At 38.3% G+C, this 121,168-nt stretch overlaps 3 protein-coding genes and 1 non-coding gene across 11 annotated transcripts; 2 read left to right on the forward strand and 2 right to left on the reverse strand.

Moving 5' to 3' along the window:
- Window positions 1–252: 252 nt before the first annotated feature.
- On the reverse strand, window positions 253–16,085 carry LOC129657956 (cleavage and polyadenylation specificity factor subunit 6-like). Of its 7 annotated transcripts, none has more exons than XM_055588756.1 (3): window positions 14,925–15,352; window positions 1,734–1,829; window positions 253–1,594 (listed from the first exon to the last, which is right to left on the reverse strand). In XM_055588756.1, exons 1-3 carry the CDS (start codon window positions 15,318–15,320, stop codon window positions 1,430–1,432), a joined length of 657 nt encoding a protein of 218 aa, XP_055444731.1. In that variant the 5' UTR covers window positions 15,321–15,352; the 3' UTR covers window positions 253–1,429. The 7 variants fall into 7 exon arrangements, 5 of the variants coding, with proteins under 5 accessions (XP_055444731.1, XP_055444734.1, XP_055444733.1 ...); XM_055588759.1 differs by having other exon boundaries at window positions 14,885–15,352; XR_008717184.1 differs by lacking the exon at window positions 14,925–15,352 and adding an exon at window positions 15,953–16,085 and having other exon boundaries at window positions 253–1,829.
- Window positions 15,352–67,576, forward strand: MOB1B (MOB kinase activator 1B). The gene is made up of 6 exons (XM_055588761.1): window positions 15,352–15,533; window positions 51,360–51,526; window positions 57,257–57,350; window positions 61,540–61,673; window positions 64,106–64,269; window positions 67,327–67,576. Exons 1-6 carry the CDS (start codon window positions 15,520–15,522, stop codon window positions 67,402–67,404), a joined length of 651 nt encoding a protein of 216 aa, XP_055444736.1. The 5' UTR covers window positions 15,352–15,519; the 3' UTR covers window positions 67,405–67,576.
- A 7,018-nt stretch (window positions 67,577–74,594) lies between these two features.
- DCK (deoxycytidine kinase) lies at window positions 74,595–110,676 on the forward strand. 2 transcript variants are annotated; one of them, XM_055588763.1, is made up of 7 exons: window positions 74,595–74,791; window positions 87,407–87,522; window positions 100,604–100,797; window positions 102,271–102,418; window positions 104,145–104,260; window positions 106,466–106,556; window positions 108,786–110,676. In XM_055588763.1, the coding sequence occupies exons 1-7, from the start codon at window positions 74,710–74,712 to the stop codon at window positions 108,810–108,812; spliced, it is 774 nt and encodes a 257-aa protein (XP_055444738.1). In that variant the 5' UTR covers window positions 74,595–74,709; the 3' UTR covers window positions 108,813–110,676. The 2 variants fall into 2 exon arrangements, with proteins under 2 accessions (XP_055444738.1, XP_055444737.1); XM_055588762.1 differs by lacking the exon at window positions 74,595–74,791 and adding an exon at window positions 82,940–83,313.
- LOC129658230 (U6 spliceosomal RNA) lies at window positions 93,789–93,895 on the reverse strand. Its single transcript, XR_008717325.1, has one exon. It is a non-coding gene; the product is annotated as a U6 spliceosomal RNA (small nuclear RNA).
- Window positions 110,677–121,168: the final 10,492 nt, after the last annotated feature.

Genomic DNA, 121,168 nt, shown 5'->3' on the forward strand with positions numbered 1-121,168 from the left:
CAACTCCCATTTTCACCTCCTAAATCCCCAGACCTGTAAATCCTGGCTATAGGAGAAAGCCCACCACCTACATTATTATCTAATTTAGGGCATATACCCTGCACCTGGGGAGAAGGCAATGGCACCCCACTCCTGCACTCCTGCCATAGATGGAGGAGCCTGGAAGGCTGCAGTCCATGGGGTCGCTGAGGATCAGACATGACTGAGCGACTTCACTTTCACTTTTCACTTTCACGCATTGGAGAAGGAAATGGCAACCCACTCCAGTGTTCTTGCCTGGAGAATCCCAGGGACGGGGCATCCTGGTGGGCTGCCGTCTATGGGGTTGCACAGAGTCGGACACGACTGACGCAACTCAGCAGCAGCAACAGCATACTGCACCTTGGAGGACACTGCCTCAGCTGCACAAACTATGCCATGTGCCACTTGACTAGTGCCATATGTGATTTTTCAAAAAGACAGTCCACCATTCTGTCAAACCAGTGGTTTTAGGAAGGGAGCGGGGCAGGGTAAGATGGGTGAATTTGATGAGTATAGTCCCAGTGCCACACTTCATTTCTACACACTTCATTTCTTCATTTCATCAGAAGTGACGGTGTATGGAATACCGTGAAAGTGGATAAGCCCCTCCATGAATCCATAGATGGTTGTTTGGGCACAAACTTGATGTGCAGAGAAGGATGATCTACATACTATATAGAGGGCCTATCCCATTGAGAACAAAGTGCTACTCTTCCCATGATGGAAGTGATCCAACAAAAGAAACCTGCACATGGTAGCTGACAAGTCTTGCTCAGGGAATGGCTCCCTAAAAATGGCTCGGTTTCAATTTGGCTCCAGCAACAGAACCACACGCATACAGCAGCTGTAATAGGAATCATGATCTGATTCAGTTCATCGTAATTCACGGTTATCCTCCCAAATTCATCTGTCTTCCACAGGCTCTCCCTAACCCTTATTTTACTGCCCAACAGATAACGCTTTTACAGATGGACTTTTTCTTCCTAATGTTGATACAGGCAACTTTTTAGATGTGAACACAAGACCAGAAGGAAAATGGAAAAAAAAAATGGAGATCATTTTTCTTTAAAGCACTACACTGGGAACCTCAGCCATAAAGGAGAAAAAAAAAAAACAAGCACTTCTATGTTTTTATAATGACAGTTACATTTCTACTGTGCATTTATCCTCACAATCTACAAGATACATAGTAATCTCATTTATTAAACTGGGAAACTAAGATATAGTGAAATTAAGTGACATGACCCAGTCCCATAGCTAGTAGCGTAGAGCAAGATCTTAAGTCCAAGGGTCTGGGGTGGATTTCTCACCCCAAAGCTAATTCTCTTTACACTATACCACATTCTAACAAACAAGATTATTATGTTCTTCATTTTCTTCCCAGAAGATAAGTTACTCTAGTTTTGCACTATATAATTTTATTCTTAAAAGAGATATAAGTAGGAGGGTAATGAAAACAGTTAAAATATGTTTGCTGGGACTTTGGTGGCAGTCGGGTGGTTAAGACTGTGTTTCCACTGCTGGGGGCACAAGTTCGATCCCTGGTTGCGGAGCTATGATCGCACATGCTTCTCTGCCAAAAAACCAAAACATAAAACAGAAGCAATGTTGTAAAAAAAAAAAAAAGTCAATAAAAACTTAAAAAAATTCCACATTGAAAAAATATTTTTTAAAAAAGCAGGGAATAGGGCTGTGGGGGAAGGCAAGGGTACCCCTGATTGGGAGGGAGGGGTACAAGAATTCTGGATGAAGGATGTTGTCCAGGTAGTTCCTGGGTATGTCTGTAGAGGGAGGTTTTCGGTGATACTCTGTAAAAGAAAGTAGAAGAAAAGGAGATCAAAGAAAAATAAAGATGAATTTCATGTACTTACTAGTTCAGCCCCTTCTAAGTTGTTTGAATACTTTTAGCTTTGATAGAAAACTTAGATCATAGTCATAAACTTGCAAATAGAAATAGTAATTTCTGATTTTTAGAATTAAATTCAAATAGCACTGTCTTAGATCAGTGTTTTTCAATTCATTTTTTCCCACTCCATACTTAGATATTTGTTATATCTAAGTCTGGTTTTCACCTAATATTTTATCTTTAAATCAGTGATTCTCAACCAGGGGTGATTTTGCCCCCCGGGGAACACTTGGCAATGTCTGGAGACATCTTTGTCCTAACTGGGTGCTACTGGCACCTAGTGGCTAGAGGGCAGGGGTACTACTAAACACTTCACAAAACACAGCACAGCCTCTCACCAGGTCAGCAGTACCAAAGATGAGAAATCCTGATTTAAATCAGCTCATGTTTGTTTAAACTCCATCATAACTAACATTTATTGAGCAACAGGATAGATTTTTTATTGAAGTATAGTTGATTTACAATGTTGTGCGAGTTGCTGCTGCTGCTAAGCTGCTAAGTCACTTCAGTCGTGTCCGACTCTGTGTGACCCCAGAGACGGCAGCCCACCAGGCTCCCCTGTCCCTGGGATTCTCCAGGCAAGAACACTGGAGTGGGTTGCCATTTCCTTCTCAAATGCAGGAAAGTGAAAAGTGAAAGTGAAGTCGCTCAGTCATGCCCGACTCTTAGCGACCCCATGGACTGCAGCGCACCAGGCTCCTCCGTCTATGGGATTTTCCAGGCAAGAGCACTGGAGTGGGGTGCCATTGCCTTCTCTGTGCTAGTTGCAGGTGTACAGCAAAGTGATTCAGTTATACATAAATATATCTATTTTTTAAGGCTCTTTTCCGTTATAGGTTTTCATGAAATACTGAGTATTATTCCCTGTGCTATACAGTAGGATATTTTAAATATTGTTCAAGTGAATGACATGCAATACTTCTTTGAACTCACAATCTTATGTGGTAGATGACACCATTAAACTTATTTTACAAGTAAGGAAACTGAGGGCTAATTAATTTGTCCAAAGTCAAACAGCCAGAAAGTAGCTGAATCTGGATGGCATGATGCTAGGGATCCTCAGCTTAACCAATATGCCCTATTTTATATCACTACTATAAATGAAAACTAGTATCACATGTCATGTACTAGAAGAACATATAAATAAATTTAATTAGAGCAAAATATTATTAAGCTCTAGCTAGATATTGTTGCCTGCTGAAGCCTCTGGGTCTAAAGAGTGGGACCTTCTCATGGAAAGGGAGACTTCAGTGTTAGAGAAGTGTTAAAGACATGCTAGTATCAAACCATCGGAGAAGTTGGAGGCACCCACTCCAGTGCTCTTGCCTGGAAAATCCCATGGATGGAGGGGCCTGGTAGGCTGCAGTCCATGGGGTCGTGAAGAGTCGGACACGACTGAGCAACTTCACTTTCGCTTTTCACTTTACTGCATTGGAGAAGGAAATGGCTACCCACTCCAGTGTTCTTGCCTGGAGAATCCCAGGGGCGGGGAAGCCTGGTGGGCTGCCATCTCTGGGGTCACACAGAGTCGGACACGACTGAAGTGACTTAGCAGCAGCAGCATCAAACCATGCTAGCATCAAATTCAGCTGACTGCTCCAATACTTTGGCCACCTGATGCAAAGAGCCAACTCATTGGAAAAGACCATGATGCTGGGAAAGACTGAAGGCAAAAGGAAAAGGGGATGGCAGAGGATGAGATGGTTAGATAGCATCATGGATTCAATGGACATGAATTCAAGCAAACTCCAGGAGATAGTGGAGGACAGAGGGGCCTAGTGTGCTGCAGTCCATGGGGTTGCAGAGTCAGACGTGACTCAGTGACTGAACAACAAACCACAAGCATCAAACCAAGATTTCCTTCTTGACATAATCAGAAGAAATGAAAATGAATTTAAAGGGGACAATTTTCCTATTACATAATTCAATATTACACAACACTGTTTGTCTGACTCTGTGCGATCCTATGGACTGTAGCTTTCCAGGCTCCTTTGTCCACGGGATTCTCCAGGCAAGAATACTGGAGTGGGTTGCCATTTAATTAAATGAGTTATAAAAAACCTTGCAAGAAACTGGCAGAAAATTACACAACAGAATTTGTGTAAATTTCATTTCCTGAAGATCCTGTGGTCTCTTTCCAGCACCAACTTAGATTCTTATATACTTCTGTGATTTGTTATTCAGTTGCTCAGTTGTGTCCAACTCTTTTGCAGCCCCACGGACTGTGGGCTCCTCTGTCCATAGGATTTTCCTGGCAAGAATAATGGAGTGGGTTGCCATTTCCTCCTCCAGGGGATCTTCCATATACAAGCTCTCTAAGAGCCAAGGAAGGACAGGCAGCCACAGTTGGCTCCAGAGTGCCACAGGGAACAAAGAGCTGCTCTATCCAGGGTAACCATTGCGCCCTCCTGGGAGGAAGTGGCCTTTTGAGCCATGCTGTGTACCACCTCCCTTCTCCCCAATACATCCTGTAAGGGTTGTTGATCGTCCAGGGACAATTTATGGGATTTGCAAGCATGACCCTGAGACAGTAACTCTGCTAGATGACACAGGTCCCTGGAGGTTACCAGAGGGAGGAAAGAGGAAGGAGACAAAGGGGAGGTTTTCATCTTAGGAACAGAGTAGTGGGTCCATCTTAATTTCTAAACACACACACATTGAATCCAATTTTAGGTCTGCCATATGACCACACAATCATTGAGTTTATGGCAAAAGTTTGTACTTTAAATATTCACAGCACCTCCTAGACGATTGTATTAGTGGTTCTGTGGTATCAGCTGAAGCCAAGTTCAAATAAGCATTGGAAATACTGTTGGCTTTTTAAAAACTTTTTATTTTGTATTGGGGTGTAGCCAATTAACAATGTTGTGATAGTTTCAGATGAACAGAAAAGGGACTCAGCCATACATATACATGTATCCATTCTCCCCCAACCTCCCTTCCTAGCCAGGCTGCCACATAACATTGAGCAGAGTTCCATGAGCTATACACTAGGTAATATTGTTTGCTTTTGTCTTTAGAATTTTGATTCTAGAATCTCTTCCTCACTTGATTATGGATATCTTTCTTCTCTTAAAATATTCCTTTAATAAGGCTTGAGATTTCATGCCATAATCATGGATAATTAAAATTCAAATACACCTAGAGAGTAAAAACACTGACAAATTCAGAGTATCTCTTGCCCACTAGAATGTAAACTTCTTGGGGGTAGGGACTTAAGTTTTGTACCCTACTAAATCCCCAAACCCTACATAAGTAACTAGCATATAGTTAGTGCTTAATAAATACTTGTCAAATGAATAAGAGCTCATGCTAAGGTGTAAGTGGTTATAGCAGTCAACATTTCTTTTGCTGCACATGTATTTTTTCATGCCTCTTGGCTTTACATGTGCTGCATCACCTTTCTGCAGTGCTTTTGTCTGCCTTTTACTCCTCTATCACCTGCCCCTCTTCCTTACTTGGAGAAAGTCTACCAACCCTTTAAGACTTGCTTTTTGGGTAAAGCTCTCTTTGACCCCATCTTCTTCCTCACATTAACACTCTTTCACTAGCTGGGCTCCTGTAGTCCTTGTTATATAATCCTGTTATGAGGGATGGCTTTGTGCTGTAATTACTTGTTTACAAGTTAGTCTCTGCCACTAGAAATGAGCCCCTTGACAGTTGTAATGTGGTACATTTCTTTTGTATCCTCACCCTTAACAGTGGTAACTGGTTTACCCTTAACATGGGTAACCAATCTTCAAAAAATTTTATTGACTGACTGAATCTGGATAAAGTGGTCCTTTATCCTTCAGGACTCCAGGAAGATCTCAGATCCCTTTTAAGGAGTGTATTATCAGATTACTTCCTTTAAAAGCTCTATTTTGGAGAGGAAATCTTCCTGCCCACTATGACTTTATTTTACTAAATCTCTTTGTCCTGTACTCAAATAGAATGATTGGTGTGGAAACACAAAGATAGCCTATAAATAAGGGATTTGGATATACTTGTTCAAATTTAAAGGTAGGACTGATTATCTTGGTTGTCTTCTCTGTAGATGCTTCCTGGTTGCCCTGATGCCATACAGACCTTAAGGACAGTAATATTCTGGGAGGGTTGGGATACTTCTGCCAAGGAAAAAACAACACTTTGATTATCTGGGACACGATTATTGTTGGTGCAGGACAGGAGAATTATATCTTGTTGTAAAGTAGTAGCTCATGTCTCCAGCTATAAGAGGATTGTGGCCTGCTCAGGTTGCTGTGGTTGTAACTATGGCAACTATGGAAAATACGAGAGAGATGCCAAGAAGATAGTGTGGTAGCAACCAAGGGCAGGAGAGAACAAACAGCCAAGGCTAGGGACTGCCCAGGGTCCCTGGAGTCCAGTGGTTGTCTATGTAGATCTGACTTCCACATTTCATTATTTATTTGTATTGATGCAAACTCCGAACTGCTCATGGTCGATCCCTTTCATTCATCCATTCTGCTTTAAGTTACCCTGAGGAAGGGAATGGAGAGGCAACATGAGTCCTTAGGACAAAACCCAAAGGGCTGCAGAACTTGAGAACAGGCACAATTTAATTACGCCAACTGTGAATTTGTGTGGGTGAAATAACAGCTGCTGATCCTTAGGATATTTTAAGTTGCAGCTAGTTGGGATACTCTTTATGTCTATATATGGTCCTTCATGCTACAGGACCTCATGGAGATGAGTGGGCTAAAAACACAGACTCCTTGAAACTACAGCATCATCTCAGTCTTTGACAGCATGTCAGCAGCCTGCTCTCTGGGAAACTTCAGTGAGGTTAAAAGTTAAGCTTCTCATCTGACATACTCTGCAGGGACTCCTCCATCCCCCACCCCACCCCCCATCGTTGTCCCTAGGTGTTTTTTTTTTTAATTAAAGGAGAGACTTATTTGTCAGTCTCCATATATTTTCAAGCTGTTCAGTTACCACCTCTTGTGCACAACATGCACGCCAGGCAAACAAACTTTAAGAGCACAGCAGATTGAAGCAGCAAGCAAGCCCAGCAGATTGAGCCCCCTGAGCCCATGTGCTATATGAAGCAAACCAAAACACAGCTGGTGGAGTTAATTTTAGGCTTACCAACCTTGGCAATGTTCTATCAACTGGGGAAAAACAGCTCTGAATAGGTTCAAAAGGAACCTTCCTCTGCCTTCTCCCCAGGCAGCTAACTAGAAAAGAGGCTGTGTGGTTTAAGTTTAATAGGAAAAACAATTAATTATAAACCATGGTAAATTGGACAGATTAAGAAATTCAGTATTTATTAAGCAAGTCCAAGGCCCATGCAAGAAATCTTTTAAGATGTCTGTCCTATGACTAAGATCCTCAATATAACACTCAAAGTAGCACTTTCAGACAAGTTTTTAAAGATTGGGCTTCCTTGGTAGCTTAGTTGATAAAGAATTCACCTGCAATGCAGGAGACCCCAGTTCGATTCCTGGGTTGGGAGGATCCACTGAAAAAGGAATAGGCTACCCACTTCAGTATTCTTAGGCGTCCCTAGTGGCTCAGATGGTAAAGAATCCACCTGCAATGTGGAAGACCTGGGTTCGATCCCTGCGTAGGGAAGATCCCCTGGAGAAGGGGAAGGATACCCACTCCAGTATTCTGGCCTGGAGAATTCCATGGACTGTATAGTCCATGGGTTGTAAAGAGTCGGACACAACTGAGCAACTTCCTTAAAGACTGGCTACTCAAAAACAAAGATAAATTTCTATATCATGGTGCTTTAAGACATCAAAATGGTTTGGCAATGATGAGTGTGGAGGTAAAAGTTTTATTAAATTATGCTGTTTATATAAAATATATCAAGAATTTAAATGCAAGGAGTCAGTTCAGTTCAGTTGCTCAGTCGTGTCTGACTCTTTGTAACCCCAAGGACTGCAGCACACCAGGCCTCCCTGTCCATCACCAGCTCCTGGAGCCTACCCAAACTCATGTCCATCGAGTTGGTGATGCCATCCAATCATCTCATCCTCTGTCGTCCCTTTCTTCTTCTGCCTTCAATCTTTCCCAGCAAAAGGGTCTTTTCCAGTGAGTCAGTTCTTCGCATCAGATGGCCAAAGTATTGGAGTTTCAGCTTCAGCATCAGTCCTTCCAATGAATATTCAGGACTGATTTCCTTTAGGATTGACTGGTTAGATCTCCTTGTAGTCCAAGAGACTCTCAATGCAAGGAGTAAACATATATTATTTACTTCTGAATGCGCAGGATCCACTTCTCTGACCACCAAAAGAGGTGAGGTCCCTGTAACAGACTCACATACAAAATGGACCTTTCCTTCCTGACACATACACTGACTTCTAATTTTTATTTGACTGCCTGTATTTACCAATGGTCTATAAAATTCATGATGAAGGCAGTGACTATATCCTTGTTTTTTGCTCATAGAGGCCCATTATAGACAAGAAATACTTGTCATGTTGATAGATGAATGATTTGTACCTCATCATTCCCCTAAACCTGACATTTTATTGCACAAAATTCACCTTCAAAGGAATGAACAGCTTGAAGAGGAAGGTACTGTATGAGGTTTGGGATCAATGGAAGATCTTTCTTCTATTGTAATACCTTATAATGTGTTTTGATGCTTTACAGTTTTGAGTGATAAGTGAATGCATTGAGAGACACCAAGCTTCACCAATCAATCTTTAATACTTCCATTCAAATAATATGTCCTTGAGAAGCATTTATAACCATTCTCAAGTCTGTCTTTAATGAAGATATAGAATTAAAATCTAAAGGCCATTGATAAGGATCAGGTTGAATTGTTAGTTATGTTAAATGAGATCATGTAGCATGCCAAAATTCACTTAGAATTTATTCATTCATTTTAAACTGAGGTCATTGCGGGAAGGGGGAAAAGAAATGAACTTTACTGAATTCAGATTGTACTTACAAGCTATGTGATTTTGAGAAAATTACATACATAACCTCTCAAAATTAGTTTCCTTATTTATAAAAGAGGGAATATAACACCTAATATCAACCTGATGGGGAAACAAGAAACATAGAGATAAAATGTATGAAAAGCTTAGCAGAATTGGCCTATCAGAAATACTTAGGCTTCCCCTGTGGCTCAGCTGGTAAAGAATCCACCTGCAATGCGGGAGACCTGGGTTCTATCCCTGGGTTGGGAAGATCCCCTGGAGAAGGGAAAGGTTACCCACTCCAGTATTCTGGCCTGGAAAGAGTAGGACACAACTGAGCAACTTTCACTTTCAGAAATACTCAATAAATGGCATGGCAACCTACTCTAGTGTTCTTGCCTGGGGAATCCCCAAGGACAGAGGGGGCCTGGAGGGCTACAGTTCATAGGGTCGCAAAGAGTCGGACATGACTGAGCGACTTAGCACATGTTAATATAAAAGCAAAAATAATATTATGTAATAAACTAATTAGATGGAATAATTACTATTTCAACCTAGATATTATGTAACCAAAACACTCCTGCACAAATGAATGCATTTTATCAGGTTACTAAGAATTTGTTGCCCTGGTATACTTTAGCTCAGGTTTGTTTGTCAGGTATCTATTCTTTCAGAAGCAGATCACATTTCTGAATCAGAAGAGAAAAGGTACTCAAGAAATACTGAGGCTCAGAGTTAGCCATAGGGTTTGGATTTTGTGTTTCTCCCCTCTGGCATTAGGAACATTTGCTTTTAGTTTTACAGGTAAAAATACCTTTATAAATATATATGAGTCGAAGAAGCTGGCTAATGTGAGGGCAAGGAAAGAACTCTCTAATCCAAAAATTCATCTTCTATATCAACAATTACAATTTTAAATCCCCATTAATAGTAATGCTTTTTCTAAATGAGACCTGCTACTTGTTCATTTTCTTTTAATTATGGGAAATTCCAAAACTAAATAAAAAGACACCACAGCATAATCCTTCTCATGTACTTGTCACCTGGCTTTAACAATTCATCTGTATTCCTACTTTCATTCCTCCTCCCATACTATTCTGAAGCACATTCCAGGCACATTATTTCATCTGCAATTATTTCAGTACACATTTGTAAAAAAATAAAGGCTCTTAAAAATGTAGACACAACATCATCACTGCAATTAATAGTCAGTTATTAGTAACATCAAATATCCAATGTTTAAATTTTTTGATTCTCTATAAATGACGCAGACATTTGCTATTGTTCTTTTTGAGATTGCATGTTTGAATTGAGATGCAAATGAACATACACATTACCTCTAGTCGATATGCCTTTTATGTTTCTTTCAACCTCCTCTAAGTTTCTTCAGCTCTATTTTTTCCTTGCGATTCATTTGTTGAAGAAATTCGGTCCTGCATATTTTCCCCACAGTCTGGACTTGCTGCTTCCCTCTATGTTGTGTAATTTAACATGTTCTTTACCATATTCTCCTGTTCCCTGTATTTCCTACAGTTCAGTATATCTCATCGTAGAGGCTTGACTAGGTTCAGCTTCTAGTCTGTTGGCAAGCCTTCTTCACAGGTGATGATATATTCTTCTGTTAGGACACGCATAAAGTGTGGTTTTCTCTCTTGTAATACCAGCAAGCCATTGGTGATCAATTTCTAGATCCATTTGGGGTTGCAAAATGGTGACATTCTAATAATAAGTCAACCATTCTTATTTCATTTTTTAAAACTGAAATACTTCTATAAGGAGAAATTTCCCCAGATCTACTGTTTGGAAACTTGGCTTTAAAATAACTTGGTGTCATTTTCTTTGGGAAAGGTAACATGCTAACATGCTGGTGGTGACCAACTTACCCTATAAAAAGGTATAATGAATCATTTTCTCTAAGACTGCAGAAACCCTCACCTTGAGAAAAAAGGAGAATATAACTACAACTGAGAGAGAGGAAGTAAATGTTGATAAAAAACCTGAGGATAAAAAAAAAAAAAAACTGAGGTATTTGGGAAGAGATGAAAGGAGAAATTTTAGTGCTTACAGGTAGTGCTTTGCTAAGTCTATTCTTATCCAGCATATAAATTCCTATTTGGAAGCTTACCTTAAGGTTTTGAATACTATTTGCTTACTGAGGAGTCCTATATTCTTACCTCCTGTTCAGATCTCTCCCCAGGTTTTGCACAGCACACAAAGCTCTACCTGACATAGCTACTTTGATGTCTAAAAGACATTTCAGAGCTAACATATCTAACGTGGAACTTTTAGTTTCATCTCAGAATTGTGATTCAGATCTTCCCTATTTCAATAAATGGCAGCACCACCTGCCAGTTACTAAAGACAAAAAATAGGAGTAGTCTCTGACTCCTTCTTTCCTCTAATCCCTAGAGTCAATCAATCAATCACCAAGTGCTGTTCATTTTCAGATTATTAACTTCTTCTTTCTCTTATCAATGTCACTACCCTAAACCATGTCACAACTGCTGAGAAATAACTGGACTATTACAATAGTCTTCTGGCATCCATGCTGACATGCTGGCCTCCTCTAGAACATTCTCCACAAGAAGAGAGAGTGACCCTAAAAATGTCAATCAAGGATCATGAGCTGATAACTGTTGAAGCTGTGTGATGGATTCATTACACCAATTTCTTGCCCTGTTTATATGTTTGAACTTTTCCAAATTAAAAAAAATAAAATGATGGGAATTCTCTGGCAGTCCAGTGATTAGGACTCTGTGCTCTCACTGCTGAGGGCCAGCTCAGGGAACTAAAATCCCGTAAGATGTGCTTTACAGCCAAAAATAATAAATTTAAAAAATAAAATAAAACAAAATGTTATTCAGTTTATTTACCTTCTTATTATTGTACTTCTTGGATGACTCTTTTATGTTCTTGGAATAAAACTGAAATGTCTTACCTAAGCCTGTGAGCCCCATGTTTACATGTCCTGTGAGCCATGCCTGTGAGCCGTGTTTACATGTCCAGCTTTATCTGATGCCACTCTTCCTGCTCAGGGTGCCCCGGCCATAACCAGTCAGTTCTGAGAAACCTTTAAGCTCTTTCTTAGAGCATGTGTACTTGTTATTCCCTCTACTAGAAAATGATCATTCCCTAGCTCTTTGCAAGGTTGGCTCCTTCTCTTCCTTCAGGTTTCAACAAAACTGCTCAATCTAAATTAGATTGTCCTCCTTTACCATTAATCTCTATTACATTATTCTATTTATTTTATACCTTGCCACAGTTTATAAGTACCTTGTTTATTTATATATAAATATAAAGTGAATGGCTACCCACTCCAGTATTCTTGCCTGGAGAATTCCATGGACAGAGGAGCCTGGCAGGCTTCAGTTATGGGGTTGCTAAGAGTTAGACATGACTGAGCCTTATGCAGATGACACCACCCTTATGGCAGAAAGTGAAGAGGAACTAAAAAGCCTCTTGATGAAAGTGAAAGAGGAGAGTGAAAAATTGGCTTAAAGCTCAACATTCAGAAAACGAAGATCATGGCATCTGGTCCCATGACTTCATGGGAAATAGATGGGGAAACAGTGTCAGACTTTATTTTTTGGGGCTCCAAAATCACTGCAGATGGTGACTGCAGCCATGAAATTAAAAGACGCTTACTCCTTGGAAGAAAAGTTATGACCAACCTAGATAGCATATTAAAAAGTGGAGACATTACTTTGCCAACAAAGGTCCGTCTAGTCAAGTTTTTCCAGTGGTCATGTATGGATGTGAGAGTTGGACTGTGAAGAAAGCTGAGGGCCGAAGAATTGATGCTTTTGAACTGTGGTGTTGGAGAAGACTCTTGAGAGTCCCTTGGACTGCAAGGAGATCCAACCAGTCCATTATAAAGGAAATCAGCCCTGTGTGTTCTTTGGAAGGACTGATGCTAAAACTGAAACTCCAATACTTTGGCCACCTCATGCGAAGAGTTGACTCATTGGAAAAGACTGTGATGCTGGGAGGGATTGGGGGCAGGAGGAGAAGGGGACGACAGAGGATGAGATGGCTGGATGGCATCACCGACTCGAAGGACAAGAGTTTGGATGAACTCCAGGAGTTGGTAATGGACAAGGAGGCCTGTAATTCATGGGGTCGCAAAGAGTTGGACACCACTGAACGACTGAACTGAACTAAGCCACTAACATACACATTGGACACGCACTTGTTTATTACAATAATAAATTAACTTAAATGAATAGTTAAAGATATTTGAAGGTACAGGACTTCCTTGGTGGTCCAGTGGCTAAGACTCTGTACACCCAACACAGGGGGCTGGGGTTCAATTCCTAGTCAGGGAACTAGATCCCACATGCCACAACTAAGAGTTCACATGCTGCAACTAAGGATCCCGCATGCCACAACAAAGATCGAGGATCCCAAGTGCTGCAACTAAGACTTGGTGCAGCTAAGCAAATAAATACCTTTTAAAACAGATATTTTAAGGCATATACCCACATTCTATTCTACTCATATTAAAACTCCAATTCTGTGAGAAACTGGTGTATAGAATACAAATTTTAATCATCTTGCTTCATAAACACGGATTTACAAGCAAAGTAAGATTCTGATCAGGAGAGTAACTTCTTGAAATTGAAATTTTAGGAAGATAGTAGTATGCAATATCACCAATATGGATTGGTGAAGGAGAAAGCAGAATTAGAAATCTCTGAATATACCCTCTCTTTGGTTCTAAATTGCCAAATATTTTCCAGTGCTGAATAATTTTAAGTCGCAGTCACTGTTTAATTTAAATGCCCAACCTCTGAAATTATATTTTTTATCACTAACATGACACCTCTCTCATTTCTACCACCAAAACATCATGTAAGTTTTATCAACTCTTCAGTTCAGGCAATTCTCCTAGTGGGATGATAAAGAAAAACTCAGCAGGTATTTTTGCAGATTCTGTCCTTTGCCAATCATTGTACTTATTCAGAGTCATAGGATTCATTTATATTTAGTTACACCAAAAACAGGCTACATAAGCCAGTCTACCAAACCAAGGAGCAGACAGAAACTGTCTGCCAGTCATCTAAAGGATGTCCCTGGCATGACAGAATTTCAGAACTGGAAGATACCTTAGAGATTATGTAATAATCCAAAACCTCATTTTAAAGGGGGTGAAATTGTTCTAATAGATTTACAAACTTACTCTTCCCAAAGTAAAAGATAATATCCTAATCTGGTAATGCAAGTCTTATTTTCAGAAGACACTTAAAGAATTGAATAGTAAATCTGTATCATATTAAAATCTATAACACAGGGCTTTTATGTCATAAATCCATTATTTTTGTTATAGTAAGATAATACCTCCTTTTCCCTCTTTTCCAGCATTTTTCCTTTAAGTCTTTTCAAATTATTCCAGTGACCTCTGCTGTTCCTCAGATAGTACTGAGACTAATATTTTCTTGTTTTTTAAAAATGGTTTGCTTTATCAAGATGCCAAACTTATAGTACATAAAGTCAACAGAACACATTTCATACTGGCATCTCCTTCAAGTCTTCCTAAGAGCCCAAGGTGGGTTACAAGCTATATAAAATTAAGTTTTGTTCAAATTCTTTGAAAAGTTACTTGTAGATTTGATGGATCTCATAAGGAAAGAAGATGGACATCTTTCAGTAAAATAAATGGATACCCAAATTCATAATGCTGTGGAAGGCTGGTTATCAGTCCACAACATCCATTAAGCATTTATTCGGCTCAAGCGTATTATTGCCATTAGGCACTCTGATGCACAAAACATTCTAGAAGCTAGAAGGAATTCAGTGCCCCTTACAGAGGAACTTGCATTTCACACAGTTAAGGGACCCAGGTCAAAGCTTTATAATCTACAATATCTGCTCAACATACCTTGAGTATGTCACCACAGCAGTTTTCCCAGCTGCTGATGACAGCCCCACTCTCCTGCAGAGGCAGTGTTGGGCCCTGGCTATCTCCTAGTTCTGGCTTTTAAATATGCCCATAAAACAACCCACTTAGATCCTTTCCTCTCTTCGGGCGGAACCACACCCAAACCATTCCTACCAGATGAAATTCACTCCTCTTTTTACATACTTAGCAGATAGACTCCACAGCCTTTCATCTGGGCACTCACAGTGGGCAGAACTCTGCTGGCAATTCCATCCCTCAGTGCAGGACCCTGACATCCCAGAGTTGAAGCCAACTTCCTTCCAGATCGCTGACACCCAGCTAAGCAGCTTGGAGCGCTCTGCCACTGCCCACAACCTCCAACGGGGTGGACTGGCCTCGACCGGCCGGGCGGCCACCCCGCACTGGCGGGGCGTGGTCCGCCGCTGCCTAGGTGTCCAGAACGTTGGGGACCAGGGGATCGCAGCGGGAGGGGAGGGGTGGGCGCCCTCCGCTCTCGCGAGAGCTCACGAGGTGGGGGCTGCGAGGGGCTGGGGACCGGGGGGTGCGGGAGCGCGCGGCGGCCCTTTCCGGGGAGCAGGCGAACGGCCCTTTCCCCGCCTTCTTTTCCTTCCCCTCCCATTGAGTGATTCAAGCTGTGCGCTTCCCACTTCCGCCCCCTCTGCGAGCCATTGGAACTAGCGAAGCCAAACAAGTTGCGGCCGCCGAGCAGCTGGCGCTCCCTGCCTTCTCCTCATCTCCTCCTCCTTGCTCTCCAGGCCTGGCCGCTGCTGTCCCGAGGCCCCGAGACCGCCAAGCCCGCAGCCCAAGCCGCGGCCGACATGAGCTTCTTGTTGTGAGTAGCCAGGCCCCGCGCGCGCCGGCTTTGTTCAGGCGACCTGGGCCGCGGCCCCCGCCCGCCCGCTTGGCCCCGTGCCGGGCAGGTCTCCGGGAACCTGTCCCGAGAGCTCGCGCTGCCTGACCGCTGCCGCCTCCTGGGCCGGCTTCGAGCATGCGGGAAATCTCCAGCCCCCAAGGAAGCTCTTTATCCCCGGACCCCGAGTCCCGACAACCTCGATGGATGCCTGCGGCCGCGTTTCTCCACCACCCCATACCCTCCTCTCTCTCTTCTGCGTTTGTTTGTTTCCACGCTCTACAGGGATACCTCCCACTCTTCCGCGTGACCAGTACCCGAGCCGTGCAGGGTCGCCTGTTTCCCTCTCCCCTGGCCATTGCTTTTTCCTGGATCCCAAGCACAGAAAATAGAGCTTTAACCTGTCCCCCTAGGATCCTTTACACTCCCCTCGTAGGTTTTAGGTGTGGGTAGTTGGGGCGACAAGTCTCGTGGCTGTAACACACTTAACGCGGCTGCTGGCTGGTCGGGATCTCTTGGTGACAGCCAGGGGTCTTGGGGATGGAGCTCCTGGCTTTCCCGAGGTGCCCCTCTTCCCTGCGTCCTCCCCTGAAGAGCACGGGCTTTTATCTTTGTAGACAACCACCATATAGGGTCTGGTCGTGTGCCCTGGGTTGATTAGGTTCGCTGGGGAGTTGTTTTGCAAATCATTTGTAAATGCCAACTCCGCGTCACTTTTAGTGCTGGTCATTATTTCCCTTACTTATCTCTAATTGCAGACGAATTGAGGGGGATGGGCAGAAAGATGGGGTGGCTGGATGGGAGTATGGTGGCAGCAAACAAGCCTCAGGTCCTCTGCTTTGGGGGACTGCTCTTTTGAAGGCTTGGTTGTGATTCACCTCTGTTTAATCTGTGGTTAGAAAGCTAGTAAAAATTCGGAGTTTGAAACCCACCCCATATGCTCCTTTACTGTTGTGGAGAAAATTAGCATTTAAAGATTTATTTTTTTGTCCCAATTTTCTTTTCCTGCCTCCCGTGATTTTTCATCATCACACTGGCACCTGAATCCTGAGAATTTAATTCACCCTCATTTCCACAAGATTATATCTAGAATGTTAATCCTTTTTAGGATGTTTAAGCAAAACTGAGATATAGAGGCTAACAGGCAGGTTAGACTTGCTAGTATTTCTGATATGCACAGGGTAGCGAGAGGCCTGGCTTGTCAACCTGCCTTAACACGTTTGAGCTTGTGAAACGTCTTTCTTAGGCTCATCCTGGAAGTTGATTCTGAGTTTGTCAGCTAGGTAGTACTAGATGAGAGGACTGAGTGACTTCATAAAAATCTTCATTTCCTATTTTAGTTTCAGTCAACAAATACAAACATCTCAGCTTGAAACTTTTCATCTTGAGTATTTTTTTTACGTTGCTGATGTTTGATTTCTTCAAGAATTTAAAAGCCATCTTTGAGAGAGCAGTGTAGATGGTGTCCTTGACTGTTTCTGATGGGCCTTTGTCTCTGAGAACTCATAGCTAACATTGGCTGAAGCAGGGAAGAACCATATTTGGCTGAAACCAGGAGATAGAGTTTTGGTGGTATTTTCTGAGTATAAATACAATAGTATCCTACTCTTCTGTGGCTCAGTATTTGATAATTACAGAAATGCTGTAGATAAATTCATTTTCCTGAAGCATATTCGCTACATAAATCATAAAAAAGAATCTTGCCATAGTTAATGTATATAGTACATGGGCTTTTCAGGGGGCACAGTGGTGAAGAATCCACCTGCCAAGCAGGAAACATGGGTTTGATCCCTGGGTCTAGAAGGTCCCCTGGAGAAGGAAATGACCACCCACTCCAGTATTCTTGCCTGGGAAATCCCATGGACATAAGAGACTGACGGGCTACAGTCCATGTGGTCACAAAGAGTCTGACACAACTTAGCTTCTAAACAACAATAATTTGGAACACAGTTTTTCAATCAAGTCACATGTAGCTGTTAATTAATTCTCAAAGTATTTTGTCCACGTGCTTGACTGTCCAAAAAAGTTAATCTAATATTTTTGGTTTTTATTTTCGTCCACTAGTAGTTTTAAAATATGAAGTAGAGAAATATTGATAATTATCACAAGTATAAGAACAAAGTTTTGGTTATTATCTATTCATTATTTGGTATAGTTTCCTGGATATTATTTCTGTTCCAACAGATAAGCAGAGAAAGTAAAGTAAAAGCTGCACTTCAGGAGTTAAATACAAATATTTTCCCCAGTTCTTGGAAGCTTGCTTGTAAGGCTGCCATAAGTGGATAAAGGTGAGGAAATAGGGCCATGTGAGAAACGCATATGAAGGTAATGACTCGTAACTTTTGCAGGCTGTAAGATAGAAGGAAAGAATTATTGATGTTAAAAAATAATTCATATGCAGGCACTGGTGTAGGCACTGGGAATCATTTCTGAACAAAACAGATGAAAATTCCTGCTTTAGTGGAGCTTATTTCTGGTACATGACCATAAACACTGAACATCAGTACCTTTTATAGTATGGTAGGAGGTTGTCAGTGGACCAGAATCCCTGATAAAGATGTTTTAGATAGGAGGTGAAGTAATTTTAGGTAATCCTCGGGGGAGGTGTTTAGATAATCTGCAGCAGTGATACCTTCGTGTAGCTTTTATACAAATGGCTCAGAGTAAATTTGCACTTCATGTATAAATCTGACTGGGACAAAGCTTTGGTTGTGCTCCATATTGGCCTGTGTGTGTCTTCAAATTTAGCTAAACTCCCAGATGGTGCATACAAAAACTTTACAGGAACCTAATTTAACTTTGTAGACTCAAATCTTTAAACACATCCTTAGCACCTGCTGTGTGCTAGGCATTGTGCAAGATGTGAGACTCCAGAAATGGTAGACAGTGTATAAATAGTCATCTGTAAGAGATGCTATGCAAGCCCAGGGATCCAGAGAATACAGGGTATTTTGTCCTGTCCTTTCATGAAAGAAATGATGAATGGAAGGTATAACAGGAGTTCTCTAAAAGGGGAAATGGGAGATTTCAGTCAGAGGAAGCATCGGGAGGCATGAAATTGCCTGTGAATTCTCCATTTTGTTCAGGTTTGTTCAAGAGGCTGTAGAACTGGGGACTTGGATAGGATCTTTCAGTAACACAACCTACTCCCCACATCTTGCTCAAGGGGCAAAATCCCAACTTCAGGTTACTCACCTAATTATTAGCCTGGGTAGAATCGGAACACAGTTTTCTTGATTTAGGGCTTTTCCTATCCTGATGTTTTATGAGTATAAAATTCAGGGAAATGTAGGATCAGAGTGAGTTCTTAACAGTATCATTTAACAAATATTAATATATAGTGTGTTCTCTTTGTTTCTAGCATTTTTAGATTGCAGGTCTCTTTTGACATGTAATTCCACAGAAACATTTGCCTAGGAAAAATGAAGTGAAAGTCACTCAGTTGTATCTGACTGTTTGTGACCCCTTGGACTGTAACCCACCAGACTCCTCTGTCCATGGAGTTCTTCAGGCAAGAATACTGGAGTGGGTTGCCATTTCCTTCTCCAGGGTATCTTTCAGACCCAGGGATTGAACTCGGGTCTCCTGCATAGCAGGCAGTTTCTTTACAGATTGAGCCACCAGGAAAGTCCCCCAAGGTGTAATTTCCTAATGTAAGACTACTCAGTTGGAACAGAGTTAAAATAAATATAGTTAACGTTAAAATGGAAATTCATAGGAAAGGTGGTTTAGGAATGTGAATGAATATAAGCCAAACCTATTTCTGTATAGGAAGAAACAAAGAGGTTGGGCAAGGAAGGAAGAAAGAAAAGAAATATTTATTAAGCATTATGGTGGACAACTGCCATTTGTGTTTTCAAAAAAATAGCAGTTTAGGAAAGGGGACCCAGGTTTTCAGCTGTGTTAATATCTGTCTCTCCGTCTGTCTCTTCTGCTTCTCTCTTCTCCTTTCTTTCAAAGACCCCTCCACCCCACCCATCCCAGCATCTTTGTTTTCATTCAGATGATTTAACTGATTTTAGTACCTGAACATCCTCACCTATAAAAGAAATTCATAGTAAAATAACCTAAGTGCTATGTACCAGGCACTAAATGCTTTAAATAAGTAGTTTAATAACAAATAGGAACCCCATTTTTACAGATGAAGAAACTGACAAAGAGAGGTTAAATAATTTGCTCAAAATTATGTGGCCAGTCCGTGGGGTAGCTGGATTTTGAATCCTGGCAGTCTCAATCCAGAGAACTTGCCTCATATTACCTTTATCTATAATTGATAAAATTATATAAAAAGGTAGTATTCAAACGGGCCTTGTTTTTCAGAGAAGTCTTCCATTACCAGGTATTAATATCTCGTACTGTTAGGACTGTTTTCTAAGGTTCATCAAGAATGTAATGGTGGAAGAGAAAATCAGATCAGATCAGTCGCTCAGTCGTGTCCGACTCTTTGCGACCCCATGAATCGCAGCATGCCAGGCCTCCCTGTCCATCACCAACTCCCGGAGTTCACTCAGACTCATGTCCATCGAGTCAGTGATGCCATCCAGCCATCTCATCCTCTGTCGTCCCCTTCTCATCTGCCCCCAATCCCTCCCAGCATCAGAGTCTTTTCCAATGAGTCAACTCTTCGCATGAGGTGGCCAAAGTACTGGAGTTTCAGTTTTAGCATCATTCCTTCCAAAGAAATGCCAGGGCTGAGCTCCTTCAGAATGGACTGGTTGGATCTCCTTGCAGTCCAAGGGACTCTCAAGAGTCTTCCCCAACACCACAGTTCAAATTCTTCACAGTCCAACTCTCACATCCATGCATGACCACAGGAAAAACCATAGCCTTGACTAGACGGACCTTTGTTGGCAAAGTAATGTCTCTGCTTTTGAATATGCTATCTAGGTTGGTCATAACTTTCCTTCCAAGGAGTAAGCGTCTTTTAATTTCATGGCTGCAGTCACCATCTGTAGAAACCTTTAAATTTAAATAATACTTTAACATTATTTTTAACTTTTAGTGGATGAATAATACACATTTTGGTGAAATCACAAAATACTGATAAGAAAAGGAAGAAAATAAAAATCTCTCATAATCGCACCTTCAGAGATAGCTATTGTATTTTGTGATGTTACTTCCTAATCTTTTCCATCATGTTTTGTTTGTATATGTTTAAAAATATAGAAATGGATCTCTACTGTGCACAGATCAAGTTTTTCACCTGTGAATTTTTTATGTCAGTATACTACTGCAGCATCACTTTGAGTGTCTGTTGACCAAGTATTATCGTAACAGTTTTGTTGTTTGTTAACCCAATTAATATGGTATGTTTGTTTTGCAGAGGGAATTGAAGTCAGTTTGGTCATGTTTTCAGAACAGTAGTTTTGGGAATTGTGACTACTTGGCTGGCCTTGGTTTACTTTTACCATCTGATACAGAGTTGCATTTGTTTTACATTATTGAGTGCAAAATAATCACTGTTTGATTACTTTTACCATTAATGATTTTTTTTCTTGATAGAGTTAAAGAGTTCTTGTACCTTTAGAGTTTTGGATATATGAAAACACATGTAATACTTCTCTTTAGTTGTATATTTGATTAGGAGATATTGAAGTCGGGCTTTCCTGATGGCTCTATGTGTAAAGAATCTGCCTGCAATTCAGGAGACACAAGAGTCTCTGGTTTGATCCCCGGGTTGAGAAGATCCCCTGGAGAAGGAAATGGCAAACCCCTGCAGAATTCTTGCCTGAAAAATCCCATGGACAGAGGAGCCTGACAGGCTATAATCCAAAGGGTTATAATTAATATTTATTTTTTAGAAGCTGTTTTGGGACTATATACCTATCCCCTTCCTCATTCCATTTTCACCTACGAGTTCTGATGTCTGTTGAAATTTCTTTTCTGTATTATTATTATGATGCTTGACAATGTTCTCATCCTATCACTGCTTTTATATTTAGTATGTGACATTTTTACTGTAAGGGAGCCTTTATCCATTCCATTAATTAATTTTTTAATATCAGCATGGGCTCATGGGTTTCTGTTTTATTTAATGAGTTAATTTTGACCATCATAGCTTATTTTGGTGCTCAGATTGACTCCGTTTTGGCTAGTGGGAGTCCTCTTGAGGCTGTCTTCTGGGTCCCTTTGATTCATTCCTGTCTTTCTCTGAGCACTCCATTCCTTTCAACACCATCAGACATTCCCGGTTTATCTTATACTTTCCATGCCTCAACCCTGGGGCTGACCACTTCCCTGAGGGCCTTGGTTCTAGCCAGCAGTGGATCGTATTTGGGAACCAGAATTTAGGTGATAGGTGTCTTCATTACTGCAGATGTTTTGCTGCTCCCGGCCATCTCATTGGCCAATGCTAGAAAAATCCATACCCACATGAATTTAAATCCAAATACTTTTTCTATGTCTGTTCATCTGTATTGAATGAATTCACACTAATACTTGTAGTTCTGAGCACAAGGTTCCTCAGAGTCTCATCCCTTTACATATTTTTCACTTCCTTCTTCGTCAGTGAGGAACCTGGCTCTTCTACTCAGTATACTTAGTTGTTCAGACCTCTCTGTCTGAAGCAATTTTCCTAACTCTGCCGGACCACCTCTCTTGTGGCTTGGCCTCCAGCTGTCATCCAGCCACCATTACTCCTCTCCTGAGCACGTGTGGACCCCCACTTCGGCTGTAATAAGGATGAAAGCAGTCTGATACTCCGTTGTGTGTGGTATGAGTGTGATAGTAATCTAATTTATTTCCCTATGGATCCTGTGTTTAAGACTGATACCTCAGACATGTTGGGAGGATAGTTTATCCTGAATGTAAAAGTTCTAGCTCAATAAATTGTAGTTCCATGTAGCAGTGATATCTAGTTTGTTGTCAACATCTCAACAGTGTGATGGTTGCTTGTAGCTGTTCTTGTTTTTTATAAACATAGTCATCATTTCTGATGACTAAATCAGAGCCAATTTCTATAGGTTTATTATCATATGTATTAGTGCTACTTTGATTTTCTGAAATTAGAACTTAAAAGCAGGAGTTTGAAGGTAAATAAACATATTTGGGTAATAGTCTAAGAACCTCATAGCCAGGTGGCCTTATTCTTATTATTTGCAGTGGAAAGACTGGGTCTTATTTTATTGCTACTATTGTTTTTATCTTTTTGCCTAAGTTCTCCTGTTCTCAAACTGAAATTTGAGGAGAACAGTTTAGTAGTTGTAGTATTGGGTATTGATTTTTGTGAGTTTCTTTGTAGGGATAGTTAATGGTTTAACTTAAGTACTTTCTTATTATTCAGTATAAACATAGAATAAAGTGGAAGCAGTAGGAGTCAAAGTCTTTTATGACAACTTTTCTGGAGTCTCGATGCCCAGATCATGTTCCAGACAGGTGGGCAGCAGCATGATCCCCTCTTTAGAGAATCTGTTTGCTGGTGGCCTGTATCATTAGATTTAACTACTAAAGTAGCTCTTTGTTTAAAAACTCCCCATTGGTTATAGGTTTTACTCACATATGCCTGGCTCCATTCTCCCTAGCCTTTCCTCAAACCCTACCAAATGTTCAGCTGGTTCTCTTAGTTTCAACTCTTAGAAATTGCACTTTTGAGCCAGTGAACAACAAACCGATTTGTCAAAACTGAAGTCTCTCAACTGGAGCACGGCATTGTTTGGAGTACTGATGCTTGTGTTTCCACCCTATTTGTTAAGGACTCCCAAAGGAGTCTTTATCTGTCAGACTGTTCAATCTTTAAATCAATCCTTTATTAAACTTTTCAAGCTTTTAATTTGAGAAATGGCAATTTATCAAGAACTGCAATTTAAAAAAAAATGTTTTTTTTTTCAGATTATAGTGAGAGCCAAACTATACCAAAAAATACAATTCTAAGTGGCTAGACATTGGGAAAGTGTTCCTCAGTTGAACTGTACTAATTTTAGCTTTTGCTGAAGTGGGAGCATCTTTGTAAAGTGTTGGGACTGTATTGTCAAATGATAACTAGGTTCTAGAGATACCTTTACCCTTTTTTGTCATTGAATATTTAAAAGAAAGTATCATTGTCATTTCATTTAGCACCATTGGGACGAAAGGTTACTCTTGACCCTCTGGTGACAGGAGGTCATCTCCTGGGCTGAGGAGATCAATATCTATATATAACTCTTGAGAAGTCTACTTTAGACAAAGTTGGAGCTTTGGCATCACTTAGGAGATGGGAATACCAGACCACCTGACCTGCCTCTTGAGAAACCTATATGCAGGTCAGGAAGCAACAGTTAGAACTGGACATGGAACAACAGACTGGTTTCAAATAGGAAAAGGAGTTCGTCAAGGCTGTATGTTGTCACCCTGCTTATTTAACTTATATGCAGAGTACATCATGAGAAACGCTGGGCTGGAAGAAGCACAAGCTGGAATCAAGATTGCCAGGAGAAATATCAATAACCTCAGGTATGCAAATGACACTACCCTTACGGCAGAAAGTGAAGAGGAACTAAAAAGCCTCTTGATGAAAGTGAAAGTAGAGAGTGAAAAAGTTGGCTTAAAGCTCAACATTCAGAAAATGAAGATCATGGCATCTGGTCCCATCACTTCATGGGAAATAGATGTGTCAGACTTTATTTTTGGGGGCTCCAGAATCACTGCAGATGGTGACTGCAGCCAGGAAATTAAAAGACACTTACTCCTTGGAAGAAAAGTTATGACCAACCTAGATAGCATATTAAAAAGTGGAGACATTACTTTGCCAACAAAGGTCCATCTAGTCAAGGCTATGGTTTTTCCAATGGTCATGTATGGATGTGAGAGTTGGAGTGTGAAGAAAGCGGAGTGCCGAAGAATTGATGCTTTTGAACTGTGGTGTTGGAGAAGACTCTTGAGAGTCCCTTGGACTGCAAGGAGATCCAACCAGTCCATTCTGAAGGAGATCAGGCCTGGCATTTCTTTGGAAGGAATGATGCTAAAGCTGAAACTCCAGTAGTTTGGCCACCTCATGTGAAGAGTTGACTCATTGGAAAAGACTCTGATGCTGGGAGGGACTGGGGGCAGGAGGAGAAGGGGACGACAGAGGATGAGATGGCTGGATGGCATCACTGACTCGATGGACATGAGTCTGAGTGAACTCCAGGAGTTGGTGATGGATAGGGAGGCCTGGCATGCTGCGATTCATGGGGTCGCAAAGAGTCAGACACAACTAAGCGACTGAACTGAACTGAACTGACTGAGGAGTGATTTTAAAAAGCACCTTTAAGTTTGAGAAGTTTTAGACAATAGTAGTTTGTCTGTATATTGAGTTAAATGATTCAAAATAAAGAAGAAAATTCTTTGGTGTTCAGCATAACACTACCTCTGTCCTTGAGAGACTCTGCGAGGCCCTGACAAAGATTCTTTACTTGACCACACTTTGGTCAGGTCTTGAACCTTCTCCTAGGCCTATCTGCACACTTCCTTATAAAAAGTCTGGCTTTAGTAAGAACCCTGCTGGTCGGTTTAACTAGAATCTCCTGCCACCCTCAGGATCTGATCTGCTTCCTCATCCACCACCATCCCTCAGGTGATGTCTGATCACCTCGGCCTGTGTTCAACAAGAATCCTGTTCAGTTCAGTTCAGTCACTTAGTCATGTCCGACTCTTTGCGACCCCATGGACTATTAAGAATCCTTTTAAGTCAATTTAACCAGGACTGCCCCCCGACCCAGCCCCGTTCCCCTGATATATTGTCTTGGTAATTTTTTCATTCACCCTTACACCCTGCTCCTTGGTTATAAGTTCCCACTTGCCTTACCAATGCTGTATTTGGAGTGGAACTCAATCTGTCTATCCTACTGTAAAATCCCACTGCAGTAGCCCCTATAGCTGCCTGATTGTTCCTGAATAAAGTCTGCCTTAACCATTTTTAACAAATGTCAGTGAATATTATTTTTTCTTTAACAGTCCTCAAGGTTAAATTCTCTGGTTGTCTTTACACACATATAATTATTATTTAAGGTCTTATCCTCTTTCCCAGACTGTAAGTTTCATGAGGTTTGTTCACTGTTTTATTTCCCAGCATGTTAGTACATGCTTGGCAAGTATGTCCTCAGTAGATAGATATTTTTGATTAACTGAAGGTTGTCATAGAACAGTGGCTTGTGAGTGAGGAGACCTGGGTTTTAAGAGTCTTTGGTCTGTCACTGGCCATGTGACTTTGGGCACATCACTTAATTTCTTCTGTTTTCTCTGTTTACTGGGGCGAAAGAAATGCCTGTGCCATTGGGTAAATGTGAGAATTAAATGAGAGAATGTATATGGAGGTTTTCAACAACCAGAGAATCCTGTACATGAAATTCCCAAGCCAGTATGTAAACTCTTTCTGAATTCAGACTTTTTTTTAGCTATCTTAGCATGGTATTGCTGAATATTATAATATGTATTTATTGGCATCGCCTGTGTATAATAAGCAGAGTGTTATTAGCTGCTAGTGGCAGGAGAAGAAAGGTAGCGGTTCAGAAATAAAATGTGGTCTCTGTTTTCAGGAATCTTAAAATTGGAGACTGGAATGTTAATATGGATGTGCTCTTCAGTCATTTTTTTTTAATTTATTGGTTTCAAGTCCAGTGGTTAATGAAGGTTAAAGATTATTGAGATTATTATTAATGTCCCATTGAGTGTACAGACATCTTTGTATGAAATAGAGAAGCATTTATAAAAGTTGTAAGATGGGACTTCCTGGCCGTCCAGTGGTTAAGACTCAGCACTTCCAGTGAAGGGAGTGAGGGTTCTGTCCCTGGTTGGGGAACTAAGATCTTGCATGCTGCATGGTGGCTAAAAAAAATTTTTTTTTTTAGGTGGGTCTGGTATGTATGTGCTGCAGAAGTTTTGCAGATATTTGCTTCTCTATTTTTAAGCAGAGGCTGTTTCTATGAGGATGGGTTTGAGGGACCATTTTGCTTAGTTTAAGCACTGCTGCTTCTATTGCTCCATTCTAGCATCACATTTTTTGTTTTTGTTTTGGCTGTACTGCAAGGATTGAGCCCAGGCCACGGCAAGGAAAGCGAGCCTAACCACTGGACCTCCAGGGAATTCCGTGGCATGGTGGGGAGGATGGGTGTGTGTGTGTCTGTGTGTTCTTTTCTGGTTTTTTGGCTTTGCAACGTGTGGGATCTTAGTTCCCCACCAGGGATTCAACCCACACCTCGCTGCCTTTGAAGCACGTTATCTTAACCACTGGACTACCAGGGATGTCCCACGTTGTATTTTTTTAATACTGAAATGAGGTGGCTGGAATCCTTTGACCCAGTTTTTTCTGCAGTTCACTTGGGTATCTCAAGTAGAGATTGGAATGGGCTGGAAGGGGTTGGCAAATCCCAAGACGTAGAGGGCCCTCATGATAATGATGTTTGCTTACCACTTCAGCCTTCTCTGCTCCTTCCTTCCTTGTCTACCCCTCCACCCACTCCCCACTCCATTCCCTCCCCATGTCCCTACCCCCCAACCCGTTTACGCCTTTATTCCCACTTCTTTCAACAGACATTTCTCCCAAGCCAGCCTACCTTTGTAAAATGTCGTTCCTGTTGTTCTGGCTAGACTGCCCTTCTCCGTCCCATCCCCATTTCTTTAGTTCAGGCATTCGTGCACGCTCATGCATGTCCAACTCTTCGCGACTCCACGGACTGTACTTACTAGGCAAAAATACTAGAGTGGCCTGCCATTTCCACCTCCAGGGGATCTTACCCACCCAGGGATCGAGCTGTGTCTCCTGTCTGCTGTATTGGCAGGCTGATTCTTTCTGGAGCCAACTCGTTTTCTCTGACTTATGCTTCCTTCCCAATCTGTTAGATATCATGTCGGTGTCCTCCTCCACAGTCCTTATTATAGCTCCTATCAAAAAGATGTTATACTTGTCAGTTTTCAGGCCTTTCTTCCTCATCAGAGTATGTGACCTCTTTGAGGATGCAGCAGTTTCAAAAGTCATTTTTAAATCTCTTATCATTTAGCATAGTACTACATATTTGATACTTGGTCACGATTTTTTACATTTGTTATCAATGTAATGTGGAATCTAAAAAATGATACAAGTAAACTTATGTACAAAACAGACTCACAGACTTAGAAAACAAACTTATGGTTACCTAAGGGGATGGGACGGGGCGGAGGGAAAGATAAATTAGAAGTAAAAAAAAATTTCAAGTATTGTCATAGTGGTAGGTGGAGGTATGAGTGATTTCTCCTTTATTCTGCTCTAATTTTCCCCTTCCAGAGACTTTTACTCATTGGAAAAGACCCTGCTGCTGGGAAAGATTGAGGGCAGGAGGAGAAGGGGACGACAGAGGATAAGATGGTTGGATGGCATCACTGACTCGATGGACGTGGGTTTGGGTGGACTCCAGGAATTGGTGATGGACAGGGAGGCCTGGCGTGCTGCGGTTCATGGGGTTGCAAAGAGTCGGACATGACTGAGCGACTGAACTGAACAGAGACTTTTGGAGAAATGGAAATAGGTGACTATCATATACAGAAAGATCTAAAACACTCATTTATTGAATCTTTATTTTATAATTTTGTATAGAGATGTGGTTGTCTTATCCTTTCAAAGACTTAACGTATGCCAGGCACATTCTCTGCCTGCCACTGTAAACTGTGTTCCAACAGCAGTGAGTGCGAGTGCTCAAATCCCTGCATCCCCTACCACCATCACACCACTGAGAATCCTAATCATGAGAACTTCTTGGCCTTCATATATGTATACATCCAGTAGTCATGTACATATGTGAGTTGGGCCATAAAGAAGGCTGAGCGCAGAATTGATGCTTTCGAATTGTGGTGCTGGGGAAGACTCTTCAGAGTCCTTGGGACAGCAAGGAGATCAAATCAGTCAATCCTAAAGGAAATCAACCCTGAACATTCATTGGAAGGACTGATGCTGAAGCTGAAGCTCCAATACTTTGGCCATCTGATGTGAAGAACCGACTCATTGGAAAAGACCCTGATGCTGGGAAAGGTTGAAGGCAGGAGGAGAAGATGACAAAAGAGGATGAGATGGTTGGATGGCATTACTGACTCAATGGACATAAGTTTGAGCAAGCTCTGGGAGTTGGTGATGGACAGGGAAGTTTGGCGTGCTGCAGTCTATGAGGTCGCAAAGAGTTGGACACGACCGAGCAACTGAACTCAACTGAATAATTAGTGATGTTGGGTATCTTTTCATGTGCTTAATCAGCCATCTGTATGTATTCTTTGGGTAACTGTCTTTAGGTCTTTGCCCATTTTTGACTGGGTTATTTTTTTTGTTATTGATTTGCTTGTCTTCTTTATTTCTAATGGCATACTTGGGCTGCTTGCTTTTATAGTCATCAACCTTTTTACTCGTCATCTTAAAAGGTGAAAGTAACATCTTTTATGTTGAAATTTAGAATGCAGTTTTTTAACAAGCGAAATTTAAAAATTAATAGTCATGTGAAAAGTAACAGTAGAATGTAATTATTCCCATATGGCTCAGTGGTAAAGAACCCGCCTGCCAACACAGGAGGTGCAGGTTCAATCCCTGGGTCAAGAAGATCCTCTGGAGGAGAAAATGGCAACCCATTCTAGTGTGCTTGCCAGGAAAATCCCATAGACCAAGGAGCCTGGAGGGTTACAGTCCTAGGGTGGTAAGGAGTCGTTCATGGCTGAGCATGTTGCATACAGGAAAATACTACTTTTCTCCAAGATAAGCACGAATTATCCATAGAGGTGGATTTAATTACAGAATGAGATATTTAATTCCAATTGAATTACCTGTTTCTTAGTTATCTTTATGATATTTTAATGCAGATAAGCAACTGATAATTTAATGCAAGTAATCAACATGTTCGGGAAACAGGTGACATACTGTAAAAATGACCTATAGGTTCTGGAGGTAGATGTAAAACTGCTTTTCACTTATTACTCTCAATGCATTTATTGCCTTTCTTATGAAATCTGATAGAGAGCTCTGCCAGGGTTTTTCTCTCTGGATTATTTCAAAGTGGAGAGTCTTTTCCCCAAACTATGAAGAAGTAGTTGTATCTAATTGCTAGTGACTGAAGAATATGCCTTTCTGATATGCTTATTGTTTTTGAGTACTTACTAGTCAAACTGTGGTAAGCAAAAGTAAGTTATATGTTATGAAAATTCAGAACACTTTCATTTTATCAATAAATACTTTGCATAATTTTATGTGTGAGAAACCATGCTAGTTTTGATTAATTTGTTCTTTTTTTTTTCATGGCAGTTCTGATATTCACATTTCACTTAGTTCATAAGAAACTGGGGAGAAAGGAAAAGAATCTTGCATTTAGTTTTATGTGTTTTTTCTCTTCTTTGATGGTTTTCACTCATTTGTGTTACTCTTTCTCAGTTTTGGGCTTCCCTGGTGGCTCAGTGGTGAAGAATCTGACTGAAGTTCAGGAAACACAGGTTCAATCCCTGGGTTGGAAAGATTGCCTGGAGGAGAGCATGGCAACCCCTTCCAGTATTCTTTCCTGCAGAATCCCATGGACAGAGGAGTCTGGCAGGCTGTCATCCATAGGGTTGCAAAGAGTCATACACAACTGAAACGACTTAGCATGCACGCATGCTCTTAGCTTTAAATGGCCATAGTTGAAGCCCTTTCCAGGTAGTGGGGAGTATAGCTGAATCTCAGATAATATGAAATGTAACTTTTGTAGTTGACAATATTAAGATTAAAGGGGCTTTTTTTTTTTAATTGTACCTTTCTTGTACAATACAGTTCTTGTTCTGCCTTTGGTTCCCAGGTTTGCCTGCATCTATGTATTATTTTCCATAGGGACTTTCCTGACATACGACTATCTATCCATGAGTCCTTTCTTGTTTTTTGTTGTTGTTCAGTCTCTCAGTCATGTCTGTCTTTTTGCAACCTCATGGACTGCAGCACGCCAGGCTTCCCTGTCCTGCATCTCCTGGAGCTTGCTCAAACTCATGCCCATTGAGTCGGTGATGCCATCCAACCATCTCATCCTCTGTCGTCCCCTTCTCCTCCTGCCTTCAATCTTTCCCAGCATCAGGGTCCTATCTAATGAGTCAGTTCTTTGCATCGGATGGCCTTATCTAATGAGTCAGCTCTTTTGCATCAACGTATTGAAGCTTCAGCTTCAGTCCTTCTGATGAATATTCAGGGTTGATTTCCTTTAGGATTGACTGGTTTGATCTCCTTGCAGTCTAAGGGACTCTCAAGAGTCTTCCCCAACACTGCAGTTCAAAAACATCAATTCTTCGGCGCCTGGCCTTCTTCTTTTGTTTTTAGTCTTCATTTAGAGGAAATGTGATTGTTCTATGTTTGGGTACCATAAGCTTATGCTTAAACCATTGGGGATCTGAAAGATGGAAATCCTTGCTTTTGAGCAGAAGGGGAGAATGAAACAGTCTTGAATGAAAGAAATATTTTATCCAAGTTCCTTTATGGAAGAATTCAGTTATGCTTGTGATCTGGAGTATGTAAGTTGGGCAAAATAACTACTTTTGTACCTATGTCCTTAGTTCTAAAAGAACAGTTTTATATTTGACAGCATTCAGTGTTTCTTCTTAATGGTGTTTGAAAAGATTTATGGTGATTTGTGAAATTGATAAGAATGAGATCAAATCTCTGGAGAAGTAATTTACATTTAGTGATTTTTAGAAATGGGAAAGATTTTGTTCCTACATCTTATTTTTAGAAAAATCAGTTGAGACCAATATCTTGTGATTTCCAAGGCTACACTTAGTCAATTATATAAACAAATTCTCAATGATACCAAGAATTCCAAGTGTCTTACTGTTTTACTGGTATTTTTTGATATTACTGATTTCCCATTTTTTTGCTGTTGCTTATTATAAAAGGATAATATGTAGCCATAACTCAGCTTATGTCTATGATGGACCTTCACTGCAAAAGTTAAAGAGATGGTACACATATATTTAACTGCCATCAATTGTTGAGCACTGACTATACACCAGCTTGTGCTCTGTATTTCTTTTTTTTTTTAATTAGTCTATTTATAATTGAAGGATAATTGCTTTAAATATTATGCTGGTTTCTGCTGTATATCAACATGAATCAGCCATAGGTATACATATGTCCCCTTCCTCTTGACTCTCCTATGTTCTGTATTTCTGTGCATATAGTTTGGTTTTCAGATACCATCCCTCATGGTAGGTGATATGATTTCTTCTTTTTTGCAGTCAGAATGATTAAGTAACTTTCTCAAAGTCACCTAACCAATACAAGGCAAATTAGGGATCACAGCCCAGAGTACCCAGCAGCAAAATCAAGGTTTCTCCTATGCCATATGAAGTAGATAATGCTCAAGGTAAATATTAAAGGTAGATGGCCTTTAAAAATATTTTTAAATATATATTTTTTGATGTCTTTGAATTTATTACAACATTGAATCTGTTCTGTGTTTTGGTTTTTTGGCTGTGAGGAATGTGGGATCCTAGCTCCCCAACCAACTATCAAGCTGGGATCAAGCTGCACCCCTGCATTGAAAGGAGAACTTTTAACCACTGGACCACCAGGGAAGTCCCTTGATGGCTTTTATTGATGCTTGTGCCAGGCATTGCATTAGTATTTGCTTACTGATTTCTAATCCTCAAAACAACTCTGCAACATAATGCTTCCTTCATTTTCAGATGAGGCAGAGAAGGCTCCTGAGAGGCTCAGTAATAAGTAACTAAGTCAAGGTCTCTCACTAAGTAGTACAGACACTCTGACTCCAGGGCCATAGGTCAGTCAGCTGGCAGTATTTTTATACTACCCTGTGCTGCATGCTGCTTTTACAAATCTCATTGATATATATTTAACTAATGACTTTGGGTTTCCTCAGGGGCCATTGGCATATCAAACTGATTAAGTCTGACAGAGTTTCTAAGGTGAATGTTTTTGAAACGATTTTGATAATAGAGCTAAGGATGGTAGCAGTAGCAGCCACCAGGTAATAAAGCATTGGGGTAGAAGTCTGCATGTATATATAGGTGATTTTGGTTTCCTTGTCTATTTGTTGTCAGTTGCAAAGTCGTTTCCAACTCTTTGTGACCGCATGGACTGCAGCACACCAGGCTCCTCTGTCTTCTGCTATATCCTGGAATTTGCTCAAATTCATGTCCGTTGAGTCAGTGATGCTATCCAACCATCTCATCCTCTGTCATCCCCTAGTCTTTCTGCCCTCAGTCTTCCTTAGCATTAGGGTCTTTTCCATTGAGTCGCCTCTTTGTATCAGGTGGCCAAAGTATTAGAGCTTCAGCTTCAGCATCAGTCCTTCCAATAAATATTCAGCATTGATTTCCTTTAGGATTGACTGATTTGATCTCCTTGCAGTTCAAGGGACTCCTAAGAGTCATCCAGCACCATAAGTTTGAAAGCATCAGTTCTTTTGGTGCTCAGTCTTCTTTATGGTTCTACTCTCACATCCGTACATGGCTACCAGAAAAACCATAGCTTTGACTGTCTGGACCTTTGTCAGCCAAGTGATGTCTGCTTTTTAATACGCTGTCTAATAAGTTTGTGATAGCTTTCCTTCCAAGGAGCAAGCATCTTTTAATTTCATGGCTGTGGTCACTGTCTGCAATGATTTTGGAGCCCAAGAAATTAAAATCTGCCATTGTTTCCATTTTTTCTCCTTCTAATTGCCACGAAGTGATAGGACCAGATGCCATGATCTTAGTGTTTTGAATGTTGAATTTTAAGCCAGCTTTTTTACTCTCTTTTTTCACCGTCATCAAGAGGCTTTTTGGTTCCTCTTCAGTTCAGTTCAGTCGTTCAGTCGTGTCTGACTCTTTGTGAGCCCAGTACCTTTTCACTTTTTGTCATTGGAGTTGTATCATCTGCATATCTGAGGTTGTTGATATTTCTCCTGGCAGTCTTGTTCCCGCTTGTGATTCTTCCAGCCTGGCATTTCACATAATATATTCTGCATATAAGTTAAATAAGCAGGGTGACAATATATAGCCTTGTCGTACTCCTTTCCCTGTTTGGAACCAGTCTGTTGTTCCATGTCTGGTTCTAACTTTTGCTTCTTGACCCTCAAACAGGCTTCTCAGGAGACAAGTGGTCTGGTGTTCCCATCTCTTTGGGGTTCCTTGTCTGTAGTGTACTGTAAATAGTGCTGGAGTCAGAAATACATTGCACTTGATGTGTAGATTTTAAAGATGCTTTATTAACATTTCTATACATGACTCATTGCCATGTTTTAGCAAGCATTAGAACTATTTTTTTATTAGGCTTTTAAACTTCTTAAAATTTAGTTTTGATTTTTGTCAGTATTATGCATGTACATGACAATTTAATTCAGTAGAATCAAAGTTCTATAAGACGTGTCAGAAAAACCATCCCTCTTTTCCTGTTTTTGGATACACCCATTTGAACTCTTTTACCTGATTGTCTTAATTTTTAATTTCTTATCTCAAACTAGTTTATATTGTTACATACTGATTTTCTTTTTCACTTTAGGCATTAACTATTCTTATTATGGAAGAAGAGGGTATCACTCCCATGGTATCCCCATGTATATCTATATTTATATCTGTATACATCCCATCTTATATTTACATCCTTCCATCCTACCAGCTTCTCAATATAGTTAACCTTATATAAATACACACTATTGATAGTTGAGCCATGTATATACTGTAATTTTGTTTTCTTTCCTGAACAGCTTCTTGCTGTATCTGGAAATTTTTTGTTATTTTCTGTGTACTCAATACTTTTTTTTAACCACCAAACACTTCCCTAGTTAACTTTGAAATACATTTCAGATTCTGTCTCTTTATCTTCTTGAATACTGTCTGTTGAAGCTTTCTTAGCTGCTCCAGTCCGTTGACTGATGTTACATAAGTCTTGCTGTACAGCTGTTATTTGGGGTCTCCCTTTGCCTTCATTCTGGGGATTCCCCTTGTATGGCTTTTGGGTTGGATTTCCTCTTTCTGGATCTCACGTCCTCTCTCTTGATTTTCTCCCTTCTTTTTGGTGTAGCTGGAGAAGGGAAAGGCTACCCACTCCAGTGTTCTGGCTGGGAGAATTCCATGGACTGTGTAGTCCATGGGATCGCAAAGAGTCAGACATGACTGAGCGACTTTCACTTCACTTCAGTTTTGGTGCGGCAGATTGTCTAAAAGCTCACTAAAAACAGTAAGTGGACTGTTAATATTTTGAGACTTTATATATCTAGAAATATACCATTGTACTTGATTGATATCATGTCAGAGTATCAAGTTCTAGGTTGTAAGTTTTCTCACAGAATTTTAATTTTTATGGATGAGGTGCTCTACTTGTTACTGAGAGGTCCAAATGCCTTTCTGACTTCTGATGCTTTGTATCTTGTTTTTTTCCCTCTGGACTGTTGTAAGGTCTCCTTTTTGTTCTGAAATTTCTTAGTTTCTTCTTCTGTTGTGGGTTTATCCATCAAGTTGGTGGTCTCTCAGTCTAAAAAGGCATTTTCAATTCTGGCAAAATTTATTGGTTTATTTCCTTAATAAAGTATTTTCTTGACAGAATATTCCCTTCTTTTTCTGTTATGTGTTTCTGGAATTCTTGTTACTTAGAATTTGGGCCTCCTGAACAGATCCTTGATATTTTTCTCCTTTTCCATATCTTTCTTTGTTTTTTCAGGCTTTGTGTTCTAAGAGATTACTTTGGTTTTATTTTCTGTTCTTTTTATTGTGGTTTTAATTTCTGCTACCATTTTTTAAAAATTTAAGAGTCCTTTTTTCTTTCTCTTTTTTTATATAGTATTCCTTTCTTATTTCATGAAGTGGTAGTTTTTTTTCAATCACTGAGGATATTAATAGTTTTGGAGGGCGCATTTTTATTCTCCCCTCTTTATCTTTTAATTGCTTTTTTTTTTTTTTTTTGGTATTTTGATGTCTTCTTGCATATTAGAGGCTTCCCTCAAGTCCTGATAACTCTTTTGATTTCTGTTTTTATTTATAAATTGTTTAGTTGGTAAGTTGTGTCTGACTCTTTTGTGACCCCATGGGCTGTAGCCTGCCAGACTCCTCTGTCCATAGGATTTCCTAGGCAAGAATACTGGAGTGGGTTGCCTTTTCTAACCCAGGGATCAAACCTGTGTCTCTTGCATTGCAGGCAGATTCTCTACCACTCAGCCACCTGAAAAGCCTTTTATTTACAAGTAGGACAACTGAAAAGCAAATTGGAATCTGTGTGTAGGGGGCATGTCAGCTATGGGATTTGCTGAAGGGTGATATGGCTAGGCTGTTACCTTGAAGAATCCCTAGTGTAAATTTCTTTCTATATCTTTATATGGTATGGTCAGATTTACCAAAAAAAAAAGCACAGTTGGTTTTTGCTTGGAGATTATTATCTGGACTGTAAGGTTTTAGAGATCCTGCTATGGGAAAAGGCACGGGGTCTCAACATTGATTTTTTTCAAACTCATCTAATCATCTAGCGTTACATATGGTGCATCTGCCTACAACTGTGCCTGTAATCGTATCTCTTAAGCCAGACACCCTCTCTGTTTTGCCCTCTTTTTATAGAATACACCTTTAGTTTCTAGTCTTTTCTCAGGATGAGGGTGTAATACAAAAGCCTACTGTGTAGATTGCAGAGGGGATCTGGGTGTGTACCTCTTCTTAAACAGATTGGGGAAGTCTTGTTCCATCTCTACCCCTATTTCCAGAGTATCCTACTGATAGTAATTCCTGAACATTCTATGGAATCTGTGGTGTAAATTGGATAGCTTGTAAGTTCAGGGTTAGGTTTCCGTAGGTATATTAATTCAGTTATTTATTCATCTACTTGCTAATTCCTAAAATTGTTTCCTCATCTTTTATTCTCCTTTTCCTTATGGGATTGATTTTTTTTTTTTTAATTCACATTATTATTGCTTTGAGTAAGGAGTGGAAGGTAATGTCTGTTTTTAACCCACAATCTGACTGTCACTCTTCAAAACAGTCTTCTTACAGGTACTGATTTATTGTATTGCTGTGTTCTGTTAAGCAGCCATAGTTTTGTGGTGTCACTAAGTAAAAGGAAGTTGAAAGAGATATATCACTGAGTTAAACTACTTAATATTTTTTGAGTTCTTTGTTACTGCAATGTATTAGTAAGTAGTGAGTCTAAGGGTCCTTTTTCTACCTGACACAGTTCAATAACTAATTTTTTAAAAATACAGCTTAATCTAAAGTTGAGCACAAGGAACTATTTTATTTCTTTATTATTATTCCTCACTTATATTCTAGATTATTCAGGTTATGCTTCTAAAGTATGCTTTGACAAATCTCATTTAAACTTTAATGTCTTTGACCTTAATTATTCATTGGTTAAAATTTATCTCCAAACTAGGGATTATCTGTTTTACATTAAGATAAAAAAAAGTCAGCTACACTTGAAATTAGATTTATAGGAGAAAAATGATATCTTTTGTGTTCATGTTACCAATATCTTCCTTCGAATAATAAAAGAAATAAAGGTTTTTCCCATATCCCATTACACTTGATCAGTTTTACAGGCATCAGTTCAGTTCAGTTCAGTCACTTAGTTATGTCCGATTCTTTGCAACTCTATGAACCACAGCATGCCAGGCCTCCCTGTCCATCACCAACTCCCGGAGTTTACCCAAACTCATGTCCATTGAGTCGGTGATGCCTTCAAACCATCTCATCCTATGTTGTCCCCTTCTCCTCCTGCCTTCAATCTTTCCCAGCATCAGGGTCTTTTCAAATGAGTCAGCTCTTCTCATTAGGTGGCCAAAATATTGGAGCTTCAGCTTCAACATCAGTCCTTCCAAAGAACACCCAGGACTGATCTCCTTTAGGATGGACTGGTTGGATCTCCTTGCAGTCCAAGGGACTCTCAAGAGTCTTCTCCAACACCACAGTTCAAAAGCATCAATTCTTCAGTGCTCAGCTTTCTTTATAGTCCAACTCTCACATCCATACATGACCACTGGAAAAACCATAGCCTTGACTAGATGGACCTTTGTTGACAAAGTAATGTCTCTGCTTTTTAATATGCTATCTAGGTTGGTCATAACTTTCCTTCCAAGGAGTAAGCGTCTTTTAATTTCCTGGCTTCAATCACCATCTGCAGTGATTTTGGAGCCCCCCAAAATGTGGGCTTTTTATTTTCTTAAGAATATTAGTTTAATGCATTGGCTTTCTTATAAATGCAACAGTTTTGAACTTCAATATACAAATATGGTGAAAGCTTTGTGTTAGAGTTACTATTTTATAGACAAAGAATAAACCATAGACTATAAACTGTAGATTATTTTTCATCCAATAAAAGACCTATACTTATCCTGAACGTCTGTGTGGCTTTATCCAAAAGCATATCTCTAAAGGATTAGAAAATAAATGTGGTGCTCTTAGATTTTAGGAGAAAGTGAATGTTCTCATGATAGATAGCCTGAGAGAAAGGAGATAGACTAGGGCAGGAGTTCTTTTTCCAGGTTTATGAATAGGTTTTACATGTCCCTGAATTCCTTTATGCAAAATATATCTCTAGAGAGAAGGTTCATAGTGTCTTTCAGATTACCAGAGGCTTAAAACAGGTTAAGAACCAGTGGTGAAAGGTAGGTAAAGAAAAAATTGTATAAAATTTTAAGAATATTACAGGAGATATTTCCATATACATACTGTGTTTATATAGCTGTTATGACTGGGCCTATTTGTATAAGCTGGGACTATAAATTTAGCAAATGCTGTCAGAATGTTTACTTTTATGTTACCATTCCTGACCTGATATCCTTTATCAGTTTAGCTCAACAGACTGCTATTGAGGAGCTGTTCTGACCTATGCCTTCTCCTAGGCTCTGGAGAAGCATATGACTTGAAGCACTCCTTGCCTTTGAGAAGCTCATGGTGCATTGTAAAATAGAGACATTTTAGTGTTCTGTGTGAACAGAGAGAAGTCATCTTTAATGTGGTTTAGGACATCAGTGACGCTTCCTGAGGAAAAATAAACCCCTGAATTCATTTTCTAGGGATGACTAGACATCCCATGGAAAAAGAAAGTTCATTTACAAGTATATGAGATGAGGAGTAGACACCACCTGATTTTAACTTTGTGAGTTTTTTTTTCCTTGTCAGGCTGTCATTATTGTAAGAATTTAAATTTCAAAGCATTCCCAGGTGGCACTGGTGGAGAAGAATCTGCTTGTCAGTGCGGGAGATAAGAGAGTGGGTTCCATCCTTGAATCAGGAAGATTCCCTGGAGAAGGGAATGGCAACCCACTCCAGTATTCTTGCTTAGAGAATCTCATGGATAGAGGAGCCTGGTGGGTTAGAGTCCACAGGGTCGCAAAGAGTAGGACACAACTGAGCATTTGAGCAGTAGTAAACCATTAAAACTTCTCTGTCACTGATTAAATGTATTCCTGTTGTGTTACTGCTTCTTATTTGCACGCAGATGATGAATTGTGGGAATTGTGGGTGAATCTTTGCTCTGGTATTAACTTGAGAGGTGTATCTGATGTAAAGATTGTTCCATTACTGCCAAAACTGCAGACTTGATCTTTTGTGGCACCCTTTATAACGAACTGTGGTTTTGAATTGGATGCCAAGGGACATTGTGCTTTTCTACTTAGTTGGAAAAAAAATGCTATTACAACAAGAAATTGCATACTAGTTTTTAGAATATAGCTAAATTACTATACTATGGGAAGTAGCTGCAATCTATTTAGTTGTTTAAAATAACTAAATAAAATGAGTATAAATAATAAATAAAATAATTAGAACTACCTCCTTCTTCCCTTTCCCCTCCCCCAGTGTAAGGAGTAGACTTGTTAGACTGAGATGTCTTGCTTTGATTGATTGACCCATTTTTTTTAGCCAAGGTTTAAGTAGGGAAGAACTCTAAAGGGCCTAAGATTGAAAATGAAATTTTGGTGTCAGGATGAGCAAACCTCACCAGTACATCTGTTACTTCTCTTGCTGCGGTTATAAAGATGATGGGTCAGTCCCTTTCTCTAAAACTGGGAACAGCTGTTCCTTGCAATAATAACAAGATTTTTCTCTATTTTCGATATCATTATTTAAGTTAATAAATTTCTCTTAGTAAACCCATTATGTCCCAGTTCTTGTGTTAGATTCTAGGGATTCACAGATGACCAAGACATGATCCATATAGTAACTTGCAGTCTAGTGAGAAAGAGAAAGAAAAATGTAAACAAATAAGTATGCAGAGGTCATGTTTTAAAACTGGATTAGTAGAAGTGTGACAGAAAGATTGGTGTGGTCTGAATACATCTGCCCAGATTCATGAGTTTGAATCTTAATGCCCAGTCTGATGGCCTTAGGAGGTGAGGCCTTTGAGCCTTTGAGAGGTGATTAGGTCATCAGGTCTCCACCCTCATTATTGGGGTTAGTGCTCTTATGAAAAACATCCCACAGAGCTCCCTAACCCCTTCCACCATATGAAGATGCAGAGAGAAGTGGGCAATCAGAAACCTGGGAGAGGGCACGACAATGACAGTACCTTGATCTTGGTACTTTTGACCACCAAAACTTGGAGAATAAATTTTTGTTGTTCATAAGCCACCTGGTCTGTGGTATTTTGTTATAGCAGACTGAATAAGGTGATGACTATCTACACACATCTATCTGACTGATTATACACACATCTATCTATATGTGTGTATGTACATATGTGTATATGCATATACATATTGTCACTCCCTGAGTATTTTTAAGCTATCATTTCCCATATTGCCCATTTGCTGTGTGACAGCTACCTCAAAACCAAGCTGTTTTAAATACATTCATTTAATTGTCATAATGGTTCTACAAAATTGGTAATATCATTTCCAGTGTTTTAGTTGTAAGCTTAGAGAAGTTATATGATTTATTTGAGATCATAAAGTTATCTAAGTTACAAAGACAGGATCTGAAACTGGGTGTTTACTTCAAATCCTTTGCCCTTTGATCTTCTGTATGCCAAATATCACATTACACAAATGAAGAGGACACAACCTCTTATTTTAAAGAGCTATTTGAAGGAGAACAAACACATAAATATGGTATAGGTGCTTTAAGCTGCAGTGAGACACCAAGAGGATGGAGAGATTTTCATGCAAGGTTAGGAAAGGTTTTTTATAAAAGAAGTGATGTTCAGGCTCCCTAGGTGTTTCTTGGATGAAATGTCAGTATATTTGGAATTAACTGCCTGCTCTGTTGCAGTTTGATGCTCATTCTGAATTCTGCATCTGCAGGTTTTGTTTTCTTCCTTCTTGCAGTCCAACACATTGTAGGGGATTCTGTTACTGCTGTTGCATGGAAATCACCTAGACATTTGACAATAGTCATTTCCTAAAATCTCTTGTGATTTTAGTACCGGTTTACTGATTGCAATGAATTTAGTGCTAGGCAAAGGAAACTGCAGTCTTTATAAAACTCAGAGCTCAGAGGGTGGTCAGAGATGAGTGATTAAACTTTAGTGTCTGCATCTATAGCAGAAATTACACCTCAGTAACTTTACAGTTGTAGAAACTAATTGGCCTTTGTTGTGAAGTGCTTTTTATTTTCTAAGGATTAGATTATAAAAGTTTATGGGATATAAATAGTGACTTGACCAACCCTCTACCTGTTCTTGTATGAAATCATGGAGTTATACTTCATAAAATTGAAGTATCACAGATATGCTGAAAACTGAGAGGTAACCCAGTTAGCAGTTTAATAGAATAGTGTGTCAGTTCAGTCCAGTTGCACAATCGTGTCTGACTCTTTGCAACCCCATGGACTGCAGCATACCAGGCCTCCCTGTCCATCACCAACTCCCGGAGTTTACTCAAACTCATGTCCATTGAGTTGGTGATACATCCAACGATCTCATCCTCTGTCGTCTCCTTCTCCTCCTGCCTTCAATCTTTCCCAGCATCAGGGTCTTTTCAAATGAGTCAGCTCTTCGCATCAGGTGGCCAAAGTATTGGAGTTTCAGCTTCAACATCAGTCCTTCCAATGAACACTCAGGACTGATCGCCTTTAGGATGGACTGGTTGGATCTCCTTGCAGTCCAAGGGACTCTCTCTTCTCCAACACCTCAGTTCAAAAGCATCATTCTTCGGTGCTCAGCTTTCTTTATAGTGCAACTCTCACATCCATACATGACTACTGGAAAAACCATAGCCTTGACTAGATGGACCTTTGTTGGCAAATAATGTCTCTGCTTTTTAATATGCTGTCTAGGTTAGTCATAAGTTTCCTGCCAAGGAGTAAATGTCTTTTAATTTCATAGCTGCAGTCACCATTTACAGTGATTTTGGAGCCCCCAAAAATAAAGTCTGCCACTGTTTCCCCATCTATTTGCCATGAAATGATGGGACCGGATGCCATGAACTTAGTTTTCTGAAAGTTGAGCTTTAAGCCAACTTTTTCACTCTCCTCTTTCACTTTCATCAAGAGGCTCTTTAGTTCTTCACTTTCTGCCATAAGGCTGGTGTCATTTGCACATCTGAGGTTATTGATATTTCTCCTGGCAATCTTGATTCCAGCTTGTGTTTCTTCCAGTCCAGTGTTTCTCATGATGTACTCTGCATATAAGTTAAATAAGCAGGGTGACAATATGCAGCCTTGACGTACTCCTTTTCCTGTTTGGAACCAGTCTGTTGTTTGTCCATTTCTAACTGTTGCTTCCTGACCTGCATACTGATTTCTCAAGAGACAGGTCAGGTGGTCTTATATTCCCATCTCTTTCAGAATTTTCCACAGTTTATTGCGATTCACACAGTCAAAGGCTTTGGCATAGTCAATAATGCAGAAATAGATGTTGTTTCTGGAACTCTCTTGCTTTTTTGATGATCCAGTGGATGTTGGCAATTTGATCTCTGGTTCCTCTCCCTTTTCTGAAACCAGCTTTAACATCTGGAAATTCGTGGCTAACATACTGTTGAAGCCTGGCTTGGAGAATTTTGAGCATTACTTTACTAGTGTGTGAGATGACTGCAATTGTGTGGTAGTTTGAGCATTCTTTGCCATTGCCTTTTTTAGGGATTGGAATGAAAACTGACCTTTTCCAGTCCTGTGGCCACTGCTGAGTTTTCCAAATTTGCTGGCCTATTGAATGCAGCACTTTCACAACATCATCTTTTAGGATTTGAAACAGCTCAACTGGGATTCCATCACCTCCACTAGCTTTGTTCATAGTGATGCTTCTTAAGGTGTGTGTGTGCATGCAAAATCGCTTCAGTCATGTCTGATTCTTTGCAACCCTATAGATTGTAGCCTGCCAGGCTCCTCTGTCCAAGGTATTCTCTAGGCCAGAATAATGGAGTGGGTTGCTGTGCCCTCCTCCAGGGAATGTATGTTAAAGAGCAAGATTTTAAATGTGGAAGTAAAATTTCCATGACTAAAGATCTTTGGGAAACCTTGAGATAAACCATAAATGATTTTTTTAATAAATTTTCTTTACTATAGGACTTCTGATAGCTTTTAAAATACTCGTTTTAATAACATACTAGTGCATCTTTTGGCAGTGTGCTAACCAGTGAAGATGTCAAGAATATTAGTTACCTTCAGTCTGATCATTCATCTTAGCATGACATGTATAGGTTCAACTGCATATTAACTTACCATATGGGTGTTTAATAGGTATCTTAAGTTAACAAGGGCAAAATCCACCTCCCCAAACCTATCTTAATAAATGACGTGTTATCTACCTACTTGAGCCTAAAAACCTAGCAGTCTTCTTTGATTGTCTCGTCTTTACCACTCGACAAATTCTGAAATCCAAAGTGAATCCGGTTGGTTCTACCTACAAATATTGGAACCTGGCTTCATCTTTCTGTCCCCATTAGACCAGGCCATCTTTCTGCTTTATACTAGTTTCTTAACTGGTTTCTCTGTTTTCACTTTTACCCTCCTGCCAGTCCATTCTCTACATGGAAACTAGAATAGTGTTTTTTAGATCATTAAATTAAGTCATATTATACTTCCTTTAAAAAAAAAAAAAAAGATTGTGCCATGGCATCCCATTTATACTTAAAATAGTAATCTAAATTCCATACTTTGGACTCTAAAATCTTAGCTAGTGTGGGTCTACAAGCTTTTTCTGATTTCGTATACTGTATTCTTGCCTGGGAAATCCCATGGACAGAGGAGCTTGGTTGGCTACTGCCTATGGGGTCGTAAAGAGTCGGACACGACTGAGCGACTTCACTATATCACTATATACTGTCATTCATGATGCCCTTATCACAGTTACCTTTTTACCCCTCTTTCTGAAAAAGTCACCTTTGTGCAAACACCTAGTTTGTCCTGTAAGCCTGGAATACTCTTCCCTCTTTGCTAGTTGTCACATGACTGATTCCTTCTTCTTGTCTTTCTGGCCTCATGGAGACCCGCTCTAACCACCTAATCTAATAAAGTGCCTTGTCATATCACATTATTTGTCACATCATTCTGTTATTTTCACCATAGCACTTAGCACTAACCAATACTGTATTGTTAGTTGTTTTTTTTTTTTTTCTGCCTCCTCTCCCTACCATGAGGATAGAGATTCTCTTGTTCAGTGCTGTGTCCCAGGGTTAGAACAGTGCTACTTAGAATATGGTCGGTGGGTGGTCAGAATATTCTAGTTGGATGAAGGAATGCAAGAGTGAAATAAATGGAAGAAACTGACATTGGAGGTGGTGAGGAACATTACTGTCAGGCTACTTAGTTTTTTAATAGGAAAGATTTTTCTTTAAACATTAAAAAAATTATGCTATAATTAACACACTATAAAATTCATCTTTTAGAATGTTCAGTGGATTTAGTATATTCACAAAATTGTACAACCATCACAGCTGTAGAAGATAAAGATAAGTATCATGTAGTATTGGGTAGTAGATAAAAGAATGGACTTTGAATATTTAAATCCTAGGCTTAAATTTTGGTTCCTTACTTTACCAGTTTTAAAAGCTTCAGCAAATTAAGTACTTTAAGCCTCAGTTTTGTTACTCATAAAATAAAGTATAGCATACCTACCCCCTGAGATATCTGTATGAAGGTCAAGAAACAACAGTTAGAACCATACATGGAACAATGGACTGGTTCTAAATTGGGAAAGGAGTACATCAAGGCTGTATATTGTCACCTGGCTTATTTAACTTACATGCAGAATACATCATGCGAAATGCTGGACTGGATGAAGCACAAGCTGGAATCAAGATTGCCGGGAGAAATGTCAGTAACCTCAGATATGCAGATGACACCACCCTTATGGCAGAAAGTGAAGAGGAACTGAAGAGCTTCTTGATGAAAGTGAAAGAGCAGAGTGAAAAAGCTGGTTTAAAACTCAACGTTCAAAAAATGAAGATCATGGCATCCGATCTCATCACTTCATGGCAAATAGATAGGGAAACAGTGGAAACTTTATTTTCTTGGGTTCTAAAATCTCTGCAGATGGTGACTGCAGCCATGAAATTACAAGACTCTTGCTCCTTGGAAGAAAAGCTGTGACTAACCTAGACAGCATATTCAAAAGCAGAGACATTACTTTGCCAACAAAGGTCTGAACAGTCAAAGCTGTGGTTTTTCCAATAGTCATGTATGGACATGAGAGTTGGAAAAAGAACGCTGAGCACCAAAGAATTGATGCTTTTGAACTGTGGTGTGGAGAAGGCAATGGCACCCCACTCCAGTACTCTTGCCTGGAAAATTCCATGGACGGAGGAGCCTGGTGGGCTGCAGTCCGTGGGGTCGCTAAGAGTCGGACACAACTGAGCGACTTCATGTTCACTTTTCACTTTCCTGCATTGGAGACGGAAATGGCAACCCACTCCAGTGTTCTTGCCTGGAGAATCCCAGGGACGGGGGAGCCTGGTGGGCTGCCGTCTATGGGGTCGCACAGGGTCGGACACGACTGAAGCGACTTAGCAGCAGCAACTGTGGTGTTGGAGAAGGACCTTAGAGTCCCTTGGACTGCAAGGAGATCAAGCCAGTACATCCTAAAGGAAATCAGTCCTGAATGTCCATTGGAAGGTCTAATGCTGAAGCTCTAATACTTTGGCCACCTGATGTGAAGAACTAAATCATTAGGAAAGACCCTGATGCTGGGAAAGATTGAAGGCAGGAGGAGAAAGGGACAACAGAGGATGAAATGGTTGGATGGCATCACCAACTTGATGGGCATGAGTTTGGCAAGCTCCAGGAGTTGGTGATGGACAGGGAGACTGGCATGCTTCATTCAATGGGGTTGCAAAGAGTTGGACATGACTGAGCAACTGAACTGAACCGAACTGATAAGACATCATAGAGTTATGAAGATTAAATGAGATATTGTATGTAAAATACTTAAAGCATACAAGGTCTGCAGTAAATGTTAGTTGATATTAATCATCATCAGTTCAGTTCAGTCGCTCAGTTGTGTCCAACTCTTTGCAACCCCATGAATCGCAGCACTCCAGGCCTCCCTGTCCATCACCAACTCCCAGAATTCACTCAAACTCATGTCCATCGTGTCGGTGATGCCATCCAGCCATCTCATCCTGCCCCCAATCCCTCCCAGCATCTGAGTCTTTTCCAATGAGTCAGCTCTTTGCATGAGTATTGCAAAGTATTGGAGTTTCAGCTTTAGCATCAGTCATCATCATTACTATTGTAATCCAGGAATTTCCAGTCTGAAGTTGAATGAAAAGTGTTTATCAAGTCCCTGATCTCTAGTGTTGGACTTAGACCTATAGAAGGAGCTACTGATGTGAATGACAGGTCAGTACCAATTGTGGATCAAAGAGAGCTAATATTAATGGAATTCTTACTACAGGGTTCAATAGTAAGGTAGGTATCATTATTACAGACTGAAGCTTGGTAATGTAAAATGATTTGAAGATAATGGACTGTTGTTTTTTAACTGTTTATTTTGTATTGGAGTACAGGTGATTAACAAGTTGCGGTAGTTGCAGGTGGACAGCAAAGGAACTCATATACATGTATCCATTCTCCCCCATACTCCTCTGCCATCCAGTCTGCCACATAACATTGAAGAGTTCTGTGTTCTATACAGTAGGTCCTTGTTGATCATCTGTTTTGAATATAGCCTTATATACATGTCAATCCCAAACTTTATCCCTTACTCCCAGCCTTCCTCCTGGCAACCATAAGTTCATTCTTTGAGTCTGTTTTGTAAATAAGTTCATTTGTATCATTTCTTTTTAGATTCTGCATTTAAACAGATGTCATATGCTATTTCTCCTCTGTCTGACTTTACTCAGTATGACAATCTCTAGGTCCACTCCTATTGCTGCAGATGGCTTTGTTTCATTCTTTTTAGTGGCCAAGTAATATTCTATTGTATATATGCACCACATTTTCTTTATCCATTTCTCTGTTGATGGGCATTTAGGTTGCTTGCATGTCTTGGCTATTGTGCATAAGTGCCGCAGTGAAGTGAACACCCGTGCATTTATCCTTTCAGACCATGTTTTTCTCTGGATGTATGCCCAAGAATGCGATTGCAGGGTCATATGATAGCTCTATTTTTAGTGTTTTAAGGAGCCTCCATACTCTTCTTCCTAGTGGCTGTACCAGTTTATGTTCCGAACAGTATAGGAGGGTTCTCTTCTCTCCATACCTTCTCCAGCATTTATTGTTTATGGATTTTATGATGATAGTTGTTTTCACTGGTGTGAGATGATATCTCATTGTAGTTTTGAGTTGCATTTCTTTAATAATTAGCAGTGTTGACCATCTTTCATGTGCCTCTTGGCCATTTGTATGTCCTTTACTGAGAAATGTTTATTTAGGTCTTCTGCCCATTTTGTGATTGGGTTGTTTGTTTTGATGATGTTAAGCCTCATTAGCTGCTTGCAGGTTTTGGAGACTAATCTGTTGTTGGTCACTTCATTTGCAAATATTTTCTCCCAATCTATGAGTTAGTTGTCTTCTTGTTGAATCCCACTTCTGCCATTTAATTAGCTGGGTGATCAGAGTAAGTTGCTTAACTTTGAATATATGGAGTTACTGATGCAAATAAGTTGATGTAAATTTGTTTCTAATTTTGAATATATTGACGTGTTTTTCACTGTCTAAATTATATACAGATATGTATTCTTCTAACCCTTCCTAGTGGGGTTTCCCAAGTGGCTCCGATGGTAAAGAATCTGCCTGCAATGCAGGAGACCTGGATTTGGTCCCTGAGTAGGGAAGATACCCTGGAGAAGGGAATGGCTAACCAGTTCAGTTTTTGCCTGGGAAATCCCATGGACACAGGAGCCTGGAGGGCTACAAAGAGTTACAAAGAGTCGCGAAGAGTCAGACACCACTGAGTGACTAACACTTTTACTTTTCAGTCCTTCCTAGTACCCCTGTTGTGAGTTCTCTGTAAAACCCCCTCCCCAATTCCTTCAGCCTTAAGATTCTCCAACCCAATTTAGAAAATATCAATTTTGTTGATAGTTGGATTGAACAGTAAATAGTTAAAATTGAGGGTAATGATGGGTGTAACTGTGTTGGGATGGTAACAAATGGTTTATGAGAATAAATGTAGATGTCACAATGGGGACCAGTCTATTCTTTAGGGTCTTAAAGAGGAGGTATACAATGCTTTTAAAATTGACTAAAAGTAGATCAAATTGAATGACTAATTATAAGGGGTTTGTGGTCAGAGTTTTCCCTTAAGGCTCAGTTATTTACTTGTCAAGCCATTCTGTCTTTCTCTAGAAACTGATTGACCTTCAAATATGAGTAAAAGGACTGGGATAAACAAACCTGACTGCTGGGTATTTATTTTAAAAGAAAAGACCTCAGGGTAATGCTGTGACTTTTCAATCACATTTACATTCTAATCAGAAAGCTCTAAGTTGTCATACAGTTATGATGTTCTGTTGGGAGCTATACAAGAGAAACTAGCTGAATTGTTGACCTCTAAGACCAAAAATGTATACAGCTACTCTCATACATGGTTAATGAGTTTTAAAAGAATCCAACTTATTTTGGGGGAAAAAATAGACCTTATGTAAACATAAAAAATGTATATGCCCTTTAGCAGGGCAATTTTACTTCTAAGAATTTATCTTTTATAATATGAGGAGACTTACTGCAGCATTGTTTAAAGTGATAAATGACTGGACACAACCTCAATGTTTATCAGTAGGTGACTGGTTGAAAATATCTGTATATATAAGGAAATATTATTCAATCTTTAAAAAGAATAAAGTAGATCTATTTTAAGGTACAACAATCTTCTGGACATATTAAAGTGGAAAACATTGTTTAGAATACTGTAGTATGCAGCAGGTGTATAAAACAAGCACAAGCATTTTTATGCTTGTATAGACAGACTCTGAAAAGTGTGGGGTGGGGGGCTACATACTTTCTGTTATTGAAAATGTTTTTTAATATTTGCATCAAATATCTTAAAATGCCATGTGAGATACTGGGTTAGCTGAAAAGTTCATTTGGGTTTTTTCATAGACCTTATATATTTATCCCCATTAGTGTAAGAGCTTGCACTGATTAGTGTAAGAGCTTGCACTCACTGATGAGGAATTTTGTGTACATTTTGGTACTTGTGCTTTTGAACTTGAGTGCTCTTCAGTTGGTCTTCTTTTGACATGGGAATAAGGAGCAGTACTGATCACCCCTTCCAGAGTAGGGTGCATCCTGGTTGAAGTTTCAGGTAGCAGTCGAAAAAGTTGAATATAATTTTTAAAAAGAACATTTAAAAAATCAGAATACTGAGAAGATTAATTATTTTGCCTGAATAAAGCAGAAGGGTCAGAAAGAAGGGGGATTCAGTGGAGGACTTCAAAGCATTTTGGAAGTATGACTGTGCATGGATATGAGGAACTGAGAAGGGAGAGAACTCAGGGAACTGAAAGCATTTTATAAACATCATCCCATCTCTAAATTATACCCTCTGTAAAAAGTTATTTTCCAGACTTTCAAAAAAGCAAAATAAAGAGATCGAAGCCCAGACGATAATTTGTAGTTTCCTAAGTAACATAAGAAGAAAACAGCAAAATGAGGACTGGCACCTTGTTTTCTTGATTTCCTGTCTATCCCCACCATTATTCTGAGATCACTTGAACCTTGATATAGGAAAAGCACCAAAAAAACCAAACCAAAACAATTTTTTAAAAAAATTCTATTTGTAACTTAATGTGTAAGAGCATTTGTTTCCAAAGTAAAAATTTCCCCATCCAGTCTTAGGAAATTAGAGTGGGAGTAGGGGTTGAGTCCAGCTTTGGACATTGGACTATTTCGTTTTTTACTGTGAGTCATTCTGGTTCAGGAAGAGGAAGGATACTAACATTTGCACAGCATTTTAGTTTTAAGAGCTTTTTTTCTCATTTATTGTTTTCTCATTTTGCAGCTCTTGCATGATACAGGTAATGGTAATGTTTTATTATTGTTAGGCTTTCACTATTAAAGAAAAAATAGGCTCAAGGAAGTTGGGTAATTTGCCTTAAATAACATAGCTGATTAGTGTCAGAACTGACCTTCATAAAACCAGACTCAGATTTTTTTTTTCTTTTTACCCAAGTGTAAGGTCTTTGAGGAGAATGTGTTTAGTTTTGTGGAAGACCAATTCTGAATGGGTCATCAATCAAGAAAATATTTGGAAGCCTAACATTTGAAGGGACAGTGGTTCAGTAAATAGATATTTGTGGGGACCCTCCTGGGTGCAGGCACAGCTGATGTGCTTGTTGTTCTCATGTTCTCTGCCAGCCCTTTTCAGAACAGCTTTGTTACATCATCAGTTGCGACACCGGTCTGATCAGTGGGCTAATTTAAAGGGAGAGTGCTTAACACTTGGTCTGAATACATATACCAGACTGGTGTTAGGAGAGCTGTTTTTGTACTTAATCATACAAAAATTAGTAAAAATGTCTTTTGTCAAAAAATTTATTGATCAAGTTTATTTTTCACACTAAATTTTGAAAAGGGAGAAGGAGGAGGAGGAAAATGGAATAAGCCTCAATATCATGCAGAGGCATGATAATCTTTTCTATGTTTTCATATTTCAGAGATGGTGGGAGAGAATTTGACTTTTAATACATTATCTGATTAAACTGAAGAAGAGTTTCCATACTCTAATGTGGGTCCAGAGCCTTACTATGTTTAATATTTGACTTTGGGGTTTACTTTGAAGTGCACTGGGAAGCCACTGAGTGTGGTTTTAAGCAGAGGACTAACGTCGCCTGATTAGTGTTTGTAAAGAGATTCTTGGCTATTGAGTAGAGACTGAAGTGATTTAGCACGTGCACATGTGCACGCGCGCACACACACACACACACACACACCCTCACCTGGCAGGGAGACAGACAGACAGACATATACATACCACACCCCTGGCACGGAGAGGGGTCAGTGTTAAGAGTTGAGCCTGGGCTGGGAAGATTCTCTAGAGGCGGGACATGGCAACCCATTCCAGTATTCTTGCCTGGAGAATCCCCATGGACAGAGGAGCCTGGTGGGCTACAGTGCTTCTTGTACAAAGGAAATTATTTATCTTAGAATGAGAGCCTTAGAATAGGGGTGAAAAAGAATACAGTGACTAAAGATTATCACAGACTCCTTTTTATTTTTATGTATTACAACCTATAATCCTGAATCATTAATTTATTGTTGGATTTGTTAGCTGGGTTATAGCTAAAAATTCTTTTTTCTCTTTCATAGTTCTAGTAGGGCTGACGTCTGTGGGGTCACACAGAGTCGGACACAACTGAAGTGACTTAGCAGCAGAGAATATAGAGAAGGTTTGTGGGAGTAGTTACAAACTACTCCTACAAACAGTAGTTACAGCAATGATATTTCCAAGATTTAATGTAGCCAGTACAATTCCAAGCTATATATTGGTGGACTTTTAGGATCACTTCTATGTTATTTTATCCAGTAGTATAGTGTGGTAGACTCTGTGGAAGGTCAAGCCTTAAACACTTTTTTTTTCTTTTCTATTCATAGTGGGAGTCGCTCATCTAAAACGTTTAAACCGAAGAAGAACATTCCAGAGGGTTCTCACCAGTATGAGCTCTTAAAGCATGCAGAGGCCACTCTTGGCAGTGGCAACCTCCGGATGGCTGTCATGCTTCCTGAGGGGGAAGATCTAAATGAGTGGGTTGCAGTGAACAGTAAGTAGCCTTTCTGTTTCTCAATGGACTCTCAATTAGGTTAGTAGACTCATTATAGGTGAGTGTTGGGTGCTGTGTTTTCTAGTATTTAGTTAGCAACCTAATACCACAATATAATGATACCTCAATCCACTTTAACCTTTATGATACTTTATTTCTGAATATGGAATTACATGAAATTATCTCCTGTTATCATATAATACAAAGCATAGATTTACCATCTTCTTGAAAAAAATAATAATACAGCAATTGATGTCTATAGCACATTCTGTGTCTGGCACTCTGCTATTCTTTCTACATGAATTATTTTTAATTATTTTATTGAAGTTTAATTGATTTATAATATTTTTTTCACATGTATAATATAGTGATTCAGTATTTTTATAGATTATACTGCATCTAAAGTTATTGCAGTATAATGGCTTTATTTCCCTGCGGTGTACAATATACCCTTGTAGCTTACCAATTTGATACTTGCTGGTTTGTACCTCTTAATCCCCTGTCTCTATCTGGCTCTTTTTCCTTTTTCTCTCCCTACTGATAACCAATAGTTTGTTCTCTATATCTGTGAGTCTGTTTCTGTTTTGTTATATTCATTCATTTTATTTTTTAGATCCTACATTTAAGTGATATCATATAGAATTTGTTTTTCTGTGTTTGACTTAACTCCACTAAGCAAAATACCTTCCAGGTCCATCCATGTTGTTGTAAATGGTAAATTTCATTCTTTTTTATGCTCAGTTATGTACCATTGTATGTGTGTATGTATGAGAGGGAGATATATATATATATATATATATGTATATATATAAATACACACACACACTGTTATCCATTTATCGGTTGATGGATGTGTTAGGTTGCTTCTGTATCTTGGCTATTAACTTCCATATGCTGCTTTGACATTGGGGTGTATGTATCTTTTCAAATTATTGTTTTTATTTTCTAATACATGTATTACTTTATTTCATCTTTACAACCTCATGATGTAGGTATTATTATTATCTGAGTATATTGATAAGAAATCTGAGACAGAAAATTGTTGTAATTAGGCTAGGGTATATAGCTAGTAATGGTAGAGGCTGGGCTCAAATATAGTTATAAAATTTCAGAGACTGCTTTGACCACTATGCCAAATTACCTCTTTCAGTAGCATACTCAGTTATTTGCCTTAATTATGTTTTTTTTTTTAATTCAGTAGTGATCTTATGAAATTAGTGAAGTATATTTATGATATATTCTTAACCTCTAGGAAGAAAAAAATATAAGTAAAAATTAAATATATTCTGGGATTTAAGCAGAGAAAGTGGGGAAATAAAAGTGGTACTTTTAGTATTCAAGGTTCATCAGCCTTGGTGAGGAAATTAATAAAGTTTTATAATTGGAGGAAATTTATATGACTCTAGTAGAAATAAAATTAAATTTAATTGAAAATATATACTAAATGTCTAGGCTTTGATTAAGGAAAAGCAGAACCATATTTTTATTATAATATTTGATGGTATTTTATTGTGGTTTGAAACATATCATGGGATTTATAAATTGAGCTGCCACCCACTGGTAACTTTTAGCAACCTAAAGGATTTTACTGAGATGTCTTAAAACCTCACTGTGACAGCAGTTCCTTAAGAGCAGTATTTATTATACTGCAGTTATCCTCCTGACCTCAGAGAGTTTATTTACTGAAGAGATAAAAGTAATTTGTTTGCTTTATTGTCGAGACTCATCTAACTTATTAGATAGTTCTGTGATACTTTAAGGACAATATTCAAAATAAATTTCCAACATATGTGCATATTCTTTTTTTTGATACTTTTTTGTGCCTTTTCTTGTACCATTTATTTGAGAGCTCATTTTCTAATTTGAAAAACCTGAGGAAGTAGGTTGCTAATGGGAACTTGTGGTATAGCACAGGGAGCTCAGCTTGATGATCTGTGATGACCCTAGATGTTGGGATGGGGGAGTGGGAGGGACGTACAAGAGGGAGGGGATATATCTATACATATAGCTGGAATCACTTCATTTTTAGAGCAGAAACTAACACAGCAGTGTAACATAGAGCTTCTGTCCTACATGAGTTTCTGACTTTTAAGTATAAAAGCAGATCATTGTTATCTGTCTGTATTCTGCCTCCATAACCAGAACTGTCTGTACTATTGAAATGTCTAGAACTTTAGGAACTTCTAAAATTTCACAAACATTTTGCAATTATAGCTGGAAGAAAATTACTTTGAACTGACATGTTAGAACATCCCCATAGAACATGGAATTCTGCTTTTAAAATATAGCAGTTGACTGAAATATTGGATTACAGTTTTTTCTTATATGTATATATAGTAATCTTTCCAAATGACACTTGATAAAGTGAAGAGGATTTGATACTAAACAGATAATTTCCATTCACTGACAGTGATTAAGTAATCATTTCGGGTACATAAAAGGCTGAAGGGAATTTGTTGATAAAATTGATATCTTAATGGCCTTTTGGCTTCAATTTTACTTGCCAGATGAAGATAAATGGTAGAAGATGGGACATTTTACAATTCAATAACTAATCTCATAGCCAGAAACCAGAGGCTGTTTTTGAACATTCTGCTGCTATAAAGAGTGATAGCTTAAAGAAGATAGAAAATTCAGAGTTTTGGAAAAAGCAGATGGATAGCTTATAATTAATTTTTGTTGCATAGAATCTTGAGGCCATGTCTTTGTGGAAGAAAACTAACAATGACTAAATGTCTCCTTTATGATAGACAAGTTTTTTTTTTTTTTTTAGCACTCTGCAATAAACCAAATTTTAGAGGTAGGAAACTGAGATCCAGGGAGGTTAAGTAACAACTGTTAAGTGTAGAGTTGGGATTCAAAGCCACAGGTTACCCTTTGTTCACATGGAGGACAACTCAATTAAAAATGGGCCAAAGAACTAAATAGACATTTTCCCAAAGAAAACATACAGATGGATAATAAGCACATGAAAAGATGCTCAGCATCACTAATAATCCGAGAAATACAAGGATATCCTCTTCATTATAGGGGATCGGAATGCAAAAGTAGGAAGTCAAGAGATATATGGAGTAACAGGAAAGTTTGGCCTTGGAATACAAAACAAAGCAGGGCAAAGGCTAACAGAGAGTTTTGCCAAGAAAACACACTGGTCATAGCAAACATCCTCTTCCAACAACACAAGAGACTACTCTACACATGGACATCACCAGATGGCCAATACTGAAATCAGATTCATTATATTCTTTGCAGCCAAAGATGGAGAAGCTCTACACAGTCAGCAAAAACAAGACCAGGAGCTGACTGTGGCTCAGATCATGAACTCCTTATTGCCAAATTCAGATTTAAATTGAAGAAAGTAGGGAAAACCACTAGACCATTCAGGTATGACCTAAATCAGATTCCTTACAAATATACAGTGGAAGTGACAAATAGATTCAAGGGTGTAGATCTGATAGAGTGCCTGAAGAACTATGGACGAAGATTCCTGATACTGTACAGGAGGTGGTGATCAAAACCATCCCCAAGAAAAAGAAATGCAAAAAGGCAAAATGGTTGTCTGAGGAGCCTTACAAATAATTGAGAAAAGAAGAGGAGCAAAAGGCAAAGGAGAAAAAGAAAGATATATCCATCCTAATGCAGAGTTCCAAAGACTCCTAAGGAGAGATAAGAAAGCCTTCCTAAGTGATCAATGCAAATAAATAGAGGAAAACAATAGAATGGGAAAGACTAGAGATCTCTTCAAGAAAATTAGAGATACTAAGGGAACATTTCATGCAAAGATGGGCACAATAAAGGACAGAATCGGTCTGGACCTAACAGAAGCATATTAAGAAGAGGTGGCAAGAATACACAGAAGAACTATGCAAAAAAGATCTTGATGACCCAGATAACCACGATAGTGTGATCACTAACTTAGAGCCAGACATCCTGGAGTATAAAGTCAAATGGGCCTTAGATAGCATCACAATGAACAAACCTAGTGGAAGTGATGGAATTCCAACTGAACTATTTCAAATCCTAAGAGATAATGCTGTTAAAGTGCTACACTCAATATGCCAGCAAATTTGGAAAACTCAGCAGTGGCCACAGGACTGGAAAAGGTCAGTTTTCAATCCAATCTCAGTCTCTTGGATCATAGAAGAAGCAAGAGAATTCCAGAAAAACATCTGCTTCACTGACTGCACTAAAACCTTTGACTATGTGGAACACAGCAAACTGTGGAAAATTCTTTTTTTTTTTTTTTTTTGAAAATTCTTAAAGAGATGGAAATACTGGACCACCTTACCTGCCTTCTGAGAAATCTGTACGTAGGTCAAGAAGCAACGGTTTGAACTGGACATGGAACAATGGACTGGTTCCAAATCGGGAAAGGAGGAAATCAAGGCTGTGTATTGTCACCCTGCTTATTTAACTTATATGCAGAGTACATCATGTGAAATGCCAGACTGGATGAAGCACAAGCTAGAATCAAGATTGCCAGGAGAAATATCAATAACCTCAGATACGCAGATGATACCACTCTTATGGCAGAAAGCAAAGAGGTTCAAACTAAAGACCCTCTTGATGAAAGTGAAAGAGGAGAATGGACAAGCTGGCTTAAAACTCAGCATTCAGAAAACTAGGGTCATAGCATGTGGTCCCATCACTTCATGGAAAATAGATGAGGAAACAATGGAAACAGTGAGAGATTTTATTTTCTGGGCTCCAGAATCACTGCAGATGGTGACTGCAGCTACGAAATTAAAAGACATTTGCTCCTTGGAAGAAAAGCTATGACCAAGCTAGACAGTATATTAAAAAGCGGAGAAATTACTTTGTGACAGAGGTCCGTCTAGTCAAAGCTAGGTTTTTCCAGTAGTTGTGCATGGATGTGAGAGTTAGACCATCAAGAAAGCTGAGCACTGAAGAACTGATGCTTTTGAACTGTGGTTTGGAGAAGACTCTTGAGAGTCCCTTGGACTGCAAGGAGATCAAACTAGTCTATCCTAAAGGAAATCAGTCCTGAATATTCACTGGAAGGACTTACGCTGGAGCTAAAGCTCCAATACTTTGGCCACCTCATGGGAAGAACTGACTCATTAGAAAAGACCCTGATGCTGGAAAAGATTGAAGGCAGGAGGAGATGGGGGCAACAGAGGATGAGATGGTTGGATGGCATTACCAACTCAGTGGGCATGAGTTTGACAGAGCTCCAGGAGTTGGTGATGGACAGGGAAGCCTGGCATGCTGCAATCCACGGGGTCACAAAAAGAGTCACACACAACTGAGTGACTGAACTGTACTGAACTAAGTGAAAAGTCGAGTTTTATTCTTTTCCATAGAGATAGCCAAAAGACTCAGAAACTCTCACTCTTAGTGATCTATGGAAGTTCTTTATATATTCTGAATACAGGATTTTTATTGATTATATGTGTTGCAAATAATTTTTCCCACTCTGTGCTTGCCTTGTTTAAAATTTATTTATTTTTTATTGAAGGGTAATTATAATATTGTGTTGGTTTCTGCCATATATCAACATGGTGTGCTTGCCTTTTTATTCCCTTAAGGGAGTCACTTAACCAGAAGCTCCTAAATTCAGTGAGTTAAGTATTGTTTCTTGTATACTTATTATCTGTTCTTTGTTGAGGAAAGAATATGGATAGAGCTCATATTTTGCTGAAATAAAAGATTCTCTTTAAATAAAATTAAAATTTAACATTTTACCTATAAATGATATTTGCTTTGCAGCTGTAGATTTCTTCAATCAGATCAACATGCTTTATGGAACAATCACAGATTTTTGTACAGAAGAAAGTTGTCCGGTGATGTCAGCTGGCCCAAAGTAAGATATGACTTATGATCAGTTCTCAGTTTTACTGTATCATACAGTTCTTAGATAAGAAGGAAATTTCTGACCTTACAATTTCTATATTTACCGTCTCCTTCAGTGATTTACCAATGACTAGTATCTTGAGTCGAGAGTTCCTTAACCTAAGCTTTATGGTCCTCCCTATTGTATTGTCCTCCATCCTGCCTTTTTTCTGTTTGCTTCTGCTTCTCTGTCCAAACTAGATTATTAAAAATGCTTCCATTACATTTTAAAAAATAAAAATAATTGTTGATATACAATGTTATGTTAGTTTCGGGTGTAATGGATAATGATTTGACATTTCCATACACTGTGAACTGATCGTCATATTAAGTGTAGTAGTCATCTGTTCCCATACAAAGTTATTAGTGTCATCAACCATACTCCTTATGAACTGACTTATAACTGGAGGTTTGTATCTTTAAATAAATATACATATATACACATACTGCATATTCTTTATTTATTTGTTGATAGACACTTAAGTTACTTTCATATTTTAGGTATTGAAAATAATGTTGCAATGAAGAATAGTTTGCATATATCTTTTCAAATTAGTGTTTGTGTTTTCTTTGCGTAAATACCCAGAAATGAAACTGCCAAATCTTAGGGCAGTTCTATTTTTAATATTCTGAAGATATTCGGAAGCACCTCTATACATTTTTCCATAATGGCTGCACCAATTCACAGTTCCATCAACAGTGCATAAAATTTTCCTTTTTGTTACATGCTTGCCAATACTTATTATTTGTTGTCTTTTTGATAATAGCCATTTTAACAGATGTGAAACAGTATGGTTTTAGGTTGCATTTCCCTCATGACTGATGAAATTGAGCATCTTTTAATGTGTCTGTTGGCCATCTGTATGTCTTTGTAAAAATGTCTATTCAGGTCTTCTGTCCATCTTTTAATTGGGTTGTTTACTTTTTTTGATTTTGAGTTATATGAGTTCTTTGGTAGAATTCACCTGTGAAGCTATTTGGTCTTTCACTTTTGTTTGTTGGGAGATTTTTTTTGTTTGTTTGTGTTTTTAAATTACTGATTCAGTTTCACTACTGGTAATCCATCTGTTCATATTTCCTATTTTTTCCAGATTCAGTTTTGGGAGATTGTATGTTTCTAGGAGTTTATCACTTTCCTCTAAGTTTTCCATTTGATTGGCTGTAATTTTTTGTAGTAATCTCTTAATGTCATTTGTACTTCTGTGCTATTGTTTTTAACTTCTTTCATTTCTGATTTTATTTCTTTGGGTTTATCAATTTTGTTTATTTTTTCAGAGAGCCAGCTCTCAGTTTCACTGATCTTTTCTTTTTTTTTCCTTAGTTTATATCTCCTTTAATTATGCTCTGTTTCTCATGATTTCTTTCTTTCCACTAACTGGGTTTTATTTGTTCCATTTTCCCAGGTAATTAAAGCTTAGATTGTTTATTTGAGATTTTTCTTATTTCCTGAGGTAGGCTTGCATTACTATAAAATTCCCTCTTAGAACTGCTTTTGCTGCAGCCCATATATTTTGGATCACTGTGTTTTTGTTTTCATTTGTCTCTAGGTATTTTTTTATTTCCTCTTTGATCTCTTCAGTGACCCATTGGTTTTTGGGTACTCTGTTGTTTAGACTCCACCTGTGTTAGTACTTTTTGCAGTTTTTTCCTTGGAAGTGGTTTCTCTGTTATTATTTATTATTGTTGTTTACCAAGAAATAAATATTTGGGAATTTGCAGTTTAAAAGTTCATACCATGATGACAGAAATAAATTTCATACAACTATCTGTCAAAGGTGAAATAAAAAAATCACTGGGGACAAAATAGAGTCAGAAGATGAAGTCATCTTAAGTATAGTGAAAGTGAAAGTTGCTCAGTTGTGTCCTACTCTTTGCGACCCCATGGACTATACAGTCCGTGGAATTCTCCAGGCCAGAATACTGGAGTGGGTAGCCTTTTCCTTCTCCAGAGGATCTTCCCAACCCAGGGATCAAACCCAGGTCTCCCATATTGCAGGCAGATTCTTTACCAGCTGAGCCACAAGGGAAGCCCAAGAATACTGGAGTGGATAGCCTATCCTTTCTCCAGCCAATCTTCCCAACCCGGGAATGAAACCGGGGTCTCCTGCATTGCAGGCAGATTCTTACCAACTGAGCTATCAGGGAATCCCCATCTTAAATATAAACATGACAAAAGAAAAAGATTCAGGGGTTCATAGTTATAAACTCTAGAAGTATAAGCAATATACAGTTTTGTTTTTCAGAAAGCTTTAGGGCATTGAAAATCAGTTTTTTTTTTATAAAGCTTCAGGATGTTGAAAATGATTTTTGGTTTACTGTGTTTCCTTTTGACTTTTGCATTTAAAAATGAATATAGGGGACTTCCCTGGTGGTCCAGTGGCTAAGATTCCAAGCTCCCAATGTAGGGGGTGCAGGTTCTATTCCTGGTCAGAGCACTAGATCCCATATGCCACAACTAAATCCTGTATACTGCAAGTAAGACTCAGTGCAGCCAAATAAATAAATAAAATACAGATTTAAAAAAATGATTATGGAACACCTGGGAATCATTAACAGAATGAAAAACATGATTATAAGAGAAATGCAAAAACATTAAGGGTTCATAACATAAGGGAGAAAACGTGGGTAAATTCCTGTGTTTTTAAGCAAAGACTAATGTTGCTGTTGTTTAGTCACTCAGTCTTGTCTGACTCTTTTTGTCCCCATGGACTGTAACTCACCAGGCTTCTCTGTTCGTGGACTTTCCCAGGCAAGAATACTGGAGTGGATTGCCATTTCCTTCTCCAGGAAGACTAAGTAACGATGGTTTAAAGTCCTACCATTCATATTCTCTATCTCCAGAGAGAATCAAACAAGAAGCTTAAGTCACACTTGAGACTTTGTTTTATATTAGAAAGAATCTCTTGACTGGGAAAGTGATTAAAGAGTGAAACAGGATGCCAGGAAGTGTTGAGAAATTGCCTATTGGAGACCTTCAAAGTAAACTTGACATTTCATCCCTGTTTCCCAGGGTTGGCAATAAGACATGGTGTCACAGTATTTATTTGAATGTATCCTATTTAACATGTACTGTTCAAGTGTGAGTAGCTATGACTAAACAGAAACCATCCTTATTTATCCTGTCTCAAGATGGTTTTCATTGTTGGAAATACCCTGTAGTATTTTTCCATTATATTTTCTTTCAGCTCCTTTTCTAGCCTTACTCACCTGTTGTTCTGTCAGTCCAAACTCTGGGGCAAGGTTAGAAAAACACAACTGGTTCAAAGGGAGAGGCAGAGGTAACCTTTCAGAAACTAAACTAAATGCTAGTTCAGTTTAGACATTTTTGTACTTTGGAGTTTCAGCTGCATGCTTATTGTCTTAAAAATCAGGTTGTGGTTGTGAGTGTGTGTTTGTGTAGTTATGAGCATTCTGTCGCACTGTTTTTACATACTCATTTACAGGTTTGTCTTCTCTACCAGTCTTTTCTCTGTGAGAATAGAGAAAACGTCTTTCATTTCAGTGTCCCTTGTTCAAGAGCAGCATACCTTGACTTATCATTTCTCATATTGTAGGTGCATATTAAAAGTGTATTGTACCAAAGGATAGTGTCTGGTTAATACCCAAATACTATAGGCATCTTTATTTGGAGTTCCAGTCTTCCTCAAAGGCTTGTGTAGCTCCTCAACCAAGTATACTCAAATACTGAATCATTCTCTTTTTCATTCATTTTATTTTGGCACTTCTGTTTCATTCTGTATCCTTAACCCAAATTTTAACGCCCCAAATTTAAGAGAATTGTATTGTGTAAGGAGAAATGTTTTTTGAGGAAAAAGACAACAATTATAAACATTAAAGATGCTCATCATAGAAGTAGGAAATAAACTTAGGGTTTCTACTATGGCAATTTATACTGTATGTGATTCTAAAATACAAAAGTTATATATGAAGGAAAGTTCACAAAAAATGAGTTTGGTGGAATCTTAGTTTGTATCCTGATAAATGCAAAATAGTCTAATAGCAATTTTAAAATGCCAAATACAAAAAAATATTAATTTGGAGGAAGAGATTAAAATATGCCCTGAATATATTCAAAATAAACATACGTGTAATACAAAAAATACAGACATTATGTATAGATTATATTGATATTCTGTGTGCTTTTTATCTTTCCAATACAGATATGAGTATCATTGGGCAGATGGAACAAACATAAAGAAGCCTATTAAGTGCTCTGCACCAAAGTATATTGATTACCTGATGACTTGGGTTCAGGACCAGTTGGATGATGAGACATTATTTCCATCAAAAATTGGTATAATTGTTTTGGTTAACTGGGATCCATCATGATTTATCTACCTTCATACTTTTCTAGGACAATAGAATTGCCTGTATATTCAAGGAACCACGCTGGATTAACTGCCACTTCAAAATATTTCTAATATTTCTAATCTTATATGCTTGAAAAGTGTCTTTTTCATACCAAGTTTATCATGTATTAATTAGGTAAACTTCCCTATAATTTTAAACAATAAGAAGATCAGTATATCTTGGATTGTAACAAATCTGGCCTGTGTTAAGGGAAAAAAAGAGACTGGACATTGGGTAAACAGCCAGTTAGACATCTGCTGTAGTCGTATCCATTTCATATTTAGAAAGGGAGTTTGTATGACATAAGGGACTTCCTTCATGGCTCAGCTGATAAAGAATCTGCCTGCAATGCAGGAGACCTGAGTTCATTCCCTGGGTTGGAAAGATCCCCTGGAGAAGGGACCAGCTACCCACTCCAGGATTCTGGCCTGTAGAATTCCATGGACTGTATAGTCCATGGGGTCGCAAAGAGTCGGACATGACTGAGCCACTTTCACTTTCTTTCACTTTTATATGACATAAACCCAGTATTACATTATATTCTTGTCAGAGCATTTGTATTCATGACCCATAGCATGAACCTTGCAGACTGTGAAATCAAACAAGGTGAGAAGAAAACAAGATTTGATGGGTTGGCCTATTAGCACCTAAGTGACTTTTGCTTTTTTTTATATTTGCTGGCCTTTTAAAGGGCTAAACTTTCAAGCAGAAATTATTTACATTTAGACAGTTCATATGATTTTACTGTGTCAAACTGCTTACCCCTGTGTTTTCTAAAAAAAAATTAGAATTTGCTTTTTCAACTTCTTGACTGTATTTTATGCTTTTTTACTTTTGGGGAGAAGGATGTGGTGGAGGAGACAGCAATGTAAATAGTTGCTGTCATGACACATTCATTGAATGCTTTAACTACTTCAAAGCCTTTGTAATGAAAGGTCTATTTTTCAAAACTGTATTCCCTATATACATAGTATGGTATGGGATAAGTGCCCTCATCTTTTATCTTCCATATTTTTAAACTTTTTATTTTAACCCAATTTCAGACTTTTGTTAGTAGAAAATTTGTAAGAATCGTGCAAAGAACCCTTATATATCCTTCTTCCAGATTCTTTAGTTGCCAGCATTTTAATATTTGCCTTCCCTCTCTCTCCCTCCTTCCCTCCCTGCTTCGCTCCTTCCCTACTTTTTCTTCCCTCCTGACCCCACATTCTTTCTTTTTCCTGAAGATTTGAGAGTAAGTTGCATATGTGATGACCTTTATCTCCATGTGCTTCAATGTGTATTTTCTTAGACAATCACAGAGCAACTTTCAAAATGAGGAAAGTAATACCAGTACAATATTATTGTCTAATTTACAGATCTTATTCCAATTTTTTAGTCTTTTTTGGTCTTTCATGGCATTGACATTTTTGAAGAGTGTAACATACTATTTAGTATAGTGTCCCTTCATTCGGGAGACACTTATGTCCCCCCAAATGTCTTATGTTGTCTTATGTTTTCTTGTGACCTATAACTTTTTTCTTTTAAACTTTTAACTTTATATTGAAGTATAGCCGTTTAACAATGTTGTGATAGTTTCTGGTAGGCTGCAAAGGGACTCAGCCATACATATGCATGTATCCTTTCTCCCCCAAACTCCCCTCCCATCCAGGCTGCCAGATAGCATTGAGCAGAGTGCCCTACTGTGCCACACAGTAGGACCTTGTTGTGACTTATAGTATTTTTGAGTGGGCAGTAGGCAATATGATCACATTGAAGCCGGTAGTACCATAAAAGTATTTGGCTTCTGTTTTGCCAGTCTGGATCATTTAGCCAGTTTAACAAGGGATGTGGATTTTTGTATTTTTCTAGTTTTATATTTGTTTAATGCTATAAAAGTGCTCTAATTCAGAAAGCCAGTCTGTCTAATTGAGCAGAGACTACAGCTAATTTCAAGATAAATGTAGTCCTGGTGTAGTAATGCGATAACTTCCATAGGAAAAAAATATATAAATGTATTGCCAGCATTTCAGACAAAACTAAACATGGTAATACATTATTTGTGTTCAGCGTAAGAAATCTGAGGGACTAAGTGTGCATTTTAGCGCCATTACCATCTCAGACATTTATTTGTGGTATTTTTTGTAAACTGGTGTTATATTACAGGCCTAAGGGTCCATACTGAAGACAGATTCTTATTCCATAGAAGCATTGAAGTTTGTTTTCATTCATGATATATTGAGAACATTTGAAATGTACAATGGGTATATTAAGTGGTAATAAAAATATTTCTTATTTTCAGCCTTGTTTTGGTAATTTATGTTGTCACTTGCTGACAAACTCATACTGCTGTATTCTCTTCTTGTTAATAGAGGAAGTTGTTTATCTCTTTACTAGGTGTCCCATTTCCGAAGAATTTCATGTCTGTGGCAAAAACTATACTCAAACGCCTCTTTAGGGTTTATGCTCACATTTATCATCAGCATTTCGACCCTGTGATCCAGCTTCAAGAGGAAGCACATCTCAATACATCTTTCAAGCACTTTATTTTTTTTGTCCAGGTAAGTTCGATTAGGGATTTCCCTGATAGCTCAATATTTTGTAAAGAATTTGGTAAATTCTCAAATTCTCAGAATTTGGTAAAGAATCCACCTGTGATGCTGGAGACCTGGGTTCGACCCGTGGGTTGGAAAGATCTCCTGGAGAAGGGAAAGGCTACCCACTCCAGTATTCTGGCATGGAGAAATCCATGAACTGTTTAGTCCATCGGGTCTCAAAGAGTCGGACACGACTGAGCCACTTTCACTTTCAAGTTGGATTAAGAGATTTTTTTTGCTCAGTAAAAGCAGTTATCTACAAAGTTATGAGATGAATACTACATCCATACTGTCAGAATAAAATTTGCTGTATTTCTTTAGTCTTTATCCTCTTGAATACTTGCCATGATGATAAAGACTTGCCTTCAGTTTCTGAATTCCATCGCAAGTCTACAGTGAATCTGAGCGATCTTACTTCAGCTAATTGTCTGTAACAGAGCAGCTGAATAGGGAACTTGGCTGGTGGACATGGAGTTGAACTTGTCTCTGAGCGCTCCTGCTATCCCTTTTCCTGTCTACTCTAGATCTTTTTTTGAAGATCTGGCATAGAAATGAACTTTAAATAGCATATCTTTTCCCTCCTTTTAAAACCATAGTCTGAGTAAGTTCTGAATTTGATAACTGTCCATTATTCCAAAGAGGGGAGAAATGTCCCAAAGAATGTTGATATTCCGGACGTCCGTTAATCTTTGATCCAACTCCTTAAGTTGACCTCCTCTTCCTTCACTGTTTAGTTCTCAGACAACTGGCTTTAGAGATTTAGACTAAAAAGAAATGAGGTTATTCTTGCCCTGCTATAGTAATTAGAGAACCAACAGGTAGGAGTGAAAAAGGGAGAAATGCATAAACTGAGCAGATATTTTTCAGTGGAGGTTGGAGAAGGAAGATGGTAGGTAGGAGATGTCCATGATTTAGAGCTCTGTTGTTTTTTTTTTAAATCTGTTTTTGTATGTAAACTTATAAATGCCTTTCTCACACTCATCTCCACAAAGAAAAATTTGTTTATTTTCCTTCTATTCACAGTCCTCACACTGAGGGCACACGTTTTGTATCTTAATTTCACCTGTATAAACAAAAAAAATTTAGGCGATAGTAACTTGCCAAAACCATTGCTCTGAGCAATTATTTTACTGTGGTGTCCTATCTATAGACACCAATAGAAACAAAGAAAATGTTATACTAAACGTCTGCCTCTGTGCCTTGGTTTATGCAGAACATGATTACTTGACTTTTCAGTAGTTTGGGAGAGGATTTCTCTCACCAGAAAGGTTAGTTTTACCTTAAACTGTATGATGTTAAAGTCCCCTGTATCTCCCAACTCCTAGCAAATAGTAAGAAATTGGTATGTGGCATTTACCACATCTGAGCCTCATTACATCCGAGGACACTGTGATGGTTTTAAAGATGGGTCCGTTGGTTATATAGGATCACCTCTTTGAGTGAGAATGGCCCCTGCCCTGGGCCTCACAGTTTAGAAGTTTGACCCTGGCCCTTCTCTAGCTTACTCCTCCCCACAGAGTGAGAAATCCATATGGCCAAGAACATACCTGCATAGGTCCCTTCTGGTATATACTTGGGTACGTGAGATTCAGAATTCCCTGCCCACATGGTCCCAAGTGTATTTCCAGGATCTGCATGGATCTTTTCTGTTGGCCCATTGTTTTAAGGGAAGGTCATGTCTCTTATGTGTATATCTCTAAACCTAGGGAATACCCATATTGCAGCTGTTCATGAGTGTGTTGTGGTCATTGCCTTTATAAGCCAGTCAGGGTGTCCACAGTCCTGCATATTAGACCCTTTCAAGTACAGGATAGATCTGGGGTTTGGTAGATGAGGGAGGTTTGCTGAGGGTCAAGGACTGGCTCTCCTCGTTTGTAGACTCTTGAGGAGTCTTTTAAAAATTCTAAATTTGAATCTGCCTTCCTGGCTACTATGAAGATGTATTTGTCAAGGCAGGAGAATCAAACATATATAAAAATATATTAGCTTAATATAAAATATAATAACTTAGTCATGTGATATAATATCCATTTGTGTTCTTGGTCCACACCCCACAAATCTTAGTGGTAGACTTGCTGTTAAATGCCCCTTAATGTTTCTTCTCTGTTCTTACTGTTGGCACATGGTGAGTGCTAATAAATGAGTAAAATTGAGAGCTCAGAATGCCCCATTGTGGCAGAAGATCAGAAATATTGACAACCTTTATGTTTTAACCTTATTATTTATAAACTATTTTTATAGAGGAAAGCTATTCAGAATTGAATTTCAGAATGACAGTGATAGAACTTCTAAAGAAGCACAAATTAAATCCAGGCTTTCTTATTTGTTCTTTATAGGATTTTATTACTTATCATCTCTGGACTCCACATTATTCATGTCATTCTCATACCATATCCTATGTAGCTTGCAGATATGTTAGTTAATAACATAAACTAAATCTTTTATTCTTCATATAATGCTGTAATTTGCCTGAGAATTTTTTTGGTCCCTGCTTGATTGGATATATCTAAATGGTGTCCCGGTTATTCATCCTAACAGGGAGCAGCAAGTCTCATTTATTGTTTACTTTCTGTCAGGGATTACATGAAGTGGTTCACACACAGTATCACATTTAGTCCCCATAGTAATCTTATGAGATATGTGTGTGTGTGTGTGTGTTAGTCGCTCAGTCGTGTCCAACTCTTTGCAACTCCACGAACTGTAGCTGGCCAGGCTTCTCTGTCCATGGAATTCTCCAGGCAAGAATACTGGAGTGCATTGCCATTCTCTTCTCCAGAATCTTAAGAGAGAATTTGTCCTAATATTAGTAGAAATGTAAAATACCAGAAGTGGTTAAGTGATTTGCTTAAGATGCAAGAGGTAGAGAATAGGGGGAAAAAAACCTTTTTTTTTCTTTTTTTAAAGATTTGACTTACATTTACTTTAAAAGCTAATTTCCAACAAATGTTAATGGAAATCTATTTTGGAATGAGATGTAAATAATATGTTCTTGCTCTTTCTTCTGCCTTTCTCGGCACATAGGAATTCAACCTTATTGATAGAAGAGAACTTGCACCACTCCAGGAACTGATTGAAAAACTCACCTCAAAGGACAGATAAAAGGATGGGGACCTATGCAAATTATTCCTCAAATGAAGCTGTGTGGAGTGTATTTGAATTTTGTTGTATTTTATTTTTATCTTGGTTGTTTTTATCTTACTCTTGGAGGGCTTGTTTGGGTTCCTTTTTCTTTAATCTGAATAAATGAAACCATATACTATTGCTAGAGGAAGCCAAGAACCACTGTCTATACATTTGATAGGGGTAAATTTTGTCTTAGTGGCATATAGTATTTTTTTTAACTTGGAGAATTTTTAATAATATTATATGTTGAAAGAAAATGCTTACTGATTAGACTGTTCATGGATGGGTGTTCTCCCTGTGTAAATTGTGGCTGATTTTTGAAGTCCCCAAAAGACGTTTTTAAGTGCCTTGGCAGGCTCACTTCTGAGGTGCAAAGCACAGACATAGAATTGAACAGGGCTTGAAACAATATTAGGATTTCTACCCAGGGCACTTACTGATGCATGTTTTAAAATATTGATAAAAGCCATAGTTTACCTAAATTGATGATCTCCAACTTTTACTACATTAGAGAAACACAATTTGTAAAGGTGTGCATGTAGGGCATAAAAATTAGTATTTCTTAATTATTTTTGATATTGATAGTAATTCTGTTCAACGGATGCTTAGAGTTCTACAAGCAAGTCTTTTCCATCTCTTGATATCTGTGATATTGAAACTTGAAGATGTTGAAATGTAATAGCTGTTACATTTTGGCTTCTTTCTACACTTTAACTGCACTGTAGGTGTAAAAATTCAGGTTATATATAGGTTTGCGATCTTCAGAGGTGATGCTGAACTGTGAGGTTTCTTAGCAATTGCCAAATGAGCCATAAGTCTGCAAAATCCCCTTCTGCTTTGAAGAGGACTGGAGTGTGTGGTTGTGGGGGACGAGGGTGGGGTTAGTTTGAATGGGGCGTTATAGATGGGATTAAGTATGGGAAGTCAAGTTCAAGAAAGTCCTTTCTCAGAACGCTTGACTAGAATGGCATGAAGATTTTAATCAATATCTTGTAAACAAAGTCTTAGAGACTTCCTTTTAGGAATCAACTTCCATGTGAAGTTAAAAATAAATTACTAACTTTAGATATAGGCATGCACATGGAATTTAAGGACTCTGTGGGAAAATTGATCACTTTACAGCATTTCCATTCAGTGAATGGAGCTGGTGTTTTATCATTTTAAAATGATACAGTACCTTCTTTGCTTGTTGTAGGCCCAAGCGTTCTGACTTCTGATTTTTCCACTGTGAAAGGAAGTCTTTCTTTGCAGTGATATCAGATAATGAAAGTGTTAAATGAGTACTTACTTGTACCTTTTTTTGCCATGACTTTCTAGTGAACTATTCCCATAAGTAAAAAATTCAGAAACTTAGTTTTTGAAGTAAATATTAACATTTTTCACTTCAGTTTTATTCTTGCAAAATATCCTCTTAGACTTTCAGTTTTAATTTTGTCAGTTCTGGTAAAACTGTTTCCTTCAGTTCGAAATATATACCTTTTACCTTGTAGACTAGAAATTTTGCTCTGAAATTATATAGACTAAAAACACTTAATAGAAAAGAATATAAAATGAAATCAGTTTGGTTTTGCCATTAACAAATCGAATAGTGATACAATTTAATGCCATTGCAATATGATCACTAGGAACTTTTTCTCCCATTTCATTTCTAGCAATCATTCTCCATGTACCAACATGGAATTAACAGGAGAAACTGACAGAGGCAAATATATTGGACATTCATTGGTAACACCTATTTGTAAACTGCAGTGAGAACTGCTGATGTCCTTAAAACAAATATTTTAGTATCCAGATATACAACATCAGCCACTATGGGTTGATTCAGAAATAAAATTTGACATCCAGTGATTTGGGCCCTATCCATTTAAGAAAATGAAGCACATGATTATTCAAATTGTCTTCCATACTGCATTTGACTTCATATCAACCTGATAATAAAGGGGTTGCGGTAGTCAAGTGTGGAGAGAAAATTAAAACATTCATTTTTCTCATTTAAGCCTTACATAGTACTGTACAAATGTTATTATAAATTAATGTTTAGTAGCAGGACTGACTTTTCCACTCTAGGTAGATAGTTTCTTGTCACTGTGCCAGAATCTCAGGTGCCTGCTTCTGAGTATTCCTTGAAAAAGAGGTATTGGGAAGTAAGGACATATGTATGTGTATATATGGTAACAAAGTAGAGACATTCTCCCAGGGAGAGGCCTGGCAGTGTACATGGTGTTAACATGGCTGCATGTAGGGAAACACCAGAGCATGTGCAAAATAACTGATTTCTTAAAAAGTTGCTTTGATTCAGTTGGTTCCCATGAGCATTAGTAAGTTGCCCTTTATAAAATAAGGATCACATCTTGTTTTGCAACAGAGTTTGCTTATAAATGTCTATTGGATTCTTTCCAAGTTTCTTAATTTATAAATAACCAGGATAATGATTCCCCCCACCCCCCCACCCCCCCCACCCCCGTCCCACCCTTTTTACAGAGATACAAAGCAGAAGTTGGTTTTCTCATATGCTGATGAAAGCATGACATATAAAGTAATAAGTTTACATAGTGTTACTGTCACAATGCTTTGGTTAACTGTTGATATAAAGCAAGTTTTAGGAATTCTTTTAAATGATGGAGTAATGGTGGTGGAAAGAAATTAGTAACAGAAAGAGTGAAAATCTTTCATTAGCTGTAGGTGGTGCTACTGGCTTTTATTTGCTGGCTTGATTATTCTGTTTCCCACAAAAACCATGGCATTAGGCTGCAGTAAAACAGTAAGTATGTGTTAGCTGGTAGAGGCTTTGGAGGTCAGTTTACCTTAAATTGAAAGATTTTAGATAGCTGTTTCTTCCTGCCTTTGCTTGTTATTTGTAAATGCTAAATGGTCAGCATAAAACTAGATGGGAGAAGAAATGTTTAGAGTATAATAAATATGTCTCAGACTGAGTTACCGCCTGTCTTATCAGGAAAGAAAGCACTACAATCTCTTCAGGAATTACAGATAATGTGCATATTTATATTTTACATGTAATCACCATACTCCATTTTATGTATAGTATTTTCCTTGCTTAGGGGAAAATAGCACAGTAATAGATTTCTTTTATACCTTTGTCTTCACCCTCTCTGAGAGAGGTTTTGATAACCACTGAAATGGTAAGATATGGGAGATACAATTGTTAGTCTGTAGGACTTCCTTTTAAAATAAATATGCCACACCTTAAATAGCCAAGTGAGAGTTGATTTTCAGGGTGGTTGCTTTGGGAGCACTACTTATTCCAGCTACACTGTAGAGGTGTAATCACTTTCAGAGATGCCTTGAGAGTTGGTGTGTGACTATACAAGAAAATCCATTTCATCATTTTAGTTGCACCAAAAACTTTTCTGGAAGCTTAATATGACCTATCTCATTTACCAAAACGACTCTGCTTTGGCTCTTTTCTGAGAACTAAACTATTAAGGAAGTTCAAAAGAATATGGGAAAAAAAAATATGCCATAGGATCTGAATTGCAGAAGAGAATGTTTTGAGTATTGATTTGTAGCATCATTTAATAAAAAACATAATTTCCTCATGTCACTACTTTGAGGTAGGCAATATCATTTGGATGTATACATTTTATTTTTAAAAATTTAGTTTAATTATCTTACACTTAAATATAATAACTTAAAAAAAAGGATCCAATATTTAAGATAGAAGTAACTTAAGAAAATAACAACCTTTACCTCTATCCTTTTTTAAAAAAAACTTATTTTCATGCAAATGAACAATTTAAATTTCAAGGCTGGAGAAATTGGAACACATTTTATATATTAATTACGCTGAATTTAAGCCTGTATCGTAGTAAAAAATTTCAAACTGTATAATCATTTCATGTCGTTTATAACTTTAACATTTTGTTGTCTTTTTAAAAGATACAATCAAGAAGTATATTTGAAAATATCACTGCATACCAAGAGGAAAGCTTATTTTGAAACATATCTGGGACATAAAAAAATATACCAATTCCTAGAAACACTATTTTAGATCTATACTTTAAGAACCACTCCTAAAATGATTTAAATATCAGCATATTGTCGTAGTATTCAGTTTCACATAGGAATTACTGTTGTTCAGCTATCAGTGTAATGGTGTATGAGAAAACTGTTTAGAGGTAAAATTATTTCATGATTTAATGGAAAATGATTTTAATCTATAATAACAATTCTGATTGCAGACAATTTGAATTTTTGAGGCTCTCCTAATGGGATAATCATAGAGAAAAAATCATTTTGAAGCTATAAGATTGTGTTTCTGTGTCTGCCATACTTAAATTTTGACAAAAGAGAAAATACAGATTAAAATACTGAGTACTCTCAGTTTTGCAAGTGTGACACATTTTCTGTACATAATACTACACAATAGAAAAATTTGGATTAAATCCTCAAAGATAGTGAAAACACTGGCCTTTCCAAACTGTTTACTTGTCATCTCCTTCTCTTTGGAGGTAAATTGTTTCCTTATGGCTGTTGACTTTCCCTATCTTCTTCCTCCCCATCTTGCAACACACACTCACATGGACAAAAAACAAAACAGATTGATTATATAGGTCCTCACTATTGGTGATTCTAAAGTGATTGCTGTCACTAGATAGGTTGTGGCTGAAGTGTTGGACAGTAAAACTTAAAGAAGCATTTTTGGTTTGTTTTGGTTGACAACTTTCTTTAAACTATGTCACTGAAACTGATATTATTAGTGATATACATTTAAAATTGTATTAATATTTAATGTCTGTTATAAATTTGTTTATGTGTGGTTATTTCTTACAGGTTTGCACATTTTAATTTTTGTTTACTTAATTGTGCAAGGTGTAAAATAGATTCGCACATTTTCATTTTAAGAACACTTGTCTCCCTGAATTGTTCTGCAGAGATAACTATTTTTAGGGGAAATAGTTTTTTACAGCCACTAAATTGTATTTGTTATTTTTGTACATGCATTGCTAGGGTGGTAAGGCACTTATCGTGTAGGGAAAAACTTTTGTTTTATTTGAATGTTTCCTATACATTATTACTTACAATTACCTAGGAATAGCATCATGAAATACAATAAATATAAGAACACTTAAAGTTTTAATAAAATCATTTCTATCAAACAGGACAAAACCAGAAAAATACTACCAGTGCCATAAATGGAAGTGGTAGCATACACACTGTGCAAGTGTTGTAGAGAATGAGTAAGGCAGGATCCCACTCTCATGGAGATGGACAGTTTCTCTATATTAAAGTAGCTGTCTAAAACATGAAATGCAATATGGGCGCTGTATTGTAAATTGTGCCAAGATTACTCAAATTGTAGTTACTGTGGATCAAACTTTAAACTATTTCATCATTTTTGTTTTAAGAGGGGATACTGAGGGAATTCTCTGGCAGTCAAGTGGTTAAGGCTTGGCGCTTTCACTGCCTGGGCCTGGGTTCGATCCCTGGTTGGGGGAACTAAGATCCTGCAAGCCACATGATGTGGCAAAAAAAATAAAAAGAGGGTACTGAATGTCAGAAAGTCGGCAATATGTTTTGAGAGATGTAAATAAAGTATACAGACTTGTATGTGATGGGATTGGAACTATTTAATTTCTAGTTTTTGTTTGTTTGTTTTAAGGAAGAAACTGAATGTTTATTTAAAAAATAATAAATAGTTATGTTTGGTCATGAATCCTGACTTTGCATTAGTGTTCATTTTTGCTATAGGTATTCCCACATTGCGTACATTCCCAGAGAAATATTGAAGGTCTATGAAATATGTTGAACAGTTTTAGGCCTTATTTTTTGTAATGTTCACAACAACCCTGGAAATTAGTATCTCAATATTTTTTATACTAGAAAGCTAAAGCTTGGAAACTGTAAAGTCACTGATGAGAACTAGGGTTAAAAAACCTGAATATGCTTGACCTTGAGGCCAGTGCTTTTATTTTGTTTAAGTATACTATTACTATGAGAATAGTTAGCAAAATAAGTGTTGACTTTTCCATTAAGCCAAGATTTTATCTTAATATTTTGTCTTCATTGTAGACCATTAAAGGGCTTCCCTGGTAGCTCAGCTAGTAAAGAATCCCCCTGCAATGCAGGAGACTCCAGTTCAATTCCTGGATCGGGAAGATCCCCTGGAGAAGGGATAGGTTATCCACTCCCGTATTCTTGGTCTTCCCTCGTGGCTCAGATGGTTAAGAATCTGCCTACAATGTGAGAGATTTGGGTTGTGGATAGGAGAAATTTATAAGCAAGTTTACTGTTGCCGGGAGCCGGCATATTGCATATTGAGTGCATATTGCATATTGAGTGCATATTGCATATTGAGTGCAGCACTTTCCACAGCAGCATCTTTCAGGATCTGGAATAGCTCAACTGGAATTCTATCACTGCCGGGAGCCAGCGTGAGGAACTCCGCCCATGACAAAGGTCATGAGGAAGGAGGCTCGGCATACGCAAAGGCAGGATCGAGCCTCAGGAGTCCCCCTGGAAATTCTCGAGCATCTACCCCCCAAACCAGAGTCTGCCTACTTTCTGCTTTGTGCTTTCACCTACACCTCTGACTTTACAGGGGGCTGTCCCCCACTACCTCTCTCTGAAAAAAAAGAGTTAGCTTACATCTCCAGTTAATAATTCCTGGGTGTGACAGTGTTTCAACCTACAAACTCCTTTGGAAATCCTCTAGCCTGCCTGAATGGGTTTTTCTGGCCACATGTGATTGTTCAGAGCCTCCCAACTGTGAGAGGCAGGAGATGCTCTAAACTGCCTAAACACAGATTCCTTTGAGTAGTTAAAAGATTGATTAGAAATTGTATTGGTGAAGGGTTTTTCACTTGTTGGGCCAATGTTTGCTGCTAAGTCTCCATACTCCTTACCTACTGTGTCCTTGGCAGTGTATTGATTGATATAATGGGTGTATAGAAATGTAAAATGCAGCTTTGTCCAATGCTTTTTTGGAGGCTGGTGCCTGACTTTGGAATAATCACCTTTAGAGAAAAATAAGTTTCTTAAAATGTTAACAGGCCTCCGGGCCAGAAGATGATGTCAATCACCTGAACTTTTGCATATGATAAGTTTGAAAGCCTGGCTTAGATTAGAACCAGGAACTGCTGTCCTTGCATGACTCCACCCCTTCCCCCATTATCCTCTATGCATAACTTAAGGTATAAAAACTACTTTGGAAAATAAAGTGCGGGCCTTGTTCACCAAAACTTGGTCTCCCCATGTCGCTCTCTCTTTCAACTTCTGGCTGAGTCTCCATCTGGAGCGCGGAACCCTCCATGCTTGCTAATTATGCCTGGGCTTCTAAGATCCGACCGGGGAGGCCTCAGTGTCTCCTCTCCTTCGGGAGAACGGAAGGACGCCTGCGGCCTATGTAAGTGGTGCAAACTTCTTGTCTTGAAGTTTTATTGGTCTCCCGCGTAAACCAAGCTACTCAGCCTCTTTTCTCCACTGAATTTTCCTACTGAGCTATCCTCATTCTATTACTCTTTGTATCCTTAATTAACGTGTAATTAAGCAGTTGTTTCCTGACCCTCGCCTATGCCGTCTCTCCTTCGAATACCCTGGATCAGCTGGGGCTGGACCCCGGCATACTGTGTTGATAAACATCCTTTTACAGAAGTTGTTGGGTGGGTATACACAAATGCATGGGTTGTGTAACCACTTAATATTTTCTGCCTAAATTATTTTCATTTTCTCAGTTGGTTAAAGAGTTTTAATAAACCTGTATGCTATCAGGAGACCCTGTCTCATTCTTTAGTTATACCAGCATTCCTGCAGGAGAAAAGGAATTCCTACATTGAAGGAGTAGAAAAATTTCTGGCAGGAGTTAAGAGGGTAGCATACTTGTTCCTGGTTGAGTATTCTAATACCCTGTATTTTATCTCTAATTCCCAAGTCTGAAAAGCTCAGAAAACAAAGTACTTTCTTCAGTTCACTGCAAACTGAACCTGATATGAGGTTAACAATCTTTATTTCACTGTGAAAACTGATGTTTCACTGCAAAATGTTAGTGTATTTAACACTTCTGCAGGAGGGTGAGGAATGGTTACATAATATGTGACTATTTTTCTTTTCTAAATTCCAAAACTGGAAAAATTCCGAAACTGAATTGACTACAAGAGTTTCACGTAAGACATTGTGGACAAAAATCAGGGAGTACTTTCAAGAGTTTTTTTTTAGTCTCTTCCTTATGTTAGCCATTGGTTATGGAGGATATAATGAACTTGATGTCAGAGTTTCCCGTGTTTAATATTTCAGTCACTGCACTATAGTGGTTTTGTTTTTTGTTTATATATATATATATATTTTTTTTTTAGTTTCATTTTGTTTTGGTGGAGGAAGAAACACAGTTAAAGATTTCTTCAGTTCAGTCGCCCAGTCATGTCTGCGACCCCATGGACTGCAGCATGCCAGGCCTCCCCGTCCATCGCCAGCTCCCAGAGTTTACTCAAACTCATGTCCATTGAGCTGGTGATGCCATCCAACCATCTCATCCTCTGTCGTCCCCTTCTCCTCCGCCCTCAATCTTCCCAGCATCAGGGTCTTTTCAAATGAGTCAGCTCTTGCGTCAGGTGGCCCAAGTATTGGAGTTTCACCTTCAACATTAGTCCTTCCAATGAACATTCAGGACTGATTTACTTTAGGATGAACTGGTTGGATCTCCTTGCAGTCCAAGGGACGCTTAAGAGTCTTCTCCATCTGCTCAACCCCAAATATCTTTATCCGATCCATATGGGACTGAGCTCTACTTTCCTCCTCCTGGAAGGTCTCAGAGAATCACCTTGCTTTATTTTCTCCGGTAGCTGCCAAAACCCTTACCATTTCATGATTTTCCCCTCAAGTTTGGATGTAGGATATATAATACCTAGCAGTGGGATGGACAGAGTTGGACATGACTGAAGTGACTTAGCAGCAGCAGCAGCAGCAGTGGGATGGAGAAGACAATGCACCCCACTCCAGTACTCTTGCCTGGAAAATCCCATGGATGGAGGAGGCTGGTGGGTTGCCATCTATGGGGTCGCACAGAGTCGGACCAGACTGAAGTGACTTAGCAGTAGAAGCAGTGGGAATTCCCTGGCTTCCGCTGCTGGGGGCCTGGGCTTCATCTCTGGTCAGGAAACTAAGATCCTGCAAGCAGCAGGATGCAACCAAAAAAGCAGAACAAAAACTTAGACGCTTCCCTGACTCCCTTGCTATACCAGTGACAAATATTCAGGCCTTTCTCATTTCTAGAATCCTGCTATTTATTACTATGGGGATAAACAAAAGTAATATACATAAAGTACTACAATTATGAAATAACATAGGGAATTTACAAAAAATGATTTTTGTTTCCATCCTAGAGTTCACTATGGAATCACATTTTGATTCTGCCCACCTCCCCCCTCCCTTTTGTTTTGAGAATGGATTCACCATTCCATTTATAGTTTCTGTGAAGAGTTTCAACTTGGGAACTTCTAGACTGGGGAGTAGCCTGTTTATTAGGTCTTTATCATGATTAAAAATAAATTCTGGGCGTTTCTACACTGCATTTGTCCCCAGCTAGTCAGTGACTAAACAACAACAGAGATGAGTCATCTGTAAGAGGACATGGAACCTATGTAGGCATTCAAAAATTCAATATGCGTTTGTTATTTGTACTTTGTTGTATAGTGACTAAGTCATGTTCAACTCTTTTGCAACCCCATGGACTGTAACCTATGAGGCTCCTTCTGTGCATAGGATTTTCCAGGCAAGAATACTGGAGTGGATTGCCATTTCCTTCTCCCAGTGATCTTCCTGACCCAGGGATGGAACTTCATCTTCTGCATTGGCAGGAGGGTTCTTTACTACTGAATCCCCAGGGTGTAGGCATGCAAGGTTAATTAAGCTTATTGTTATTCTGAACAGACCTAACAGGTATGGTAACTTTATAGCACTGTAGGGTGGAGAAATTTTCCCTCTCAGTCAGTCAGTCAGTTCAGTCCTTCAATCATGTCCGACTCTTTGCGACCATGAATCTCAGCACTCCAGGCGTCCCTGTCCATCACCAACTCCCTGAGTTTACTCAAACTCACGTCCATCAAGTCACTGATGCCATCCATCCATCTCATCCTCTGTCGTCCCCTTCTCCTCCTGCCCCCAATCCCTCATAGCATCACGGTCTTTTCCACTGAGTCAACTCTTCACATGAGGTGGCCAAAGTATTGGAGTTTCAGCATCAGACCTTCTAATGAACACCCAGGACTGATCTTTAGGATGGACTGGTTGGATCTCCTTGCAGTCCAAGGGACTCTCAAGAGTCTTCTCCAACACCACAGTTCAAAAGCATCAATTCTTTGGCGCTCAGCTTTCTTCACAGTCCAACTCTCACATCCATACATGACCATGGAAAAACCATAGCCTTGACTAGATGAACCTTTGTTGGCACAGTGATGTCTCTGCTTTTGAATATGCTATCTAGGTTGGTCATAACTTTCCTTCCAAGGAGTCAGCGTCTTTTAATTTCATGGCTGTAATCATCATCTGCAGTGATGTTGGAGCCCCCAAAATAAAATCAGCCACTGTTTACACTGTTTCCCCATCTATTTGCCATGAAGTGATGGGACCAGATGCCATGATCGTCGTTTTCTGAATGTTGAGTTTTAGGCCAACTTTTTCACTCTCATCTTTCACTTTCATCAAGAGGCTCTTTAGTTCCTCTTCACTTTCTGCCATAAGAGTGGTGTCATCTGCATATGTAGGGTTATTGATATTTCTCCTGGCAATCTTGATTCCAGCTTGTGCTTCTTCTAGCCCAGCGTTTCTCATGATGTACTCTGCATATAAATTAAATAAGCAGGGTAACAATATGCAGCCTTGATGTACTCCTTTTCCTATTTGGAACCAGTCTGTTGTTCCATGTCCAGTTCTAACTGTTGCTTCCTGACCTGCATATAGGTTTCTCAAGAGGCAGGTCAGGTGGTCTGGTATTCCCATCTCTTCCAGAATTTTCCACAGTTTATTGTGATCCACACAGTCAAAGGCTTTGGCATAGTCAATAAAGCAGAAATAGATGTTTTTCTGGAACTCTCTTGCTTTTTTTATGATCCAGCGGATGTTGGCAATTTGATCTTTGGTTCCTCTGCCTTTTCTAAAACCAGCTTGAACATCAGGAAGTTCACGGTTCACATATTGCTGAAGCCTGGCTTGGAGAATTTTGAGCATTACTTTACTAGCGTGTGAAATGAGTACAATTGTGCGGTAGTTTGAGCATTCTTTGGCATTGCCTTTCTTTGTGATTGGAATGAAAACTGACCATTGCCAGTCCTGTGTCCACTGCTGAGTTTTCCAAATTTGCTGGCATATTGAGTGCAGCACTTTCACAGCATCATCTTTCAGGATTTGAAACAGCTCAACTGGGATTCCATCACCTCCACTAGCTTTGTTCGTAGTGATGCTTTCTAAGGCCCACTTGACTTCACATTCCAGGATGTCTGGCTCTAGGTGAGTGATCACACCACCGTGATTATCTGGGTTGTGAAGCTCTTTTTTGTACAGTTCTTGTATTCTCACCACCTCTTCTTAGTATCTTCTGCTTCTGTTAGGTCCATACCATTTCTGTCCTTTATTGAGCCCATCTTTGCATGAAATATTCCCTTGGTATCTCTAATTTTCTTGAAGAGATCTCTAGTCTTTCCCATTCTGTTGTTTCCCTCCAGTTCTTTGCATTGATTGCTGAGGAAGGCTTTCTTATCTCTCCTTGCTATTCTTTGGAACTATGCATTCAGATGCTTATATCTTTCCTTTTCTCCTTTGCTTTTCGCTTCCCTTTTTTTTCACAGCTATTTGTAAGGCCTCCTCAGACAGCCATTTTGCTTTTTTGCATTTCTTTTTCTTGGGGATGGTCTTGATCCCTGTACAATGTCACGAACTTCCGTCCATAGTTCATCAGGTACTCTGATCAGATCTAGGCCCTTAAATCTATTTCTCACTTCCACTGTATAATCATAAGGGATTTGATTTAGGTCATACCTGAATGGTCTAGTGGTTTTCCCTACTTTCTTCAATTTAAGTCTAAATTTGGCAATAAGCTGAGCCACAGTCCGTTCCTGGTCTTGTTTTTGCTGACTGTATAGAGCTTCTCCATCTTTGCCTGCAAAGAATATAATCAATCTGATTTTGGTGTTGACCATCTGGTGATGTCCATGTGTAGAGTCTTCTCTTGTGTTGTTGGAAGAGGGTGTTTGCTATGACCAGTGTGTTCTCTTGGCAAAACTCTATTAGCCTTTGCCCTGCTTCATTCTATACTCCAAGGCCAAATTTGCCTGTTACTCCAGGTGTTTCTTGACTTCCTACTTTTGCATTACAGTCCCCTATAATGAAAAGGACATCTTTTTTGGGTGTTAGTTCTAAAAGATCTTGTAGATCTTCATAGAACTGTTCAACTTCAGCTTCTTCAGCGTTACTGGTTGGGCCATAGGCTTGGATTACCGTGATATTGAATGGTTTGCCTTGGAAATGAACAGAGATCCTTCTGTCATTTTTGAGATTGCATCCAAGTACTGCATTTCAGACTCTTTTGTTGACCACGATGGCTACTCCTTTTCTTCTAAGGGATTCCTGTCCACAATAGTAGATATAATGATCATCTGAGTTAAATTCACCCATTCCAGTCCATTTTAGTTCGCTGATTCCTAGAATGTCGATGTTCACTCTTGCCATCTCCTGTTTGACCACTTCCAGTTTGCCTTGATTCATGAACCTAACATTCCAGGTTCCTATGCAATATTGTTCTTTACAGCATCGGACCTTGCTTCTATCACCAGTCACATCCACAACTGGGTATTATTTTTGCTTTGGCTCCATCCCTTCATTCTTTCTGGAGTTACTTCTCCACTGATCTCCAGTAGCAATTTGGGCACTTACCAACCTGGGGAGTTAGTTCCTCTTTTAGTATCCTATCATTTTGCCTTTTCATACTGTTCATGGGGTTCTCACGGCAAGAATACTGAAATGGTTTGCCATTCCCTTCTCCAGTGGACCACATTCTGTCAGACCTCTCCACCATGACCCGTCCGTCTTGGGTGGCCCCACACAGCATGGCTTAGATTCATTGTTAGACAAGGCTGTGGTCCATGTGTTCAGATAGGCTAGTTTTCTGTGATTCGCCTAATAAATTGACATTAGACAGATTAACAGGAGAAAAACAATTACATAGGGAAGCCCCATAAACAGAGAAGGAACTGGCAACCCACTCCAGTATTCTTGCCTAGAGAATCCTGTGGACAGAGGAGCCTGGTGGCCTCCGTCTATGAGGTTGCAGAGTTAGACACGATAGAAGCGACTTAGCATGCATGCCCCATAAAAACATGAGTAAATGAAATAACTAAAGCAAGAAGCTTTACTACCTTGTTCAGTTCAGTTGCTCAGTCGTGTCCAACTCTTTGCGACCCCATGTATCACAGCACACTAGGCCTCCCTGTCCATCACCAACTCCCGGAGTTCACTCAAACTCCTGTCCATTGATTCAGTGATGCCATCCAGCCATCTCATCCTCTGTCGTCCCCTTCTCCTCCTGCCCCCAATCCCTCCCAGTATTAGGGTCTTTTCCAATGAGTCAACTCTTCCCATGAGGTGGCCAAAGTATTGGAGTTTCAGCTTTAGCATCAGTCCTTCTATTGAACGCCCAGGACTGATCTCCTTTACAATGAACTGGTTGGACCTCTTTGCAGTCCAAGGGACTCTCAAGAGTCTTCTCCAACACCACAGTTCAAAAGCATCAATTCTTCGGCGCTCAGGCTTCTTCACAGTCCAACTCTCACATCCATACATGACCACTGGAAAAACATAGCCTTGACTAGACGGACCTTTGTTGGCAAAGTAATGTCTCTGGTTTTTAATATGCTATCTAGGTTTGTCATAACTTTCCTTCCAAGGAGTAAGCATCTTTTAATTTCCTGGCTGCAATCACCATCTGCAGTGATTTTGGAGCCCAGAAAAATAAACACTGTTTATTAAATTAAAAAAAAAAATGACACTGTTTCCACTGTTTCCCCATCTATTTCCCATGAAGTGATGGGACCAGATGCCATAATCTTAGTTTTCTGAATGTTGAGCTTTAGGCCAACTTTTTCACTCTCCTCTTCCACTTTCACCAAGAGGCTTTTTAGTTCCTCTTCACTTTCTGCCATAAGGGTGGTGTCATCTGCATATCCGAGGTTATTGATATTTCTCCCTGCGATCTTGATTCCAGCTTGTGCTTCTTCCAGCTCAGCGTTTCTCATGATGCACTCTGCTGATAAGTTAAATAAGCAGGGTGACAATATGCAGCCTTGATGTACTCCTTTTCCTATTTGGAACCAGTCTGTTGTTCCATGTCCGGTTCTAACTGTTGTTTCCTGACCTGCATATAATTTCTCAAAAGGCAGGTCAGGTGGTCTGGTATTCTCATCTCTTTCAGAATCTTCAAAGAATAAATTTGTGAAGAATTCTCAAGATGAAGGGGTATTGGCCTTGTGTAATAAGTTGATGAAGCAGTAACTAGTTTTATTTATCCAGCCTTCTCTGCCCTTAATTCCCAATCTCTGGGGAAAAGTGTGCTTTCTACCCTCCTGGTACACGGAGGGTACCGTTCACACCAGAGATTTAGCTCCTGCTTCCAGGAGGAACAAAGGACAGTCAGAGTGTCCTTAATTCAAAATAATATGCCAATGTGGCCAATTTGGGGGTGGCATATCTGCTCCCCTTCAGCGTAAACGGGGCATCCAAACCAAGATATGAGAGATAAAGAAAGGCTTCTTCTAGTGTGGCATCTAAATACCTAAATTCCCATCCCAGTTCCACTCACTGACTCTCAGATTTTCAACAAGTCGGGAGGGATTGGGGGCAGGAGGAGAAGGGGACGACAGACGATGAGATGGCTGGATGGCATCACTGACTCGATGGACGTGAGTCTGAGCGAACTCCAGGAGTTGATGATGGACAGGGAGGCCTGGCGTGCTGCGATTCATGGGGTTGCAAAGAGTCGGACACGACTTAGCGACTGAACTGAACTGACTGAGCCCCTCAGTGCCTGATTACTCGCTGATAAATAGTAAGACCTCTTGCACTTGATGCTAGTTAATCCACGAAAAAACCTTCGAAATAAGGTCTGGGGTGCAATAAGACTGCAATACATTCCCTGAGGACTGGATCGCCCAGCGCCACCTGGCCTGATAACCGTCTTCCCCTCGAAGGCTGAGAACAAGGATAATACTTTTAATTTTTGTACTATGCACCTCTCCCCTGACGAGTTCAAAGCTTCAAGCTCAACCAGTTCAGTCCAGAGGTTCAGAAACCACAAGCCCCATGGGACAAGCGAGTTCCCCAAAGTCCGGCCGCCCTCGATAACGTCGAGTGCCCTTCTACCTTGGGCGCCCTCCCTGAGTTCGCGGAAGATTCAGGGAACGCCCTCCGCGTTCTGGTAAGAGACGCGCCTGCGCGCGCGCGGCCCCGCCCCCTGTTTCCCCTTGACCCGACGTGCCGGGTGCGTACGCAGGAGTCCCTCCTATGGCGGGTGCAGGCCGAGGGGCCCTTGGTGGAATCTCCGATTTAGGGGAGGGCGGGGGCGTGGCTTCCCCACTGGGCGGGCGGCCACCTCGCGGTCCCTCCCCCATCGGCTGCTGTCTCCGCGCGCCAAAATCAAACCCGCGGATCCGCCGGCCAGAGAGTCTTGGACGGGAGAGAGTTCAGTCTGCAGGTTAAGGCGAGTTCCGCGGTGGCGTGAACCCCGGCGCGCGCACCTGCGGCCACCTCCAAGTCCTCCCTGCCTGAAACGCTCGGGGCTGCCAACAGGACAAGGCATGGCCACTCCACCCAAGAGGAGCTGCCCGTCTCCCGCAGCCAGCTCTGAGGGGACCCGCATCAAGAAAATTTCCATCGAAGGGAACATCGGTAAGGGGCCTCGTGAGATGTTGGTCCCAAAGCAGGGGTAGTCGCGGCTGCGGGGGCTGAAGCGCCCCTTTGCCGCATCTCTACTGTTCTTCCGGGGGTACTTTTCCCAGTCTGGTCCTGCGCTTGTGGACGCGACCCCGAATTCCTAAATTGCCGCCGAAAGCACCCCTCTCTGCTCTCCCCAGCTTCCCTCCCATGCCCCGAGGGTGGTCTCAGCCTCTGGGCGTCTGTCCGCGGGCCTAGGCCTCCGGGCGTTGTGAGACACGCTTGGAGTCCTTTTCAGCCTCTTCGTTGAGATAGTGCAAAGAGAATGGTTTTGTTCTGTTTGTTTTTTTTTTTTATTTTATTTTATTTTAAATTTTATTTTATTTTTAAACTTAACATAACTGTATTAGATTTGCCAAATATCAAAATGAATCCGCCACAGGTATACATGTGTTCCCCATCCTGAACCCTCCTCCCTCCTCCCTCCCCATTCCATCCCTCTGGGTCGTCCCAGTGCACCAGCCCCAAGCATCCAGTATCGTGCATCGAACCTGGACTGGCAACTCATTTCATACATGATATTTTACATGTTTCAATGCCATTCTCCCAAATCTTCCCACCCTCTCCCTCTCCCACAGAGTCCATAAGACTGTTCTATACATCGGTGTCTCTTTTGCTGTCTTGTACACAGGGTTATTGTTACCATCTTTCTAAATTCCATATATATGTGTTAGTATACTGTATTGGTGTTTTTCTTTCTGGCTTACTTCACTCTGGATAATAGGCTCCAGTTTCATCCACCTCATTAGAACTGATTCAAATGTATTCTTTTTAATGGCTGAATAATACTCCATTGTTTGTTTTTAATGATGTGTCTGTATGTCAGTGCTTGAGGTGCAATTTACATAAGCTAAATGATCCTTTTTTTAGGTCTAGAGCTCTATGAGGTTTGACAAACATAATAATTTACCTCCACCAGAATCACAATTCAGAACATTTCCATCACTGCAAGAAGTTTCCCGGTACTTTGTGGTCATCCCTCTCTCCATTTCTATCACCTGACAAGCCCTGATGTGATTTCTACTCCTGACAGTTTTGCCTTTTTCAGAATGTCATGTAAATGAAATCATAGTGTGTAGCCTTTTGTGTCTTCTCTAATTTAGTGAATGCTTTTAGATTTATTCATGCTGCTTGTATCTGTGCGTTTGTGTGTGTGTGTGTTTTTTTGTTAGTTCCTAGTATTCCATTGCATGGGTAAACCACAGTTTATCTCTCCCACTTGTGGACATTTGGATTTTTTTCCAGTGTTTAGATTATGAATAAAGTTGCTGTAAACATTCAAGTACAAGGAAGGAGTCTTTAAATGATCTTGGCAACATGGCTCACTCGCTCCCCAGCCAACATCCAAGTGAACATTGGGTTATGATTCAAAGACCACCACTATTTCTGTTCTTAATCCAGATGTCATTTTACAAGATACAAGAGAACTTCCGATTCTTCTCTGTTTCTTACCTCCGGAAACCTATGCCTGATGCTTCCTGTTTTGATAGTATTCTTTTTTTTTTTTTTTGGTTCCAAGTTAGGTACTGGCCATTCATGCATACAACAATTTTTAAAAATTCTTACCATGTTCAAAGCACTTGTACTTTAAAAAGGCAAGGTAGACAGGTGCTTTAGCAGCATTGCAAGTAATAAAAAAAAGCTGAATACAGCCTCAAGGAGGGCATTTTGTTTCTTTGCTCCAGTGTTGAGACAACAGTTGGAAAAGTCCATGTAGCAGTCTCTCATTTCTTCTTAGCTAGGATACATTCTTTGAAGGTGAATGTTTACTAGTGTGATTTTACACAGCTAGTTATTGATATAGAATACCATATATAAAAACAGGAGGAAGTAGTTGAACAAAGCCATTTCAAAAGTAAATTTGAATGAACAACCTCTCACGTCTATACCACAATTCCTTCCCTTTCCTAAATCCAGTTAAGCAATGTGTGATACCTAGAAATTTACTTCCTTCCGAGAATCTTTTAATCTTCTCAGCACCTGAAATAATTTCCTAATTTGTCACCCCATCTCCAGTTTCTTTAAATTCTTCCAGAGTTTTCCTTCTATATACAAATATGATTGTGTTAACCCCTGCTTAAATCTCTCACCTCCCTGATACTTAACACTGGAAGGAGTTGCAAACTCATGGCCTGCATTTACACAATATTGGCCTGCACAAATTTGAAAAAAAAATTTTTTTAATTAGTTAAAGGCATTTACAGATGTTGAGATTTCCCATTAACATCTAGATTTTTGGCTTCTCTTGAAAAATCTGAAGATCTGGTAACACTGCATTTCTGTAAAACAACTGTTTGCTATTTGGATGGCATATGTCCCTCACCACTTAACAGTTTTTCCTGATACTGTGGCTTTGTCAGTTCCTATTTATTAGTGCTGTTGTACTGTGGTTCATGTGCCTCTCTGCCTTATTTGCTAGACCCAAGTAAGCTGTAAGTGGTAAAGAATCTGCCTGCCAGTGCAGGAGACTTGATTCAGTTTGAGGGTTGGGAAGATCCCCTGGAGGAGGAAATGGCTACCCACTCAAATTTTCTTCTTTTCCTCCATCTAACTCAATGAATGAATGAATGGTGAGCGTTTTACATGCCTCCATTCACCATTCTTCTAAATGCCTTGAGTTTCTGTGTTTACCCTCTTCACATGAAATCTGTGGTCCACCTTGTTTTTCCTATGATTAAACCTGATGATCATCTAGTTTATTCTTAAAAGATTTTCTGTCTATTCTGTGGTGATAATATGACTTTCATGTTTTGCTTCTGTGTGTTACTTTCTGATTGACCATCCCTTTTTTCTCTGCATGATCCTTTAAAATTCTGTCAGGTTTTTTTTTTCTCTTCTTTTCTATTGACCTGTGTAATATTTTAAGTTTGATTATAGTTCTCCAAGTCAAAAGTAAGTTCTTTTTGCCCTTTTGGATCCAGTTTATAAGGAAGAGGAAGCTTTGCTGCTGTTGCTTTTTTTAATAGATTTATCTATGTGTGTGTGCATTTGTCATATATATAGAAAGAGGGAAAACATGCTGACCAAAGATGACTAATATAATTACATTTGGTGACTTCAGATAGGAAGGGTGTGGTGTCATTAAGAGTATTGCTACACTCTGTCAAATTCTTGGTCAAGAATCTCTTTACTATTAAATTGAATGAATTTCCAGATAATTTTAAAATAGAGAATATATGTCTTGGTTACATCTGAACTGTTTTCTTTTTTTCCTCCTAGATATTTCAGAAAGTAGTCAACGATCAGGGAGAAGTGAAGTACATACAAGTCTTTTTTTTAAGGAGTTGGATAGAGTGCACAGGACTGTGAAAGGGAAACAGCAGAAACATGGCTATTGCTAGTAGGAAGTACTTTGCAAAAATATTTTTATAATTTCTGTTAGCCAGAGTGTCATATGATAATTAGTATCATACAGTAGTAATCATATTATTTCCCATCCTGAAACTCTATGGATTGGATGCATCTTTATATTAATTTTTTGGTTTATTTGGTTGTTTCTAGATTGGTTTTAGATCAGAAAGACCCAAGTTTGTTTGTATGTTGAATGAATAGAGCCAATAGAGAGGAAAATTTTGAAAACGCTGGAGACTGGAATGACTGTCACTGTAGTGATAGTTTATTTATCACAACAGTTTCTATGAGGAGGGTGTTATTATTACAGTCTCCATTATATTATGAGGAAACAGGCTCTTAGAGATTCAGTGACTTGGTCCCAAATTGCAAACTTAATTAAGTGGGAGAATACCCTTAACTACTTCCCACAAAGTTATTTCTAATTGTTTTTTCAAGGAAAGTAAATCTAGGTCTTGGATTTTTAAAATTCTGTTCCATGGCTTTGGTAAACTTAAAACATTAACAAACAGATGTGCTTATTAATACAGGTGGTCAGGGACTCTACCTTTTCATTAAAAAAAAATCAGAGAGTTTAGAAAATTGAATGTTTGTTTTTCTTTTTTTGTATTGTTTGCTATTATAAATTTTGTAAAAGCTGATGACTATCTTGGCATTTTTGTTTCCTTCCTCAATTTCACTTTTCCTCTCACAACAGCTGCTGGGAAGTCAACATTTGTGAATATCCTTAAACAAGTCTGTGAGGACTGGGAAGTGGTGCCTGAACCTGTTGCCCGGTGGTGCAATGTTCAGAGTACTCAGGATGAATTTGAGGTATGAAAATAAACTTTATTTAATAAAATAGAGAATTTTGGTTTAGACAAACAGTTATAACCTTGGGGGTTTTTTTGTTTGTTTGTTTTTTGCTTTTCCATTAAAGCTTTTAAATATAGCTTTAAGTCTGTATCTTCATTTGGGCAGTCATTGTGTAGAAGTGTAGAAGTGTGTATACACACACACACACACACACACACACACACAGAGGCTTCCCTTGTGACTCAGCTGGTAAAGAATCCGCCTGCAGCACAGGAGAGCTGGTTTCAATCCCTGGATTGGGAAGATCCCCTGGAGAAGGGAAAGGCTACCCACTCCAGTATTCTGGCTTGGAGAATTCAATGGACTATATAGTCCATGGGGTCGCAAAGAGCCGGACATGACTCATCGAGTTTCACTTTGATATATGTATGTCTAGACATTCATTGAACTATGTGCTTAAGATTATGCACTGCATTGCAGCTAAGTAGAATTTTTAAAGTTTTTAAAAAATTAAAATGTTTTAAGAAAATGTAAATTCCTTGAGTGTCTTTTTACATTTTGTTTATAAACAAGAAAAGCAAAAACAGCTACTCCATAGCTGAATTTTGTTAGTTTATATCTTAAGACTTTTATCTTAGACAGCCATTTAATTTTATACTTTCATTCTTGTCAGACTTTTACCTGGACACAGTTTCAGTTTCCCAGCACTAGCCATCCCACATTGGAAATGAGGAAGAGGAAATAATAGTTACATTCCATTTTTTACAGAAAACTTTTTTTTATTGTATACATATATATGTGTGTGTATATATATATATATGAGGAAGCAATGAGATCTGATTATTAAGATTTTCATTTCTGGAGAAATGAGAATTGAAATTGAAAGCAGCATAGCAGAAATGGAAAAATGGAAATGTGTGCTAGAAACTTTGTTAGTTTGAGGAGGACGGAGGTATTGAAAAAAAAGTTTAGTTTAAAAGTGTAGCTGTTGTTATGAGAACTCTAGGAATAATAATTGAATGTTTAAAATGTAAATCATATATATAGGGAGGAATCACTAACCAAGATAACTGTGCAGACTTTGAGGATACTGGTTTTGTATAACTGAAAGTGTTTTCTCACATACCTGTTTACTAAGCGTGGTTAGCAGCTCACTACATTGCAATTCATTGAATAATCCAGGACTAAATCCTGAAGGGACTTCCTTTCGATATGGACTCCATGTTCTTAAGAAATGATATTTCAGTCTGGTCCTTGAGGAAAGGCAGAATTAGCCTTAAGTAGAGTTTTAAGTGGGTAAATTTATTTGCTTCTTTCAGCATTTTTTTTGACGTACAATACAACTAATAGAAAAATATGTGAAACCTATGTACGGTTTGAAGAACAGTTTGAAGGCTAACATCTTTGTAACCGTCATTCAGGTCAAGAAATAGACCATTACCTTCTTGTTCAAAAAGTCCCTGTTCTTCTCAGGTCACATTATCTCCTTCCCAAGGATAATAACTCCTAGGGGTAATCACTCACATAAAATAACTCTTGTAATTCTTGTGATAATTTTTCTGCTTTCTAAAAAGAGTTTAAAGTACATGAACGTATCTCTAAGAAATACAATTAGTGTTGTCTGTTTTTTAATCTTCTATAAAGACATCAATTTGCATTCCTTTTCTTCTTGCTTCTTTTGCTTAATAAGTTTGTGAAATTTGTCTATATTTTTGCATGCAGCTATAGCTTGTTCATTTGCATGCAGCTATAGCTTGTTCATTTGCATTGCCATATGGTATTCAGTTGTATTCATATATTATTATTTGTCCATTCTATACCTTTGATTGGTTTTTCAGTGGTTCCTAGTTTCAGTTCGGTTCAGTTGCTCAGTCGTGTCTCACTCTTTGTGACATGAATCACAGCACGCCAGGCCTCCCTGTCCATCACCAACTCCCGGAGTTCACCCAAACTCATGTCCATCGAGTTGGTGATGCCATTCAGCCATCTCATCCTCTGTCGTCCCCTTCTCCTCCTGCCCCCAATCCCTCCAGCATCAGAGTCTTTTCCAATGAGTCAGCTCTTCACATCAGGTGGCCAAAGTATTGGAGTTCAGGTTCCTAGTTTAGTTGCTGTGAAAACAGCCATGTTATGAATATGAATCCTGGCGTACACATGCAAGAGTTTCTTATGGAATAAGAAGTTAAATTACTGTGTGCTGGGGTGTGTGTATGATGCCTATTTTCTGAAGTGGTTTTACTGCTTTTCATTCCCCACAGTGTACTCAAGCTGTCATTAGTCCATTCCTTTGCCAATATTTAGTGTTGTCCAGCTTCCTAAATTTTGTCATTCTGATGAACATTTAATATCTTTTATGTTTTTAATTTGTATTTCCCTGATTGCTAATGAAATTGTGCTCCTTTAATTAATTTATTTGCTATTTGGATTTCTTTTGTGAAGTCCCTTTTCAGATCCTTTTGCCCATTTTCTTTTGGATATTTGGTCTTCGCTCACTCTACATTTTTACCTCGTAAAGTATGTCTTGTTGCCTTTTTGATAGTGCCCTACTCAAGGGTGCTTTTATTTAGGAGTGAGAGACCTGTGTTCTAAAAGTACTCTTTCTCCTCCTCATTTCTGGGGTCAGCTGTCAGTGCAGTAATTCTCAGGGGTTAGGTAGAAAGTAGCCAAATTAAACCAGTGTGAGAAATACAGAAAGCATTCTTTCATTGGGAGAATGTTAGACTAGATTGGATAAAGTGACCTTCACTGAAGTTCTGTTCCCTGGTGGCTCAGACAGTAAAGAATCCGCCTGCAGTGCCAGAGACCGGGGTTTGATTCCTGGGTTGGGAACATCCCCTGGAGAAGGGAAAGGCAACCCACTCCAGTATTCTTGCCTGCAGAATTCCATGGACAGAGGAGCCTGGTGGGCTACAGTCCATGAGGTCACAAAGAGTTGGACACGACTGAGTGACTAACACTTCCACTTCTAATTTTAATATCATAGCTTCTAACTCATACTAAATACATGTAACTGGTTTGTTGGCATACTAAATGTTTCTGCCTTGCAGCGTCCCTTACTTTTTTGGGGGCAGGGGGTGGTGGCTGTGCTTTGCAGCTTGCAGGATCTTAGTTCCCCAACCAATTACCAAGAATTGAACCCATGCCCTCTGCAATGGAAGTGCAGAGTCCTAAGCACCAGTGAATTCCCAATATACCTTATGTTAACCAAGCACACAGGAGCATATACAAAAACCAAAATGTCAAAAATTTTGATTTGCAGGGAGAAATGTAATTATTAGATGCATTGAAGTAGGTCAGTTCATTTTCTATATAGGCCCAGTAGACAGAACTCTGGATCTCAAAGACTTGGGGTGCTTTTTCAAACAGCAAACAATCCTTTGAGAATTTTAATATATGGGATGCCTCCTGGTTAATTAGTGAGAACCCTAGTGAATCATTGTTAGTGTTAGGAGTGTATTGAACCCTTTAGTTGTGTTGGAAAGGAGAGGTTGAAAATTTTGCAATAATGTACATGGGGATACAATTTATAATAAGAAGGTTGTCTCTTAAGCTTAGAATCAGTGCTCAGGGAAATTAATTATATTTATCTTAGTGACTGACATCATCAGACTATGATGCATGGATGTATCTGTCTCCATTCACATTGGTTTCGTGGATCTGATATTCATGTTTATGGGCTGGAGCATTTTCTTCCTGTGTAGCATAGTCAAAATTTCAAACTTTTCTTTTTAACTACCATGTAGATGATCCAACACAGTTAATGTAAACATAGGCCTTTTTAAATACATACTTTCATCAGTTTCCTGTAATCCAGTCATGTCTCTATGATGTTACGATTTGATTATCTACATTGGATTTTGGTGTACATTCTTGGAGGATAATGTTATTTTTGTGTGTGTATACTTAAGGCTATTATGTTGTTAATCTTGTGTATTTCTAGATGAAGTTTCAGGCTGGAGGGTAGTATTTTGGGGATAAGGTAATGGAATATGAGGATAGTAATGGGTGGATGTGTTCCCAGTATCTTATTTTTTCTTGCACCTCAAGAAATGGAGTTTCTTCTCCTGGGGCCCTTCTTTCTGAGACCCATCCCTGACCTCTTCTTGGGATTTTGAGATGAACCACTGTCCAAATTGCAGCTTCCTTAGCATGCTGCCAGTGGTGAGAAGTAGACTGTCTTCAGACATGACTCTGGTAAGGCCAGTCCCACTTTGGATGTTCTCCTTTTAATCACACTTCTTGGCAGTAGCTGTAGCATGGGAAATGTTGGGTTATCGGTACCTCTTATCTCTTCCCCTAGTCAGCAGTTTAATTTGCACCTGCATGTTTAGCTGGTTTTGTTTTTTCACCTGCCACCTAGTGGCTGAAGTGTTGCTATACTGCCGATGTGCTGCCACGAATTTTAGCAGAATAAAGAGTCAAAAAGTACCTAAAAAGATTATGTAACCTCCCCACCTTCCCCCTCCCATGGTAAATTATCTTTAAATCATATGGCCCAGATGACTATCAGTCTTTGTGTTAAAGGTTTATTTCAAATAGCAGTCTGGTTTATTTGCTGATTTAAGTGGCTATTTAGGCCCAAAAGCTTTGATTGAGTTGCTTTCTTTTAGCTTATTTTTGAGATATACAGACTGTTAGGAAGATGTTTTTACTGTTTTTCTTAGTGAGCTGAATTCTTTTGAGAGATCTTTGTTATTTATTGTGAAATGCTATTTTACTTTCATCTAACCCTTCTTACCACTGAGAAGTCACTGAAAAATTAGTAACTCTGAGAAAGAAAGGATAAAATATACTTATCTGTGAAACAATAGCATATTTTTTGATAAATAATTATTGATAATTAATTAAGAATGCTTGATAAAATGCCACTCATACCCTTTGAAATCGCCTAACCTTTGTCAACCCTTTTATGATTATCTTGTCTAGTAGACTCTGGTTCTTTTGACCAAACTTAACTTGATTGAACTGGAAATGTCTCAAAGGTTAGACTAGAAGTAAAAGATAAATGATTTTGTATCTCTACTTGATAATTCTCATTTTTACTCATCTTGGCAATAATCTGTGCTTTCTGTAAAGTCATGAAGTGTTCTGTCATGAAGTGAATTATAGATATAAATACAAAAACAGATTAAAGTTACCTGTAATCCCACCACCCCATATGTAACTTTTATATAGTTGAGATGATAATTTATTATATCCAACTTTGACAGGTGAGTGGAGAATATGAAGTAGTATGTGCTTATTGTTCAAAATTAAGATAATATCATGGACTACCAAGGAGGGAAGTAAAATTTTCTTAAATCTTACTTGAACCAACAATACATAATTTTTTACTTTGCTTTTCTTCCCTATAATGTTTATGTCAAAGGAAATTGAAAATGTTATTAAAAGTTTACTATAAATGATTTATAAAGTCAGCCCAATTTATTGTGTGCATGTACCATTATTTACTTAATTAAGTGCCTAATAAATAATAGAATGATAACCTATTTCCTTAGCACTGTGATAACCATCTTTGTGGTTAAATCTGTGTTTTAGATTATTTCTTTAAGATAAATTTTCAAAAGTGTAATTAAGTTGGCCTGTGGATACAGAATTTTTTTTTTTTTTTAATTTTATTTTATTTTTAAACTTTACATAACTGTATTAGATTTGCCAAATATCAAAATGAATCCGCCACAGGTATACATGTGTTCCCCATCCCGAACCCTCCTCCCTCCCCCCTCCCCATTCCATCCCTCTGGGTCGTCCCAGTGCACCAGCCCCAAGCATCCAGTATCGTGCATCGAACCTGGACTGGCAACTCATTTCATACATGATATTTTACATGTTTCAATGCCATTCTCCCAAATCTTCCCACCCTCTCCCTCTCCCACAGAGTCCATAAGACTGTTCTATACATCAGTGTCTCTTTTGCTGTCTCCTACACAGGGTTATTGTTACCATCTTTCTAAATTCCATATATATGCGTTAGTATACTGTATTGGTGTTTTTCTTTCTGGCTTACTTCACTCTGTATAATAGGCTCCAGTTTCATCCACCTCATTAGAACTGATTCAAATGTATTCTTTTTAATGGCTGAATAATACTCCATTGTGTATATGTACCACAGCTTTCTTATCCATTCATCTGCTGATGGACATCTAGGTTGCTTCCATGTCCTGGCTATTATAAACAGTGCTGCGATGAACATTGGGGTACTCGTGTCTCTTTCCCTTCTGGTTTTCTCAGTGTGTATGCCCAACAGTGGGATTGCTGGATCATAAGGCATGTCTATTTCCAGTAAAAATATGGAACGCTTCACGAATTTGCGTGTCATCCTTGCGCAGGGGCCATGCTAATCTTCTCTGTATCGTTCCAATTTTAGTATATGTGCTGCCGAAGGGAGCACTGGATACAGAATTTTTAAAGTGAATGTAGCTAAACTGCTTTCTAGAGATGTTCTATTAGTTTTTATTTAATGTAGTTTGACCCTGAGGCATTCATATTTTTTATCTAAATACTTTTCAGAGGGAAAAACACTAAAATTACACTCAATTTGGTAAAGATGATACACAGTATTTTTTTGATAGAACTTCTAATATTTTATTCTTAATTGCATTCAGAAAACCAGCAGTTTCAAAACTTTCATGCATAAGATCAGAAGAAAATATTTTTGTATGGGCTCTTACTTTGATTATCCTGAAGAACTAGAAAATGGTATCCTGACTTACTGTTAATTTTCTAATTCAGTACCATGTTAAACTAAGAGCCAAAAAGTAGCATCTTCAAAGCTGTAAATTTGTGTTACGGGTTTTTTATTTAGTTTTAATTTAAGCATCTGTATTTTTAGAACAACTAGCTGATTATTATTTTTTTGATTAGGTGATGAGTCAAGATTGATCCTCTAAATTATTTTCATATAGCAGATTTTGGACTTGCTTTGGGCAAGAGAGATGACATTTATTAGGAAATCCAAATAAAAGAAGACCTGTAGTCTTTGTGTGATTTTTGTTTTTTTGTGGTAAAAAATACGTATAAATTTTACCATCTTAACGATTTTTAAACATACAGCTCCGTAGTAGTAGTAAGGATATTTACATTGCTATGGAACAGATCTCTAGAAATTTTCATCTTGCAGAACTGAAACTCTATATTCATTAAACAACTCTTCTTTGCTCCCTTCCCCCAGCTCCTGGTAACCACCATTCTACTTTCTGTCTCTATGAATCTGATTACTTTAGAGACCTCGTATAAGTGAATCATGCAGTATTTGCCATTTTGCAACTGGCTTATTTCACCTAGCATATTGTCCTCAAGTCTCTTCAGAAAGCCTTCAAACTTCTCTTCTCTATCTGTTTTGTAACAGACCTACTTAATTTTGCATTTATACCCTATTTTATCTCACTATTATTCACAGTGCCTAGCAAATTGATCCTGTTTTTCAAATGAACAAAGTTCACTTCTGATAGATTTTATTAAATATATCAGATAAATTTAAGGTAACACTTGCTGTTGTGTTATTGTTAGTCGCTAAGTCATGTCCGACTCTTTGTGACCCCATGGAGTGAAGCATCAGGCTTCCTGTCCTTCATTGTCTCCCGGAGTTTGCTCAGACTCGTGTCCATTGAGTCGGTGATGCCTTCCAGCCATCTCATCCTCTGTGGCCTGCTTCTCCTCCTGCCTTCAGTCTTCCCCAGCATCAGAGTCTTTTCCAATGAGTTGGCTCTTTGCATCAGCAGGCCAAAGTATTGGTGCTTCAGCTTCAGCATCAGTCTTTCCAATGAGTATTCAGGGTTGATTTTCTTTAGGACTGACTGGTTTAATGTCCTTGCTGTCCAAGGGACTTTACAGAGTCTTCTCCAGCATCACAATTCGAAAGCATTGATTCTTCGGCACTCAGACTTCTTTATGGTCCAGTCCCACATCCATGTATGACTACTAGAAAGATGATATTGAGTGAATGGCATACTGTGCTGTGACTCAGAGACTCAGTGTGGCTCATCTAACCTCTCAGACAGTACTTCAACCTTTAGTGTTCGTTAGAGTCATCTGGAGGACTTGGTAAAGTGAAGATTTGGGCCTCATCCCCAGTTTCTGGTTTAGTAGGTCTGGTAGGGGTGCTGAAAATTTGCATTTCTTGCAAGTTGAGAAGTGATGTTGATGCTGACATAATAGGGACCATACTTTGATACCCCTGCCCTGGAGTTGAAGTTGAAAACCTCTGCTCTAGAGCCTTGATGTCTTTTGCTTCCAGTTGATGAATAAACAAAGAATCATCACCTTTGAGAGGTTTTTATGGGCCTTGCCTGGACATGATATACATTGCTTCTGCCCTATTTGCACTGACTGGAACTGAGTCTCAAGCCTACAAGGAAGACTGGGGAATAAAGCCTAGCTGTGTGTCTAGGAGGAAAACAGCCTGGTTTTATGGAACATGTAGTAGTTTCTGCCACCACAGTTTCCAAATAGAAGTACCTTAAATTTATTTGTTAATGTAACTTAAACTCAAATGTGCCATGTTTAGTTAAATTATGTGGAAGTTGTTGAAGTTTATTTTAAAGTTAATGGCTATTTTAGGAAATTCCCTGGTGGTGAAGCATTTAGGACTAGGCTTCCATTGCGGGGGAATCCCAGTCAGGGAGCTAAGATCCCACAAGCCATGTGATGTGGTGAAAAACAAAACAACATAAAGTTAATGGTTATTTTGGTAATAGGTATTTGTGCACTGAAGATAACTTGAAATAGGCTAGACAGTGATAAAGACAAAAAAATTGTCTGTCATGATTAGTTTTATTTATAAAAATAACTCACATATATTTTCACTAGTAAATTTGTGTTTATGTCTTTGGTGAATTCTCTCTTGTTTAACTATGTAAAGCTATCCATGTCTGAGATAAAATTATTAAAATACAGAACACCAGCACCAGTTAAATTACCCATATAGTATCTGAATATCTCCCTTCAAGAAATCAAATGTAAGTATTGTTTATAGATAAGGATATAGGCTTTCCTGGTGGCTTAGAGGTAAAGATTCTGCCTGCAATGCGGGAGACCTGGGTTTGATCCCTGGGTTGGGAAGATCCCCTGGAGAAGGTAATGGCAATACACTCCAGTATTCTTGCCTGGAAAATTCCACGGACAGAGGAGCCTGGCAGGCTACAGCCCATGTGGTTGCAAAGAGTAGGACACAACTGAGCATCGAACACTTTGTTTATAGATATAACTTCAGTACGTAATAGCAGAGCAACGTTTTGGAAAAAATATGGCTTTAGAATCAGTCTTAGACTTGAATCCTAGTTTTGCTGCTTACTAGATTTATTGATATTAATCAGTTATTCAACCTTTTTGAACCCCGTTTCTTAAGCCTATAAAATAGTGTCAGTAATGACTATTTCATAGAGTTGAGATAATGTATATAATCTTTTTATATAGTCTCTGGTATAAAATAGATAATAAATGGTAGGTATTATTGTAATTATCATGAAAATTGAGGTGTATTTTCTTATGAAGGGATATTTTGAGTAATGAACTTATTAGTTCTTCAACAGATAGTCTCTATTTTCTAATTTAACACAATAAAAAAATAAACTTTTAGGAAACCTTAGATATGCCCTTTGTGTTCACATTTCTAAGCATATTCTTTCTAAAAAATATGCCATGAAAGCCAAGATAATGCAACCAGGAATAGAGCAGACTAAATCGAGAGTTAAATTTTGTGTTTTGAATTAACATTTGTACTGCAGAGAATTTCATAATACATGAATACCACTACTATTCTGCCCCTCTTTTTTAGTATCAAATGCATCTAATCCTTTAACGAAGTGAAAAACCTGTTTAACCTGTATTTTTTATTATTTGAAAATTAATAATTTAACATTTGTATATTTAATATTTAAGTATATCTTTCAGATGTAATTCACATAATATTGTGTTAGTTTCATATGTTCAATATGTAGTGATTCAACATTTGTATACATTGTGAGATGATCACCGTAAGTCGTTACCATCTGTTACCATACAAAGTTAACACCCTGTCATTGCCTTTATTCTCCTTTCTCCATTCCTTTCATCCCCATGACTTATTTATTTTATAACTGAAAGTGAGCACCTCTTGATCCTTTTTCCCATTTCAACCCCTACCCACTACCTCCCTTTCACATATCTGTCCTTTGTATCTGTGAGTCTGGGTTTTTGTTTTGTTTTGTTTGATTCCTCCTGTAAATGAAATCATATGGTATTTGTTTTTGTCTGACTGGTTTCACTTAGCATAATACCCTTAAGGTCCATTAATGTTACAAATGGCAAGATTTTGTTTTCTGTCATGGCCAAGTTGTAGTCCACTGTATGCATATACTATATCTTTATCCGTTCTTCCATTGACAGACACTTAGGTTGTTCCATATTTTGGCTATTGTAAATAATGCTGCAACAAGCATAGGGTACATGTATCTTTTCATATTGGTGTTTTTGTGCATGATACTTATTTATTGTTCTGGATATTTTCATGTGTGTTAATGGAAGCTTGTGTTTAGCTAACTTCTCTCATAAATCCACCAGCAGTGTTCGTAAAGTTGTCTCTGTTACTGAGAGTAATTTTCAAAATGCCATGCTTAACAGTGAAGGAAAATAAAATATACACTAGTGTCCTCTTTATAAAACCAACTAAACAAAAGTTTTGGTTGAGTTGATAAACTTCATTTAGCTGGAAACATTCACTTGTATGAAAGATTTTCTCCCTGGAGGATGGTGAATTAGACAATCTGTTTATAACTAAATTAACAAAAGTCCTTGAAACTCTAATAAAATTACATTTATTCTTTAAGCAGCTTGAGAAGGCAACTGTTACACCTTTATTTCAGTTCATCATCTGCTCAGTATTTCTAAACAGACCTATTGTTGACTGTTGGCCTCTTGCCATTTTATGCTTTTCTTTTCCTTCCAGTTTTGAGAAGTTTCACTTAATTATGTGGTTTGTGGTATGAAATGTAAATTCTGCCTCAGAGCGGCACGTGTTTGTGTGGTTTTTAATTCTTAACTGAAACTTGAAGATCCGTTGTAGTATTTACATTTCTGAATTTTTTTTTTTCCTCTCTCAGAGGAAAAACACCTATTTTGAGTATGAACTTTCAGAAAGTGTTCAGGGGCATTTATTTGAACTAAGATTGAGAATAGGAATTAAGCAGTCGTATTTTATTCTTTAAAAATTAGTAAACAAGTTTAAGGCTGTACAGCTTTGGGGAGAACCTTTATATAGCTTGATATAGAAAAGGCTGATGAACCCTGGGTCCTCAGTTTTGTTTTTTCTTTTTTAGTCTGACAACTCTAATATCAAAAGTTTTCTAATATATTGTTACCATGCAATCTATTTTGATCGATTTTAATCTATTTTAATAGATTTAACCTATTTAATAGATCTATCACTCTGAGGAAGAAATTTCAGTGGCTTCTTTCTGTTTACCCCCCTTTGTTTTTATTTGTAAGCCTGAAATGTTAGCATTTGCTGACTTTGACCTGTAGTAGTGAAATGGCAATGGATAGATGCTCAAAATTACTTTCTATATCTTTTGCAAATTAGAGATTCATTTAGTGTACCATTTAGGGTGTATATTGTCACCCTGCTTATTTAACTTATATGCAGAGTACATCATGAGAAACGCTGGGCTGGAGGAAGCACAAACTGAAATCAAGATTGCTGGGAGAAATATAAATAACCTCAGATATGCAGATGACACCACTGTTATGGCAGAAAGTGAAGAACTAAAGGGCCTCTTGATGGAAGTGAAAGAGGAGAATGAAAAAGTTGACTTAAAGCTCAACATTCAGAAAACTAAGATCATGGCATCCGGTCCCATCACTTCATGGCAAATAGATGGGGAAACAGTGCGAACAGTGGCTGACTTTATTTTAGGGGGCTCCAAAATCACTGCAGATGGTGACTGCAGCCATGAAATTAAAAGACGCTTATTTGGAAGAAAAGTTATGACCAACCTAAACAGCATATTAAAAAGCAGAGACATCACTTTGTCAGCAAAGGTCCATCTAGTCAAGGCTATGGTTTTTCCAGTGGTAATATATGCATGTGAGAGTTGGACTGTGAAGAAAGCTGAGCGCTGAAGAATTGATGCTTTTTGAACTGTGGTGTTGGAGAAGACTCTTGAGAGTCCCTTGGACTGCAAGGAGATCCCACCAGTCCATCTTAAAGGAGATCAGTCCTGGGTGTTCATTGGAAGGGCTGATGTTGAAGCTGAAACTCCAGTACTCTGGCCACCTGGTGTGAAGAGCTGACTCATTTGAAAAGACCCTGATGCTGGGAAAGATTGAAGGCAGAGGAGAAGGGGACGACAGAGGATGAGATGGTTGGATGGCATGACCAACTCGATGGGCATGGGTTTGGGTGGACTCCGGGAGTTGGTGATGGACAGGGAGGCCTGGTGTGCTTCGGTTCATGGGGTTGCAAAGAGCCGGACACGACTGAGTGACTGAACTGAACTGAACTAGAGTGCAAGCCTCTTTAAAAAATATATATATATTAATGGATTAGATCAGATCTTCCCTAGCATAAACTACTTTAATTCAGACTATATAAAAATCTAATAACAAGAAATTGGCCATATAGAGTAGTCAAGTGGATGCTGTGGTTGAAGAGAGATTAGCAAATAGATACTGCGTAGGTATCACAGGAGTTTTTCAGTGTGAAAGGAATACTGGAAGGGACCTAAGATGACCTTGCCTGTTTAATTACTTAAGCACATAGTACTCTGTCCAGAGGAGGTGCTAGGCTAGAAATCTGAACAAATCTGTGAAACATGTTACTAGTAAATTTTTGTGATGTTTTGTAAGAACAATAAGTGATTTCACTGTTTCCAGAGGCAGGTGTTAATATCATTGTTTTGATTTGCATTTTTCCAAATTAGCCACTTTGAGCATATTTTCATGTGACTATTACCCATCTGTATATCTTCTTTGTAAAAATGTATATTCAGGTCTTCTACCCATTTTTTGATTGGGTTGTTTGTTTGTTTTTTATTTATCCAACTATTTTTTTAACTTAAAAATAGTAAAATAGCCCTATTGATCATTACTTTGCTTTTTGTCTCTTTTTTCAAATTCAAAATAGGAACTGACAACATCTCAGAAAAGTGGCGGGAATGTTCTTCAGATGATGTATGAGAAACCTGAACGATGGTCTTTTACCTTCCAGTCATATGCCTGCCTCAGTCGAATACGAGCTCAGCTTGCCGCTCTCAATGGGAAACTCAAAGATGCAGAGAAACCAGTATTATTTTTTGAACGATCTGTGTATAGTGACAGGTATATAAAAATGACCTTACTTGTCAATTTGGAATCTTGGCTTAGAACTGGACGTTTTCCCCTGTTTCCTGGGGATCAAAGGAACAACAGACTCAGAGTAATAGAGATTTGAGATGGAAAATGACATTTAATACCTTTAGCAGTTTGATACTAATGGCATTAGGGAAGTTCTAGAATAATTTCTGGGCTTCCCTGGTAACTTAGTGGTAAAGAATCTGCCTGCCAGTGCAGGAAACATGAGTTCGATCTTTGGGTTAGGACAATCCCCTGGAGAAGGGAATGGCAACCCAGTCCTGTATTCTTGCCTGGGAAATCCCATGGACAGGGGAATCTGGCAGACTGTGGTCCGTGGCGTTGCAAAGAGTTGGAAATGACTTATTGACTAAACAGCAACAACAACAGAATAATTTCTAGCTGCCATGGAAACTGGTGGGGTGTGGTGGCCATCTCATCTCTTTCACATTTGCAGAGTTTTTATTTCTTCCAATCCTCTTAACATTCTTATCAGTTCTGGTTAAATCTGGATCCCTATTCTAGACTTGTACCTGGAACTAGGAGGTCATATATCTCTGAGGGGGGCTTAGAATTAACCCACTCCAGTACTCTTGCCTGGCAAATCCCATGGACGGAGGAGCCTGGTAGGCTGCAGTCCATGGGGTTGCTAGGAGTCAGACACGACTGAGCGACTTCACTTTCACTTTTCACTTTCATGCATTGGAGAAGGAAATGGCAACCCACTCCAGTGTTCTTGCCTGGAGAATCCCAGGGATGGGGGAGCCTGGTGGGCTGCCATCTATGGGGTCGCACGGAGTCGGACACGACTGAAGCAACTAAGCAGCATCAGAATTACCCTGCTTATTATGTAAGGATTCTATTACTAGAGTTAGCTCAGAACTGAGGTTCTCAAACTTTAGGACCCCTTCTCGTTCTTAATAATTATTAAGGAGCCCAAAAAGCTTAGTGTCCTATTGATATTTATGTTATTAGAAATTAAGATTGAGAAATATAGAAACATTTATTAATGTATTTTAAATTACCAATAGTAAATCCATTACATATGAACATGAAAAAGATACTTGTGAAATTAGATTTTTCAAAAAAAAATTGAGAAGAGCAGTATGCAAATCTCTTTAGTGTCTCACTTGAAGTCAGATGGATTCTCATTTGTGCTTCTGTTTTTAAGCTATTTAAGCTTTTGGTTGAAGTACAGTATATAAAGTAATTTGGCCTCTCACAGAACCCCTGGAAGGGTCTTGGGGACTACCAGGGGTTCTCACACCACACTTTTGGGAACCACCGGCAAGAACATACGTTCTATAGTTCAAAATACTCTGTGTGGTTTTTTTTTGTTGTTGCTAACCAAGGCATTATTTGCTGTAGGATTTAGGAGAATGTTTCATGTCCATTTAGTAGATCAATTTTTCTCTTTGTGCTTTTTGGAAAGAATTTGTGTTGATACAGATTCTCTTGCAGGTATATTTTTGCATCTAATTTGTATGAATCTGACTGCATGAATGAAACAGAGTGGACCATTTATCAAGACTGGCATGACTGGATGAATAACCAGTTTGGCCAAAGCCTTGAACTGGATGGAATCATTTATCTTAGAGCCACTCCAGAGGTGAGACAATAAAAATTTGTTGGATCCATTATAGATTTATTAATAGAAATCCTCAGGTGTGTAGAGAAGGCAATTCAGTTTAGAATTGCCCCACCTCCAGAAAACTACAAGACCACATTTGGAAGTTCCACATTTTTTCCTCAGTTCTAATCTTCATTATTCTTCCTGACTTTTTCAGGGTCTCTTATCTATTACAGCTACATTAAGAACTTTGCTCAAGCAACTCCTGGAATGTAGGTTTCATGAGCTGGGACTTTGGATATTTTAATTACTGTTGAATTTCCAGGGCCTAGAACTGGGTCTGGGTACATAGTAGGAGCTTAGTAAATATTTACTGCATAAGTGGCAAAGTTGATGAAGATCCATGTCAAGAATCCTTTATGATTGTGGCTTGGAATGGGTAGATAGAAGTGACTGTAGTTGAGAGGAGACTTAGAGGACCCTTGCCATTTTGAGTTAAGGGAGCTCACTCGAAAACGTGCCTTTTGTGATAGATTGTAAAGAGCTATTCTTACTTACTTATGAAATTATGTAATGAATTCAGAAAGATCCAGTAGATAGATGCCTTTCATAAAACCAACCTAAATAAAAGCTTACATTGGTTAAGAAACTTCTGGTTTTAGTGCTTGCATGCCTGTTTTTTCTGTTTTTTATTCCTCTTTATTTCCCTGAGTCACAAAGTAGGCTCTGGATGTAAATGTCATGACTTCTCGTCTGAAAGAATACTGTATTGCTATTGAAGCTGAATTTTCAAAGAAACGAAACTAGGTTTCTGATAACAAGGGATGATTTTGTTCCTCTTTTAGTATCAAGTAAGCCACGACTGAGCGATTTCACTTTCACTTTTCACTTTCATGCATTGGAGAAGGAGATGGCAACCCACTCCAGTGTTCTCGCCTGGAGAATCCCAGGGACAGAGGAGCCTAGTGGGCTGCTGTCTATGGGGTTGCACAGAGTCGGACACGAGTGAAGCAACTTAGCAGCAGCAGCAGCAGCAAGCCAGAATTTAACCATACCAATTTGGAAATTCACTTTTATTTTTGAAAATACTTTTTGTTTTTAATTTATGAAAATAGTAAATACAAATATAGAAGAAAAAACATAAAGAATCCTAATAGTTTCATTTTGCTAGAAACATTCATAGTCCACATCTAACACAAGTCTAACACAAAACTTTATTTCATCAGTATTGTTTATGATATCTTTTGATTAGAGGACCATTTACTTATTTGAAAAGAGAGGATTTATAATAGACTTTGAAGCACATTTTGTATGCTGAAGTTAAAAATTTTTTTTTAAATTTTATTGAAGTATAGTTGATTTATAGTGTTGTGTTTAATTTTTGCCATATAGCAAAGTGACTCAGTTATACAGATATATACACTTTTTCGTATTTTTTTCCATCATGGTTTATCACAGGTGCATATTTTTGTTTTTTAACCAAACTTATTTTATACTTTATATTTCAAGTATGGATACCAAAAGTTTATAGAAGTATTTGATTTATTTTTGAGAGTAATTCTTGGTTTAGAACCACCAAATGGGTGAAAAACCCAAGGAGGGAAAGATGAACTACTCCGTTTTCTAGGAAAAACAGAGATTTTAGCTAGCATAAATAAAGAGACACTAAAGAAGAAAAGTTTAATGGCAGCTGACAAGAAACTTATTTAATTGTTTCTTGCCTCTACCACTCCTCCTACCCCTTTCTTATTGCTTTTGCTTTTAGAAATGCTTGAATAGAATATATTTAAGGGGAAGAAATGAAGAACAAGGCATTCCTCTTGAATACTTGGAGAAACTTCACTATAAGCATGAAAGCTGGCTCCTGCATAGAACACTAAAGTAAGATTTCCTTATTTACTATTGATTTTAAATTTATCAAATTTTAATCCAAAACATGTACAAATTTTTTAATTTTCAGTCATTTATATTAGTATTGTAGGATCTCTTAGAATTAAGTGTGAATTTTGACTCTTTGTAGAGAAGGCAATGGCACCCCACTCCAGTACTCTTGCCTGGAAAATCCCATGGATGGAGGAGCCTGGTGCGCTGCAGTCCAGGGGGTCACTAAGAGTCGGACATGACTGAGCGACTTCACTTTCACTTTCACTTTTGACTCTTTGTATTGCAATGAGATCCTAATTTCTTACAGTTTTTATAGCTAATCTCCTCCAGTTGTATTTACAGCATAGTGTATGGAGTTCACATTAAGGAATAAAGTAAGAGATACATCTGTATGTATTATTTAGGTACAAGCATACCTTGTTGTGGGCTTCCGTGGTGGCTCAAACAGTAAAGAATCTGCCTGCAATGCAGGTGACCTGGGTTCAGTCTCTTGGTTGGGAAGATCCCCTGGAGAAGGAAATGGCTACCCACTCCAGTATTCTTGCCTGGTGATTTACATGGACAGAGGAGCCTGGTGGGATAGAGTCCCTGGGGTTGCAAAGAGTTGGACACACCTGAGCAAGTAACACACACACTCACACACTCATACCTTGTTGTATAGCACTTTGCTTTATTGTGCTTCACAGATATTACATTTCTTACAAATGGAAGGTTTCTGACAACCCTGTGTCAAGCAAGTCTGTTGGCACCATTTTTCCAACAGCGTTTGCTAATGTTGTGTCTCTATGTCACATTTTGTAAATTCTTGAAATATTTCAAACCCTCCAACAGCAAAAAGATTGTGACTCACTAAAGCATCAGATGATAGCAATTTTTAACAATAAAGTATTTTTATGTACATTTTTTTAGACATAATGATATTGCACATTTGCTGTACTGCAATATAATGAAAATGTAACTTTTGTAACCATGGGGAAACCAAAAAAGTATGTGTGACTTGCTTTGTTGTGGTATTTGCTTTGTTGTGATATTCATTTAATTGTAGTTATCTGGAACCATACCTGCAGTATCTCTGAGTTATGCTTATACTCTCTTTCAGACAGAATTTAAGATATTTCAAATTTGTTTCTTAGATCACTGTACTTTATCATTAGTCAAATCTTGGTTCAAATCCATCTCACTTATTGGTTTGCAACCTTAGACAATCTCTGAGCCCCAGAATGGTCTCCCTGATCTTTAGTGTTCTCATCTTTAAACATCCCTACTTTCTGGTGTCGTTTTGGTTTTTGAGGAGAATTACATTTCACCAACTAAGATCATGGCAATCCAGTCCCATCACTTCATGGCAAATAGATGGGGAAACAGTGGCTGACTTTATTTTTCTGGGCTCCAAAATCACTGCAGATGGTGATTGCAGCCATGAAATTAAAAGACACTTACTCCTTGGAAGGAAAGTTATGACCAATCTAGATAGCATATTAAAAAGCAGAGACATCACTTTGTCAACAAAGGTCTGTCTAGTCAAGGCTATGGTTTTTCCAATGGTCAGGTATGGATGTGAGAGTTGGACTATAAAGAAAGCTGAGTTGCCAAAGAATTGATCCTTTTGAACTGTGATGTTGGAGAAGATTCTTGAGAGTCCCTTGGATTGCAAGGAGATCCAACTAGTCCATCCTAAAGGAGATCAGTCCTGGGTGTTTACTGGAAGGACTGATGTTGAAGCTGAAACTCCAATACTTTGGCCACTTGATGCGAAGAACTGACTCATTTGAAAAGACCCTGAAGCTAGGAAAGATTGAGGGCAGGAGGGGAAGAGAACGACAGAGGATGAGATGGTTGTATAGCATCACTGACTCAATGGCCATGAGTTTGGGTAAACTCCGGGAGTTGATGATGGACAGGGAGGCCTGGTGTGCTGCGGTTCATGGGGTTGCAAAGAGTCGGACATGACTGAGCAACTTAACTGAACTGACATTTCACAATGCCTGGCTTTATACATTTTATATCTGAGATTTTTAGATAATGCATAGTAAATTTAGGTGAGAAAGAAGGCATTGCCAGATGAAGTACTTGCAGGATAATTTTAATGTAAAACAATGGATAACATTTTGATTTTCAAATGAAGATATAAGAATATGTTTTTAGTGTTTCTCTTTTATTTATTGCTTTTTCTAAATATTTTATTCATCTCTATTTGAACAGAACCAACTTTGATTATCTACAAGAAGTGCCTATCTTAACACTGGATGTTAATGAAGACTTTAAAGACAAACATGACAGCCTAATTGAAAAGGTAGATTTATGTTGAATACAAAGATTATAAAGAATGTTGTTTTGTCTTGTCTAAATTGTTCTAACTTCTGAGAAAATTATCTTCTAATGAAAGATGACAGAGTTAATTAAGAGACAGTTAAGAGCTTTAGAGGGATTTAGCCTATTTAGATTTTCATCTTAACTTTAACTTCTAGATTTGTAGCCTTAAATAAAATAAGACCTTCTTTATCCTTTTGTTTCTTCATCTGTATTTTAGTAGTAACATTAACAAAAGTTCTTGCTTACTCCCCTCTAAAGTTACAGGATATGGATCTCATCTATTTTTATATTATCTAGAGTCTTGTTATTAAAGATTTATAGTTCTTAGTTTTGTTTGGTGCCTTGTCTGTGACTTAGCATTGCCTAATCATTGAGTCATTATCTTAGTCAGAGTTAATCTTCCATATATTTAGAGTTGACTCTATTCTGTTAAGTAAGTGGTGCTTATATTGATAAAGGGACTGGAAGAGAACATATCGATGAATACTTGAGAGAGACTAGTAATGGGATTTGTATAATAAATATCCTTATAGTGAAGTCGTCACTCAGTTGTGTCCGACTCGTGCGACCCCATGGACTGTAGCTCCTCGGTCCATGGGATTTTCCAGGCAAGAGTACTGGAGTGGGTTGCCATTTCCTTCTCCAGGGGATCTTCCCGACCCAGGGATCGAACCCGGGTTTCTCACATTGTAGGCAGACACTTTACTGTCTGAGCCACCAGGGAAGCTATCCATGTTAATTAATGTAATGATCTAAGATCTAAAGAAAAAGCCCCCCTTTTTTTGTTGTTTGTTTAGTTTTGAGAGAAATTTTATTTTTCTTTTTCCTGTCATAAAATGTCTGCTGTTTAGTATAATTGTGTTTAACATTTATAAAGTATATCAAGAATTTTGAAAAATCTCAGCATTATATATTACTATAGCATATAGTTGTTTTTTCCGTGGTGTTCCCTGGTGACTCAGTGGTAAAGAGTCTGCCTGCAATGCATGAGACCTGGGTTCAATCCCTGTGTCAGGAAGATCCCCTGGAGAAGGGTATGGAGACCCACTCCAGTATTCTTGCCTGGAGAATTATGTGGACAGAGGAGCCTGGAGGGCTACAGTCTATGCAGTCCCAAAGAGTCAGGCACAACTGAGTGACTAATACTTTGATTTTCAAAGAAAAGCATATCTGGAAAATTTAAGTGACCTCTTCACTAATTTAATTTAAGGACTTCTCTTGTGGCTTAGCTGGTAAAGAATCTGCCTGCAATGCATGAGACCTGGGTTTAATCCCTGGCTTGGGAAGATCCCCTGAAGAAGGGAATGGCTACCCACTCCAGTATTCTGGCCTGGAGAATTCCAAGGACTGTATAGTCCATGGGGTGGCAAAAAGTCAGACACAACTGAACGACTTTCACTTTCACTAATTTAATGATGTTAAAAATATAGGATAGAATTCACTTGTGATACTGTTAAATAAAATTAAGTCAACCATTGCAGTACTAAAAGCCAACCATTATTTTAGCTATATGAATCTATAAAGTCACTTTTTCATTTTAGCTAGCACTTCATAGTTTTGATTAATGATCATCATCTCATAGTATTATTTATTTTTACTTTAATTAGTAGTGTTAGAGTTTGGCAACTTTTTTCATGTATTTTTGCAAGGCAATAATCTTTTGTCTATTCATTAGAATTACTGTATAGTCTAAAATATAGAGAGAGCAATATCTTGTATTGTGACATTGGTCACTTGGTTAGGGTCATTCAGTACTTACATGACCTTTCATCACATTTTAATATTTATAGTCTGTATGTATGATTCACATTTGTGCTTCAGAAAAATTGTAAATCTATTACATAGATTACATACACAATCAAGACCTTTAGAGTTGTTTAAACCATTGCAATTACTCATGTTATCAGTGCTAAAGCTGCGCATGTCAGGGTCTGTGGTATTATAAAGAGAAAATTAGTGTTATGAGTTATAGAACTGTATCAATCTCAGATGTAAATTTAATAACTTCTGTAATGACTTTTTGGATCATTCATCTTTTATTACTCAAGTATTTGTTAATATTTCTTTTGAAAGTAAATGCTGTAGCTTTGTGATAGAGTTTACTTATACAGTTGAGGTCTTCAACTGTTCTATGCTTCTAATTGAAAATGAATATTAGATATCTGAAATTAGCCAAGGAATTACATTAATATTTTTTTCCTTCCCTCAGGTAAAAGACTTTTTGAGCACTTTGTGATCTTGCTGATGACTACACGCAACCAAATGATTCCACCTTCTTCAGCTTTGTGTATCTGCATGGGTCCATTTTCATATGTCTCTCGTCTAAACCCAAGTTTTTAACTACTTTTATTCCCCCCCCAAAAAAAATTTTTTAATGAATCCTGTACAAAAGTTTATTACTAGCTTTTTTTTTTTTCTCTTTTGTGGGTTTAAAGAAACAAGGACATATAAGTATCCCTTACAAGGATTCTGGCATTAGGTGGTTCCAGAATCGTTACAATAGTTAAGCTACATCATAAGGGATCCAGCCTCCTTTTGTCTTTCCTCTATTATCTTCCTCAGCTGCTTGACTTTTTTTTTTCCTGGTGCTTCTCATCTCAATGACCAGTTTCTTAGCTGGAAACTTTAATGTTACATAAATGGTAGTGTGTCCTGTGTAAGTAAATTAGTGTATCTATTAAAAATTGAAAAGTGGAATTTAAGAAATCCATCAAAAAAGGATTATGAGGTTTCATTGGAAATACTTTTGATCAGGTGCTTTCCCTTCCACCTTAATAGATGTGGAAGTTAAGATTGGGTTTAATATTTAATCACTTCACTGATATTTATTAAGGTGTCTATAACATATTTGTAGAGTAGTAGGTTAGACTTTGTTCCCAGTTTGTAATGACATAACTTACAAGTCATTTAGTCTTTTTCCTGCCTTTGTTTCTACATGTGTGGTATGTGGTATGGTATGTGAGGCTTTATCTTTTGCATGGGATTTTAGAGGATTAAAGAGGAAATGTTGCTACACTTAAAATGATAACTGAAGATTATTACCTTGAGTATAAAGATTGAATTTAGTTGGAACTTCACATAACTGCCTGCTTTTTCCCACAGACCATTCTTTTAGAATGGAGTATTACTATTCCAGTTAAAGAGTTGGCTTAAATTCTGATTGTCTTTAAATCATTTGAGGTGGAATTACAGTTTTCCTTAAATTTCTTACCATTTTTATAGGTAAAACATTAGTGGGACACAGTGAGGGATACATTTTTCCATTATAGTTTTTACTGATGCTGTACTGGAAATGAATAGTTTTTCTTTACCTTTATACTTGGTGAGAAGCATAAAAGGAAACTGAAAACAAGGTAGATTATCTTCTTAGCAGTAAAGACTGCTTAGTTAGTCCCAGCTCTTATTTCCTGCCACTGTTCTACTTTCCCTGCTGTCTGGATTAATAGGCAACCTGCTATTTTAAAGTTTTATTTAAAAGTGAATAAAAGTCACACATTTCTACTTTGAGAACATCATCACTCTTCATAGTTTTGCTGCTCTGTCGGATTATATCTTAAGTATTTTTTTCCTCTCCTTTTAGAGGAATTACTGATAAAAATGATCTTGCTTTATGTTATGTATCTTGAAAGCATTATCATGTTTTGTGGATTAGAAATTACACATATTAATAAAGAGGGCAGGGTACAGAATAGTTGTAATTTTTAAAAATCTGCATGGATTTATTTTAGGTCTATATATATAGGTTTAGATCTATATGTACAGATTTTTTTTCAGCTTTAAGATGTGCAGTGTGTTTTATTTGTATTTAACCTTTCTACTTGACATTTTAGAAAAACTCTGGTTTTTTAAAATGAGAGGAAAGTTACTTTGAAACTATCATTTTCCTTTTTAAAATATCTTGTGTTTAGTTTCTTGATATTCAAAGATAATAATTTAGTGAATTAAATAGTTTAGATGCACTGACCTTTGAATGAGAGACTTGTTTCATACCTATAGTTGCCATAAATATTTGTCTCATGATATTGTATGAATTTGTTTTTGTTTGATATGAATGAATTTATTAAATTAAATATTTGCTTAATAAATAAATATGAATCTCTTGAATTCTAATGAGCTACACTCATTGAAATGATTGCATCTTTCTTAGAATTAAAATTTATTCTACTTTTGAAGAAAATTATGTATATAAAAAGGTTGACAGTGGTTTATACAAATTAACATTGATTTTAAATGGAGACATGTTTCAGAGATGTTCCATAACCTTTAAAAATGATTAGCTTAATGACTTTTTAAGTCTGTAAAATTGAAAAGAAGCTTAAAAAATTACTATTTGTCATGACTCAAAAGCTGTACCACTGGATGGGCAAAAGAGTATTGAGCCTAGCTGTCTGCATTATCTGTTGAATCCTGTCTCCCTTATCAAATCATCTTTCTTCAAAGTATATGTACTACTTATTATAGTTTACTCTTCTAAGAAGGTAATCAGTTGTACAAGAGTTACACAATGAGTTATCCCCTCATTCAGAGTTTTCTCATTTTCTGTGCCTGAAATTTAGAGCAGTGTTTACCAAGCCCCCAGTAGTTAAGTCTGTTATATTTTAAAGGACAAGGAGTCCCAAAATATTTTTTACATAAAGGTATATATTTCATTACCTCCAGAAAAATGCTAAATAATTTACATCCTGGTAGACAACAGCCTTCCTCATTTGAAAATCTTACTTCTTTTCTTAAAAAAAAAAGAAAGGTTTTTTGGAAATAATTTTAGACTCACAGAAGTTACAGAATGATCAGAGCTCCTGTGTGCCCCCATGGTAACATTTTACTTAACCATAGTATATTATCATGCCCAAGAAATTGACTCTGGTACACTGGTGTTAAACTAAATAACTTATTTTTAAGTCTTTATTTTTATTTTTCAGAAATGTTTTAGGTTCACAGCAAAACTGAGTGAAAAGTACAGAGCTTCCATATACTTTCTGCCCTGACACTTGCACAGCTTCCTCCAATATCACCATCCCCCAACAGAGTGGTCCATTAATTATAATCAATGAACCTACATTGACACATCATTATTAGTCAAAGTTCATAGTTTGCATTAGAGTTTACTCACTGTTGTATCTTCTGTGGGTTTTGACAAATGAAAAATGACATGTAACCACCATCGTAGTATACAAAATAATTTCGCTGCCCTGAAGATCCTCTGTGTTCTGTTCGTCCCTCCCACCCTCCTAACCTCTGGCAGTTGTCTTTTTGTTGTCTCCATAGTTTTGCCTTCTTCCAGAATATCACAGAGTTGGAATCATGAATCAGTAGAGAGCTTTATCAGTGGCTTCTTTCACTTAGTAACTTGCATTTAATTCCATGTCTTTCATGGCTTGATAGTTCATTACTTTTTAGCACAGAAAAATATTCTGTGGTCTGGATATTTATACAGTTTATACTCTCACCTACTAAGATATATCTTGATTGCTTCCAGGTTGGGCAATTATAAGTAGTATAAATGTTGATGTACAGGTTTTTATGTGGACATAACTTTTCAGTTCATTTGAGTTAATACCAAGGAGTTCAGTTGCTGGACCATCTAGTAAGAGTATGCTTAGGTTTCTGAGAAATTGCCCGACTGTCTTCCAGAATGGTTGTATTATTTTGCCTTTCTGCCAGCAATGACAAGAGTTCTTGTTACTCCACATCCCTGTCAGCATTTGTTGTTGTCAGTGATTTGGATTTTGCCCATGAAGGTAGTTTGTTGTATTTTATTTTAATTTGCAATTCCCTAGTACATATGAGGCCTTCCCTGGTAGCTCAGCTGGTAAATAATACACTTGCAAGCCAGGAGACCCCGGTTCAATTTTTGGGTCAGGAAGATCCCCTGGAGAAGGGATAGGCTACCCACTCCAGTATTCTTGGGCTACCCTGGTGACTCAGATAGTAAAGAATCTTCCTGCAATGTGGGAGACCTGGGTTCAATCCCTGGGTTGGGAAGATCCCCAGGAGGAGGGCATGGCAACCCACTCCAGTATTACTGCCTGGAGAATCCCATGGACAGAGGAGCCTGGCTGGCTACAGCCTCTGGGGTCGCAAAGACTCAGACATGACTGAGCGACTAAGCACAGCACAGAACATATGATGTTAATTGTCTTTCTATCTGTATATCTTCTTTGGCGAGGTATCCATTAAGATCTTTTGTCTTTTTTAATTGAGTTCATTATTTTTTACTACTGAGTCTTAAGTGTTTTTTTTTAATATATTTTAGGTAATTGTCCTTTATCAGATGTGTCTTCTGCAACTACTTCTCCTATCTGTGGTTTGTCATTTTCTCTTGACATTGTCTTTTGCAGAGCAGGAGTTTTTTAATTTTACTGAAGCCCAGCATATCAGTTATTTCTTTCATGGATCATACTTTGTGTTGTTATCTAAAACGACATCACCATACCAAGGTCATTTAGGTTTTCTTGTATGTTATCCTCTAAGGGAGTTATAATTTTGCATTTTATATTTAGATCTATGATCCATTTTGATTTAATTTTTGTGAAGGGTGTAAGATCTGGGTTTAGATTCTTTTTTTTTTTTGCTTGTGGAGGTCCACTTGTCCACTGTTTGTTGAAAGACTAGCTTTAATTGAATTACCTTCTCTTCTTTGTTGAAAATCAATTGACTAATTATGTGGGTATATATCTAGGCTCTCTATTCTGTTCCATTGATATATTTCTTCTTTTGCTCATGCCACACTGTCTTGATTACTGTAGCTTTATATTAAGTCTTGGAGTTGGCTAATCTTGCATTTGCTAGAGGCATGGGCTACCTAGGTTTAGTAATATTTTAGGTGTTTATTGAGGTGATCCTAATAAGGTTTTTCTTCTTCAAAGAATTTATTTGTATAATAAAATTACTTTTTCTCATCTTCAGTTCAATTTTCAAATCTTCAGTTGAATATTGAAAAATGAAGGCAGGTTTGATGTATTTCATTTTTTTCACTTAGTCTATGTAGTGCCTTGAAATGTCATTAATTAACTATTAATTATAAAATGTATTAGTACTGAGATTAATAATGCCAAAATGTTTAAATACAGTCTTCTCCCATAAGAACTGTTCAGTAGTAACTTTCTGCTATAACATCTATCATTGTTCAGACAGTCACCTTTTTTTTCTCTCCTTGGGTATAAAGATTCTTCCTACTCTAAAAATATACTAAAGTATGCAGTAAAGAACAATATCTGTATATTTCCATCTCAGACAAAAGCATAATAATTTACTATATATGCAGAGATTATTAGAACACATTTGAATTGTACATGAGGTAAATTTACTTTGCATAAGTATGTGAAATGAGAGAAATGAAAAAGTTATATCTTCTAGGACTCTTGTCTATTATGTATAGTTGCCATTTCCATGTGTTTTGAAGTTTCTGTGTTATTTTGTATTGTAACTTAATTTAACCATTGGTTCCCAAAAAGGGTGGGAAATTGGAGGGGGTAAATGGTACAGAAAGCAGAATTCACCTGAATGATTTCTTTATCCTCCTCCTCCACCAACCATCACCAACTATCAAATTTTCTTCTTTGGCAAGTACAGTAAACCTTCTTTACAATGTATTATATGCACAAAGTATATTGTATATTTCTTGTAAACTTGTTATTGCTCATGCATGCATGCTAAGTTGCTTCAGTCGTGACCGACTCTGTGCGACCCGATGGACAGCAGCCCACCAGACTCCTCTGCCCACCGGATACTCCAAGCAAGAATACTGGAGTGGGTTCTCATTTCTTCTCTGATTTAATCGCTAAGTCATGTCTAACTCTTTGGAACCCCATGGACCATAGCCTACCAGGCCCCTCTGTCCATGGGATTTCCCAGGCAGGAAAACCGGAGTTGGTTGCCATTTCCTTCTCCCATTATTGCTCAATCAATGCATTTTTGGAATCTTGGGATATATAATCCATTGTCCTACTATAAAATTAACAGAAAATATTTCATTTAAAGATTTTTACTTAGTACTAATGCTTTTAGGAATAAAAGACATTAAGGGAGAAATAGGTATGTCATTTGAATTTGATTCAGTTTTACCTGCTCCTTCCCCACCTTTTTAAAGATTGTTGTGACTGCAGCTCTGTAATTGTATGTTTCATGCTTGTGCTGAGTCAGGTCACTCACCAGGCTTCTCTGACCATGGGCTCTCCATGGAAAGAATACTGGAGTGGGTTGCCATATCCTCTCCAGGGGATCTCCCTGACCCGGGAATTGAACCTGTGTGTCTCCTGCATTGGCAGGCAGATTCTTTACCACTGAGCTGCCACCTGAGAAGCACTAATTGTACATTTAATGGATATAAGTTCTTCATACGATATTGATGTCCTCAAGAGTATTTTATATCAATGAAGATTTGGATTTGGTTCAAAAATTTCACACTAAGTTCTGTTTTGGCAGATTTTGAATTGATAAATATCAAATTGTTTCTTTTAAGTGTTAAGACTACCCCCAAAGAAGATTATTAGTAATATGAGTACCTTTTGAATTCATTTAATTTTAGTTCTATGCCTAGAATAAAATAAGTTCTATATCAACCAATGTTCATCAATGTACTAGAATATAAAAGGTAACAATTAGAAGTCAAATTAGGTAACAGTACTTTAGTTTTTGGTTTATGTTTTTATGACCTTAAAAATATTTTAGATATATAAAGTAGCAAATACCATAAGTAGAATAAAAGAACCATTAAATATCAGATATTAAAATCATTTCCTAATAATCATTGTAACTTAGAGTTTGTGGTAGACAAAATTTATCACCATTTTATAAATGTGAGAGGCTAAGGGGTTCTCAAGGTTCCGCAAAAATTAAAGCCGAAACAGCCCAGATATTTTGACTTTGTAGTGTGGAGGTTCATTTTATTTTAATGAGTAGTGATTCTATTTTTACCTGTGCTCTTTATATCTAAGGTCATTTTCCTTTCCTTCTCTAACCTTGTCTAGTTATTTAATGCCCATTTAAAGTAGCGATTTGAAAATAAAAATCCACTAACAAAAGTAGTTTAAGCCCGTGATTATGTTATAGTTAATTCAGTAATTGTAGCCCTTTGCCACATGAGGTCATTGTATACTTGGTTCTTTCCTTGGCTCTGGCTCTAATCCAAGCATCATAATCTTGGTGATGAATGGTTGGGGAAAGATAAGAGCTGATGAGAGATCTTTTGCATCACCAGAGCAAAAGCATTAATTGATTAATAAATACTTTATTGAGTGAGATTTTATGTGTACCGATGCAGGAGGGGAAATGAGCTGTCAGATAAAGGCAATCCAAAAGGTAATGCTTTGAGGATTATTTTACTGTAAGAATGTCTGGTACACAACTCTCAGGGGATTCTCTAGGTTGTAGATTGAATCATACCTATTGTTTTATTTATGGGATAATACTCAGATAATTATGCCTAACAGGTTGCCAAGAAATTTAATTTTTTAATGTTCACTCATTAGACTTTTTGTTAAGGGCTGACTTGCAAGACTGTTTACCATTTATTTAGCAATTATGTATACAAAGAAACTTCCAGTTATTTTTATTATTCTGTGGAAATACATGGAGCTCAGCCAGATGCTTGTTTTTTCAAGAAGGAAGTTTTACTTAAGGAAATCATGATCTAGAAAGCGATTCAGTATCAAGCGTAGGTGAAACCTGATCTTCGATTAACACATCATCTGAAACATAGCCCCTTTAATGTTAGTTGGCGTCACTTCGAAACGGTGGTGGTATTTTGGTGATACTGAATAGATGTATATGTGTGTGGATGCACCGCTTTTACTGCTATCCCTCGTTCAAACTAACAAGATGCAGTCAAAGATAAGGCATCTTCTAAAGCTGCCTTTTTTCCTTGCTGTTACTGTCAGTGGAATCACTGTTAGTAAATTAGGAAATTGGCTAATGTTATAAGACAATTTATGCTTCACTTGGCTCAGCAGCACTATTTTGATATGTTTTACAGTGCTTAGAACTTAGAAAACTAGCTATCAAATCACTAGCTTGGAGACAGTAGACAATATGGATATAAGTTATTTCACTGATGGTTAACATGAACTGGTTGCTAAATTAGTAAATGAAAGAGACCTGTTAAGTGTAGTAACTTTTAACAGACTGTCCTTACACAGATAATTGAATATTGTTCTCTTCAGAATAGTTACCTTGAGAGACAATACATTTATTCCAAAGATTCTGCCATTATTCAAAACACTCTTGGATCTGAGTTTAGTCTGAGTTGTATATTTTTTTAATGTGATTCAGGTTCTTTTTGTGTGTGTGACTGGATATAGTATTTTGTTTTTTTTTAATGACCATAAATCATTTAGTGACAAGTCTAATGAACAAAATGGATAGTAAAGCTTATGTAAAAGCTGCTTTTGGCCATTAAGAAGGTAAGTAAGGCATTCAGATCTCTTTTCTTGTTCAGTTTATGAAATATATGTGAAGGAAATTTATATATTTTTGCTAATTCAAATGTTTCTGACTTAGGACAGACTCTGAACATACAACCTATTGCTGGGATTCCTTTGAAGGCACTACTTAGTGTAAGGTTAAAACAAACAAACCCGGACATTGTCTCCTATTATGTTTACATCTGGTATATACTAACAGTCAGCTGTTGTTGTAAGAATTTATCTTTATTATTTTTAACATCACAGAGGCAGTAATGACTAAGAACACAGGCTCCCAAGACAGACTGCTGGCTTTACATCCTTCCTCTGCCACTTATTGTCTAACTTTAGGCAAGTCATTATAATCTTTGGAAAGTAATATTTTAAAATTTCTTTGTAAGAGGTCCATAAGTAATAGTACCTACATATAAAGTTGTGCAGTTCTAATGTGTTCAGTTCAGTTTGGTATATATTAATATAAAGCATTTAGAACAATGCTCAATGCATGTTAGTCATTACTATTAGTATTTGTATTTCCTTTCATTCCGTATCTTGGTTGCTGAAAGCATCTGGAAAACTGGTAAGTTTGTGTAGTTATTAAAATGAATAAAATGGAACTATAGTAGGATAATCTCTATATTTTTTGAATGGAAATAGTTGTGTGTGGAGAGATTCAGCAAACTTCATTGTGGTTACCTCCAGTGAGTGGGATTGGAGTGATTATTGAGATTCTTGGGAGAATGTTTTCATTTAATATTAGATTTATTCATTCAGCAAATATTTATTTATCTCCTACTGCATGCCAGAGACTGATAAAAGAACATCTCAGTTGTTAGAAATTACTCTTTCCCTTAAGGAATTTTGGAATGATATAGCAGATTAGGTTTCTACCCAAGTTCTTAGCATTTTCCTTTTTTGAAATTTTCTGTTCTTTTACTTTATGAGTGGTACTGAATAAAAACATTTTGATATCTCCATTAATGTTTCAAAAATTATGATTTTTCATTTCTGAATGTAAACATCCTGCTAATTTTGAAATAAGTAGCTTTATTTTCAGATGTTATGTAAAACTCTCCAAAGAATTTGATGCTTGATACTTATAACACCAAGAGACTTTCCTTCTCTTGGGAAGTATATGAGATTAATAGACTCTGGTTTTTCAATCCAATCAAAGAATGGGTAGAAGATCTAAACACACTTCTCCAAAGAGCTACAATGGCCAACAGGCACAAGAAAAGATGAACATTGCTAATTAGAGAAATGCAAATCAAAACTACAATGAGGTACCACCTCACACTGGTCAGAATGGCCATCATTAGAAAGTCTACAAATAACAAATGCTACAAAATAACAAATGCTTCAGAGGGTGTGGGAAATTACACTGTTGGTGGGAATATCAATTGGTGCAACCTCTACGGAAAACACTAGGGAGTTTCCTTAAAAAACTAAAAATGTTGTCATATGATCCAGTACTGGAACTATATCCCTAAAAAACTATAATTCAAAAAGACACATGCACTCCAATATTCATTGGAGCGCTGTTTATAATAGCCAAGACATGGAAACAGCTTAAGTGTCCTCTGAAAGAAGAACAGATAAAGATGTGGCACATATATACATAGAACACTACTCGGGTACAGCTTCACAAATGGTGCTGTGAAGTGAAAGTCGCTCAGTCCTGTGTGACTCTTTGCAACCCCATGGACTATATAGTCCATGGAATTCTCCAGGCCAAAATACAGGAGTTGGTAGCTGTTCTTTTCTCCAGGGAATCTTCCCAACCTAGGGATTGAACCCAGGTCTCCCATATTGCAGGAGGATTCTTTTCCAGGTGAGCCACCAGGGAAGCCCAAGAATACTGGAGTGGGTAACCTGTCCTTTCTCCAGTGGATCTTCAGACCCAGGAATCAAACTGGGTCTCCTGCGTTGCAGGCAGACTTTTTACCAGCTGAGCTACCAGGGAAGTTAGTGGTAAAGAATCCACCTTCCGATGCAGTTTAGAAGTAAGAGACGTGGGTTCGATCCCTGGGTCAGGAAGATCCCCTAGAGGAGGGCACAGCAACCTACTCCAGTATTCTTGCCTGGATAATCCCATGGACAGCGGAGCCTGATGGGCTGCAGTCCATCAGGTCGCGATGTCAGACACGACTGAAGCGACTTAGCACTCTTACACACGCTACTCAGCTATAAAAAGGCAGAAATGATGCTACTTGCAGCAACATAGATAAACCTAGAGATTATATTTATGAAATAGATTAGAAAGAGACAAATACCATATTATATCACATATACAGAATCGAAAATATGACACAAACCAACTTATCTATGAAACAAACTCACAGAACAGACTTGTAGTTGCCAAGGGGAAGACGAAGTGGGGAGGGAGGAACTGGGAGTTTGGGATTAATAGAGGCAATGGCACCCCACTCCAGTACTCTTGCCTGGAAGATCCCATGGATGGAGGATCCTGGAAGGCTGTAGTCCATGGGGTCGCTGAGGGTCGGACACAACTGATCGACTTCACTTTCACTTTTCACTTTCATGCATTGGAGAAGGAAATGGCAACCCACTCCAGTGTTCTTGCCTGGAGAATCCCAGGGACGGGGGAGCCTGGTGAGCTGCTGTCTAAGGGGTCGCACAGAGTTGGACACGACAAGTGACTTAGCAGCAGCAGCAGCAGAGGCAAACTATTATATACAGAATGGATAAACAACAAAGTCCTACTCTATAGCACAGGGAAATATCCTGTAATAAAACACAATGGAAAGTTTAAAAATAAAATAAAGTTAAAAAAAAAAAACACAATGGAAAAGAATATGAAAAAGAATGTGTGTATATGTATCATGTACATATATGTAATATATATATTGCTGAATCACTTTGTTGTACAATAGAAATCAACACAACATTGTAAATCAACTATAATAAAATTTAAATAAAATAGGCTATAGTTCTTATCAATTTCCAGCAAGATACATAAGGATCTTTGTACACCTACCTGGGAAAGATAGGTTGCAACAAAGAGAATTCTCAATGTCTATAAATTATCTTTAAAGCCTTTTTAGAAACTGCCCTTGCTCTTTCTATTTTTGTTTAAGTCAGCAAAGATGTGTATTGTTTTTGCTTGAGTAAAATAATATTATGGTTATTGTTATGAGTTCAATGTTTCTGCCCTGGAGAAGTGATAAAAGGATAGAATGCTCTATTCCCCTCCACGCCCCACCCAAACTGTTACCCAGATGTTCCTACAAGGGCATTGTTATAAGCTGTAGGCAAAAATCCTGCATTGGGCCCATACCTGGTTGGGACCTCTGGGCCTTTCAGACAGAAGAATGCTGTCTTTTGTGAAGCACCGCAGATAATTCCTAAGTTATACTTAATACTATTTAATAGAGACCTCTAGACCATTGAGGTATGACCTAAATCAAATCCTTTATGATTATACAGTGGGGGTGACAAGTAGATTCAAAGGATTAGATCTGATAGAGTGCCTAAAGAACTAAGGATGGAGGTTCATAACATTGTACAGGAGGTGATGAACAAAACCATCCCAAAGAAAAAGAAATGCCAGAAGGCAAAATGGGTGTCTAAGGAGGCCCTACAAATAGCTGGGAAAAGAGAAGCCAAAGGTAAAGGAGAAAATGAAAGATTTACCTAACAATGCAGAGTTCCAGAGACTAGCAAGGAGAGATAAGAAAGGCTTCTTAAGTGAGTGATGCAAAAAATAGAGGAAAATAATAGAATAAGAAAGACTAGATATCTCTTGAAGAAAATTGGAGATACTAAGGGAACATTTCTTGCAAAGATGGGCACGATAAAGGACGGAAATGGCAAGGACCTAACAGAAGCAGAAGAGGTTAACAAGAGATGGCAAGAATACACAGAAGAACTATTATAAAAAGGTCTTAACAACCCAGATAGCCACGTTGGTGTGATCATTCATCTAGAGCCAGATGTCCTGGAGTGTGAAGTCAAGTGGGCCTTAGGGAGATATCATTAGGAACAAAGTTAGTGGAGATGATGAAGCTATTTCATCAACAGCGGAGCTATTCCAAATCTTAAAGGATGATGCTGTTAAAGTACTGCGCTCAAGATGCCAGCAAATTTGGAAAACTCAGCAATGGCCACAGTACTGGAAAAGGACAGTTTTCATTCTAGTTCCAGAGAAGGGCAATGCCAAAGAATGTCCATA

The sequence above is a fragment of the Bubalus kerabau genome, chromosome 7 (assembly GCF_029407905.1).
Source record: "Bubalus kerabau isolate K-KA32 ecotype Philippines breed swamp buffalo chromosome 7, PCC_UOA_SB_1v2, whole genome shotgun sequence".
Lineage (NCBI taxonomy): Eukaryota > Metazoa > Chordata > Mammalia > Artiodactyla > Bovidae > Bubalus > Bubalus kerabau.

What these genes read in the sequence shown, in the direction of transcription:
- LOC129657956 (XM_055588756.1), bottom strand. Translation starts at nt 15,320, where the DNA reads ATGGGAGGGGAAGGAAAAGAAGGCGGGGAAAGGGCCGTTCGCCTGCTC. An exon ending in CCAGCAGAGTTCTGCCCACT is followed by an intron (nt 1,830 to 14,924) that starts GTGAGTGCCCAG and finishes TTTCTTTTACAG; the next exon opens with AGTATCACCGAAAACCTCCC. An exon ending in CCCCTCCCTCCCAATCAGGG is followed by an intron (nt 1,595 to 1,733) that starts GTACCCTTGCCT and finishes GTTTTTTGGCAG; the next exon opens with AGAAGCATGTGCGATCATAG.
- MOB1B (XM_055588761.1), top strand. An exon ending in TGAGTGGGTTGCAGTGAACA is followed by an intron (nt 51,527 to 57,256) that starts GTAAGTAGCCTT and finishes TTTGCTTTGCAG; the next exon opens with CTGTAGATTTCTTCAATCAG. An exon ending in ATTATTTCCATCAAAAATTG is followed by an intron (nt 61,674 to 64,105) that starts GTATAATTGTTT and finishes TCTCTTTACTAG; the next exon opens with GTGTCCCATTTCCGAAGAAT.
- DCK (XM_055588762.1), top strand. Translation starts at nt 83,223, where the DNA reads ATGGCCACTCCACCCAAGAGGAGCTGCCCGTCTCCCGCAGCCAGCTCT. An exon ending in ATCTTAGAGCCACTCCAGAG is followed by an intron (nt 102,419 to 104,144) that starts GTGAGACAATAA and finishes TTTTGCTTTTAG; the next exon opens with AAATGCTTGAATAGAATATA. An exon ending in CTCCTGCATAGAACACTAAA is followed by an intron (nt 104,261 to 106,465) that starts GTAAGATTTCCT and finishes CTATTTGAACAG; the next exon opens with AACCAACTTTGATTATCTAC.